This window comes from Theropithecus gelada, chromosome 3, assembly GCF_003255815.1.
Source record: "Theropithecus gelada isolate Dixy chromosome 3, Tgel_1.0, whole genome shotgun sequence".
Taxonomy (NCBI): Eukaryota; Metazoa; Chordata; class Mammalia; order Primates; family Cercopithecidae; genus Theropithecus; species Theropithecus gelada.
The window spans coordinates 159,612,960-159,734,855 of NC_037670.1; the positions used below are offsets into that span (position 1 = coordinate 159,612,960).

Consider the following 121,896-nt stretch of genomic DNA (forward strand, 5'->3'; position numbering starts at 1 on the left):
CAATTTCTTAAATAAATTAATTCTTAAATCATGATGTAATCTTAACTGAGAAGTTGGGCATTTAGGGTGGAGAGGAAAATCACTTCCTTGACTTCTTAAAAGACTATCGTCAATGGTTCTATGATCTTATATGTAAATGCTTTCCTTACTTGTAATGTAATATGTCTGGGATGGGAGAACTCATTCAGAGCCTTATGATTTCTCTCATCTCTTTCAATATTTATTCTCCCCTTTCCAGTTAGAGGAAAACTCTGTTTAATAGAAAAGAGAAAAGTAACTTGTGAGCTGAGGAACTCTGCTCTTTGTCATCCATAAGTATTACAAAATAATTCCAAAGTATAAATCTGAACATTCACTGGCATATTTTTATTCTGAATATAGCTATGTAAAATTTTGTTGTCAACATTTTCTTCAAATCTTAGTTTATTTGAGGTTTAATCATCCTGAAACTATTCTATGGTTTAGCCACTCTCTTATATTCAACCTTTGTTACATAATCTTTCCATTGTTGTTCACGTTCTTTTAAAAAAATCTGATGTTTCTCTGCTTCCCAATGGTGCCAACTTGTAATAGTGAGTGGTTGTGCTAGATACTTGGGTACAATGGTAAATAAAATATAGCAGAGTGGGTGACAAGTCAATAGACATAGTAATATGAAACAAATGCTACTTACTGTGTTATGGGGTTACATGGGAGTTGTCTGTGTGTAGGAGCAAATCAGAAAAGGTTCCTCAGAAAAGGTAATTGTTAAGATTTCAGGGACCGAATAAATTGAACTTTTTTAAAACCAACTTCTATATCTACTAAGAATTAGAATGAAAAAGTAAGACAAAATACTAGCAAACCAAAAGAGATTATACACAATGACCAAATAGGATTTATCCCAGAAACGCAAGGTTAGTTTAACATATGGAATTATGAAAATTAAACAATATAATATACCATGTTAATAGAATATAAAGAAAAAGACACATGGTCATCTCAATAGATGCAGAAAAAGTATCTGGCAAAATCCAACATTTTTTTCATGATAAAAAAGAGACACTGAACAAATTAGGAAAGATAGAATCTTCCTCTACCAAAAAAAAAGCCATCTTCAAAAATTCTACAGCTAATGTCATAGTTGGTAGTGCAAGACTAAATGCTTTTCTCCCTGAGACCTGGAACAAGACAGGGATATTCACTCTCAACACTTCTATTCAACATTATAATGAAGGCTTAGGCAGGGCAATAAGGCAAAAAAATAAATAAATAAATAAAAGGCATCCAGATTAGAAAGAAAAAAGCAAAGCCATCTCTATCTGTAGAATATATGTTCTTGTATACAGAAAATCTGAAGGAACACACACACATACACATACCACACTATTAGCACTAATATTTAAATGAGTTCAACAAGGTTGCAGGATAAAAGATCAATAGGCAAAAATCAGTTGTAATGAATGAACTGTATGGTATGTGAATTACATCTTCAAAAATCTGTTATAAAAATCAGTTATACCTCTATACACTAGCAATGAACATTTTGAAAATGAAATTAAGAAAACAATTCCATTTACATTAGCATCAAAAAGAACAAAAAACTTATGAATAAATTTTACAAAAGAAGTACAAGACTTATAAACTGAAAACTACAAAAAACAGTTGAACTATATTAAAGAAGCTCTAAATAAATGGCAAGATAACTCTATTCAGTGCAATCCCTATCAAAATGTCAGCGACCTTTTGTGCAGAAACTAACAAACCAAGCTTGAAATTTATATGGAAATGCAAAGGACCCAGAATAACCAAAGCAATTTTTAAAAAGAACAATGTTTGAGGACTCCTGATATCAAAACTGACTACCAAGCTATAGTAATCGAGACTGTGTGGTACTGGCCTAAGGGTAAATATATAGATAAATGAAATAGGATTGAAAATATGGAAATAAACTTTATATATATTTCAACTGATTTTTCAACAAAGATGCTAGGACAATTGGATGGGGAAAAAAATAGTCTTTTCAGCAAATTGTACTGGGACAACTGGATATCTACATGCAAAAGAATGAAGTTGGCCCTGTTCCTTATACAATACACTAAAAATAATTGAAAATGGATCATAGAAACAAATGTAGGAGTTAAAACTACTCTTAGAAGAAAACATAGACTTACTATTTAAGCAGACAGTAAGGGTCCTTCTTGTTTTAGCTCCAACATGAATAAAGCTTGAAAGTCAACATTCCTGTCCTTACAAGAAAAAGCCGAACAAACTAAAAATCAGCATCTTATTGGATCCATCAGAGAACGGAGGCTGACAAGTAAACCATCACCCTGAAATCTGAAGAGACAGACGAATCCAGGGAGTCACCGCTGAGATCTGCTTGTCTGAAGCAGAAGCTGTGAGAATCATAAACTGGTAGGAACATTTAAACAGTGATTTTAACAAATTGCCAGAGGCTGAGTGCACACTAGCTTGAAAGTGAGAAACTCCTGGTGGCCATAGTCTTGTATGGAGCTTCACTTTCATGGACTTTATCTTCAGGAATCCCACCAGGTTCTCACAGAGCCAAGAAAGACCTCTTAGTTGCTCTGGGAAGGAGAGAAGAAGAGTAAACATTGTGAAATACACCCAGAGCATTCTCCATAACAAGGGCCTATTCTCTTAGGGTGTTAACTCTAAAAGGAGAAAATCAATAGGTTAGAGACAAATGAAGCATTTATTCAGAATAGGAATTGCAACCTGGGTAGTAGTCAGAGACCATACCACCCAAGAGGGGCAAGAGGCCTTACATTTATAGGAATTTATTCAGATTACATAAGTTGTTTGTCAGATTTTTCATTGGTTTACCAAACAAAGAAGGCTGTAATCATTCGTAGCATGGTGCATTTGCATCAGTTGGCAAGGAAAAACTACATACAGAATCCCTTCAAGACTGGGATCCATTCCCTTGTATTGTTGAGAGCACAGATGTTTGCAAAAGAACTTGGTTTTCATAGTTCCCTTGTTGGTCTCAAAGTTCATCAGCAGTTCAGCATGGAGTCAGTAGCCCAAGATAGAGTCACTGATGTTAAGCCTGGAACTCTGCTAAGTTCACAAGGTGAACAGGCTTTACCAGAACCTTATCCCATTTTGGGGGAGGGATATTTCTGCAACTCCAGCCTCCTGTAGTCTTCCTGTCTCACTGGAGGGTTGGAGGAAGAAAAGCTAAGAAACACTTATTAAGGTCACAGCCCAGGAACACAGGCCCACTCAGACTGAGATTTAAAAATAAGTTTATAGGATACTTCCTCTCCCCCATACCTTACCACCACACCAACATGACTCCAGTATAATCACAGTGGCTTACAGCTGATAGAGCAGCAAGAAAGACACAGATTCTATCTGATAAGTTGTTCTTTGGAAATTCTAAAGACAACAGGAGAGACAAAAACAAAGATCCTAGAGGAATTCCAAGCCTTCGATACCAGTGGCTACAGCAAACATTAAACAGTCTAATTCTTTGTCAGATTAATATAAAACCCCATAGTAAAGGCCTATTAATTTCAGTTTTTGTTACCCACTGTCCTATGACCAACAAAAGATTTTAAAGCATTTTAAAAAGCAAGAAAATACAAAAGCCATATGTTATCTTTGCTTTCAGTTCCCCAAAATAGAAAATGGAAGCAACACTTTTTTTTGTGCTAATTGGATACATCATAGATTATCCACCATTCAAAGTCACTGTCACTTTTTTTCCCCTTGACTGCTGATGTTGGCAACCATGATTTTTGCTGCTCACAATAATAGATCATCCAGGGGAGCATCACTCTGAGTAGAGGTGGACTGACGTGCAACTTAAGTGTGTTGCAATCTAGAGTGCTAACAATTCATCTTTGGGCAGGATGCAGTGACTCACGCCTGTAATCCCAGCACTTCGGGAGGCCGAGGCAGGCAGATCACCTGAGGTCAGGAGTTCAAGATCAGCCTGGCCAACATGGTGAAACCCTGTCTCTACTACAAATACAAAAATCAGCTGGGTGTAGTAGCATATGCCTGTAGTGCATCCTACTTGGGAAACGGAGGCAGGAGAATTGCTTGAACCTGAGAGGCTGAGGTTGCAGTGAGCCAAGATCGTGCCACTGCATTCCAGCCTGGGTGACAGAGACAGACTCTATCTCGCTCTCAAAAAAAATTAATCTTTGACTTTGCCTGTGAGTTTACTGTTTTGCTTATATTGAGATAGAACTAACTTAATTTCAGTGTTGTAAATATTGGGATCATGTTTCTTAAGAGGTCAGACAATGAAAAGAGAATTAGTATAATACCAATGCCAGCATGGCCCAAACGTCACCAAAAAAGAAAAAGAGGAAAGAAAGAAAGAGAGAGAAAAAGAGAGACAGAAAGGAAAGAAAGAAAGAAAAGAAAGAGGGAGGAAGGAAGGAAAAGAAAAGAAAGAAGGAAGGAGGGAGGGAAGGAAGGAAGAAAGAAAAAGAAAGAAAGGAAGAAAAGGAAAGGAAGGAAGGAAGAAAAGAAAGAAAGAAAGAAAGAAAAAAGAAAGAAAAGAGAAAGAAAGAAAAGGAAGGAAGGATATATATGGCTATTCTAAGAAAAGAAAGAAAGAAAGAGAAAGAGAGAGAGAGAAAGAAAGAAAGAGAGAGAGAAAGAAAGAAAGAAAAAGAAAGAAAAAGAAAGAAAGAAAAAGAAAGAAAGAAAGAAAGAAAGAAAGAAAGAAAGAAAGAAAGAAAGAAAGAAAGAAAGAAAGAAAAGGAAGGAAGGATATATATGGCTATTCTTTTAACGACTGGTGGAAGAACATATACAACTAGGAAGATACCCAAAATAGAACATCACCAAAAAAGAAGAGAAAGAAGGAAAGAAAAGGAAGGAAGGAAGGAAGGAAGAAAGAAAGGAAGGAAGGAAGAGAAAAGGAAGGAGGGATATATATGGCTAGTCTTTTAACGACTGGTGGAAGAACATATACAACTAGGAAGATACCCAAAATAGAGCATATGACAAAATATGCAGAAAAGAATTTGGGACTGTGCATCATAAAGGAAAGGATGTGAAAGCACACATGAAGATTGAACCTCAGGAGTCCTGGAAGAAACAAGCAAGTACTTCTAAATCAATTGAAAGTGTTTTTATGACCCAAGAAGATACCAATGCTCAACTGAATATAATAGCTGGTGAATTCACTTGGGCATACCACACAAATGAATGCTTATCACATCATTCATTCCCTTGATTGCTTGATGAAACAAAGTAAAATTACATTTCCTGGTTCAAAGGTTACAACTAAAATATCCCGTGGGTCAACAAAGGGAAAATTTTGTAAAAGATGTGTTGGCCTCTTAAAGGGTAGAGCTCATTTTGTCAGATCTTATCAGCAATAACGTTTTCTACAGTGTATCAAGTGATACACTGAATCATGGCAACAAAAGAAAAAATCCCCATGGCTTTTAGGTACTTTGATTTGAAAAGTGGGGTTTCAAATAATCTTGATTTCTATGAATATTTTAATGAAACCAAAGAAAACATAAAACCAAATATTGCTAGCTAATATTTTGTCCAAATACTGACTAGACTTTGCTCATCAATCTGCATTATTGGCAGTGAAAATGTAAATTTTGGCACGTTTCATTCAGTCTGTGAACTTCTTATCAAAGAAAATGAAAAGATCTTACCCACTAAATGTCTTCCACACTTTGTACTGTGAAGGGTATGATTTGCTAGCCTGTGACATTGAGGCTTTTGTAATAAAAGTTTGGGGTCACTTTTTAATTTCCTGAAAACATACAGAAGCACTGAATGAGACTTCTGACTTTATAGAAATAGAAGAAGATATCCTCCTTAGACATGTACCTGAGTTGTTTGATATTATATGTAGGTTGTGACAAAGACATGTATGGTAAAAAATGGCATTTGGGAGGAAATAAGACTGACTCAGAACTCAAAACTATGTCACCAGAAAGGAGCATACAAGTTAAACAGTACTAAAATTATAATTTATTTGTAATCTATGCTCAGTTTAAGTTCAAATTACCTCAGTGCTTTAAAAACATTTTTCCCTGAGAAAGAGAAGTTTAACTTGTAGTGACATTCAGTGTGCTTTAGATAATCTATAAACAGGACGTTTTAGATATGGAACCCTACATGACGAATTTATAGATGCAAAGGGACTAAATGACAAACAGCTAGTCTACCAAAATAGGTCTATAGATACAAAGTGAGTGGACAGTTTTGAAAAGCTGGAAACCAATTCCTACAAGTCTAAATACCGGCCATTGCTAATAAGTAAAGTCTAAATACAGTCATCCCTTGGTATCATGGAGGATTAGTTCCAGGATCTCCTACAGATACCAAAATCTGCATATATGCTCAAGTCCTGCTCTAAAATGGCACAGTGTTTGCATATAACCTATGCATATCCTCCAGTATGCTTTAAATCATCTCTAGATTACTTCTAATACCTAACACAATGTGAATGCTACGTAAAAAGTTGTGAGACTGTATTGTTTAGGGAACGATGACAAGGAAAAAAGTCTGCACACGTTTGGTACAGATGCATTTTTTTCCTAAATATTTTCCATCCTCAGTTGGTTAAATCCACGGATGTGAAGCCCACACAAACAATGCCAACTGTATTCCATGCTCAAAACATTTTTGTCGACAGTCTAACTTGATGTCATTGCATTGGAACGATACCAAGAGCAGTGTAATGTGGGCTTGATAAGAGCAGATCTTATCACGGGGAATTTGGCATTCAAGTGTATTCTGTTTAATCACTACATCAAAGAAAGATATCTCAAAGGCTGCAGGCAGTTCAAAGAAGTATTATTGGAAAAAGAAACAGAAAGAGCAAAAATATCCTACTTTATCATGGGATACTAAGAAATATATCCTTGTTAGTTTTTAATAAATATTTACATTGATCTTTCAAAAGGTCTTATCTATAACCTAAGAATATACAATAACAATATGACATATAAAACTTAAATACCCACTAAAGAGCTAAAATCTGTATCAGAGGAGAGAAACATTATAAAAATATTACTTTTCTCACACATACTATTAATCTGTTCTATTACTACTAATTGCCACTGTTACCCAGTCCTGTTGTTGTTTTGCCTAAATAATCGCCTGTATATAACAACAAAGCAAATAATACAGAATAGTAAAAATGGCAAACACTTACTTTCATATTTCATTTTAAAATAATATGTTTATGCAATTATTATATATTAGACTATTTTTTGGCCTGGTATATCTGTGTCCTAGATTGGCTCTCTAAAAAAGTTGGTCACCTTAGTGTACCTGTCACTGTCTTTCATAGATCCTAACATAGATATATTCAGTTCTGAAATGTTTAACACTTATTAGATAGGTTAGGTATTTATATTGTTTGCTGTTCTCTTGAAACAGTTTAATTTAAAGGCTTCCAGGGAAAATATGTACACATGTATTTTGTGTGTCTGAATGAAACAATGGTAGGTTAATTGAAGATAAGCGCAATTAAACTAGCCATTAAATATGTGGATGAAGTAATTGTCGAGAAAGTTAAAAATTAAGTTTTATTGATTTTTAAAACCTAACTTCAGATATTTTATGGCATATTCTCTTTTTTAGTGAAAATACCTGAACGAGCCCCTTCTTGGCTTCTAAAAAAATATTTGAGGTACGAGAACTGTACTTGATTTCTTCTACCTGACTACCTTACACCTTTTCCTCTGTCTTATGAGATTTTGATTTTGAACTAAAGCAACAGGTAAAAGTGACCTTTTGGATAACCATTGCTAATCAGATGTCTCCTCATATTCTACATAGTACCTGGGACTAGGTCAGTTTTACACCTAGTGCCCCACAAGATGTGTTTTAGCAGGCTCTGAGATTTCAATATCCCCAGATTACCCCAATAGATGCCTTAAAATCTAGTTAGATATTTATTTCTGTGCATTTAGCATTGCATTGTCTGAATTTCTCTTTTTTTTTTTTTTTTTTTTTTTTTGGAGACGGAGTCTAGGTCTGTTGCCCAAGCTGGAGTGCAGTGGCAGGATCTCGGCTCACTGCAAGCTCCACCTCCCGGGTTCACGCCCATTCTCCTGCCTCAGCCTCCAGAGTAGCTGGAACTACAAGTGCCCGCCACCACGCCTGGCTAATTTTTGTATTTTTAGTAGAGACAGGGTTTCACCGTGTTAGCCAAGATGGTCTCAATCTCCTGACCTCGTGATCTGCCCGCCTCGACCTCCCAAAGTGCTGGGATTACAGGCGTGAGCCACTGCGCCCAGCCGGCGAGTTTCTCTTTTTAAAAAGAAACACTGCTGGCATAAGATAATTATTTAGCACTTTAGAATAAATGACAATCAAATGTTTTACTATCCATTGTAGCAACTGGAGCACTGGTCATGGGGGGATAAGAATAATACTAAAAACTGGAGGAAGAAGAGAATGGGAAATCAAATATAACAGACAAACTTTATAGTTTTGTCTAAACCAGTAATTATTATATCTCTATCGCCCTTGGCAAGTTTCCCCTTACTTAGGAATAATATAAACAACTGTCTGGACGGTGGAATAGGTAACCATAGGTAAGTATTTGAGAACCAGCTAGATTTGTGCAACAGAGAGACCGTGGTATATCTTTTCTTCTTTCCTGGCTTCTCTTCTAAAAACTTAGTTTCTGTTAATAAAATGGGTTCTGATGAAAGATGTAGACTCTCTTGCTCCAGAAATATAGAAATTTAGGTAAGAGACCAACATGTAAAGCATCTTTGGGCCTACTTTTACTCGGATCTAGAATTGATTATTTTAAACTGACTTAATTTTTAAACATGTATTATTTATCATGTCCTATGGAGAGAAATCAAATGATATATCAAGACAAAAGAAGGTAATAGAAAAAGTACTGAAGTTAGAAGATGTGAATGCTAGACCTGCCTCTGCCCCTTACTAGTTATGTGATCTTGAGCAAATAGCTTAACCTCTCTGATTCCCCTTGTGTAACATGAGAATAACATTGGCCATCCTGCCTACATCATGAGACTGATCAGAGCGCCAAGTATGATAATATATTAAAAGACTTTGCATACCCTGAGGTGTAATATGCAAATATAACATAGCTATTACATTACTCTTACATGAGTAGTTTACTGTTGACAATGAAATCAGAGGACCCAATTTTTTTCATCTCCCAAAGTATGACTCAGAGTCATAGCAAAGACCAACACGAACATTTTTTAGAAATCACTGAGAGGCCAATCTAGGAAAAAAATTCCCCTCACAGGAACTGATTTGTATGGAAACTGTTTCAAAGTGACATCCTTGAAGTCTCCTATGGGCAAACAAACTTCTACTTGGACTGAGAAGACAAGGATACCAACAGAAGGTTGTTACTGGTTTTTATTGTTTAAGATTTTCATACATACAAAGATAGTTTTCACTATATCATCATTAATATCCTATGAAACTTGGATTATGGGAACTACTTTTGTAAAAAGATGGGATCGATAGCTATTTTAGTCCTGTCTGTGAAAAATACTTGCTTTATTTAATTTGCATATGAGTTGAATATAGAAGGAAATTATTTTTTAATACAGCCTTAAAAAAAACTTAATTGCTGTATTCCTAATACTTCCTGTTACTTGATGCCTTTCATCCTCACCACTACCCACCAAGAAAACAAAAAGGCATTCTGGTAACTTCTGCTTCCTAGACATAGGGTTTTCAGTTGGAAACCATTTTTTACTTTATCACTCTTTAGAGTGGCCCTTAACTAATTGAAGACTAATATAGTTCATAGTTTCTGTCTTGGGATATTTCTATACTGAAGTGCCCTACAGAAGGGCAGAAAAGATTGGCTCAGCCTTGATTCCATCATGGTTGATATGGTTTGCCTGTGACCTCACCCAAATCTCATCTTGAATTGTAGCTCCCATAATTTCCATGTGTTGTGGGAGGGACCCAGTGAGAGATAATTAAATCATGGAGGTGGTGTCCCCCATACTGTACTCAAGATCTGATGGTTTTATAAGGGGTTTCCCCTTTCACTTCGCTCTCATTCTTTCTTGCCTGCACCATGTAAGACGTGCCTTTTTCCTTCCATCATGATTGTGAGGCCTCCCTAGCCATGTGGAACTGTGAGTCTATTAAACCTCTTTTCCTTTCTAAATAACCTAGTCTCTAGTATGTCTTTATCAGCAGCATGAAAACAGACTAATACAGTAAATTGGTACCAGTAGAGTGGGGTGCTCCTGTAAAGATGCCCAAAATTCGGTAACAGGGAGAGGTTGAAACAGTTTGGAAGGCTCAGAAGATAGGAAAATGTGAAAAAGTTTGGAACTTGTTGAATGGCTTTGACCAAAATGCTGATAATGATATAGACAATGAAATCTAGGCTGAGGTGGTCTCAGATGGAGATGAGGAACTTGTTGGGAACTGGAGCAAAGGTGACTCTTGCTATGTTTTAGCAAAGAGACTAGCGGCATTTTGCCCATGCCCAAGAGAGTTGTGGAACTTTGAACTTGAGGGAGATGATTTAGGATATCTGGTGGAAGAAATTTCTAAGCAGCAAAGCATTCAAGAGGTGACTTGGGTCCTGTTAAAAGCATTCAGTTTTAAAGGGAAACAGCATAAAAGTTCAGAAAATTTGCAGCCTAACTATGCAATAGAAAAGAAAAACCCATTTTTTGAGGAGAAATTCACACTGGCTGCAGAAATTTGCATAAGTGGCAAGAAGACAAATGTTAATCCCCAAGACAATGGGGAAAATGTCTCCAGGGCATGTCAGAGACCTTTGCAGCAGACCCTTCCATCACAGGCCCAGAGGTCTAGGAGGAAAAAATGGTTTCATGGGCTGGGCCCAAGGCCCCCTTGCTATGTATACCCTAGGTACTTGATATCCCACATCCCAGCTGCTCCCGTCATGGCTAAAAGGAGCTAAGGTACAGCTTGGGCTATGGTTTCAGAGGGTGCAAGCCCCAAGCCTTGGCAGCTTCCACATAGTGTTGAGCCTGCAAATGCACAGAAGTCAAGAACTGGGGTTTGGGAACATCCACATAGATTTCAGAGGATATATGGAAATGCCTGGATGTCCAGGCAGAAGTTTGCTGCAGGGGCAGGGCCCTCATGGAGAGCCTCTGCTAGGGCAGTGTGGAAGGGAAATGTGGGGGCTGGGGGTCAGAGCCCCCACAGAGAGTTCCCACTAGACACTACCTAGTGGAGCTGTGAGAAGAGGGCCAGTGTCTTCTAGACTCCGGAATGGTAGATCCACTGACACCTTGCACCATGCACCTGGAAAGCCACACTCATTGCCAGCCCATGAAAGCAGCTGGGAGGGAGGCTGTACCCTGCAAAGCCACAGAGGCAGAGCTGCCCAAGACCATGGGAACCCACCTCTTGCATCAGCATGACCTAGATGTGAGACATAGAGTAAAAGGAGACCATTTGGGAGCTTTAAGATTTGCCTGCTCTGCTGGATTTCAGACTTGCACAGGGCCTTTAGCCCCTTCGTTTAGGCCAATTTCTTCCATTTGGAATGGGTGTATTTATCCAATGCCTGTACCCCCACTGTATCTAGGAAGTAATTAACTTGCTTTTGATTTTACATGCTCACAGGTGGAAGGGACTTGCCTTGTCTCAGATGAGACTTCGCCCTTTTGAGTTAATGCTGAAATGAGTTAAGACTTTGGGGGACCGTTGGGAAGGCATGATTGGTTTTGAAATATGCAGACATGAGATTTGGCAGGGGCCAGGGTGGACTGATATGGTTTGGCTATGTCCTCACCCAAATCTCATCTTGAATTGTAGCTCCCATAATTCCCACATGTTGTGGGAGGGACCCCGTGAGAGATAATTGAATCATGGAGGCAGTGTCCCCCATGCTGTCCTCGTGATAGTACATAAATCTTGGGATCCATTGGTTTTATAAGGGGTTTCTCCTTTCACTTTGCTCTCATTCTCTCTTGCCTACTTCCATGTAAGACATGCCTTTTGCCTTCCACCATGATTGTGAGGCCTCCCCAGCCACATGGAATTGTGAGTCCATTAAACTTCTTTTCCTTTATAAATTACCCGGTCTCGAGTATGTCTTTATCAGCAGCATAAAAACAGACTAATACAACGGTAATTCATGTTAGTTTAAATTATAGGAAGTAAGGCTAAAGTCAAATTCACCTGCTCCAAATCTGTGATTACTTAAATATTATCTGCTGACCTTCAATGGAACATAAAGTTTATTCATTAGGTCTTAAAAATTGGACTACCATGGAAATTATAATTATCATAATATTTTCTTCTGTTTCTGGAATGAAATGACATTTTTAGTTTACCTTCCCTAAAGTGTTTTATCAAAAACAGTTATTCTATTCATTAATTCTTGAAAAATGTTAATAATATCAAAGATAACAATATGGAATAATTGGCCAATATAATTTTATACTCCATTGACATAATCCAAAGCATTGAAAAAATGCATCTCAAAATATGCACCACACTTACTTATGTTCTCAGTATTATGAGGCTATGACAAGCCAATAGACCATTTCATGAAGGCTTAAATTTTCACCAAGAGTAATTTCAGTATGAGAGAACTTTGGTCCTCTCTCATGGGTTTTTTTTTTAATTGCTTTAATGCTTGGGAGGTTTTACCCCATCTTCCATCTCCAGATCATAAAATGATCATCTGTTTGGCTCTTAAATATTCATATAAAAACACCCTTGTCTTACACCATAGCAGAAAAATTAACTCAAAATGTATCATAGATCTAAATATCAAAGCTAAAATTATAAAAACTCACAGGAAAAAGCATGGGAGAGAATCTTTGTGGTTTTGGAATAAGAAAAGACTCCTCCAGTAGTACGCATAAACACCAATCATAAAAGAAAAATTTGGTTAATGAACTTCATCAAAATCATTCTCTTTAAAAGACACTGTTAAGAAAATTAAAATGCATGAGACATACTGGAAAAAATTTACCAAATGTACAATCAATAAAGGCCTTGTTTTACACCTATGTCATTTCTTCTTTGAGCTTGGTAAACACAAACACAATACTCCAGCAGAATCCACTCTTCTACTTGGCCAGACCATCCGCACCTGGAAATAAGTCATGGCATTCCAGGAATTACTTCTCTTTCTTTGGAACATGCTTCACCGACATAGATTTTCTGCTTATATTAGCTGTCTATAATCATTTCTTTTAATGCTCTTGGTGGATTCTAAATATTAGTCAATCACTGCAGCAAAAAGAAATCAAATTATTGAAGCTGAGTGATAGGTTTAAGAGGGAGTTCCTTATCCTAGTCTCTTTATATTCAGGAATATAGAAAATATTTTAAATGAAGTCAAAAATATACTCTCACAACTATCAATAATCTGTTCTTGAATCAAACTCTCATCCATGTGAGTTAGAGTATGTTTATAGAATGTTTCTGGTGTTTATTTATTTTCTTAATATGCATGCTGCTTTTCCTTAGGAGAGATTTTTAAAAATCAGCCTACAGGAGTTTTATCTGATCCATCTGCACTGTATTTAATAGAAAGACCTTCAAGTTTCTGACATATGGAAACCCATAATCCCTACTGTTTTCTCATGGTAGTCAGTTTCCTCTTTTTCACATTCCATCTCAGTAGGAGACTGAGAGGGGAATAATTAGATATCTGTAGTCACATCATATCTCACTGAAAGTTGGAATCTGGACAGGTATAAATAAGCAGAGCCAGGCAGATTGAGAATCTACATTAGCTCAATTCCAAATCTAAGGAATATAGGTTACATTTCAGCTCTTGCAACCTCATCCACGTCTCTAGCACATTTTCTCCATTCCTTGTGTTGTAATTTTCTTCAACTGCTTCAACTGCTTCAACTGCTTTTTTTTTTTAATGTAAGGATGTTCATCATATTATTTTATTTTTAAACTTTTCAGTTTGGGGTTCATGTGCAGGTTTGTTATATAGGTAAACTCATGTCACGGGGGTTTGTTGTACAGATTATTTCATCACCCCAGTACCCAATAGACACTTTTTCTGGTCCTCTCCCTCCTCCCACCATCCATCTTCAAGTAGGCCCCAGTGTCTGTTGTTCCCCTTGTTGTGTCCATGTGTTCTCATAATTTAGCTCCCACTTATAAGTGATAACATGTGATATTTGGTTTTCTGTTCCTGCACTAGTTTGCTAAAGATAATGGCCTCCACCTCCATCCATGTTCCTGCATAGGATATGATCTCATTCTTTTCTTGGCTGCATAGTATTCCATGGTATATGTATACCACATTTTCTTTATTCAGCCCACCATTGTTAGGCATCTAGGTTGATTCCATGTCTTTGCTATTGTGAATAGTGTTGCAGTGAACATACATATGCATGTATTTTTATGATAAAATGAATTATATTGCTTTAGGTATACACCCAGTAATAGAATTACCAGGCTGAGTGGTAATTCTGTTTTTAGCTCCTTATGGAATTGTCATACTGCTTTCTATAATGGTTGAACTAATCTACACTCCCACCAACAGTGTATAAGATTCCCTTTTTTCTGTAACCTTGCCAGCATCTGTTATTTTTTGACTTTTTAATAATAGTCATTCTGACTGCTGTGAGATGTATCTCATTGTGGTTTTGATTTACATTTCTTTAATGATCAGTGATATTGAGCTGTATTTCATATGCTTGTTGGCCACATGTATGTCTTCTTTTGAAAAGTGTTCATGTCCTTTGCCCACTTTTTAATGGGGTTGTTTGGTTTTTTTCTTGTAAATTGCTTTAAGTTCTTTATAGATGCTGGATATTTAGACCTTTGTCAGATTCCTATATTTTCTCCCCACTCTCTAGGTTGCCTGTTTACTCTGTTGATAGTTTCTTTTGCTGTGCAGAAGCTCTTAAGTTTAATCAGATCTCGTTTTGCCTTCTTATCCTTTGACTAAGCCAATGCTGAACAACTGTAATTCTAGATGAATCTAACTATCCATCTCTACCCCATCTTAGATTACAGAGCCCTGCTGCAAAAAAACTACATTACCAAATGGCACTATACATTCTTGTTTGCACAATTTACATATACATATACTTGATCAACTACCTCTTCCATTCTCCAGAGTAACTATTCTAAATCTTTTCCTCTCTCTCTCTACCTAACTTCTTACTTCACATATAAAACTTTACCTTCAGTAGATAACCTCACTTCTTTCTTCACATATAAAACAGAAACAAAAACCAGAGAGGTCATCAATAAATCAACTCATTTCAAACATCATTCCTTCTTGTTTCACAGAAATAAATATCCCTCTGTTTAAGGTTAATTCATTCAGCAGTGCTCTAGATCCCATGTCCATCAATTTCCTTAGTGAAATACCTCTAATTATTGCCCTCTTTCTCACCTTCCTCAAATATAGCCAACATTCATTACCTTCACTTCCTCACTTGTATACTTCTCAACCTAGTGCTTGAGAATGTTTCTACTGTTGCCATACCATGAAATGGTTATTTACAAAGCCATACTGACTTCTCTACTGTTGATTATTCCCAGGACCTTTAAACTCTTTCTCTTGATTCATTGAGCTATTTCACAATCTGAGTGTCATCTGTGACACTACTGTCTCCTGGTTTTACTCCTGCTTCTCTAGCCATTCATGAAACATGTGTTGAAATATATGAAGAGGAGCCCATGTAGGACATCACTTCTGCCTAAATTTTAAGTAGGCTATTTTCCAGTAGTCCATCCTTTGGTCTTTGTCACCACATACTTTATTTCTGAGCACTCTCATCTCTACCTGCAGCTTCAACCAGCAACTGATGACCATGATATTTTTTAATCTTCAGTCTAAGCCTCTCCTAAATTTCATATTCCTCTGCCTACTGGATATCTCCATCTGTTTTTCCCCACAGGCACTTATCTTCAACTTGTCCACTGCCAATCTCTTTCTCCTGCATCCCATGTCTCAGTCCGTGTACTGCCATCATCCAGTTATCTAAGTAATAAACCCAAGACTTATCCTAATGTTGTGCACTTCTGTTTTTTGGTCTCTAATAACATGAAGCTCTATCCGTTCTACCTCTAAAAATTCTCTTGAATCTGCTCTCTTCATCCTAATGCTACCGCTAATTCAGACCCTCATTTTGCCTCCCTTGAAGAACTGCATTAGCCTCCTAATTTGTCTCCCTGCCTTGTGTTTCACTTTTCTTCCACCTTTTGTTTTCCTGGGTCCCAGTGTGATCTTTCAAAACTGCAAATCTGATTATCTTGCGTAAAGTCTTCAATGGCCCCCTAACTGTATCATTCAAAACACAGTTATTTAGCATTATCAGTCATGAATTATTCCCATCTTAGAGGATCTCTCAAAAGTGTTACTGCAAACAAGGCTTCCAGTTTTGAACCATGTCTTCATACCTACCTGATATCCCAATTATTCTATAACACACTTATGATTTCCTGAATGTGCCATGTTAGTCCCACATCCTAGATCACTCTCCTTCTTTTTTACTTGGCTGACTTGTGTTCATTCATTTACCCAATACCCTTTGCCCCCATCTATAAGTATGGCTATAAGTATATGTATGTAGTAAGTGTCCTGGTTTATCTCTATGAAGTATATTCTAATAGATAGTTCACTTTTTGCTCTCTAGTCCTGATTCTTAACATATTGAAGGCAGGAACTGTGTTTTTCACATCTATTTACCAAACAAAAATAGTGCCAGATATACAATAAGCATTCAGTGAATGTTTGTTTATTTATTTATTTATTTATTTATTTATTTATTTTTTGAGATGGAGTATTGCTCTGTCACACAGGCTGGAGTGCAGTGATGCGATCTTGGCTCACTGCAACTTCCGCCTCCTGGGTTCAAGCAATTTGTCTGCCTCAGCCTCCTGAGTAGCTGGAATTATAGCACTCACCACCATGCCCACTTAATTTTGGTATTTTTAGTAGAGACAGGGTTTCACCCTGTTGGTCAGGCTAGTCTCAAACTCCTGACCTCAAGTGATCCATCTGCCTCAGCCTCCTAAAGTGCTGAGATTACAAGCATAAGCTACAACACCTGGGCTACGTTCAGTGAATGTTTATTGAGTGGCCTAAGAATGGCTTATCAAGAAACTGTAAATAAGTTCATTTCATATGCCAGTATTGCCAGATATTGTAATCATACATTATCTTTCAGATCTAGCTTAATGCAATGCATGCCTTATCTTTTTATTTTCCTTTTAAGAATAATTTTTTACCAAAAACTTATTGTAGAAATGTTCAAACATAAAGTAGAAAGAATAGAATAATGAGTCCACTGATGCCCATCACCCATCCTCATCAGCATCCTGCTACTCTTGTTTCATCTGTTTTCCCACCACTTTTTCCCTAGAGCATTTTAAAATAAATTCTATAAATTATATTATTTTGCCTATAAACTGTTTAGTGTATATCACTAGATAAACACTAACAAAGCACAGTGTATTTCTTGCTTTTATTCTGAATGTATTCTACTTTCTCTTATGCTGTCTATGGACCAATTTAAGCATGGCAATTATAAATTATGACATTTTTTTAAATGTCTGGCTACTGATCTTCCTTCAGGCTTTACTCAGGGTTACCCTCGCTTCCCAAGTATGTTGACTCTAAATTGTGATAAAATACACATAACAAAATTTACCATTTTAACTATTTTTAAGTGTACAATTCAGTAGTGTTAAGTACAGTCACATTGTGATGCAATCTCCAGAACTCCTTTTTCTCTTTTAAAATTGAAACTTTATGCCTAGTCTTCCTCACTTCCCCCTCCCCCGCCCCAGCACCTGGAAACCATCCTTCTACTTTTGTATCTATGAATTTGACCATTCTAGTCAAATAGAATTCTAGTCAATGGAATATTCTAGTCAAATTAGGTAGTGGAGTCAAATATTTGAATGACAGATATGATATTTGTCTTTTTGTGTCTGGCTTATTTTATTTTGTATAGTAGTCTCAAGGTTTACCAATACTGTAGCATTTGTCAGTATTTCCTTCCTTTTTAACACAAAATAACATTCCATTGTATGAATATACCTCATTTTATTAATCCATTCATGAATGAACACATGTGTTGCTTACAACGTTTGGCTATTATGAATATTGCTACTATAAAGATGAATGTATCTATGTCTCTTTGGGACCCTGCTTTCAATTCTTTTGGGGATATAGCCAGAAGTGGAATTACTGGGTCATATAGTAATCCTATTTTTAATTATTGAGGAACCATCATATTGTTTTCCACAATGGTTGTACCATTTTACATTCTTATTAATAATGTGTGAAGGTTCCAATTTTTCTTTTTTTTTTTTTTTTTAATTTATTTAATCCTTGCCAACACTTGTTATTTTCTGGAGGTTTTTGTTTGTTTATAGCAGCCATCCTAACTAATATGGGGTAGGATAAACATTTTTAAAAATGTTATTATATTCCAGTGTCTCCATTAACAAAACAATAATTCCTTTGTATCATCTAATAAAAAAGGGATTTCTAACATGCTCTTCCCAGTCCCCATATCCCTATACTGCCATTTCCTCAAACTAGAAGCTTTGGAGCCACCACTGATTCCGCTCTTATTCTCTTATCTCATATCCAATTCTTTATAAAATCCACATATGTACCCAGAATACTCCCACCCCACTTCTCACCCTTCTAGCCATTTCCACGACCCTGGTCCAAGCTACCACCATCTCTCCTGGATTGTTTCTGCAGCCTTCCAAGAGATCTCCCTGTTTGTTCACTCTTGCCTCTCTTCAATCTGTTCTCAACTTGGCAACCAGCATAATCTTGTCCAAACAAATCTCAGACTGACACTCCTCTGCTCAATGCCTTCCGATGCTTCTCCATCTCACACTCAGTAAAAATCAAAGTCCTTCTACTGGCCTGTGAGGCCCTACATGAGCTGAGTCCATGTTACCTACCTGAACTTATCCCTTATAACTTTCCCTTTTATTCATTCTCCTCCAGCCACTGACTGCATTCTTGGTGTTCTTGAACACACTACTATTCTCCTACTTCAGGGCCTTTGCCTCAAATTATCTTTCCTCTGAAACCTGCTTGATTTGCTTCCTAAATTCCAGGAGATATCAGCTTCATAAGGAGGCTTTCTCTTAACACCTTTTTAAAAGTGGAAATCAACCCCTCAAGAATTCTCTACTCCCCTCCGCAGCTTTACTTTATCCTGTAAACTTTATCATTATCTAACATAATATATATTTTACTTGCTTATTTTCTGCCCACTGTCATTAAAGTACAAGCTTCAGATGGGCAGGGAATTTTAGATAAAATCCCTGGCATATAATAATGCCCAATAAGTAATTGTGAGTAGAGTTTATATCCCTGTACATATTTTTGTGGTTGCTCCCCAGATCTGCACCACAACTTAAAAAGCAAAATAAAAGAATGCATATCTTTCCAAAGCAAGAAGACTGGCATGAATTGGACAGATGATGAGAAAAGGAGCTACAAGGATAAAGGAATAGTTCAAACTCAAGAAATATTGCAGTATTTGCTGCCCATCATGCATAACCCTAAAAACATGCAAACCACTCAGATAAAACAGCTATTCAATCCAAGAACCAACTTCCAAATCCAACATCAGTAAGTCAATACAGTTTTTATCACTCTTAGCTATTTAATAATCTTTTTAGAGGAAGCAGGGCTTATTAATTTATTATCCTAAGAAAAAAATCTGCTCTTGAAAATGATGTCAGCTGCATCACATTTGGCAAAGAACAAAGACCCAAAGCTGTCAGAAAACACTGGATAAGTGAAGGAATAAGTTATCAGGCCTTATTTAATTGATTATTTGCATGAAACTACTCATTAATTTAGATCTATTAATAAAGTATGCATAAATAAAGTATGATTATAGCCTGACTTGAATATTGTCAGCTGTTCTAAATCCTATGGGGTAACTTTCTAATCCTATGGGGTAACCAGAATTAAAAATAATTAACCTGAGCTACTTCAGTTTATTGATACTCAGATGAAAGCAGGAAGAGTGAGCCCAGTTTTCTTCTAAAGATAAAAAATAGAACCACCTCTAAGGCCAAAAGAAAACATGTGTAAATAAAAGTAAAGACAGTAACAAGCTGAAAATAATAAATACAATAGTAATATTATCAACAGATTTTTGTAATGTACTTCCTATGTGCTACACACTGTTCTAAGTTATACATGTATACACTTTACATTTTACACATGAGAAAATTGAGGTCCTAAGAGGTTAAATAATTTGTCCAAAGCCTCACAAGCCAATACATAGTGGAATCTGGAGTCAAATCCACCTAGACCTTCTGATTCCAGAGTCCTCCTGAACTTCATCATTATGCGTTGCCATTTCTCTTTATAAAGTGAAAAACATGACCAATATACTTAATATACAAAGAGTGCTTACATATCAACTGGAAACTTACAAATATTTCATAAGAAAATGGGTGAAGGCTATGAACCATTGCTACTGTGCATTAGTGAAAACCCTGACTCTTCACTAGGCATCCTCTGACACCAGCCCAATGGGGAGAGAAAGAGGTACTTCATTTCTGTCCATTGAGTGTGGAAATCTCGGCTCCCCATTTGGTTTCCAATGACACCCTGCGGGAGGAGAGAGACTCTTTATAGGCCAATGGGAGAGTCAAAGTTCTGGCTTCTACTTGTCCTTCTTTGACACCACCCTTGCAGAAGTTTGAGATCCCTCATTATACCTCATAAGAGTGGAAGCGTAAGCCCCTCTGCCTCTGCTTACATGGGTGGGAGTGAGGGCACTGTTTATCAGTGGCACTTGGCTGGAGTACAGTGGTTATTGCCAAACATTTTCTGTATCAGTAGGCTGTCCCTTTCCTGGTCCTTTTCTACATAATACAGGCTATTGTTGAGAGCTTTTTGTGCATGTTTCTGGGCACTTTTGTGTTCTCAGGTTGCTAGCTTCTTCAGCTCCAAGTCTTGGATATATGAGGCAAAAAGAAAACCCAGGAGACACCATTGTGTTGTTCCTTGGTTCTTGAAGTCCCTAGCTAGCCTGCCTGCTTTCTACCTTTTGGAGTTGCCTTTTGTTCATTTTATATGGGTTTGTAGTTATTTTTAGTGCAAAGAATAGGGAAAATGCAACTACTTCATCCTCCTGGAAGTGAAAAATCTCTCCAATTATATTTTGATTTGCATAATCTTTCTCAAGAATTTTCATCATTACCAAATGGAATGCCAAGCATGAGATTTATTCCTTCATATTTGAAATCTGACCCATGTTTGACCAGAGAGAAATTTAAGGTATGTAAATCATCCTGTTAACGTGCAATCCACCTATTAATCCACCTAGACCCTATTCATTTTGGCTTAAGAACAGAACAGACAATGAAGTTTCAGCCCTATGATTACATTCAGATGTTATATCATGTTCAACATGATAATTCAGCAAACTCGTACAGCACATTAACTAGTTTCTCCTTAATCCTAACTTAGACCAGTGTCTAAGATGGTTTAGCAAAGTGTGATCTTCTCATTCTTTGCTTATTCTCATTTTACCCTGCAATCACTTACTATAAGTAATAGTATGTAAGAGTGTTGAGACAGTCAAACAAACGATATATAAAACAGAAAAGGCAGCCATAAGGAACTAAGTTGTAAGAATAACGAAAACAATAAAAATCAACCTGACAATGTTTAAGTTTGTAGTGAGATCATCTGTTAAGAAAGGCCTTGCTTGCTGCTTTCCTACTTGTTAATATTTCCATATACACCTATATCAGATACTTTTGGGGGTGTCTACATAAGGGTAGCACTTCCAAAAGTTGCGTTTGTAATTATGTGACCTCTACCCACTGACATGGTTGCCACTCAGATTATCTTTCCCTATGCTTTGGAATTGGAATGAGAGATAGTGGATCAGTCTTGTACATGAAACTGCTGTAGGATGCAAATTTGAGCTAAGGGAAGTAAAAACTTTCCTGTGGAGAGAGAAAAGCAGAGACTGCAGATGAATAAAAAGCCTTGGAAGTTTTCCATTTTCTAGTTCTAGTCCTTTCCTGAAGCCTGACTGAATTCCCTCTCCCTTTGTTTCCATGAGTAGCTTCGTACTTTCTTATAATTCTTCCCCTACCCTACCTTATGCTTTTGCAAATTAAGCTAGCTTGAATTGGTTTCTGTTACTTGTAACCAAAGAGGTGTTAGTTAATACCTCACTATTTGTCTGTACCTTCATGCTCAGGCCCATCCTCATTGAGTGCATTTCTAGATTCAAAGTATTAATATATAAGGAATCTCTTATGAAAGTAATGACTAAAAATCAAGCCATGTCCTGATTGTCATCTAGACCCCACCACAGTCTCAATGGAGGCTACATATGGAGATGAACCTCCACATCTGTCCAATAATGATTAGAAGCCTCCCATCTCTGGTGTCAATGGAGTCCAGATGGGGAACCTGGACTTCCACTTCCATCTTGCAGTAATGAGGTCTTATCTCCCCACTCCCTGTGCTGGAGCAAAGTAACAAAAAGCCAGCTAAAACAGAGGGTTTACATAAGATCCAGAGTCTCATAACATAATACGAAAGTGTCCATGTTTTAATCAGAAGCAAATTGTTGTACCAATAACCAGGAAGATCTAAAACTGAAAAAAGACAATTAGTAGACACAAACACTGAGATGTTAGTGATGTTAGAATTTTTTGACAAAGATTTTTAAAGCAATCACAATTAAAATGCTTCAAAAAACACTTATAAACACACTTAGAAGAAATAAAAAAAAAATAGAAAGCCTCAGCAGAGAGAGAAAAAAAATATTAAGAAGAACCAAATAGAAATTTTTGAATTGAAAAATACAACTGAAATTGTAAAAGCTTAATGGCTGAGCACAACAGTATAATTGTGCAAATAGAGGAAAGAGTCAGTGAATTGAGAAAGAGAAAAATAGAAATTACCCAACCAAACCTAAGAGAAAATATAGGCTTAAAATAAAATGAATAGAGCCTCAGGGACCTGTAAGACTATAAGACAAGATCTAATATTCACATATCATAGTTTCAGAAGGACAGGAGAATGAATACAGGGCTGAAAAGGAAATCAAAGAAATAATGTCTGAAAGGTTGCCAAATTTGACAGGAGACATAAACCTATAGATCAAAAAGCTGAGCAGACCACTAATAGGATACACCCAAAGAAATTCATGCCAAGATAGCCCAAAATTTAACTTTTTTTTTTTTTTGAGACAAAGTCTTCCTCTGTTACCCAGGCTGCAGTACAGTGAAACAATCTCAGCTTACTGAAGCCTCTGCCTCCCGGGTTCAAGTGATTCTAGTGCCTCAGCCTTCCGAGTAGCTGGGATTACAAGTGCCCACCACCATACCTGGCTAATTTTTGTATTTTAGTAGAGATGAGGTTTCGCCATGTTGGCCAGGTTGGTCTTGAACTCCTGACCTCAAGTGATCTGACTGCCTCAGCCTCCCAAAGTGCTGGGATTACAGGCATGAGCCACCATGCCCATCCCCCCAAATTTAACTTCTGAAAATGAAAAAAAATTGTTTTTCCTACAGAGGAAAAACAATTAGAATGATAGTGGATTTCTCATCAAAACCCACAAAGGCCAGATGTAGCACAATATTTTTAATTATTGGAAGAAATTGTCAACCTAGAATCCTATACCCAGTGAAAATAAGGGAGAAGTCAAGAAATGTTCAGATAAAAGAAAACTAAGAAAATTTTTCACCAGAAGACTTACTCTAAAAGAATGACTAACGGAATTTAGCTAAACAGATAGAAAATGATAAAAGAAGGAATATCAGGAAAGAAAGAATATGGTAAACAAAAATACAGGTAGATATAAAATACAGGTAAATATAAATTTTTCTAAATCATATTTGATGGTTGAAGCAAAAATTATAATATTGATGTGGTTCCAAATGCATGTAAAAGACATATTTAAGACCATTATAAATGTGAGAAGGTAAAAGGACATAAAGGGAGGTAAGCTTTGTACTTCACTCAGATTACTAAGTTAACACAGCCAATAGACTGTGATAAGTTATGCATACGTAGTATAATACAGCAACCACTGAAAAAGCTGTTCAAAGAGATATACTAAAAAACACTAAATAAATCAAAATGGAATTGTTGAAAAATGTTCACATTACCCACAGGAAGGCAGGAAAGAGAAAACAAACAAAAAACAAAGAATAAACATTTTTTTAAATGGCAGATTTAAGTCCTAAGACATCAACAATTACACTGAATGTAAATGATCTAAATACAACAGTTAAGGACAGATTAATAAAATGAATTTAAAACATTACCCAACAATATGCAGTCACAAGAAACTCATTTCAAATATGACAATGAAGGCAGGCTGAAAGTAAAAGAATGGAAGAAGATACATCATGCAAACATTAATAGATGAAAGCAGGAATGGCTATGTTAATATTAGATAAAGTAGATTTTAGAGGAAAGAAAATTATCAAAGAGGGGCATTATATATAATGTTTAAAAGGTCAATCCACTAGAAACACAGCAATCTTAGATGTGTCTGTAAAATCACAGAACTGGCTGGGTGCGGTGGCTCACGCCTGGAATCCCAGCACTTTGGAAGGCTGAGGTGGGTGGATTACTTGAGGTCGCGAGTTTGAGAACAGCCTGATCAATATGGAGAAACCCCATCTCTACTAAAAATACAAAAATTAGCCAGGTGTGGTGGCTCATGCCTGTAATCCCAGCTACTTGGGAGGCTGAGGCAGGAGAATCACTTGAACCCGGGAGGTGGAGGTTGTGGTGAGCCAAGATCGTGTCATTGCACTCCAGCCTGGGCAACAAGAGCAAAACTCCATCTCAAAAAACAAAACAAAACAACAAAAAACTGCAAAATATGTGAAGCAAAAACTGATAAAACAGAAAGAAATAGACAAATTCACAATTGTTTCAATAATTAGATAGAAAATAAGCAAGGATATAAAATAATTCACCAAGAATATAAATATCTAACTGGCATTTAAGGAGCACTTTACCCAACAACAGCACAATACACATTATTTTCAAGTGTACATGGATCATATAACAAGATAGAACATATCCTAGCTATGAAATAAACCTCAACATATTTAAAATAATTTAATCATACGAAGTGTATTATCTAACCACAATGGAATCCAACTAGAAATCAATAGCCAAAGGGTAATAGGAAAAAAAAAAAACCTAAACATTTGAAAACTAAATAACATACTTCTGAGTAACTCGTGAATCAAAAATATTCTCCAGGGTGGGGCCAAGATGGCCAACTAGAAACAGCGGCATTCGGAGGCTCCCATTGAAAAGAACCATAATAAGCAAGGTATCCAAGTTCTCTCATCAGAACTGAGGAGGAGGCTGGTGTGATCCACAGAGAAGAAGGAAGAACAGTGTAGTGCAGCAGCCCACCTGAGAGCCACACAGGGCAGGAGAGCGCCCCCCTACATCCCCAGCCAAGAGAAGTGGTGAGTGAGTGTACTACCCAGCCAGGGAAATCATGCTTTTTCCACAGAACTGTGGAACCCATAGATTGGAAGATCCCACTCACGAACCCATGCCACCAGGGCCTAGTGTCCCAACCCCAGAGCCGTGAAGATTCTCAACCGCCTCTTAGCTGGAATCTGCTTAAGCCTACAGAATGCCCCAGGGGAGGCATGACCAGCACCACAGCTGTGGCTGCCTGCTGTCTAAGCTGTTTGAGTTCCTTGGGGGAGGGGCAGCGGCCGGCACTGGGACTCGCAACTGCCTCACACGCTAAGCTCCCTGGGTGGGGGAAGGGCATCATCCATCTCTATAGCTCCAGGCTGCATTTTTCCTCTGCTGGAGTCAGGGAGGCTGAACAGCTTGGTCCCGAGACATGTTCCCCACAGCCCAACATACCGACTATGGAAGAATGTGGCCAAAGTGCCTCTTCAGGCCTGGCCCTGGCCGATCCTTCCTCACTGGGTGGGGCTTCCCTGCAGGAACTGCAGTAACTCCAGCCAGAAGCTCAGGAACCCGGATCTCCCTGGGCCTGAGCCCCTAGGGGGAGGGGTGGCCGCAGTCTTTGTAGACCAGCAGACTTAGACTTTCCTCCTTGTAGTTCTGAGGAATCTGGGCAGCCCAGACAAGTGGGTTTCCCCCCAGCGAAGCATACCCCCCCAACCAAGGGACAAAGTGCTTCGTTAAATGGTTCCTGTTCCCCCTGCCACCCAACTGGGTGAGACCCTCCAACGGGGGTTGTCAGATACCCTATACAAAAGCAATACTGCTGGCATCAGGCTGGTGCCCCTAGAGGTCAGAGATCCCAGAAGAAGGAGCAGGCATGCTTCTTTGCTATTCTCCAGCCTCCTTGAGTGACATCTCCAGGCCCCGGAGTCAACCAGATGACTAGGGTCTGAAGTGAAATCCCAGCAAACAGCAGCAGCCCTATAGAAAAGGGACCTGACCAATGAAAGAAAAACAAATAGAAAGCAACAACAACAGTATCAACAACAACTAAAAAGCCCCCAGGAAAACCTCTTCCAAGGATCAGCAGCCTCAAAGATCAAAACTAGACAAACTCATGAAGGTGGGAAAGAATTAATGAAAAAACACTGAAAACCCAAAAGGCCAGAGTGCCTCCTCTCCTCCAAATGATCACAATGTCTCTCCAGCAATGGCACAGAACTAGTTGGAGGATGAGACAGACAAATTGACAGATGTAGGCTTCAGAAGATGGATAATAAAAAAACTATGCTGAGCTAAAGGAGCATGTTCTAACCCAATGCAAAGAAGCTAAGAACCTTGATAAAAGGTTAGAGTAGCTGCTAACTAGAATAATCAGTTTAGAGAGGAGCATAAATGACCTGGTGGAGCTAAAAAACACAGCATGAGAACCTCGTGAAGCATACACAGGTATCAATAGCTGAATCAACCAAGCAGAAGAAAGGATATCAGAGTTTGAAGACCACCTTGCTGAAATAAGGCATGCAGACACGACAAGGGAAAAAAAGAATAAAAAGGAATGAACAAAACCTCCAAGAAATGTGGGACTTCATAAAAAGACCGAGCGTACAATCGATCGGAGTACCTGAAGGAGACAGGAAAAATGGAAGCAAGTTGGAAAACACACTTCAGGATATTATCCAGGAGAACTTCCCCAACCTTGCAAGACAGGCCAATATGCAAATTCAGGAAATACAGAGAACATCACTAAGATATTCCATGAGAAGATCAACCCCAAGACACATAATCATCAGATTCTCTAAGGTCAAAATGAAGGAAAAAATGTTAAGGGCAGCCAGAGAGAAAGGCCAGGTCATCTACAAAGGGAAGCCCATCAGACTAGCAGTGGCCCTCTCAGCAGAAACTCTACAAGCCAGAAAAGATTGGGGGCCAATATTCAACATTCTTAAGGAAAAAAATTTTCAACCCAGAATTTTGTATCTGGCCAAACTAATCTTCATAAGCAAAGGAAAAATCCTTTCCAGACAAGCAAATACTGAGGGCTTTCATTACCACCAGGGCTGCCTTGCAAGAGCTCCTGAAAGAAGCAGTAAATATGAAAAACAAAAACCAGTACCAGCCACTGCAAAACCACACCAAAATATAAAGACCAATGACACTATGACGAAACTGCATCAATCAGTGCACAAAATAAACAAATAGCATCATGATGACAGGATCAAATTGACACATTACAATACTAACCTTAAATGTAAATGGGCTAAATGCCCCAGTTAAAAGACACAGACTGGCAAATTGGATAAAGAGTCAAGTTCCATTGGTGTGCTGTATACAGGAGACCTGTCTCATGTGCAAAGACACACATAGGCTCAAAATAAAGAGATGGAGAAAAATTTACCAAGCAAATGGAAAGCAAAGAAAAAAAAAAAAGTAGGAGTTGCAATCCTAGTCTCTGACAAAACAGACTTTAAACCAACAAAGATGAAAAAAGACAAGGGTATTACATAATGGTAAAGGGAACAATTCATCAAGAAGAGCTAACTGTTCTAAATATATATGCACCCAATACAGGAGCACCCAGATTCATAAAACAAGTTCTTAGAGACCTACAAAGAGATTAGACTCCCACACAATGATAGTGGAAGACTTTAACACCCCACTGTCAACATTAGACAGATCAATAAGACAGAAAATTAACAAAGATATTCAGGACTTGAACTCTCAGCTCTGGATCAAGTGGACCTAACAGACATCTACAGAAATCCCCACCCAGATCAACAGAATATACATTCTTCTCTGTGCTACATGGCACTTCTTCTAAAATTGACCACATAATTGGAAGTAAAACACTCCTCAGCAAAAGCAAAAGAACTGAAATCATAGCAAACAGTCTCTCAGACCACAGTGCAATCAAATTAGAACTCAGGATTAAGAAACTCACTCAAAACCACACAATTACATGGAAATTGACCAACCTGCTCCTGAATGACTCCTGGGTAAATAATGAAATTAAGGCAGAAATCAAGAAGTTATCTGAAACCAATGAGAACTAAGAGACAATGTACCAGAATCTCTGGGACACAGCTAAAGCAGTGTTAAGGGGGAAATGCCCATATCAGAAAGCTAGAAAGATCTCAAATCCACACCCAAACATCACAATTAAAAGAGCTAGAGAGATAAGAGCAAACTAATCCAAAAGCTAGCAGATGACAAGAAATAACTAAGAGCAGAATTGAAGGAGATAGAGACACAAAAAACTCCCCCAAAAATCACTGAATCCAGAAGCTGTTTTTTTGAAAAAATTAGCAAAATAGATAGACCACTGGCTAGACTAATAAAGAAGAAGAGAGAAGAATCAAATAGACACAATAAAAAATAATAAGGGGATATCACCACTGATCCCACAAAAATACAAACTACCATCAGAGAATACTATCAACACCTTGATGCAAATAAACTAGAAAATCTAGAAGAAATGGAGAAATTCCTGGAAACATACACCCGCCTAAGACTAAGAAGAAGTTGGATCCCTGAATAGACCAATAGCAAGTTCTGAAATTGAGGCAATAATTAATAGCCCACCAAGCAAAAAAAGCACAGGAGTAGACAGATTCACGGCCGAATTCTACCAGAAGTACAAAGCAGAGCTGGTACCATTCCTTCTCAAACTATTCCAAACAATTGAAAAGGAGGGGCTCCTCCCTAACTCAGTTTATGAAGCCACCATCATCCTGATGGACCAGGATGATGACACACAAAAAAAGAAAACTTCAGACCAATATCCCTGAGGGACATCAATACGAAAATCCTCAATAAAATACTGGCAAACCGAATTTGGCAGCACATCAAAAAAGGTATCCACCATGATGAAGTTGGCTTCATCCCTGGGATGCAAGGCTGGTTCAACATATGCCAATCAATAAACGTAATCCATCACATAAACAGAACCAAAGACAAAAACCACATAATTATTTCAATAGATGCAGAAAAGGCTTCTGATAAAATTCAACATCCCTTCACATTAAAAACTCTCAATAAACTAGGTATTGATGGAGTATATCTCAAAATAATGAGAACTATTTATGACAGACCCACAGCCAATATCATATTGAATGGACAAAAGCTGGAAACATTCCCTTTGAAAACCAGTACAAGACAAGGATGCCCTCTCTCACCACTCCTATTCAACATAGAATTGGAAGCTCTGGCCAGGGCAATTAGGCAAGAAAAAAAAAGTAAAGGGTATTCAAATAGGAAGAGAGGAAGTCAAATTGTCTCTGTTTGCAGATGACATAATTTTATATTTAGAAAACCCCATCATCTCAGTCCCAAAACTCCTTAACTGATAAGCAACTTCAGCAAAGTCTCAGAATACAGAATCAATGTGCAAAAATCCTAAGCATTCCTTTACACCAACATAGACAAGCAGAGAGCCAAATCATGAATCAACTCCCATTCACGATTGCTACAAAGCAATACCTAGGAACACAGCTAACAAGGGATATAAAGGACCTCTTCAAGGAGATCTACAGACCACTGTTCAAGGAAACAAGAGAGGACACAAACAAGTGGAAAAACATTCCATGGATAGGAAGAATCAGTATCATGAAAATGACAATACTGCGCAAAGTAATTTATAGATTCAACACTTTTCCCATCAAACTACCACTGACGTTCTTCACAGATTTAGAAAAAACTACTTTAAATTTCATATGGAATCAAAGAAAACCCTGAATAGCCAAGACAATCCTAAGCAGAAAGAACAAAGCTGGAGGCATCACGCTACCTGACTTCAAACTATAATACAAGGCTACAGTAACCAAAACAGACATGTAGACCAATGCAACAGGGCAGAGACCTCAGAAATAATACCACACATCTACAACTATCTGATCTTTGACAAACCTGACAAAAACAAGCAATGGGGAAGGATTCCCTATTCAATAAGTGGTGCTGGTAAAACTGGCTAGCCATGTGCAGAAAACTGAAACTGGACCCCTTCCTTACACCTTATACAAAAATTAACTGAAGATGGATTAAAGACTTAAATGTAAAACCCCAAACGATGAAAACTCCAGAGGAAAACCTAGGCAATACCATTCAGGACATAGGCATGGGTGAAGACTTCATGACAAAACACCAAAAGCAATTGCAACAGAAGTCAAAATGGACAAATGGGATCTAATTATACTAAAGAGCTTCTGCACAGCAAAAGAAACTAGCATCAGAGTGAACAGGCAACCTACAGAATGGGAGAAAATTTTTGCAGTCTACCCATCTGACAAAGGTCTAATATCCAGAATTTACAAGGAACTTAAACATATTTACAAGAAGAAAACAGACAACCCCATCAAAAAGTGGGCAAAGGATATGAAGACACGTCTCAAAAGAAGACATTTATGCAGCCAACAAACATGTAAAAAAGCTCAATGACTGGGCGCGGTGGCTCACACCTGTAATCCCAGCACTTTGGGAGGCCAGGGCAGGTGGATCACGAGGTCAGGATATCGAGACCATCCTGGCCAACATGGTGAAACCCCGTCTCTACTAAAATACAAAAAATTAGCCGGGTGTGGTGGCGCATGCCTGTAGTCCCAGCTACTTGGGAGACTGAGGCAGGGGAATTGCTTGAACTCGGGAGGCAGAGGTTGCAGTAAGCCAAGATCGCACCACTGCACTCCAGCCTGGCAACAGAGCAAATCTCCATCTAAAAACAAAAACAAAAACAAAAAACTCAACACCACTAATCACACTGATCATCAGAGAAATGTAAATCAAAACCACAATGACATGCCATCTCACATCAGTCAGAATGGCAATTACTAAAAAGTCAAGAAACAATAGATGCTGGGGAGGCTGTAGAGAAATAGGAATGCTTTTACTGTGCTGGTGGGAGTGTAAATTAGTTCAACCATTGTGGAAGACAGTATGGTGATTCCTCAAGGATCTAGAACCAGAACTACCATTTGACCCAGCAATACCATTACTGGGTATATACCCAAAGGAATGTAAATCATTCTACTATAAAGACACATGCACACATATGTTTATTGCAGCATTGTTTACAATAGCAAAGACATGGAACCCACCCAAATACCCATCAATGACAGACTGGATAAAGAAAATGTGGCACATATACACCATGGAATACTATGCAGCCATAAAAAGGAATGGCATCTGCCAGGCATGGTGGCTCATGCCTGTAATCCCAGCACTTTGGGAGGCCAAGGTGGGTGGATCACAAGGTCAGGAGTTTGAGACCAGCCTGGCCAATATGGTGAAACCCCGTCTCTACTAAAAATACAAAAATTAGCCAGGCATGGTGGTGGGCACCTGTAGTCCCAGCTACTCGGGAGGCTGAGGCAGGAGAATTGCTTGAACCCAGGAGGCAGAGGTTGTAGTGAGCCGAGATAGTGCCACTGCACTCCAGCCTGGGCAACAGAGTGAGACTCTGTCTCTCAAAAAAAAAAAAAAAGGCATTTGTAAACTGTCATGACCCTGGTGGCAGCATAGCAGTGAGAACGACCAGAGTTCACTCTCGTGGCCATCTTGGTTTTGTTCCTCAGAAAATTAAATGTCGCCAGAAGACTGAGAAGCTCAGGAGGATGAATTGCTGGCCCCGGCAAGTATTTATGATGGAGATGAATTTAGAAAAGCAGAATCTGTCCAAGGTGGAGAAACCAGGATCTATTTGGATTTGCTACAGAATTTCAAGATATTTGTGAGCGCTATCTGCTCTATGGGAAGAACACCGTGGCAGCATGATCCTGTTTGCCTGCATGCAATTTCTTAAGAAAGAGACCCTACTATACCTGAATATTGTCTCTCCTTTTGAGCTCAAGATTGGTTCTCACAAAAATGTGCAGAGAAGGACAGCTCAAGCCTCTCCCAACACAGACCTAGTTTTTGGAGGAACTTCTGGATCTGATACAGACCAAGAGGAAATTGTGGACGAGACAGCTGTGCAGGATGTGGAATCATTGTTAAATATGATCCGGGAAATGTTGGACTTTGATCAAGCTCAGCAGATAAAATGCTTTAGTAGTAATTTGTTCCTATGCAATATCTGTTTCTGTAACAAGCTGGATAGTGAATGCATGTACTTCTTGGAGTGCAGGCATGTGTACTGCAAAGCCTGTCTGAAGGACTACTTTGAAATCCAGATCAGAGATGGCCAGGTTCAATGCCTCAACTGCCCAGAACCAAAGTGCCCTTCGGTGGCCACTCCTGGTCAGGTCAAAGAGGAGCTAGTGGAAGCAGAGTTATTTGCCTCTTATGACCGCCGCCTTCTCCAGTTCACCTTGGACCTGATGGCAGATGTGGTGTACTGCCCCTACCCATGCCGCCAGCTACCTGTCATGCAGGAGCCTGGCTGCACCATGGGTATCTGCTCCAGCTGCAATTTTGCCTTCTGTACCTTATGCAGGTTGACCTACCATGGGGTCTCTCCATGTAAGGTGACTGCAGAGAAATTAATAGACTTACGAAATGAATACCTGCAAGCAGATGAGGCCAATAAAAGACTTTTGGAACAAAGGTGTGGTAAGAGGGTGATTCAGAAGGCACTGGAAAAGATGGAAAGTAAGGAATGGCCAGAGAAAAACTTCAAGAACTAACTATGTTGTGGAACTCCCATAGAGAAATTAGATGGATATAACAAGATGACATGTACTGGCTGTATGCAATACTTCTGTTGGATTTGCATGAGTTCTCTCTCTAGAGCAAACCCTTACAAACATTTCACTGATCCTGCTTCACCACGTTTTAACCAGCTATTTTATGCTGTGGATGTTGATGAAGATATTTTGGAAGATGAGATTGAAGACTAGTTAACTACTTGCTCAAGATATGGAAGTGGATTGGTTTTCCCTAATCTTTTGTCAAGTACACAAAGTAACTCTGCAGGATATTTAGAGTACTATTTATTCACTCTTCCTGTGTAGAAGATATGGAAGAAAAGGTTTATATTTTCATGTGGTACTACTGAAGAGGGTGCATTCATATATTTTTTAATGTAAATTGAGAAAAATTATAAGCCAAGGGTTCAGAAAATGAAACTACAGAATATTAAATATTATAATGTGTCCAAAGCTCTGAGTAGTTAAAAATTAAATATTTATTTCCTTCCCCAAGCTTTACGTAAGAAGAGAGGTCAAGAGTTAAACTTACAGACCCTTTGTCTCTGAGAAGCATCCCTCTAAGACATTCTGTTGGAGCTCCCTCAGTACTACTCCTTACAACTGGGGTAGGTAGAAGAAGCCTTATGAAAATTATACTGAGAATCTGATCTCGTTTACTCCACATTAATCACATTCCTACCAACCTAAATTTCTGCCAAGTCAGTTCTCTTTGGAGGAAGCCCTTTACCCTGTAACTGACTGGATGATCCAGTGTCATTTTGACCTGCTTTCCAGAATGGAAATTTATAATAATTTTAAAATATGTTTTAATACCACAAATGCTGTGGGGCACTTGATATTTATTAGTAGTGTATATGGTCCACTGGTTTCAGGCCAAATCTAGAATTTAGTGATACTGGCTTAGAAGAATTTAAGTTCTATTCAACTTTCCTGGGTGTTAGAGCCTAGATTCAAAATGACTTGTCTTTGCTACTTTTGTCCACATTCTCTCTCTTTACCGTTGCTCTACCTTCTATTTGTAAGGACAATTTTAATATTAATTCCAGCAACACATGTTTTTATTTCCTCTGCTGGAATAGGAGAAAGCTTAATATATTCCCAATCTGAATGTTCTTGAATTATCCGCATTTACCACTGTATATGCATATAGTGACAGTATAACCTGTCTGTACCACTGTAGTTCCAGTCCTAATTTTCTGAATTATTTTTAAAGGTCTTCTCTAACAAGCTGTGGAAATTTGGCTTCACGCTCTTTTTTTGCAACAGCAGTGTTTTGGGTGATAATTTTGAATTGATACCTGTTCCTTTTTCTGGGTTTTGTTGGCTTTTCGAAAAATTGTCTTTCCTTATCATTGGTGGGTGGACTTGATAGCAAAGTAAAATTTTTTGGAAAAGAGGACAGAAAAATTGAACTGCAGCTTGAGAACATATTCTCTTTTTCCTACTTTGTCATTGAAAATCGAGGAATCGCTTTTGACTGTTTTAGGTGTGTGTGTCCTGAGTGAGCAAGGACTGTGTTTTTGGATTGTCAAAGAGGATGTTTAATCTTAAAAATAAAAATAAATTTAAAAATCGTCTTGTAATTAGAAAGAAAAAGGAATGAGATCATGTCTTTTCCAGGGACATGGATGAAGCCAGAAGCCATCATCTTCAGCAAACTTAACACAGGAACAGAAAACCAAACACCACGTTTTCACTCATAAGTGGGAGTTGAACAGTGAGGACACATGGACACATAGAGGGGAACATCACACACCAGAGCCTGTTGGGGGGTGAGGGGTGAGGGGAGGGAACATAGAGGACATGTCAATAGGTGCAACAAACCACCATAGCACACATATACCTATGTAACAAACCTGCATGTTCTGCACATGTATCCAGGTGTTTTTTAGAGGAAATTGATTATTTCCTCAATAAAATATGAACTACCCGAACTCATTCAATATGAAATAGAATATCTGAATACCCCTGTAACTAATAAGGAAATTGATTTCATAGTTTTAAAACCCTAAAAAAGAAATCACCTGGCCTAGGTGGTTTTAGAAGAGAATTTTACCAATAAATTAAGGAAGAATTAGTACCAATTCTATACAATTTCTTCCAGAAAATAGGAGTTTTCAGTTCATTTTATGAAGCCATTATTAGCATGATATCAAAACCAGACAAGGGCAAAACAAAAAAGGAAATGACAGAATAGGATTTTGCATAAATCTAGATTTAACAAGATAAATCTAACAAAATATTAGCAAATAGAATTCAGCTCTAAATAAAAAGAATTATACACCATGATCAAGTGAAGTCTATTTCAGGAATTCAAGGTTAGTTTAATATCCAAAAAGTAATTGATGAAATCCTTCATATTAGCAAGCTTAAGAAGAAAAATCACAAGATCCTATTAATTGGCACATAAATTGGTATTTGACAGAATTCAATACCCATCCATGGTAAAAAGTGTCAGAAAAACGTAGGAATAAAGGGGAACTTACTCAACTTAATAAAGTCAATTCTTACCACTTGATATAGTTTGGCTGTGTCCCCACCAGATCTCACCTTTAATTGTAATAATCCCCACGTGTCAAGGGCAGGGTCAGGTGAAGATAACTGAATCACGGGGGCAATTTCCCCATACTCTTCTCATGGTAGTGAACAAGTCTCAGGAGATCTAATGGTTTTATAAATAGGAGTTCCCCTGCATAAGCTCTCTTGCCTGCCACCATGTAAGACATGACTTTGCTCCTCCTTTGCCTTCCACCATGATTGTGAGGCCTCCCCAGCCATGTGGAACTGTGAGTCAATTAAACCTCTTTCCTTTATAAATTACTCAGTATTGGGTATGTTTTTATTAGCAGCATGAGAATAGACTAATACACCACTCTATTGAACATTGTGCTAGAAGTTCTAGCCATTACAATAAGGCAATAAAAAAATAAAAAGCATACAAATCAGAAAGGAAGAAATAAAATGATCCCTCCTTGTGAAAGATGCTATTCTCTATGTAGAAAATCCTAATAAATTTACCAAAACACACACGCATGCATGCGCACGCGCACGTGCACGCACACACACACACACCTCCTTTAGAACTAATAAGTTATGCTAGGCCTCGGAATACAAGATAAATGTACAAAATTAATTCTCCTTCTATATATAAGCAATGAACATGTGAACACCAAAATTACAAATATAATACCACTTAAAATATCTGAAAAAAAAAACTTAGTTGTACAGGGTTTGTATGCTCAAAAGCATATAACATGAATAAGAGAATTTTTAAAATATCTAAATGAGTGGAAAGATATAGCATGTTCATAAATTGAAAGCCTCAATAAAGATGTCAGTTCTTCCCAGATTAATATACAAGTTTAACACAATGCCTATCAAAATCCCAGCAAGATCTTTTTCATATATAGACAAGATTATTCCACAATTTATCTGCAGATGCACTACAATAGCAGAAACAAATTTGACAAACAAGGATAAAGTGGGAGAGATCAGTCTATCTGATTTCAAGAACTTTTATATAGCTAGAGTAATCAAGATAGTAGTATTAGAGGAGAAATAAATATATACATCAGTGGAACTGAGGCGAGAACCAAGAAATAGACCACATAAATATGCTCCACTGATTTTGATAGGGAATTCAAAAGCAATTCAATGGAGAAAAAAGAGCCTTTTCAACAAATGGTGCTGGAACAACTGGATATCCATAGGCTAAAAAAATGAACCTTAAACTTACATCTTATACAAAAAATAACTCACAAAAAAATCCTGTGTGTATAACTATTTGTAATAGCCATAAACTGGAAATAATCTATATGTCATTGAATGGATGAATTATTAAACAAACTATGGTACATTCATGTCACAGACTCAGCAATTATAATAAGGAATGAACTGCTGACACACAAAACAACATAGATGAATCTCCAATTACTTTGCGTTTACAAAAAAAAAAAAAAAAAAAGGCTGATCCCAGAAGGTTACATACGGTATGATTCCTTTATGTAACATTCTTAAAATAACAAAATAATATAACTTGATAATAGATTAATAATGGTTGCCAGGAATTAAGGAGGGGATGGGAAAGAAGGAAGCAGGTACTATAAGAGGACAACATGCGGGCAGTGTTCTCTATCTTGACTACATCAATGTTAATATCCTGATTGTGATATTGTTCTATGGTTTTGCAAGCTATTTTGGGGAAATTGGGTGAAGAGTTCATGGGATCTCTCTGTATTACTTCTCCCAAATGCATGTAAGTCTACAGTTACCTCAAAATTTAAAAGGTTAATTGAAAATATAGCTGAAATTCTATGGTTAAAAAATGGAATACTGAAAAAACAGTGATTTTAAGTGGCTGCAATTATTAGTTTACAAAAGCTCCCTCGAGGAAAACTTCCCTCTCTCAGACATTGGTTTTTTTACTGGTTATAGAAAAAAATATCATAGCATATATACTGAATCCATTCTAATAGAATAAACAGAATAGATTTTTAGAGCAAACAACTACTTTACTTTTTAGTGACCATCTACTTTAACTAGATATATAGGTAAGAAGCTGGGGCCCAGAGTGGCTGTTATATTAGGAAGGCTGAGGTCAGAGTAGGTATCCAAATGAACATGTCCTCTAGGCATTTAGAAATGCAAGATTGGAGTAGTGCTTAAAAAAAAATCATGATCAGAGATGAAGACTTATGATGGTAAAGTCTTAAACTTTTAAGAAGTTATGAACTTACTAAAAAGAAAAAATATTATTTGTACTATGACAATATACCTAGGACTACGAAGTAGGTACGTGATGGACAAAAGTTCACATATTTCATTTCTTTTCTAGACTAAATCCAGCTACTTGCAGAAATATAAAGAAATACAGCACATCTTGGACAGCACCCAGAAATCACCCTTTTGTAATCCAAGGGGATGTTATGGCAAACTCTTCAGAATGGGTTCAGTCTAAGCCCCATGGGTCATTGGAAAGTTTATCACCTCTCAAAGGCCCCAAGAAGAATAAACATTCTCAAATCTGGGCCATAAAGAATGAAGACATAAAACCTCTCAGCAGCAAGTGGGAGACTGCTTCTTCAAGCTTTGGAATGGATGCAAATATTCTAAAATATAAGAGTCTTCAAGCTGAAGAAACTAACCAGCAAAGCTCTAAGCATACAGCTCTCCATCTAACTAAAAATAAGGATGAGCAGGCCAATAAGAATGATGGACAACCCACCTTATATCTGAAGTTCCAAAGGGAGAGTTAATCTAGTTTTATACTGCTCTGAGAACTGTGAATGAAGGATAACATATGCTTATGTGGTAAAAAGAAAAAAAGGAAAGCCCTCCCCTTCCCCTTTCCCTATCTCTCCCCCTACACATGCATATGCATAAACTACAAATTTTAGATATCCCATCTTCTGTAGTGGGAACATCTTTCAGAGATTTAAAAAGAAATCCAGAGAAAATACGGAAAAATATTAAAGTAGATATTTATATTTAGTTTTTACCAGCATGGAAAAAAATCTCTGAAGTTTTGATTTCTTCCAAAACTACTTATGCATTTGACACCAAAAAACTTAAGAACTCAACGTAGGAATGACATGTAATATGTCACTGATTTTTAACCTCCCTACTAGACACTTTAATGAATCAGTCAACAAACATCATTTCCTGATTTTCTGTTATATCATTGGTGTGCTAGGAACCATTTCTCTCTACTAGGAGATTACCACATAATTGTATGGATAAAACATACCTGAATAAAATGATTACAGAATAAGATAAAGTGTTAAGTTGTGCACTTCCAATGATTAGAAAAAATACTGTATATTAAAAGTTACCAGTTGCACAAAGCAAAAGTGTGGCACAAAATGGCACTGAAATGCATGGACTATGGTTTAAAATAGTCATTTTATTTCTCAAAATGTAGCAAAGGTGCAAAGATGTACAGTTTCCTTTACAGAAAATTAGTTTACATCTCCAGCCACTTATTCATGTGGACACTGGAATAAGTCCAGCACCTCAGTTTGTCATTCATAAGGCAGTGAGCACTGGCAGGGATTTGTGAAGGACACACAGAGGAGCAGGTATGTCAGGCAAAAGAGTCAAGATGGATGTGGTAAGTAAGAAAACAGAATCAAGCAGCCTTGGGTCATACGTCAACAATGGCATCCATTAGAGGATGAGGCTAAGCAGAAGGAGGGTCAGGTAGGAGAGGTACATTAAAAATACAGGCCACAGCCTAATTACGGCTGGGTAGAACTATGAAGATCTGGGGTTGAGTGATCTACTTTCAACAGTATTTCTAGTAGCTGAAGAGTTTTCAAGGAGAGCCCGCTGCACTGTTAAAAGAGTAACTATTATATTTTAAAGGACCATGACCATAGATTTCCTCAGGAATCTTTAACATCTGGTGGGAAATAGCTACCTTCTAAATACATTAAATGGTGCTTTGGAGGCAAGTATCCTGGTTCTCAGAGAGTACCCCAACTTTTGGTATAAAATTCTCATTCTCAGTGATTATCTTGGGCAAGAGCAGAAGTCTACTGGCCTTTGGGATGCCCTCTGCCAGGTAGGTGCTTGGGCTTGGGAGAGCTGGAGGTTAATGTTCTGGATCATAGCATTTATTATAGCTGACTTTGGGATGGAGTAAGAGTGCTCAAAATTCAGTTGGCATTATCCACATAGATCAGGACAAAAGCCTAAACTCTGGGAAAATATTTATTTTTAATTCAGTGAAATGTCATTTGAATCTTCAATTGTCTGAGTTTGAGACTGTAAACTCTGGAATTTATTGTCTTTGTGAATGACCAAAAAAGGTGATAAACCAGTTTCCTGGAAGATGAAGGGATGCAGAGATATTACCTAAACAATTTTACCTTGGTCCATAATTGCACTCCTTGTATTTGATACAAATATAAGATGTAAGAGGATTGGCAGTCCACTTCCTCACTATGCTACAATACTTTCAGTTTTCTGAGCATGCCACTCTCTCATAAAAGCCACTTATTCTCTCGGCCCAGCATCTCCTTCACCTGGCAGCCCCTACTTCTTTAAGATTCAACTCAACTGCTGCCTTCTCTGACAAACCTTTCATATATTTTCATATATTTCCATAGAAATTTAAAACAACTATGATTAATATGCTGACAGTTCTAATGGGAAAATTGGACAATGCAAGAACAGATGGATAATATAAGCAGAGAGATGTGAACTAAGAAACAAACAAACAAAAATGCTAGAAATCAAACACTGTAACAGAATGAATGATGATGGACTACCCAACAGGTGAGACACAACTGAGGAAAGAGTCAGTATGCTTGAAACAATGTCAATAGAAACTAGTAAAACTTAAATGCAGAGCAAAAAAGCATGAAAACTCCAAAATATCCAAAATATCCAAAAACTGCAGGACAATTTTAAAAGGTATGTAACATGTGTAATGAGAATATCAGAAGTAAAAGTAAAAAAGGAACACAAGAAGTATTGAGGCAATAATGACTGAGAATTTCCCAAAATTAATGACACCAAACCACAGATCCAGAAAGCTCACAGAATACTGGGAAGGATAAATACCAAAATAATCAAAGACCAAGAAAAAAATCTTGAGAAAAAAAAAACAGGAAAAAAACACCTTATGTATAGATAAGCAGGGATAAGAATTACATCAGACATCTCTTCAGAAACCATGCAAGAAAGGAGAGAGTGGAGTGAAATATTTAAAGGGTTTAAAGAACCACTGTCTCAGCTCAGGCTGCTGTAACAAAATACCATAAACTAGACTGCTTAATGAAACAATAGAAATTTATCTCAATTCTGAGGCTGGCAAGCCCAAGATCAAGATGCCAACAGATCCATTGTCTGGTGAGAACAGTCATCTTGGTTTGCAGGTGGCCCTCTTGTATCCTCTCATGGTAGGGAGAGATCATCTCATGTCTATTATGACCACTAATCTCATTCATGAGGGCTTCACCCTCATGACCTAATTACCACCCAAAGGTTCTGTCTTCTAATACCATCACACTAGAGGTTAGGATTGTAACATATGAAATTTGGGGGATGCAACATCGGACCACAACAACAACTGACTACAGTTCTGTATCCAGTGAAATTGTCCTCCAAAAGTGAAAGAGAATTGGACTTTTTCGGACAAACAAAAATTGTGGGAATTTGTCACCTCTAGACTTGCTTTTTTTTTTAATGTTAAAAGAAATTCTTTAGAAAGGATGAAAATTATACAGGTCAGAAATTCTGGCCTATGTAAAGCAAGGAAAAGCAATAGAAAAGGAATAAATAAAAGTAAAATAAAATATTTTATTTTTCTTAATTACCTATTCAGAAATTATAGCCTATTGATAAGTGAAATGAATAGCAGCAATGTTGTAAGGAATAGGAGGGAGGAATTGGGAATACCCTGTTATAAAATACTTGCACTACCAAAAGAAGTAAGTGGTATAGTGTTATTTGAAAAAGGATTAGATTCATTGTAAATGTATCCTGTAAATTCAAGGGTAAAAAAGAAGTATAATTGATACACTAAAATAGGAAAAAATTAAATCATACAAAATATTCAATTTAAATAGAAGGAAGTAGAAAACAAGTGGAAGACAAAATAATAAAAAAACAAGGTAATGAATAGAAAACAGTAACAAATATGGTAGATATTAATTCAGCTATATCAATAATTACATTACAAGTAAATGGTCTAAATACAGCAGCTATAAGACAGGAGACTTTCAGAATGGATAAAAAGGATCCAATGTGACTCATATGTCATAAAGAGATTTTTATTCGAACTTTTATTTTAGGTTCAGGGAGTACATGTGCAGGTTTGTTGCATGGGTAAATTGCATGTTGTGGGCATTTGGTATATCACTCATGTAATAAGTGTAATACACAATAGGTAGTTTTTCGATCCTCACCCTCCTCCCACCCTTCACCTTCAAATAGGCCCTAGTGTCTATTGTTCCCTTCATTGTGTCCATGTGTACTCAATGTTTAGCTCCCACTTATAAGTGAGAACATGTGTCATTTGGTTTTCTGTTCCTGCATTAATTTGCTTCGGATAATGGCCTCCAGCTTCATCCATGCTGCTGCAAAGGACACTATTTCTTTTATATGGCTGCATAGTATTCTATGGTATATATGTACCACATTGTCTTTATTCAGTCCACCATTGATGGGCATCTAGGTTAATTCTATGTCTTTGCTACTGTGAATAGTGCTGCAGTGAACGTACACATGCATGTGTCTTTATGGTAGAACAATTTATATTCCTTTGGATATATACTGCATAATGGGATTGCTGGGTCAAATGATTGTGTTTTAAGTTCTTTGATAAATCTCCAGTCTGCTTTCCATGGTGGCTGAACTAATGTACATTCCCACCAACAGTGTGTAAGCATTCCTTTACTCTGCAACCTCACTAGTTTTTTGTTGCGGCTGTTGTTGTTGTTGTTTGTTTGTTTTTTTCTTTGCTTTAACAATAGCCATTCTGACTGTTGTGGGATGGTATCTCATTGTGATTTTGATTTGCATTTATCTAATCATCAGTGATGTTGAGAATTTTTTCACATGCTTGTTGGCCATGTGTATGTCTTCTCTTGAGAAGTATCTATTCATGTCCTTTGCCCTTTTTTAAAAAAATTGGGTTGTTTGTTTTTTGCTTGTTGATTTAAGTTTTTTATAGATTCTTGATATTAGACCTTTCTTAGATGCATAGTTTGCCAATATTTTCTCCCCTTCTATAGGCTGTTTACTGTGCTGAAAGTTCCTTTTGCTGTGCAGAAGCTCTTTAATTAGGTCCCACTTGTAATTTTTGTTTTTGCTGCAATTGCTTTTGTAGTCTTCAACATGAAAAATTTGCCAGAGCCTACATCCAAAATGATATTTTCCAGGTTTTCTTCTATGGTTTTTACAGTTTTAGGTTTTACATTTAAGTCTTTAATCCATCTTGAGTTGATTTTTGTATATGGTGAAAGGAAGGGGTCCAATTTGAATCTTCTGCATATGACTAGTCAGTTTTTCCAGCACCATTTATTGAATAGGGTGCTCTTTCCCCATTGCTTGTTATTGTTGACTTTGTCAAAGATCAGATGGTTGTAGGGTACATTATATCTGGGTTTTTAACCTGTTCCATTAGTCTGTCTGTTTTTGTACCAATACCATGTTGTTTTGGTTACATAGCCTTGTAGTATAGTTTGAAGTCAAGCAGTGTGATGCTTCCAGCTTTGTTCTTTTTGCTTAGGATTGCTTTGGCAATTCAGGCTCTTTTTTGGATCCATATGAATTTTAGAATTGTTTTTGTTTTCTAATTCTGTAAAAAATATTGTAGTTTGATAAGAATAGCATTGAATCTGTACATTGTTTTGGGCAGTAAGTCCATTTTAACAATATCAATTCTTCCTATTCATGAGCATGGAATATTGTTCCATTTATTTGTGTCATTTCTTATTTCTTTCAGCAGTGTTTTATAATTCTCATTGTAGACATCTTTCACCTCCCTGGTTAGTTGTATTTATAGGTATTTTAATCTTTTTGTGGTTATTGTGAATGGGATTGCATTCCTGATTTGGTTCTCAGCTTGGGCTTTATTGATGTATAAGAATGCTATTGATTTTTGTACATTGAGTTTTGTATCCTGAAACTTTGCTGAAGTTGCTTATCAGATCTAGAAGCCTTTGGGCAGAGACTATGGGGTTTTCTAGGTATAGAGTCATGTGATCTGCAGAGAGATGGTTTGACTTCATCTCTTTATTTGGATGCCTTTTATTTCTTTCTCTTGCCTAGTTGCTCTGGCTAGGACTCCCAGTACTATGCTGAGTAGCAGTGGTGCAAGTAGACATCCTTGTTTTGTGCCCATTTTCAAAGGGAATGCTTCCAGCTTTTGCCCATTCAGTATGCTGTTGGTTGTAGGTTTATCATAGGTGGCTCTTATTATTTTGAGGTATGTTGTCTTGATCCCTAGTTTGTTGAGAGTTTTTAACATGAAAGGATGTTGAATTTTATCAAAAGCCTTTTCTGCATCTATTAAGATGATCAATAGATGCAGAAAAGATTGTTTATAGTTCTGTTTATGTGATGAATCACATTTATTGATCTGCATATGTCGAACCAACCTTGCATCCACCTTGATTGTGGTGGATTAGCTTTTCGATGTGCTGTTAGATTCGGTTTGCTAGTAAGTATTTTGTTGAGGATTTTTTCATCTACGTTCATCAAGGATATTGGCCTGAAGTTTTCTTTTTTCATTGTGGCTCTGCCAGGTTTTGGTATCAGGCTGATGCTGACCTTATAGACTGAGTTAGAGAGGAGTCCTCCCTCTTTGATTTTTTGGGATAGTTTCAGTGGGTTTGGTACCACTTTTTCTTTATATGTCTGGTAGAATTCAACCATGAATCTGTATGGTCCAGGGCCTTTTCTGGTTGGTAGGTTTTTATTACTGATTCAGTTTCAGAACTTGTATAGTATGTTCAGGATTTCAATTTCTTCCCGGTTCAATCTTGGGAGGTGGTATGTTTCCAGGAATTTATCCATTTCTTCTAGGTTTTCTAGTTTGTATGCATACAGGCATTCAGAATTGTCTCTGAGGGTTTCTTATACTTTTGTGGGGTCAGTGGTAATGTCCCCTTTGTTATTTCTGATTGTGTTTATTTGGATATTCTCTGTTTCTTCATTAGTCTAGCTAGTGATCTATCAATTCTACTTATTCTTTCAAAAAACCAAATTTTGGTTTTGTTGATCTTTTGTATGGTTCTTTGTGTCTCAGTTTCATTCAGTTTGGCTCTGATTGTGCTTATTTCTTTTCTTCTTCTAGTTTTGGGGTTGGTTTTCTCCTGTTTTTCTAGTTCCTCTAGGTGTGCTGTTAGATTGTAAATTTGAGATCTTTCTTTTGGATGTTGGCATTCAGTGTTATAAACTTTACCCTCAATCGTGCTTTAGCTGTGGCCAGACATTCTCATATGTTGTATATTTGTTTTCATTAGTTTCAAATAATTTCTTGATTTCTGCATTAATTTCATTGTTTACCCATAAGTAATTCTGGAGCAAATTGTTTAATTTCCATGTAATTGTATGGTTTAGAGAAATCTTGGTGTTGATTTCTATTTTTATTGTGCTTTAGTCTGAAAGAGTGGTCAGTATGATTTCATTTTTTCTTTAATTTCTCAGAATTGCTTTATGGCCAAGCATGCGGTTGATCTTAGAGTATGTGCCATGTGCAAATGAGAAGAATGTATATTCTGTTTTTGTTGGGTGGAGTGTTCTGTAGATGTCTGTTAGGTCCATTTGGTCAAGTGTCAAGTTTAGTTCCAGAATAACTTTGTTAGTTTTCTGCCTCAGTGATATGTCTAATACTATAATGTGTCATGACATTAAAAGAAGTTGAATTGCTTGATATACACCATAGATTGAGATCTGCAGCTGCATTTGCCCACTATTTCAGACAGACAATTTATTTCATAAACAGATAATGTAAACTTAATGGTATCAATAAATACATCAAGTACATGGAAAGTACAGTTCTTTCCATGTATTTGCCCTTCCTTATGATTTTCTTAATAGTTTCTTTAGTTACTTTATTGTAATATGGTATGTAATACATATACAAAATATGTGTTATCAGCTGTTTGTTATCAGTAAGGCTTCTGATCAACAATAGGCTATTAAGTTTTGGGGTTTCAAAAGTTATACATTAATTTTCTTCTGTATGACAGGGTTGGTGCCTCTAATTCCTGGATAGCTCAAGGGTCAGCTGTATTTGTTCACAGATACCATGACTGTCTTTGTAGAAAATGCAAGGAAATCAATAACAACAACAAAAACTGGGAGTAATAAGTGATAATAGCAAGTTGCAAGACACTAGGTTGATATACAAAAGTCAACTGCTTCTTATATGCCAGCAATGAACAATTGGAGTTTGAAATTAAAAACACATTGCCATTGACATTAGCATCAAAAAATAAAAAGGAAATACTTAAGTATATGTCAAGATCTATATGAGGAAAACTATAAAACTCTGATAAAAAAAACTACTAAAGAATAACTAAATAAATGGAAAGATAGTCCATGTTCATAGATAGGAAGACTCAATATTGTCAAGATGTCACTTCTTTCCAACTTGATCTATAGATCCCAATTAAAATCTCAGCCAGTTATTTTGTAGATATCAACAAACTGTTTCTAAAGTTCATATGGAGGGGCAAAAGACCCAGAATAGCCAACACAGTATTGAAGAAGAACAAAGTCAGAAGATGGACACTACATGTCTTTAAGACTTACTATAAACTGGGTGTGGTGGCTCATTCCTGTAATCCCAGGACTTTGGGAGGCCAAGGCAGGATGTTCACTTGAGGCCAGGAGCTTAAAACCAGCCTGGGCAACATAGCAAGACCCCGTTTCGGCCGGGTGTGGTGGCTCACGCCTGTAATCCCAACACTTTGGGAGGCCAAGGTGGGCGGATCATGAGGTCAGGAAATCGAGACCATCCTGGCTAACATGGTGAAATCCTGTCTCTACTAAAAATACAAAAAATTAGCCAGACATGGTGGTGGTCTTCTGTGTCCCAGTTACTCAGGAGGCTGAGGCAGGAGAATGGCGTGAACCTGGGAGGCGGAGCTTGCAGTGAGCCGAGATCATGCCACTGCACTCCAGCCTGGGTGACAGAGCAAGAGTCCGTCTCTGAAAAAAAAAAAAAAAAAAAAAACCCTGTTTCTACAAAAATAAATAAAAAGAAAATTCTAAAAACGGACTTACTATAGAGGTACAATAAGCAATACAGTATGTTATTGGCAAAATAACAGATCAGTGAACAGAAAAGAGAGACAAGAAAAAGATCCACATAAATATAGTCAACTCATCTTTAACAAAGGAGCAAAGGCAATACAAGGGAACAAAGATAGTCCTTTCAACAAATGGTGCTGGAACAACTGAACATCCACATACTGCAAAAACAAACAGACAAACAAACAAATCCAGACAGAGACCTTAATGCCTTCACAAAAATTAACTCAAAATGGATCACAGACCTAAATGTAAAATGCAATACTATAAATCTAGAAGATAACATAGGAAAAAAACTAGACTGCCTTGGATACGTGTAGGAATTACATGAGATATCTCTGTACCTTCCTCTCAATTTTCCTGTGAACCTAAAACCGCTCTAAGAAATGAAGTGTTTAATATAGAATTTTTTAAAAAACTGGGCAGAGATCCAGCTCTAAAACAGCACCCTGAGGAGCTTCTCACCCACTCCCCAGCGAGGGGCAGGGAGGGGAACCTGGTAGAAATAATTTTTAGAAAAACCCATTTAAAGTTTCTGAAAATTGTCCGAAGGGCATACATCAAATAAAGACATATTTATTCAGAAAATTTACTAAATTCCTGTAAGAAAAGTGAGGGTCTGTGGTACTTAGCTGTGACCCACTCCTTCCCTTCCCCCATGTTCAGCAGAAGGGAAACTCCACTGTGGGAGGATATGGCCAAGAACACTGGGATCACAGTCCCTCCAGCTCCCAGTCAAGGGCTATGGTATCTCCTCTAGGAGGAGAAGGCTGCCAGCGTTTCTCATCTCCCTACCTCTGTGCAGCAGAGACAACATTTAAGGCTAATGAGGCCAAGAGGTCAGGGACTCTCTTCCTCCACTCAACCATGAGGCAAAGGTGCAGTGGGCTGGGAATACTGGATTCCTGGTCACCTTTCCTCCAGCTACTTCATAGGGTGGACCTTCCATGCCAGGAGAGTCAAGTTGAAGTTGAAAAGACCAGAGGCTACTACCCCACTCAGCACCATGCTCAAAAAGTAGATGGGTCACTCTAGAAGAAGCAAGCCACTGTCACCAACCCCGGGTCCAGAGCAGTGGCTCAAATATGTTGCCCAGGGGAGAGGCATGCCTTAAGAACAGAGAGCTCTGAAGCTGTCCTCAAGTAAACTGACTTGTTTGGAACAGTGTGTAGGGAAGTTCAAGGTTAAGAGTGCTGCCAAAAACAATGGAGATTTTGATGGTAAGCAATTAACAGGAAATGAGTAGCTTGATAAAAGCATCAAGCTCAACCATAGGCCAGCTATGTTGCCAGAGAACCACTGAAAGATACAGTAAGAAATAACCCTCTTGGAGTAAAACAAAGAAAAGAAAAAGGGAAGATAAAGAATAAGAAAGAGGCCTGTGGCAGTGGCTCGTGCCTGTAATCCCAGCACTCTGGGAGGCCGAGGCAGGTGAATCCCTTGAGCCCAAGAGTGTTAGACCAACCTGGGCAACATGGCAAAACCCCATCTCTACAAAAAAAAATTAATAATGATAATACAAAAATTAGCCAGGCATAGTGGCACCCACCTGTAGTCCCAGCTACTCAGGAGGCTGAGGTGGGAAGATCACCTGAGCACAAGACGTCAAGGCTTCAGTGAGCTGTGATCATACCACTGCACTCCAGCCTAGGTGACAGAGAGACCCTGTCTCAAAAGAGTAAAAAAAAAAGAAGAAGAAGAAGAACAGAGAAATATTTAGATCTCCAGTTAAAAATGGCAAACTGGATACACATTCAATTTTGCTCCCTCCTAAAACCACCAAAATAATTTATTTTTTAAGGCATAAAGCTGAAAGGATGACAAGAGAGGAGACCATTTTGGAAGCTAGGAAGCATAACAAATTTAGACTTCTCAACAAAACAAGAAAGCTAGACATAATGGGACGAAACCTCCAAAATTATAAAGGAAAATTATTTTTAACCTAAAATTTTATTTTCAGTCTAAATTTGATCACATTTGAATAGATCAAGTTAGAATGAAGGTATTTTCAGTTTTGTAAGTTCTCAAAAAATTCTTTTCAGTGTACCCATTTCTCAGGAATCTGGGAGATTTACTCTCCCAGAACTGAATAAATGGAGAAAGAGAAATGTCTTTGATGCAGGAAGCAGGAGATCCAACCTAGGACAGAAGTAAAGGGAATCCCCAGCATGGTGTTGATGTGAGAATCCAGGACAACAGCTGTGTGTGGTGTCAAGCCCCAGAGTGGGGCAGGTTGGAAGGGCCTGAAAAGCCTTTCTCAGGAAGATACAGAATACTTGATGCATAGACATTTATTCATAGAAGATTTGATAAACATTTGAGGGTTGGATTAGTGTTAAGTAATAGAAAACCAAGCAAACAAACAAACTTTTTTAAAAAGGCAATTATCTTCAGAGAAGATCAAAAGTTATGCAGGATAGGAAAAGTAATCTGAATTTTTCTACATGGTTCAGCTGCTGTAAATGGTATTTACAGGCACACCTCGGAGATATATTGCAGGTTCTGTTCCAGACCACTGCAATAAAGCAAGTATTACAGTAAAGCAAATCATACGAATTTTTTGTTTCCCAGTGTATATAAAAGTCATGTTTATACTATAAGGTAGCCTATTTAGTGTGTGATACTGTTATGTCTAAAAAAACCTAATGGGCATACCTTAATTTAGAAATACTTTGTTGCTGAATAATGCTAACGATCATCTGAGCCTTTGCCTTCACAACGTAAGACCTAACATTCGACTTATCTTTGCTCTCACGAGGCCTTCCTCACTGAGCTTAATCATTTCTAGCTTTCAATTTTAAATGAAAGACATGTGACGCTTCCTTTCACTTAAACACTTACAGGCCATTGTAAGGACATCAAGTGGCCTAATTTCAGTATTTTTGTGTCTCGGGAATAGGGAGACCTAACGTGAGAGGGACATGGAGGAATGTCCGGTTGGTGGAGCAGTCAGAACACACAAACAATTATCAATTAAGTTCACCGTCATTTGGGTGCAGTTCATGACACCCCAAAACAATCACAATAGTAATATCAAAGATCACCATAACCAATATAATAATAATGAAAAAGTTTGAAATGTTGCAAAAGTTACCAAAATGTGACACAGGGACATGAAATGAGCAAAGGCTATTGAAAAAATGGTGCCAATAGTCTTGCTCGATGCAGGGATGCAACAAATCCTCAATTTGTAAAAGATGCAGGATCCACAAAGAGATGCACAATAAAATAAAGTATACCTATGCATATTACAATATTGTAAACACTGAATATTGATTTAAACAAAACTATAACCAATTTGGATAGAGGAGGAAGAGAGGAAGCACATTTCTGGAACACGCAGTTGGGAAGAAGAAAGCTAAATCTTCACCTTCTATGGTTGGGAGTCAGTAGATTATGCCTGAAACTGAAAAATCAAGAAGTATCAATCCAAGCATGTTATTTAGAGAACTGAGGTAAATGCCTAAAGAATGAGCACAGGTGAAAGTGCTTGCCTCTGAAGAAGAAGAAAGGGAGAGTGTGGGACTGCCGATTTTCATACAAGTTTTGAAAAAACTATTTGACTCTTTGAAAACTAGGTACATGGTAACCTTAAATAAATTTCACAAATATAAATATGTTTCTATCTCTTCTATATTACTTCACTCATCAGTATTGAGTTTTCAGAGTAACTATATTGGTATCTAAAAGTTAATTTTCTCTGTCTTAAAGGCTAGACTAAATATACAGAAATTCCATTTTTCATAATAATAGCTACCACTACTATGTTCCCAGTATTGTACTAAGCACTTATATTATTTCCAGTCCCCAGAGCAACCATGCAAAGTAGGTACTGTTTCCATTTTACAGATAAGAAGTTGATGCTCAAAGAGATTAAATAATTTGCTAGTATGTAGCAGAACTCTCTGATCTCAAAGCCTCTGTTCTTCTTTCCAGCTGGATCCCATCACCTCTTTCTAGAGTTTGAGTTTAAAAGAACTAGGGGCAGGGGGAGGGCAATGTAGCAGTTCAAAGAACTCCTCCTTTGGAGGAAGGGCAGGGAAGCAGAAGAGAAACACTGAAGGATTCAGCAATAGCACTAGGTAGCGGACTCATGTAACCAAGTTTAACCCACAGTTGAAATTTCCAGTTGGTCATGTGAGCAACGGAAGCAATTTTTAAACTCTGGCCAGGAGTCCCAATGCTTACAAAAATAAAAGCTTTGTTCTGCTCTTATTTTGAAATAAAATAGATGTTCCAGCTGCTCCAACATGGGCCTAAATACCCTAGTAAGAACGCTCAGGACACAAAATTTTGTGTCCAGAGAAGCCCAGTCATCATTACAAAACTGATCTCTGAAAGGGGATGGAGGGACAGACGGCATAGCTGCTTCCCAAGAGAATAAGTAGGAGGTGACCTGGGTCCTGACTGCCACATTGGCTGAGAGCTTGGACCAGATGATCCTGAGGGGTTTCTTCTGAATAAAAATCCGGGTTGTGTTTATCTTGCAGTTTAAATCACTGGGAGCTTCGAGAGTTCTTCGGCTACTTCCCTTTCTGGAATTATTGTGTGATATAATCAAGACATTTCCTGGCTCTTTAAATCAGTTGGTTTGCCAGCTACAGTGTGAGTAAAGAGTATGTCATGATGCACAGTAAAAAGTTGTTTACATCCCTCATTTCTGAAAAGTCATGGGTCACTGACAAGTTAAGAAACGAAAGTGAAATCAGCTGATAGTGACATCAGTCAGAACAAATGTACCAAAGTTCAGAGAGCTGTTTACTAGGCACAACTGTGAATGCGAGAGGGCACCAGCTCAGAACTGCATCCTCCTGCCATTTCCCTTCCACTCCTCCTTTCTGGAGTCTGACATTAGAAAGCCAGCGAGGAGGAAGATTCAAATAACCAACCCTAATTTCCTGCTTCTCCTTTTCATTGTTCCTGTGGGCTCTTCACCTGCTTTCTGTAAGTACTGATCCTGCAAGCATCACAGCTTACCCAGACGTCCACTACCTTGTAAGACAATTTTGTTTTCTTCTCAGATATTTCACGTTCTGGCAATCCGCACAGGGGAACTCACTGGTTGTTCCGTATCTCTGACCTTCCCTCCCTCACGTCTGTATAATCTACATAATCTACCCCCTTTACTCTCTGCTCTCCTTCCTTCCACTCTGCAGCATCAACATGTGTAGCTCTGGCCTCAAAGATGATGAAAGTAAGGCCAGTGTAACTGGTTAGAAATGATGCAGGGCTGACTACGCACAGCAGAGTCTTGCACGCAGTGTGTACAAGGACATGGCTGTGGCTGGTGCGACACACTGTTCATCAGAAACAGGCAAACAAAAGCAGGTCACTGACCACCACTAACTAAACTACTATTCAAAGGTAGTTATGAACACATCATAAAACTTTAAAATACACACCGAAAATTAATATCAACAGAAAAACTTGTGTTCTTGCCTCAAAGAATAGGACCTAAGAGATGTTTAGATCTTATATTAGTTATTAGACCAGATTGCTTCTCATGCCCCAATGGAAATCTATGGTGGTATTTTAGTTCTCTTGGTGCATATTTTAAGAGATTTTTTTAAAATATGGGCTTAGTTTCGCTAATAACTTCCACTATGCTTCTTTGCCTATAAAATCAAAGGCTCCTTTGGAAGAGGGAAAAGATACATATTTCCTTCTTTTCTTCCCTCATGATAACTGAAGAGCATTTTTCAATATCAACTTCCCATACCACCTTCCCCAAAATCTCAGGTCTGAGACTCGGACCATGAGATATTTTTTCAATCTTGCACATATTCCCCTTTCTCAACTTTCTTTCCAGCTTAGTCCCTGCTTTATCTAATTACTAAGGTTGTTTTGATTGTCTGTTTTATAAATTTATTTTTTTATAAATGTAGCCCATAATTCTAAAAATATTTTAATGCAAATAGAGAAGAACAATTGCCTGTAATGTGACTACCCAGAGCTACCACAGCTAACATTAACATTTTCAAATACTTCTTTAGTCTCTTTCTCCTATGCCTCTTTATATGGATGTAGGCACACTATGTAGAGTGATTTTATACCTGCTTTTTCTAAAAGATGCATAGTATTTTATCCTTGATACGTCATAGTTGACTTCTAATATTGGACTTTCCAGCCGCTTCCCATTTTGTGCCAAAAGTAATGCTGTGCTGAACATTCCTATGTATAAATTATCGACTGGATTTCTGATTGCTATCTTAGGATAGATTTATAAAAGTGGGCCAAAGAGATATGACTGTTTTTAGGGTTTTTAATGTGTATTGCCAGTCTGCCTCCTTGAAAGTGTGTACAGATGTTCACATCCACCATCACTGTGTGAGAATGCCAGTTTTACCGTAGACTTTTGGTATCATCAAGTGTTTTTACCTATAGTGTTGACAGGGAAACTCAGGTTACTTTATTTGGCGTATCTTTAAAAAAGTTACAGAATTTTTTTTTCATGTTAGTTAACTACTTTGCATTCTTTGTGAATTATCTCTTCATATTTGTCCATTTTTAATGAGGTTTAATGTTTTTTCAGTTTGCATAAACATTTTAAACGTTAAGTACATTAGTCATTTCATAGTTGTGATAGGTATTTTCCATATGCTCATTGATTTTTAATTATATTTATGTTGGTTTTGGTGAATAGAAATCTAGATTTTAGAATAGTTAAACCTGTGCAATTCTTTCTTTGTAGTTTCCATTTGCTCTTAAGTTCCAAATTTTATTTTTCACTCATAAATCAAATATATCCTTTTTTCCAGATCTTTGATTCTTTTTATGGTTTTACCTTTCACTCTTGGATCCATGTGAAATTTATTTCAGTATGTGGAGTGAGATGAGGACCTAAAATAGTTTTATTTCTCTTTTCTAGTTAGCTAATCAACTGCTTCAACATTAGTTAATGAAGAACGCTTTCAGGACGCAAAACAAATGTCTCTTCTGAAGACAGGCTTTCCCCGACCCTATAATCTAGTCATCACTTCCTCCTGCCAGTTTCTCTCCCTCACTCACCCTGTTTATTTCCTTCCCAAAGCTTTTCAAAAAGTATAATTATCTTTTAAAAAACAGCTTGGTGTTTGCCTTCCGAACTAGAGTACAAGCTCAATGAGAGCAGGCACCTGGTTTGTCCTGGCACTGATTCCCCGGGGCCTCTGATTCAGGCAGTCATCCAAAATGTTTCACTAATAGAGTTACAAGATGAAATGCTGACCCCATCAGTCGAAGTGAGTGGCAAATTGCCTTTGTAATTGCAGAAGAGAGGGCTGGAGCAGGAAAACTAACCATTGACAGCCAAAGGCAAGGCAATCACTAGTTTCTGGTACTACTGATTCTCAAACGCTGAATCTTGTGAATCTTAGCTGCCCATAAACTGGACCATGGACTCCTGCCAACAGAAACCAAATGAGATTAGCTGGGCGTGGTGGCGGGAAGCTGAGGCAGGTGAATTGCTTGAACCCGGAAGGCAGAGATTGCAGTGAACCAAGATGGTGCCACTGCACTCCACCCTGGGTGACAGAGCAAGACTCTGTCTCAAACAAACAAATTAGGATGGGTCATTTGCAGACATTTTCTCATTTTTAAGGATCTTCTTCTCCCTCTAAACTTTTTGTAACCTTTGTACCCACTTGGATTATCTGCTAGTGAGAGCTAATAATCAACAAAACAATTGCACAAATAGCAAGTTAACTAATATTAATGGAATCATTTAAACAGCTATCTCAGTGGCTTGTTAACCGGGTGCCTGGACTCATGCTTCTGACTTTATGTTACAGTCTCATGGTATAGTCCTATTTCATCTGATAAAGCTGTTTTATTTACATGGAATAATTAAGTAAATCAAAACATCACAGCATTCATAAAAAACTTGGTGGTTGGGATGGCTGTCCACAGAAAATACTGTGAAATCCAGGAGCTGCCACCACCTATATACACTGTTGAAAAACACTGCAGTAGCCCTGTTTTGAAAAAAATTAGAACCTGGACTTCATGTTTCTGTCAAAGGAAAAATGACGCATTTCCCTTTCTTCTTCCCTTTTTATTTTTGTGACAGCCACACCCAAACCATGAACACAATGATCTTCAATGTGTTCCACCAGAAATATTTTAGCCAGGACTGGTGGCCTCCGACAAGTAAACCTGCACCCTTGTTCTATGCCCTGGCAAGTTCTGTTGCCCTGGCTTTATTCTGCTAACATTTCCTTCCCAGTTCTCCTCTCTCCATTCAGGCGACACACCCAACCATCTCTACCTGACTCTCCATCAATTCCCGTTTACCCCCGAGCTATTGCTTCAGCATCATGACCAGACCAGACACATCGACCCAGTTTGTGTCAGACCCCAGGCCCTCTGTATATGAGTGAACTTCCTTCAGTCTCAAAACAGCCCATGAGGAACGTGACAACTGACGCATCACAGATGAGGATGTGAGGCTCAGGCTGGCTATGTAACTTGCCAGGGTCACATGACTTGTGAGTGGCAGAACAGCGACATGCTCCCAGGTCTTCTGGCTCTAAAACCCATGCTCCTTACCACCACACTGTGCTACCTCTCAACAGGGCAGCTGCATCCTGGAGTCATCACAACCAAACATAAATGAGGCCAGCTTCCTAGAGTTCATCTCTGGGAATGAACCCTGGCACTATTTGTCTTCCTAGAATTTCACTACTGTCAAGCTGGTAGCCTGGGCTTAACTTCTCTGAGCCTCAGTTTTCTCTCTATAGTAGTAGTAATTTAAATAATACTTACCAGGTCATGTTCTAAGTGTCATGCACAAATTACTTCATTTAATTTCCATAACATCTACAAAATAAGTTATATAATTAGAGCCATTTTACAGATGAGAAATCTAGGCAGAAGGATTTTAAGTAACTAAGGTCACACAGCTGGTGAATGGAAGAGCAGGGTCTTGAACCCAGAAGCCATAGCTTCAAGGTCCATGCTTAGAACCAGTATTCCACACTATCTTCACTACGTCAAATGGGAACAGTGACAATAATGTCCACACAAGGGTGTTGTGAAGATTAAATGAGTAAATGCATGTAAAGGGCCAGGCCTCCACTTAGAGGTAGATCCTCACGGTGATTAACAATGCAGCCTGACAGGTTCCACCATTCACTGGCTATGCAAACTTGGGCAAGTTACTGACCCTCACTAGGCCTCTTTTCTTCTCTGGAAAATGAAGATGAAAACATAACTCTACCCCACATGGTTATAAGAAATTAATAAGATAATACCTGTTAAGTGCCTAGCACAAAGCCTGGCATATAGTAAATTCTCAAGAGATTTGAGGTCTATTTTTAATTATTAATAAGTTCTCACTAAAATTAGATTCCTTCTCAGACACTTTCCACTGATCAAAGTGTCTTATCAAAGCAAGTTCTTCCCTCCCTGGTCCCCTTTGGCTTTCTGAAATCATTATGAAAAGAAAGGCCCTAGGAACCCAATAGCTTACCTGGTTTTTTCTTTTAATATTCTACTCTGCAAAATCTGCAAAGTGTGTAATGTTTAACAGCAGCAAAATTAAAACATGTAAGTTCCATGAGGCAGTCCTCAGGGCCATGATAGCAACTGCTGCTGGTGGTGCCCGGTGGGGAAGGGGCTGCCAAACTATGCATCTGACCAAGGACTAATATCCAGAATCTACAAGGAACACAAACAACTCAACAAGAAAAAACCACCCCATTAAAAAGTGGGCAAAGGACATAAACAGACATTTTCCAAAGGAAGACATACAAGTGGTCAAGAAACATATGAAAAAATGCTCAACATCACTAATCACCAGAGAAATGCAAATTAAAACCACAATGAGATACCATCTTACACCAGTCATAATGACCATTATTAAAAAGTCTAGGCCAGGCGTGGTGGCTCATGCCTGTAATCTTAGTGCTTTGGGAAGCCAAGGCGGGCAGATCATGAGATCAGGAGATTGAGACCATCCTGGCCAACATGGTGAAACCCCATCTCTACTAAAAATACAAAAATTAGCTGGGCATGGTAGTGTGTGCCTATAGTCCCAGCTACTCAGGAAACTGAGGCAGGAGAACTGCTTGAACCTGGGAGGCAGAGGTTGCAGTGAGCTGAGATCACACCACTGCACTCCAGCCTAGGCGACAGAGCAAGACTCCATCTCCAAAAAAAAAAAAAAAGTCTAAAAACAACAGATATTGTCAAGGATGTAGAGAAAAGGGAATGCTTATACACTGTTGGTGGGAATGCAAATTAGTACAACTTTTAGGGAAAACAGTATGGAGATTTCTCAAAGAACTGAAAATAGGACTACCATGCAATCCAGCAACCCAGGGTATCATATTTATTGATTTGCATATGTCGAACCATCCCTGCATCCCTGCAATAAATCCCATCTGATCATAGTGTATTACCTTTTTGATGTTCTGTTGAATTGGATTTACTAGTATTTTGTTGAGGATTTTTGCACCTACATTCATCAGGGATGTTGGGCTGTGTTTTCATTTTCTGTTGTGTCCTTGTCTGGTTTTTGGTATCAGGGTGACCCCGACCTCAGAGAACGAGTTAGGGAGAATTCCTTCCTCCTTGATTTTTGTAATAGTTTCAGGATTATTCATATTAGTTTTTCTTTGTATGTTTGGTAGAATTTGGCTGTGAATACATCTAGTCTTAAACTTTCTTGGGAGTTTTTTTATTATTGAGTCAATCTCACTACTCGTTATTGGTCTGTTTATAAGTTCTGTTTCTTCCTGGTTCAATCTTGGGGGTTTTTGTGTTTCCAGGGATGTATCCATTTCCTCTAGTTTTTCTAGTTTGTGAGCATGTAGTTGTTCATAATAGTTCTTGATGATCTTTTGTATTTCTATGATATCAGTTGTAATGTCTTTTTCACTTCTGATTGTGTTTATTTGGATCTTCTCTCTTCTTGGTTAGTCTAGCTAGTGGTTTATCAATTTTGCTTATCTTTTCAAATAATCAGCTTTTAGTTTCATTGATCCAAAGAACTAATAAATGAACTTTTAGTTTCATCGATCCTTTGTAAATTTTTTGTCTCTATTTCATTTACTTCTGCTCTGATCTTTGCTGTTTCTTTTCTGCTAACTTTGGATTTGGTTTGTTCCTTTTCTAATTTCTTGAGCTGCAATGTTAGGTTGTTAATTCATGATCTTTCTACTTTTTTGATTTAGGCATTTAACGCTATAAACTTCCCACTAAGCACTTCTTTTGCTGTAACCTGCAGGATTTAGTACTATGTGGTTTTGCATTCATTTCAAAGATGTTTTTAATTTGTCTTAATTTCTTCATTGACCCAGTAATTGTTCAAGAGCATGCTGTTTAATTTCCATGTATCCATATAGTTTCCAAAGTTCCTCTTGGTATTGATTTCTAGTTTTATCCTACTGTGGTCTGAGAAGATAACTTGATATAATTTCAATTTTTAAAAAGTTTGTTAAAACTTCTTTTGTGGCCTTACATGTGATCTATCTTGGAGAATGTTGCATGTGCTGACAAAAATAATGTATATTCTGTAGTTGTTGGGTAGAATGTTTTATAAGTCCATTTGGTCTAAAGTTCAATTTAAATATAATGTTTCTTTGTTAATTTTCTGTCCCAATGATCTGTCAAGTGTTGTGAGTGTAGTGTTAAAGTCCCCTACAATTATTGTATTGCTGTCTACCTCTTTCTTTGGTGGTATTTGTTTTGTGAATCTGGGTGCTTAAATGTTGGGTACATATATATTTAGGGCTGTTATATCCTCTTGCTGAATTTATCCCTACGTCGTTACACAATGACCTTCTTTATCTTTTTTTTCTTACTACTTTTAATTTAAAGTCATCTGTTTTATCAGACGTAAGTATAGCTATGCCTGCTTGCTTTTGGTTTCTAATTACATGGAATATCTTTCTGCACTCCTTTGTTTTCAGTCTATATGTCTTTATGGCTAAGGTTAGTTTCTTGTAAGCAACATGTAGTTGGATCATGTTTTTTAATCCATTCTGCCAATCTGTATCTTTTAAGTGGAGCATTTAATCCATTTACATTCAAGGTTAATATGGATCTGTGAGACTTTGTTTCTGTTATATTATTGTTTTCAAATTGTTTTATAAATTGTCTTTGCCTTTTTGACTTTGTGTTTTGATGAATTTCTGTCATATTGCCATTTGATTCCTTTCTCTTCCTTTGTATGATTGTTTTATACAAACTATGAGTTTTATATTTCTGTATGTTTTTGTGATGGTGAATGTCAACCTTTTGGCTGGGCATGGTGGTTCATGCCTTTAATCCCAGTGCTTTGGGATGCTAGGCAGGGGGATTAATTGATGCCAGGCAAGGGGATTAACTGATGTCAGGAGGTCAAGAACAACCTGTGCAAAATAGCAAGATCCTGTCTCTACAAAAAAATTAAAAATTAACCGGGCATGGTGACACGTGTCTGTAGTTCTAGCTACTCAAAAGGCTGAGGCAGGAAGACTGCTTGAGCCCAGGAGGTCAAGGCTGCAGTGAACTATGATTGCACTACTGCATTCCACGTTGAGTGACAAAGCAAGACCCTGCATCAAAAATAATTAAAAACACCATTCATTTCAATGTTTAAGATCCTTTTGAGCATTTCCCGTAGTACCAGTCTAGTGGTGACAAATTCCCTCAGCATTTGCTTGTATGGGAAGGACTTTATTTCTCCTTTCATAAAGCTTATTCTGGCAGGATACAAAATTCTTGGCTGACAGACACTTTGTTTTTTTGTTTTTTTTTTTTGTTTTTTTTCTTTAGCACTTTGAAAATGCCATCCCCTTGTCTTCTGGCATGTAAGGATTCTGCTGAAAAGTCCTCAATTAGTCTGATGTGATTTGGGATTTCCTTTATAGGTGACTAGTCACTTTTGCTGATTTTAAAATTCCTTCTTTCACTTGACTTCAGACATTCTGAATATGCCACGGTGAGGTCCTTTTGCAGTGTATTTTCCTGGGGATCACTGGGCCTCCTGTATCTGGATGTCTATTTCTTTAAATATGTTTTCCAAACTTTCTAATCTCTCTTCCCCTTCAGAAATACCAATAATTCATAAGTTCAGTTACTTCTTGTAGTCCCAGAAATCTCAAAGGCTTTATTCATTCTTTTTTTATCCTTTTTTCCTCATTTTTGTCTGACTGGATTATTTCAGAAGTCCTGTCTTCGAGTTCTGAGATTCTTTCTTCTGCTTGGTGTAGTCTACTATTGGAGTTTTTGAGCATATGATGTATTTCCTTCAATGAATTTTTCAGTTCCAGAATTTCTGCTTGTTTTTATTTAAGATGTCTATCTCCTTGATAAATTTCTCATTTATATCCTGGATTAATTTTCCGATTTCTTTGTATTAGTTTTCAGATTTCTCTTGTACCTCATTGAGCTTCTTTAAAATCAATATTTCGAATTCTTTATGTGGCATTTTGAAGAATTCTCTTTGATTGGGATCTGCTGCTGCTGGACAGTTGTTGTGGTCCTTTGATGATTGTTATGGTTTGACTGTGTCCCCACCCAAATCTCAACTTGAATTGTAGCTCCCATAATTCCCACATGTTGTGAGAGGGGACCCAGGTAATTGAATCATGGGGGCTGGTCTTTCCCATGCTATTCTCATGATAATGAATAAGTCTCATGAGATCTTATGGGTTCATCAGGGTTTCCGCTTTTGCTTCCTCCTCATTTTCTCTTGCTGCCACCATGTAAGAAGTGTGTTTCACCTCCTGCCAGGATTCTGAGGCCTCCCTTGCCATGTGGAACTGTAAGTCCAATTAAACCTCTTTTTCTTCCCCGTCTCAAGTATGTCTTTATCAGCAGTGTGAAAATGGACTATTACAATGGTGTCATATTTCTCTGCTTTTACATGTTTCCTGTATCCTTTCATTGATTTCTTTGCATCTGATGTAGCAGTTGCTTGTTCCAATTTTTTGAAATTGCTTTCATAAGGGGGAATTTTTTCCTGAGGATGTATGTATGTTGTTGATTAAGATACTTTGACTTTGATTTCGGATGCCTGCAGCAGTGTGATCTTTCTATGACTTCTTCGGCAGTACCTAGGGTCAGTGGTCTCTGTGATTTCCTCAGTGGGATAGAGTACAGTAATTAGCTGAGACTAAGTCCCCAGAAGTTTAGCTGGGGACTTGGATGCCAAGTTGGATGCCTTTGGGCCTGAGTGGTGGCAACAGTGGGGTCAGTGTGCCATTTTTAGTCCCCACAGCAGCTTATGCTGGCTCTGGTGGTTAGTGGGTCCTGGAGGTCTGATTCTTGGGCCTCCACATGGCTTGCTTAGAAGCTAGTAGTGGGAGTGGTGAGCCTAGTGTGTGGGCATGATCTCTAGCCCCTGAGCAGGTGGTGTCATGTGAGTGATGGCAGTAGCAGCGTTAAAGCAGCCAACTGGGATCCAAGCAGTCCATGTTGGTGTTGCTGGAAGCTGTGATGGGTTGGGTGAGCTACTCCCCAGTCTCACAGCCACCTGTAGCAGGGTGATGGGCATTGTTCTAAGTGTGCTTAGGAGAGCTTGGTTTTCCCTGTCCCTTTCCTACCTGGGTGGCAGCTGCAGCCACATTGCCTCACATTCAGATTGATTGTGAATCAGCATTAAACTCTCAAAACGGTGCCAGCTGTGGGCCTGTGACCAGAGAAGGTGGGGCCCCTCTCAGGTGAGCAGCATGGGCAAGAAACTGTAGGGAGTGTGGTCTACTTGAGTCGGTCTCATAGCAACCTGTAGCAGGCACTGGGTATTGTCCTAGGTATGTGTGGGAGAGCATGGATTCCTTGTCCCTCCTTGGCTGGGCAGCAGCTGCAGCCACATCAAGTTGAACTCATCAATAAGTGGTGTACAACCCAGCATTAAACTCTCAAAATGGCACCTTGGGCCTGTGACCAAGAGGGCAGGGCTCCTTCCAGGGAGGCAGCATGGGCAAGAAGCTGTGGGGAAGGAGGTCTGCTCGGATTTCAGTCTCAACAGCAGCATGTTGCAGAGCAGTGGGTATTGACCTAGATGCGCATAGGTGTAGGGTCCAGCCCCGTAGGGTCAGTGGGTTTTTCTCCCCATGTGCGGAGATGAGAGATTGTAGAAATAAAGACACAAGACAAAGAGATAAAAGAAAAAACAGTTGGGCCCAGGGAACCACTACCACCAAGACACAAAGACCAGTAGTGGCCCTGAACACCAGGCTGTGCTGATGTTTATTGGATACAAGACAAAGGGGCAGGGTAAGGAGTGTGAGTCATCTCCAATGATTGACAAGGTCACGTGAGTCACATGTCCACTGGACAGGGGACCTTCCCTGTCTGGCAGCCACGGCGGAGAGACAGAGAGCGAGAGAGAGCGGACACAGCCTACGCCATTATTTCTTCATAGTAGAGGTTTTTAGTACTTTCACTAATTTTGCTACTACTATCTAGAAGACAGAGCCAGGTGTACAGGATGGAACATGAAAGCGGACTAGGAGTGTGACCACTGAAGCACAGCACAGGGAGACAGTTAGGCCTCCGGATAACTACAGGCAGGCCTGACTGATGTCAGGCCTTCCACAAGAAGTGGAGGAGTAGAGTCTTCTCTCAACTCCCCTGGGGAAAGGGAGACTCCCTTTCCCAGTCTGCTAAGTAGCAGGTGTTTTTCCTTGGTACTGACGCTACCGTGAGACCACAGTCCACTTGGTAATGGGCATCTTCCCAGACGCTGGCGTTACCGCTAGACCAAGGAGCCCTACGGTGGCCCTGTCTGGGAATAACAGAAGGCTCGCACTCCTGTCTTCTGGTCACTTCTCACTACGTCCCCTCAGCTCCTATCTCTGTATGGCCTGGTTTTTCCTAGGTTATGATTGTAGAGTGAGGATTATTATAATATTGGAATAAAGAGTAATTGTTACAAACTAATGATTAATGATATTCATATATAATCATATCTATTATCGATATCTAGTATAACTATTCTTATTTTATATATTTTATTATACTGGAACAGCTCATGCCCTCGGTCTCTTGCCTCGGCACCTGGGTGGCTTGCCGCCCACAACAGGACAGCCTGATTTCCCTGTTAATCCTTGGCTGGGTGGCAGCTACAGCTGCACCAGCCCAATCTCAGTTCCAGGGAGAGGTGCAGCCCAATATTAAACTCTCAAAATAGCAACTGGAGCCTGAGACCAGAGAGGGTGGAGCACCTTAAAAGCAAGCAGCATTGGCAACAAGCTGTGGAACACATGGGCCAGTCACATCTCGGTCTCACAGTAGCCCACGGCAGGGCAGTGGGTCTTGTCCTAGATATGTGTAGGATGGCCTGATTTCCCTATCCTTCCTTAGCCAGGAGGCAGCTGCAGCCTCATCAGCCCAAACTCAGGCTGGGAGGGGGATGCAGCCCAGCATTAAACTCTCAAAATGCCACTTTGGGCCTGGGATCATAGTGTCCCTCCCAGACAAGCAGTGCGGAAAAGAAGTTGTGGGGAGAGGCGTCTACTCACATCTGTCTCAATAGCAGCACACAGAAGGGCAGCAGACCCTCCCAGGGGGGCATGGGAGCACCTGCTCTCCTGTCTCCCTCCTTGGAGCAGCTCGGGAGCAAGAGCCATGTCTGTAGAGTCCCAGTATCTAAGCTCTCAAAATGGCACCCTGCTGAGGCTGCTCCAAGTTCAGATGCATGTGAGATTTTGTATTGGTTTCCTTTCTGGAGCAATGCCTCTGTGCAATGTTAGGCAGCTCCGAATGTCAGGCCCAGGCCCTGGCCCAGTGGGGTCAAGGTGTCCTTCCATGGCCAAGACTATAGAATTTTGTTTTGGAGCCCTAGGGGGTTCTCGCTTACTGTTTCCCCACATCAGGAGCCTCTCCCGACTCTCAGTCAGTTCCCAGCTGGGCAAGCTGCCTCAAACCCTCTCCTTACTTCTCATGTTTCCCGTATCTTTTATGGTTTATCCTAGCATTCTCTCCTAGACAATCTGTTCAAAATGGACCCACTTACTATTCTGGTTTCTCACCACGGTGGAGGCACATACTACCTGCGTTTAGATGGCTATCTTGATCCTTTTGAAAATTTCACTCTTTCAATAAGAACCTGACAAATACATTATTTAGAATTAAATGATACAATACTTGTGTCTCTTTCAGCCCCCATCCCATTCTCCCTTATTGGTATGAAAATGTTAGAGATGCCTAAACAAACAAACAAAAAAGCTGCCTTAAATTAATCTCCTGAGAATACTTTCCTTCTATTTCCCTAACTAGGAATTTGTGTCGCCTTTAAGCAGAAATCATCTCCCCTCTAAGGCCCTGCTCAGGCTGTGACTCTCGAGTGACAGTGGTCAAATTACATGCTGACCTGGAGTCTAAATCTGCATCTTGGTCCAGAGGACCTAGTGCAGGAAAGGATTATACTTTACTGTCACAACTACGATGGCAAAAAGCTAACAGCCTTTATTTTTAAAGGGTTCATACAGACCAACAAACAAAAACTGAAACTCAAAATTATTTATAAAATAGCAAAAGAACTGACAGCACTTCACAAAAGAAATACAAATGGTCAACAAACACTTGAAAATGTTAAACTTTACTCATTATGAAGAAAAACTATCACTGATTCATCATTTGTCATTATCAAAGAATAAAAGACTCAAGAATATGCAATACTGGGGAGGATGGGATGAGACAGGCACTCGCTGAAACTGCTGGTGGAAACATAAGTTGATTCACAAAAGTATTCACCATAGCATTCATAACATAACAAAATAATGTTACAAAGCATCTATGTATAAACCATAAACTTTGATACAGCTATCTGGAGCCCTTAAAATAGTGTTTAGGTAACATTTCTAGTTCACGTAGAATGATGTTCACGAAGTGGGATACAAACGTATATTTTATGTAACCCCAACAGTGTAAAACAATACTGTAAAAAGAAGTGTGCTGTTCACAGTGGTTACTTCTACGACCTGAAGTATAGATGACTTTTAGTCTTTTCTCTGCAGTTTCATGTATTTTCCAGTTTCCTGCAATCAGCATGTGTTATTTTATTATGAACAGGAAAAAGTTTATCTCAAAATGGTCACAGTGACTCAGCAGTCTCCCCTTTGCTCTCTGAAGGAAACACTGGCTTACCATTAAAGGGCATTTATAAGCTCATTGTGGTGGAAGTGTCATTATCAGGATTGTTTAAGAAAAGAAAAAAACAAAAACCAGGGTAGGCCTGGGGTTTCCAACCAAAGATCCATATGCTGTCATTGCACAAAGTTTAGGGAAAGAAGCGAGCACTAACCTTCACCCTCTCCATGCACAAGTTCCTGAAGTCTGTCCATAGTTCAATAGAAAGCATGGATGGGCCACGCCAGCACTGTGCTGAACACGCATGTGACATTAAACACAGCTCTCCCTCAAGCAGCTCTGCTGTCCTAAGATGTGTAACCAAGATTTGTACATGAAAGAACTCAGGGAGACTATGTAGCATTTTCATTCACTCATTTAAAAAAAAAAAAAAAGTGCCTACTGTGTATCAGAATAACAAAACAGATGAAGATTGTTCCTCAGAGATGTGACACTAGAGTGGAGAATAAATCCTAATTTAGAGCTAAACCAGAGTCTGGGCTGAAGGAGCCCAGGAATGTTCATGCTGCATGGATCGGACTTAGAGAAGCAAAAAGTAGGGTAGGAATTTAGGAGCTGGGGGGTGGCTGAGGATGGGCAGATGGGAATGTGTTCATACACAGCCTGAGCAGCTAAGCAGGTGCTGGACTGCACAAGGCAAGAGTGGAAGCTGGGCCTCACTAGAGAATTCCAAGTTCAAGTTCCAAGTCGCACCAGATGGTGGCGAGCCTCATAGGAGCTGGGACTGAATTTAAAAAGGTTGAGGGGCCACCACCTTCTCCATATGCCTGGTCCTGGGCTTCTTGGCTCGTTTTGTTTTGCTCTACATTAAAAAGTCAGTTGAGAGAAAATGAGGAAGTCAAAACAAAGGCTCCTGGCACCTGGCAGGAGCTGCCGCAAGGTGGCTGATGCAATCTCCCCCTGAGAAGCCACATTAATTTTTAAAAAGGGAGCTCTGTTTTCAAAGCAAAATGTTTAACAATTTTTTTTGGAACCCCAGTGTAACAGAATTCAAATGGGAAAAGTGAGAGGGAGTGTTTAAACAAAGGCATCCCCAAGTCCCTTCCCAGTTGGTCCTGAACAATGGAGGAAGTCAAACCTTCTTTTCCACAGCATGACGTCATAAATCAGAGAAGTCCTGGAAATCTATTCCACACCCTAAAATACCCAAACCCATTAAAAGCACAGATATAGGCTTTTACAAACATTTACTAAATAAGCAAAACCATAAAAAATATGTTCCCGATGGCAATTTTTCCCATACCATGGACTCAAAGGGTTAAAACTCCTTATCATCCCAGACTAATGCCACCTTTTCAGTTCCCAGTAAATCCTTCTGTAACAAGTATCATTGCTCCAAGAATCTCTCAACTCCATTCAAACCCAAGTCTTCAGACCCTTGGCCCTCTGGGGCCTCCAGAGCGTTTGAGAAACAGTGCCACCCAAGGCAGCAGCCAGGGCTTCCACTGGGACAGCCCCTCACTCCTCCACTCCGACTGTCCCCACTGGGCTCCTCTGGAGCAAAAGCCATGGGCAGGACTGGGCAGACTGCCCAGTGCTGCTGAGCCCAGAGCAGCGGCATCTGAGGGGAGGTGGTGGCAATGTGGACTCCACCTTTGCTGTACCCATAGGCCCCAGCTCTTCACTGACCAGGGTGCCCAGGTCTCTACCAAAGAAGTCGCTGGTCAATCTTTATTCTCATTTTTGGCATAGGTCCTTTGAATGGAGCCGCCCTCTCTCTCAGCCTGTTCCATGTTCTTTTTTTCCCCCACTTGGTCCCTTCCTGTAACAAATGCAGTGTGTGGAATGGGACAGACCTTCCAGTCAGCTCTGGGAAAGAGGAGGGGGCTTTTCCTCCAGAGGGCTCCCCTCAGAAGCTGATCATCAGGGCTGTGTAGTTTTCAGGTCCCTTTCCGGGGCCACCACTCATTTTGCTGCTGAACACCACCTGGGACTCCTTGCCGGGGCTTCCAGGAGGCCACTTGGTATCATGGCCCCAGTACCTCGTGCCTCACAAAGCTTGAAGCTCTGTGTTCCTAGTCACTTCCCGGTGTGAATGCTGTTGTATTAGTCCATTTTCATACTGCTATGAAGAGATGCCTGGTAATTTGTAAAGAAAAAGAGATTTAATGGACTCACATTTCCACATGACTGGGGAGGCCTCACAATCATGATGGAAGGCAAAGGAAGAGCAAAAGCACATCTTACATGGCAGCAGGCAAGAGAACATGTGTAGGGGAACTGCCCTTTATAAAACCATCAGGTATCATGAGACTTACTACCATGAGTACAATATGGGGGAAACCCATCCCCATGATCCAATTACCTCCCACTGGGTCCCTCCCACGATGTGGGGATTATGGGAACTACAATTCAAAATGAGATTTGGGTAGGGACACAGCCAAACCATATCAGCCAAACCTTATCCCATATTGAAAAATACACATATGTAAAGGTACAGTGTGCAGACCACTGTTTCAGAGGCCAACTGGACAAAGCCCTTCTGATTTAAAAAGGAGTGAAAAGAATTTTTTAAAAGAATATAACAAAGTCGGCACTTTCATATACAACTAGAGGGCCTATGATTAGCAAGTTTTCTGTAGGCCAGTTAGGCAGTATTTAGTAAGATCACTAAAAGATATTTCTACCCTTGATCCAATTATTGCACTTATAGGTAGATCACCTGAGAAAAATCAGATTCCAAACACGATTCACACAGCATCTTCACTGACCACTTATAATGGTGAAAAGTGGAAACAATTTGTCTAATAATAGTGTAATGGATGATTCCACATGAACTATTACATAGCCATTGCTCGTGTTTTTGAAGAATATTTAACAGCTTTGAAAAATGTTTACTAAATCTAGAGAAAAACATTACGTTCAACACCATGATTATGTAAAAATACATCAGCACAGGAAGAAAATATTGGTAGACTATTAACAGTGGTTTTATGTGTATGGTGGGATAAAAGGTTATCTTTTTTATTATTATTTAAAAAATATCTTCTGGCCAGGCATGGTGTAATCCCAGCACTTTGGGAGGCCAAGGTGGGTGGATCATTTGAGGTCAGGAGTTCAAGATCAGCCTGGCCAACATGGTGAAACCCATCTCTACCAAAAATACAAAAATTAGCCAGGCATGGTGGCGGGTGCCTGTAGTCCCAGCTACTCGGGAGGCTGAGGCAGGAGACTCGCTTGACCCCGGGAGGCAGAGGTTGCAGTGAGCCAAGATCACACCACTGCACTCCAGCCTGGGTGACAGAGCGAGACTCCACCTCAAAAACAAACAAACAAACAAAAACTTCTAAGTTTTCTATAATTAACATATACTACTATTGTCAGGAAAAAAATTGTGTTAGTTTTTAAAGTAATGAGTATATGATGGGATTTCATCACCAGGTGACATCTTGTCTTGACCCACTAATGAGTTCCCAGAGCACCACAGGTAAAATCAGAGTGCGTGTGTCAGTGGTCCTTGACCCAGGCTCACCTTCGAATGAGCTGCAGAGCTTCAGAAACACACTAGTGCCCAGCTCTAAGCACGGAAGTTGGGCTCTGATTGATCTGTGGCCCAGCAATGGGTAGTTCTTACAGCTCCCCAGGTGGTTGTCTCGGCAGCTGTGGTGAAAACCAATAGCTTCCTCCACCTTCAGGTCCCCATTAAGGGTGGGCCTTGCCCTTCACCTCAGTCAAAACCCACCTTCAAAAAAGAGGTGAGAAATCCCCTCACTGTTTCCAATGGTTGGTTGTATTTGGACTGAAGCAAAGTCTTTGGCTAAAGAGCACTTCACTCAGTTGAAGATGTTTCACACTTTCAAAGCTGCTTGGGAGAGACTTTTCCTCCTGACCTCAAATCAGAGGGCAGCTAATGACTTATTAGCAAATAGTTCCTGGCACGAGGTTACCTCAGATTTCTGGTCCTTGGCGGAGGGCAGGGTAGGGGGGAAGCTTGTCATGGGTTTATAAGAAATGCCAAAGGGAGAACATGAGCTTGTGAGGACACAGGGGGCAAGCGAGGCAGAGATAGACTGACTGCTGTGACCTCCCCACAGGTCCCCCCGCAGAGGGCAGGAGAGATGGCCAGGCCAAGGCCTCGGTGGGGCGACCAGCCGCTGTTCATGAGCATCATTGTCCTCACAGTTGTGGTCATCTGCCTGATGTTCTACGCTCTCCTCTGGAAGTCTGGGGACCTCATTGACCTGCCCAACCTGCGAATAGGCTTCTACAACTTCTGCCTGTGGAATGAGGATGCCGGCAGCCTACAGTGTCACCAGTTCCCTGAGCTGGAGGCCCTGGGGGTGCCTCTGGTTGGCCTGGCCCTGGCCAGGCTTGGCGTGTACGGGTCCCTGGTCCTCACCCTCTTTTCCTTTCAGCCTCTCCTCCTAGCCTGGTGCAATGGTAATGACAGAGAGTGGCAGCTAGCAGTGGGCTTCCTGGCTGCGTCCTCCATGCTGCTGGCCGGCGGCCTGGGCCTCTTCCTCTGCTATGTGTGGAAGTGGGTCAGGCTCTCCCTCCTGTGGCCTGGGTTTCTAGCTCTGGGCAGCGCCCAGGCCTTACTCATCCTCTTGTTAATGGCCACGGTTATGTTCTCTCTAAGGGCTTACAGTGAGCTTGAGAGCTGCTAAAGGCTTATGTGATTGCGAGGGTTCAGTTCCAACCATGGTCGGAGGTGGCACATCTGTTCAGCCATCTCATTTTATAGCTAACACTGATCTCCAGCTCCAGCAGATGGAACCTACTGCAGAGGAGGTGGGGCCCCCGTGTCAAAGAGGCCAAAGGGCAGCAAGGGCAGCCAGGGCACCTGCGGCTTCTTAGTATAGGCTTGTCTGTCCTTCACAACTTCCAAGGCTCCCAAGGACTCCCTAAAACCACGCAGCTCATTGTCATACCAATTCCTGCTTTAATTAATGGGTCTGAGCAAATCTTCCTCTAGCTTCAGGAGGGTGGGGAGGGAATGATTCCTGTCATGAGGTCAGAATTCCAGGCTGATTCACCAAATGCCAAACTGAAACCTAGCAAAGACTTATGGAAACAAATGAGGATATTAAAAGAGCGAGCACCTCAGTGCCTCTGGGGGCCTGCTTAAGGAGCTTCCGCTCAGCCCACGATGGTGAGTGGGCCACCATAAGCCGTCACTGGGATTCCAACCCCAGAGGTCCAGAAGTGATCTCTGAGTGACTCAACAAAGACAGGACACATGGAGCACAAAGACAAGCCTTGGTTGCTTCAAAGCTTCCCTGGACTTGAAGCCAGTCAGGGCAGAGGTATCCGCTGGCAAATCACTCCCATGATGAGACCCTGGAGGACACCAAATCCTCAGTGTGATCAGGACTGGACGGTTGCACACATACAAATGCTGCCACCCTCCACTTCTCAACCCGGAACTGGGAAAGACATTAACACAACTTAAGCACTGGGGAATTGTGTGTATTTTCCAGCACCTGCGCATTGGAAAACCTGTATGGCAAATGATTCACTCATTTATTCCTGTCCAAAGCCACACTGAAAACAAAGGCAGAAACATGTACTCTGGTGTGATCTCTTGTCCTTAGTGTCTCTTTTGGGCTCCTGTCCCTCTTGCTTTATAACTAGCTGCCCAGGAACCAAGGTACATGTGAAAGCAAGGTAGCAGCTTGGGGGAGGAGGCCTGTCTGGCTTACCAGTCCAAACACTGTGGCCTCAACCTCCCAAACACGGCAGAGAACTGTGGGCAGCTCGTTTGCTTTCTAGGCTGGCTGGAGAGGTGGGAGCTCATTGATTGACTCATGATGGAAACTATTTTTTAAACAGGCTTCCTCCAGGAGAGATCATGTGGACTAAACTAGTAATTCCAGTGCACCTGGCAGTGATCCTTTTCTTTGAAAAGTTCTGTCTCTTTGGTTCCAGTAAGTTGGACCACCAAATGACATCATTTTCCCTGGAACCTGGTGACTGACTAACACAGACAGTTGGGATTCCAGAGCCTCAGAGCTGGGAGAGGATGCAGTACATACAGCGGGATTCGAATGGGATCTTGTTTTGAGTCCTGCCTTCTGCACACTCAGAATGGCAGCCCGGAGGCCAGGAGTGTCCGGAGACTTCTGGCCTGACGTGAATCCACCAGGCCCAAGAAGGCACAAAGCTAGGAGCACAGAGAGCCCCATTCCCACAGGCGGGTGGCCCAGCAGCACCAGTGGAAGCTCAGCTGTCCTCCAGCTGCTCTCAGCAGAAAGTTGAGTGCACAGTTTATGCCCTAGCTGAAAAAGATCTCCCGGACGTATTTCAACACATCCTCTTCTTCCTCCTCCTCCTCCTCGGGGCTCCTGCGGCAGGCAGAGTTGGAATCCCCTGGCCTCTGGGAAGGGCTGAGGCCTGCAGCCAGTGCCTCTTTCCCACTGTCCTCTTCCTCACTGCTGCTCCCAGAACTTGTGTGAGGCGACACGGAGCAGGGAGGGCAGAGCTCTGGGTTATCAGCACCCACCAGGGCCGGCTGCTCGCAGGCCTTTTCCTTTTTGCGGCTCTGCGGAGTACAGGAAACGGCAGGCTCAACATACGTTTCATTTCCCTAACATGCTGATCTGTCTGTCAGTGACTCACGCAGGATGTATCCAGAAGCAACTACAAAGCCAGTGTGATCAGGCCAGGCAATGCACCCATATCCTGAGCACCTACCCTCTCTTCACCCCACTCCTCCCCACACCCCCTCTTCACAGCTCTTGAAGAAACCAGGACCCACTTGGGAGAGAAGCCAGCAGAGGCATGAGGATTAGTGAGGGGAAAGGAAAAAGAAATGGAAGAAACATGTCTAGAAGGGGCGGTGACAGAATGGAAGGAGCCCAGGATACAAAACCTGGGTGTGGGCCCATGCCTTAGCACTAGGAAAAGCCCCACACCACAGGGTTACTGCAAGGCCCAAATGACATCACACAGGCTGTCAAGGCACTGGGTAAACTGCAGAATGCTGTGCAACTCTGAGGCACTGCAATTATTACTGCAGGAAGCCAGGAAGCTCAGCAGCCTCTGCTCAGGAGAGGGGCAACGGTTAAGAAGTCACCTACCCAACTGGGAACCTTTCCAAGAACACAAACAGGTAAAGGCTTCATGTCCCATCCACATACACACTAGTGTGCAGTCACGCTCTCCCTAACACACGCATGCCCTCCCATGCATGTAGCCCCAAAGACTCACCCCGCGAGCACACAACCACATGGGGAGAGGCCTGGAGAACATGGCGACACAAGAGCAAGGCAAGTGGCAGGAGAAAGAAGAGGTAGCCTACAGCAGAGGGTGTCTCTCTTACTGACGGTGACCAAGGGCCTAGTCTAGCTTCTGCCCATGCAGAGTTTCTGGTCGTAAGAGGCTTGGCTGACTTTACCTCAATCAGGATTCCCAGAGCAACATCGACTATCTCGGCCTCATTCATGCAGTACACAGTCCTCGTCGCAGGGGGTCTGAAACAAAGACACGCAAGGCACAGATGACACAGACTCTCAGGTCTCACAAGGACAAAGAAAACAGGAGTAAGAGGGCCTCTTCCCGCCAACTTCCCACCACACAGGAGGCACCAGCACCTCTGAGCCGAGGAGCTTTCTCCGACATGGACACAATTTCCTTAGCCTTGCAGACCGGTGACTGGCACAGGGCTTCATGGAGGCAACACCGGGGTGCCTCCCACCCTCCACCAACCGCCCTACAAGGATCTGGAAGTAGGGAAGGGCTGCCGCCTCTGAAACACACACGTGGATGCAAGAGGAAGGGGACCTCAGGCCGAGGCTGCACTGAGAGGAACCTGAAAGCAGGACCAGACTTAGGGAAAGGCGGCAGCAGTCACATGGGAAGGCTGTCGGTCAGGAAACCTTAGAGGAGGAGGAGCCAGAGAGGGGGACACTGAGTGCTGGGGCCCCGCCCACTTGATGCTGCAGCCTGGAGACTCACCCCACCCCACACAATTACCGTCATTCAACTCACTCCTCAGCTCCTGACCGCTTGCTGGCCCCGCAGCTGCTGCTCATCTGTCCATCCCTAAAGGGCTGTCCACAGGAGGAGCAGGCACCACTCAGGAGAACAGACCCTACCACTGATCTTGCCCATCTGATGTTACCATGTTTGTTGTAAAGGAAGAGACTGGCATTTTGGACAACTGGCATCAGAGATTGGCTGACATAGAAAACCCATTGTGTGTGTGCTGACAGCAGAGCACTCACCAGTGCAGAGGCAGAAGCGGGTGCCTGTCCTCGAGGTTTAACCTGTTTTGCCTCCTGCCCACAGCCCCTCCACCTCCTAAAAGCTCAAGAGATGATCAGACTGAAACACCCGCCCATCTTGCTGTTCTGCCTACGCTGGAAGACCTGGCCCAGGTCGTGGAGGTCCCTGCTCCACTCGCCAGATTCGCAGGAGTCATCTGACCAGGGTTGTCGCACCTTGCTGCTGCCACCAGCACTGCTGCCATTCTCATCCTCTTGGGGGCCTTCGCTGGTGCCACATTCTTGGTAGCCACCTGGGCTGTCAGCCATGAGGGAAGGACCCTCTTTTTAGTCTCGGATTGTAAGGTTTCCATCTCTGTACCTTCTCACAAAGAAAAGTCAGGGCCAAAGCTTAATGACCTTTTTATCAGAAAGGTAAATCCCGTTCTCTGGTCACACCCGGAATTACAGGTCCATTTGTCCTCAGTGGGAGTTGATCTTTGATTCCTACAAAGAACAACAAAGTTCAGTGAATTCCAATACCTCCAGTCATCAAGCAGTTACCGGTCGGTGCAGGGCAGGCCAGAGGTGACCAAAAAGTGAGCAGGGCCCAGGAGACTCAGACGGCCATTCACAGACATCAGGCAGATGTGATTGTGGGCATGAGAGCGGCTCAGGAGAGAGCCCTCTGACCTCCGCAAAGCGGTGCCCCCCACAGGCAGCCAGAGCCAACCAGAGCTACCTCCTGCAGCCTCTGTGCTGACTGACTCAGCACAGGAGGAAAGGAAGAGGCGGAGGCCCCCAATGTTCCTCCTCATTACCACCCCAAATGCCAGTCCTCGGGGTGCCCAGCCCATCCAATCCCTAAAATACCTCTTAATGGCCTCTCCCTCACCGGGTCAACTCGATTTCTCCACTCTTCTGTGGTGGCTCAGTTACATGAAACTGAGGGCATTTTATTTCACAATCAAGTCTCATTGGCCAACACCCCGCCCTTAAGCTAAAGATATTTCTGATTGGTCACACTTGAACCAGCAACAGGGGCCAGGAAGCATAACTGTGCCAGTCTGTAGACTCTGAAGCCCACGCCAGACTCTGATCTAGTTTGGCCTCTCTTCTTCCTATCCCAATTGTTCTGCCTCCACTCTGCAGTCCTGGAGCTCAGTCCTCACCCAGAGAGATGGAGTTGTGACTCAGAGGGCCTAGGTCTCTACCTTCCACTTAGGAATCAAGCCACAAGCTCCTGAAGCAGAGGTATGCCCAGAAAAAAGTAGTCAGCAATAGTCCTCTCTGAATCACAATTTGATAATGTATTGCTCATTCAGATGGCTGTTTTCAACTTAAGAAAAAATATTAGCAGGCCCTCCTCCTAACCTGTATGGCCACAGGGCACACCTTTGCCAATGCCCCCTCATTTCTGTCAAAACTCATTGATATTAGTGACTCCTACTCCCTAAGGCGCCTCCCAAGTGCACTGCTGCAGTCTATGTGGACAAATTTAGTTCACCCTGGGGTGCATATTAAGTACATTTCGCAAACGAGGAACTGAGACTGAGTTAACTTGCAGAAGATCACAGAAAAGTTTGAAATCAGCTGGTTGGATTCGCAGCCAGGTCCTGCAGACTCCAGACCCCGCGCCTCCCCGCCCTGCTTCTGGGCCGGAAGGGCAGGCCGCAGCACCTTCCAGAAGCCGGGTCTCCGGGGCACCGCGCTCGCGGACAGACCTCAGTCCCATGCCGGCCGTTCCCTGCCTAAGCGGAAGGGGGCCCCCGCGGGAACGCGATGTGATGCCGGTTCACAGCCCGCCCTCGCTCTGGGGGCCGGTACCCGCCGCTGGACCTGTGGGAGGCCCAGAGAGCCGGTGACTGCGGAGGGGAAGGCGGGGGCGAAGCACCGCAGGGGCCTCGCTGACCCTGCCGCACGCGGGTCAAGGCTGCACCGGCTCCTTCCGACCCGAGGGACGGGGCGCTCCACCCGCCGGCTACTGGCTTCCCTGCTCTCAGGTTCCCTCTCTCCACTTCTTGTGCCCCTTCTTAGCTTCCAGAGCGGAGCCAGGAGGCAAATTCCGAGCGGTTGTGGGACCCGCGCCCCACCCAGAACTTAAATCCCCACCGTCTTGTCTGGCACCGGAACTCCCCGGACCTCCTCTGGCTGCCTGCCTCTTCCGGGCCCTGCGCGCTCCCGCTTCGTACACTTCCGGTCCTGGCGCGCTCCCGGCCCCCTCGGAGTCCTAGCACCTGGGACACTTCCGGCTCTGGGCAGCTGGCTCACTGGGAGGTCCACGGGCGCCCCCTGCTGGCACACGGTTTCCTGCGCACTGCGAACGCGAGCGAGGCAGCGCAGCGGGCCTGAGGAAAGTGAAAAAGTGTCCGTTCCTGGCCCCTGAAGTTAGCGGAAGGGAATGGGAGTGTTTTGGAAAGGCCTCCCGGGAATTCCCTTGGAAACCAGGTCGAAGATCCCTGCTGGGCCAGGCAGCCCTGGAGTGCTGGAGGAGGATGGGAGCCCGGCCTCCATTTGTTTTCCTAGTGAAGTGGAAAATTAAGAAGATAATAGAATAGCAGCATAAGTGTAGCAGGACAAGCCGCAGACAAAACTCCTCAGACACTGAGTTAAAGGAAGGAAGGGGTTTATTCAGCCAGGGCCATCAGTAAGACTCCTGTCTCAAGAACCGAGCAATTCCCGTCCCTTTTAAGGGCTCACAACTCTAATGGGGTCTGCGTGAGAGGGTCCTGGTCGATTGAGCAAGCAAGGGGTACGTGACTGGGGGCAGAATGCACCAGTAATGAAATCGGAACAAAACAGGATAGGGATTTTCACAGTGCATTGCTATACAATGTCTGTAATCTATAGATAACATAACCGATGAGGTCAGGGGTCGATCTTTAACCACCAGGCCCTGGGTGTGGCAACAGGCTGTCTGCTTGTGGATTTCATTTCTGCCTTTTAGTTTTTACTTTTTATTTCTTTGGAGGCAGAAATTGGGCATAAGACAACATGGGGGGGTCATCTCCTCCCTTATAAGTACTAATAGTAAAATTATAGTAAAAGAAATAAAAGCTCATAGAATGAATTGCTGTATTACCCAAAGCTGAAAAGAATTTCAGCCCTCCCAAAGTTAAAGGAGGATATTAACTGCCAGTCCCAAGAAACATTAACTGTATCTGCCCTTCAAATATTTTATGAGCTCTGTTAAGTTTGTGTTTTCTTTCCTCCCTGCACAGCTACAAGGTCTCACAGTGTGTCTGGAATTGACTGACTTCAAGAATAAAGCCACAGACCTCGTTGTGAGTGTAAGAACTTCTACAGTTCTTAAAAGATGGTGAATCCAGAGTTTGTTCTTTCTGACGTTGGGATATGTTCAGAGTTTCTTCCTTCCGGTGGGTTCGTGGTCTCACTGGTTTCACAAGTAACCTGAAACCACCTCCGCAGTGAGTGTTACAGCTCATGAAGGCAGCTTGGACCCAAACACTGAGCACCAGCAAAATTTATTGTAAAGAGTGAAAAAACAGAGCTCCACAAAGTGGAAGGTGACTGCAACTGGTCGCCACTGCTGGCTGGGGCAGCCTGCTTTTATTCTCTTATCTGACCCCACCCACATCCTGCTGATTGGTCCATTTTACAGAGCACTGATTGGTCTATTTTACAGAGAGCTGGTTGGTCCATTTTACAGAGAGCTGATTGGTCCATTTTGACAGAGTGCAGATTGGTGCATTTACAGTCCCTGAGCTAGACACGAAATGCTGATTGGTACCTTTACAATCCTTTAGTTAAACACAGAGTGCTAGACAGAAAAGTTCTCTAAGTCCCCACTAGATTAGCTAGATACAGAGTACTCATTGGTGTATTTACAAACGTTGAGCCAGACACAGAGTGCTGATTGGTGTATTTACAATCCCTTAGCTAGACATAAAGGTTCTCCAAGTCCCCACTAGACCCAGGAGCCCAGCTGGCTTCACCTAGTGGATCCCTCACCAGGGCCGCAGGCAGAGCTGCCCGCCAGTCCCGCACTGGGTGCCTGCATTCCTCCGCACTTGGGTGGTCTATGGAACTGGGTGCCGTGGAACGGGGCGATGCCCATCGGGGAGGCTCTGGCCACACGGGAGCCCACCACGGTGGAGGGGGGGGTTGGGCATGGCAGGCTGCAGGTCCCTAGCCCTGCCCTACAGGGAGGCGGCTGAGGCCCGGCGAGAATTTGAGCGTGGTGTCGGCGGGCCAGCAGTGCTGGAGGACTTGGCACACCCTCGGCAGCTGCTGGCCCAGCTGCTAAGCCCCTCACTGCCCGTGGGTGGCGGTGCCTGCCAGCCCCTCCGAGTGCTGGACCCTCCGAGCCCAAGCCCGCCTGGAACTCACGCTGTCCCATAAGCACCACGCACAGCCCCTGTTCCCACCTGCGCCTCTCCCTCCACACCTCCCCTCAAGCAGAGAGAGCCAGCTCCAGCCTGGGCCAGCCCAGAGAGGGGCTCCCACAGTGCCGTGGCAAGCTGAAGGGCTCCTCAAGCACCGCCAGAGTGGACGCCAAGGCCAAGGAGGTGCCAAGAGCCAGGGCTGCTAGCACATTGTCACCTCTCAACAAGACAGATAAGAGTAAGTTGCAAACCAAGTTTTCCCAGAGATGTAAGATATGTTGCAAGAGTATCACAAGATAATTAATGGCCTTTGTTCTCACTTCTGTAAGCCTGCTTCCTGCTTCACGTAATTCCCGCCTCAAAATGCTTAAAAGGCACTTGTTTTCTTTGTTCTATGCTCAGACTTTCTGGATGCAATTCCACTGAGCTGGTATACACCTAAAAATAAAAACTTTACTGCATCCCATTCTTTGGTCTCTCCTGTCCCTTCATTTCCGCAACATTTCTGGTGCCGAAATCTAGGACTGGAGACGGCAGATTTCTGTCTCTTTTGCCTGTGGGACTGAGGCTCTAAGGCAGGGGAGACCTGGGACCCTTGGCACCGACTTTCGGCCTGGAAGGGGATCTGCCCTCCCCGGCCCCAGTGCCCTTCCCGACAGCGCAACAGAACCAGTAAAAAGGGACTGCTGGACAGTGACAGGAGCAGCCATCTGAACCATGGTAATACGGTTTGGGCCCTAAGGCAGGACCTATCCCATAAGGACGGAAGGGGAGCCTGATCACCTTCCAGGGGTGAGAACTAAAACTAGTCTGACCCAGAGGGGCTGGAGACAATGGGAGAGACCCGTTCATTCGGATGAAACTCACACCCTAACTGATGCGGGATGTGAGAGAGGCTCGCAGATTGGTCAGGAAAGGGAACCAAAGTGGCAAGAGGTGCTCACCGCTTTAACTAAAGGATAGCAACTGGGAATGGGGGAGGTGAAAGGAAACTGAACATGGCAAGAGAGGCTTCGCCACTTTAACTAAAGGTCAGCAACTGGGAACGGAGGAGGTGCATGAAATTGTGTGAAAGAGACAGTCTTGGCAGAGGCCAACGCGGGGCGTGACGTGGGGAGACACAGATCTCAGCACAGACTGTGTGTTCCCAATGTGGGACGAGCCAGACGTAGGACACCGGATCCGGCAAACAGGAGCTGCCCTACAGCTGCAGCAGGCTGTAGTGGGAATAAGGTACTCTCCTAGCTAAGCAGTGCCCGAACCTCCCCCTCCCATAATAGGACCCAGTCTGGTCAGTCCAGGAATGAAAGTGAGAGTGAAAGCACATCACAAAGGGCAAAATGGGAGGAAAAGCATCAAAGCCTACTCCATTGGATTGTATGTTGGGAAAATTTCAAGAAAGGTTTTAATGGAGATTATGGAGTTAAATTAACCCCTCTGAGATTGAGAACTCTCTGTGAAATAGATTGGACTTCTTTTAATGTTGGGTGACCCGCCGAAGGGACGATAGACAGATAGATAATTGTGTGTTTAGGATAATAACCGGAGCCAGAGAATAGCCTGGGTACCCGGACCAGTTCCCATACATTGACTCCTGGCTGAGCATCTTTCAAACTCGCCCCAAGTGGCTACAAGCCTATTCTGAGACTTACTGTAAGACCCTGGTAGTTTGTGCCAGATCTGAGGCAGTAAAAGAACCTAAAGGGAGGCTGAGGCGGGCGGATCACGAGGTTAGGAGATCGAGACCACGGTGAAACCCCGTCTGTACTAAAAATACAAAAAATTAGCCAGGTACGGTGGCAGGCGCTTGTAGTCCAAGCTACTCGGGAGGCTGAGGCAGGAGAATGGGGTGAACCCAGGAGGCGGAGCTTACAGTGAGCCGAGATCCTGCCACTAGAACCCAAAGGGACAGTGGAAGGAAAGGAAAAGACGCAAGGAAAACAGGAAAAACCTATTCTGCAGGCCCCCACAAACGGCCCCTGAGGAATCAAGCTCAGAGGAGAGTGAGCCTCAGGCGTCACCCCACAGGGAAGAGTCAGAGCCCCTACCTATAAAGACTAAAGAAGCACCCCGCCGCACCCGAGCCTTGCAGATGTTTCTCTGGGAGACACAAAGCCAAATTTATCATGATAAACAGAATAATGTACAAGGAGGGCAATGCCTTTTCGTTTACTAGCCTTTCTCCGCCACTGACCTCCTAAACTGGAAACAGCTTACACCCTCCTATACTGAGAAGCCCCAGGCTGTCATCGACTTCCTGCAGTCCATCTTTCTGACTCATAACCCTACCTGGCCTGATTGTCAGCAGCTACTTTTAATATTGTTCAATACAGAAGAATGCCAGGAGAATTACTCAGGCAGCCTTACAGTGGTTAGAAAGCAATGCACCTGTTAAGTAGTATGCACAGAAGAGGTTCCCAGAAGCAGATCCAAATTGGGATCCAATCCAGGCAGAAGAATTGCAAAACCTGCAGAGGTATCGGGAGGCACCCCTTAATGGAATGAAGGCTGGAGGGAAAAAGGCAACGCATTTGGGAGCGGTCTCAGAGGTACGCCAAAAGGCTGATGAGAGTCCCAGTGAATTTTATGAAGACTCTGTGAAGCATACTGGCTTTATACACCATTTGATCCGGAGGCTGTAGGGAATCAATGCATGGTTAATGTGGCATTTGTGGGCCAGGCACAAGGTGACATTAGATGGAAGCTTCAGAAGTTGGAAGGTTTTGAGGCTATGAGTATTACCCAGCTTATTCAAGTAGCTACTAAGGTATTAGTATTAGCCAGAGGAGGAAGCCGAGAAAGAGGCAAAGCGCAAAGCCAAGGAAAAGGTTGATTTGTTGGCTGCTGCTCTAGTTCAAAGAGAGACTGGTTTTGTGAAAGGACACAGACATGGTTGTGGTCACAGTAGAGGACAAGCTAGGCCAGGGTTTGAAGGCCGGCCTAGGCTTGAGAGGGATCAATGTGCAAGAATGCAAACAGAAAGGGCACTGGAAGGATGAATGTCCAGAAAGAGAAAAGAAGAAAGCAGCAGCTAGGGACCTGACGCCTGCCCAAGGCCTGCAGCCGCTAGCCGTTGTTCTAAAGCTGGATGCCGATCTGGTCAGCTTAGCAGGAGTTGAGGAATATAAGGACTGAGACAGACCGGGCTCCATCTCTGTAGGCCTCCAGGAGCCCCTGGTCTCTATGAAAGTGGGAGGCCAACAGATGGATTTTATGGTAGATGCAGGTGCTGAACACTTGGTAGTGACACAGCCCGTTGGGCTGCTATCTAAAACCTATGCTACTATAGTTGGGGCAACCAGAGTATGAGAGAAAAGGCCTGTCAATCCAGAAGGTGTGTCACTGGAGGACAAGAAGTCCAACATGAATTCTTATATCTGCCAAATTGTCCAGTGCCCCTGTTAGGGAGAGACTTGCTTCAGAAACTACAAGCACAAATTTCCTTCAGGCCGAAAGGAAACATGACTCTGGATCTAAGCTGACCAAAAGTTATGATGTTAACTCTTACCCTCCCTGAGGCTGAGGAATGGAGGCTATACATAAAAGAGACATACAGGCTGTCTGAATTTATGGACAGAATATTTGACAAACTAGTCACTGAAATACCTGAGGTGTGGGCAGAAGACAATCCTCCAGGATTGGTCATAAACCAGGCACCAGTGGTAGTAGAGTTAGTTCCAGGTGCAACTCCAGTACGCATTCCCCAGTACCAGGTGTCTATAGAGGCAGTGTGAGGAATGACCAAGCACATAAATCGGCTACTAGAACATGGGATCATAAAGAAATGCAAGTCACCCTGGAATACTCTACTCTTAACCAGTGCAAAAACCGTCTGGTGGGTTCTGGCCTGTGCAAGACCTATGGGCCATAAATAAAGTTACTGTTACCTTACATGTGGTGGTGCCCAACCCATATACACTGATGAGCCACATTCCTGCTCATGCCACCTGGTTTACCTGTTTGGACTTAAAAGATGCCTTTTTCTGCCTCAGGCTAGCTCCAATAAGTCAGCCTATTTTTGCATTCCAGTGGGGAGGAATACAATTCACCTGGACCAGGCTCCCACAAGGGTTCAACAACTCCCCCACTCTCTTTGAAGAGGCACTAGCATCAGACCTTAAGGCTTTTGTCCCACTAAATGACAAGTGTGTATGTTACAATACATTGATGATCATTTGTTTGTTTGCAGCACCTATCAAGGAAGATTGCTTCCAGGGCACCAAAGATCTCCTTCACCTTCTGTGGAAGGCAAGTTACAAAGGATCTCAGGAAAAAGCTCAGGTCTATGCAAAAAGAGTAAGATATCTAGGTTTCCTAGCAGCCCAAGGGCAGTGCGAACTCGGCAGTGGGCAGAAGGAAGCCATACGTGCACTCCCCACTCCTGTCACCCGGCGACAAGTAAGGGAGTTTTTAGGGGCAGCAGGCTTTTGATGTACTTGGATGCCGAACTTTTCACTCATGGCAAAGCCATTGTATGAAGCCACAAAGTGGGGGAGAAAAAGAGTCCCTCCTATGGGGTAATGAGCAGGAGAAGGCCTTTAATGAGATCAAAAAGGCCTTAAGCCAAGCTTGAGCCCTGGGATTGCCAGACCTGACTAAGCCTTTCTTTCTCTCTGTCCATGAAAGAAAAGGAATGACTACAGGAGTTTTAGTTCAAACATTAGGATCATGGTATCGACCAGTAGCCTATTTATCAAAGCGGTTAGACCTTGTGGCGCTGGGGTGGCCCCCCTGCTTAAAAGCATTAGCTGCCACTGCCATGCTGGCAGAAAATGCTGGGAAGCTGATTCTAGGACAAAAGCTAATAATACGGGTGCCACACACAGTGATCACCTTAATGGAGCAAAGAGGATATCACTGGCTATCTAATCCAAGAATGTTAAGATATCAAGGGCTCTTATGTGGAAATCCATACATAACTTTAAAAACCACGAATACTCAACCTGGCTACCCTGTTGCCTGTAGAAATGCCCAAATTGCAAGACCGGTTTCCCCAACACTATTGTGTAGACATAGTAGATGAGGTGTTCTCAAGCCAGAAAGACTTAAGAGACCAACCCTTTAAGGACCCAGATATTGAATATTTCACAGATGGAAGCAAGTTTATATCAGAAGGGGTCTGCCGAGCCAGGTTTGCAGTGGTGACTCTAAATTCAGAGGCACAGGCCCTCCCTACGGGGACCTCTGCACAAAAAGCAGAATTAATAGCTCTAACTAAAGCACTATTAGTAGCCAAAGGAAAGACAGTTAACATCTATACTGACTCAAAGTATGCCTTTGCTACATTACATGCCCATGGAGCCATTTACAAAGAAAGGGGACTCTTAACTGCTGGAGGGAAAGAAATTAAAGAAGAAATCTTACAACTCTTAGACGCTGTGTGGGCCCCAGACAAGGTGGCCATTATTCACTGTAAAGGACATCAGAGGTAGCATAGAAGCAAAAGGAAGTAGGAGAATCAAGCCATCCTTCTTTCTAATTCCTCTAAAGCAAGGGGAACTCTTAGGATATCCAGTCTATAATGAGAATAAAGGAACTAAAAGGAGCATGATCTCAAAAATAAATACAAATATCAAAAAAGACATAGACATAGGAGACTAGGAAAATAATGAATGGCCTCCTGAAAAAATCATTAAATACGATGGGCCAGCTGCCTAGGCACAAAATAGGTCATGGGGATACTGCACCCCAATTTATATGCTCTACCACATCATAAGGTTACAGGCTGTTCTTGAAGTAATAACCTATGAAACATCTGGATACAATTCCACTGAGCTGATATACACCTAAAAATAAAAACTTTCCTGCATCCCATTCTTCGGTCTCTCTTGTCCCTTAATTTTAGCAACATTTCAAGACAGGAGGCCTTGCAAATGTGGCCCCAGGGGTACCCTCTGCCCACATGTCCTGCTGGATGCTGGGCTCCACCACGGTAACGTGGCGTCAGTGCTGAGTTTTAGTTGAAAACCACACTCCTGGCTTCACACAGCCCAAAGGATGCCGGAGCCCAGACTGGAAACGCCCGCAAGCAGTGGCCAGTGAGGCCTTCCCCAGCAGCATTTTCAGTTTGAAAGGATGATCTGACAAGATCTGGCCCTAAAATGGGAACTCAGGACAGCAATCTGAAACGTGGTTCGCAAAAAAATCAGCAACTAGAATGGGTGCTGGCGACACCCAGGCGCAGCGAACTCGGACACCGCACTCCCTCCCTGCGCGGCACCTGCGGCTCCTCCCCAGCAGCGACACCCACACAGCTGGATCTCTGCCCCTCAGCCCCTCAGCCCCTGGCCGCATGGGACAGTGTCTAGATAGCAAGGCTGAAGGGGGCGGCCTCAGTGCCTTCAGGTCACAAACCGAACTGCCACACTGGGGTCCACGTAGCTCTTCAGGAGGGCAGTCTCGGGCAGGACCTGCTTCCCCCGCCACCGCTGCCTTGAGGGGTTAGGGTCACTGACCTCCAGGGTCCCCACTGTGAGCCAGGACAAGCCCAGGTCTCACGGGCTGGGGTGGAGAAGCATCTTTTCCTTGTGAATAAAGGAACAGAAAATAATTGGCTATTCTGCTTTGTCACTTATAGAAAAAAAAATCCTTGGCAATTGGAACTGACAAAGAGGCTTTACTTGTCCAAGCTTCAGTCAGGCTTCTGAGTCTTCTGCAAGGCCAGTCTGTACGCTTCCTTGTAAAATCCAGTCTTAGCAAAAAACCCCTTTCCTTTCCCCTTGGTATCTGATCACCCTCCAAGCCTTATCAGGCTCCTCACCCTCCACCATCCCCGAGTGGTCTATTGCCCTAGCATGTCTTCAGCAAGAGTCCTGTTAGGTCAGTTTCACCAGAATCTCTCTTACCCTGATGGCTCCGCTTAGTAATTTTCTATTCACAGACCCCCACCCTGCTCCTTGGCTGTGAATTCCCACTGTGCACGCTGTATTCGGAATTGAGCCCAATCTGTCTCCCCCATGCAAGACCCCATTGCAGTGGTCCCTATACCTACCGAGATGGTAGTCTTTACTGTGCTTTAATAGGTATCATTGACTAAGTTTTTCTTTAACAGAAGAACCCCTTGCACATTTCTCTCCTTAAAATCTCTTTCCATAGCCAGCTGAAATGAGCTATCTGAAGGGAGAGATGCTTCCCGCCCCAAGCAGGGGTCAGGAATCTGAACTGTGTGATTTGCACAGATTGGAGTCAGCACCCAAAGCATTTGGAGGCTTGGGGGATTTTTTTTTAATTGACAGCTAAAATGTTATTTATCATGTGAGGTAATGCACATGTCAGTTAGCTAGATTTAATCATTCTACATTGTCTGTATTCCACAATGTATACATACTTCAAAAGATTACGTTGAACCGCTAAAGCATTTGAATGGGGACTGGCTATGAGGCCCTCCCCATTCAAATGCTTCCCTCAACTCCCAGAACACAGCCAAGGCCTGAGGCCATGGAGCAGAAGAGGCAAATAACGGCAGGTATCTGAAGAGAAGGAGGAAGTGGGGAAGTGTACCCGCAAGGCTCTCTGTGCAGCCCTCCCCAGAGCTGAGGGTCAACACCTGGGCTGGGAACTGAGGCTGGGACTGGTAAAGAGGTTTTCTTCTATGCCGCCCTCAACCAAGACAATGGAAGAGTCTTGCTTGGGTTCTTAGGCAGATGCCATGCAGGTCTATGGAAAGAGAGATAAGCTGAAGTTCCAACATGCTTTATTTGAGGACGAGCGCTCACCCAGGAGGGAGAAGAGGTGGGATGGGAGGAGTACAAGGTTCAAATCTTCTTTGTGTCTCTGTGATCCTTAAAGCATCTCAGCAAGCTGTAGAGATAGTATTAAGGGGAGAGAAAAGGTAGTAAGACAGAAACTTTGAGATGAAGAGAGGAAACATTAATACATGGTCACTCCAGTGAAACCCATGACCACTTTTTAAATGTCCTACAGAGTCACTGGGTGAGATAAGTAAGATCACTGTTTCAATACAGAAGATGGGGAAAAATAATAAATGAAGAAGTCTTGGTTTTCTTCATTTGCAGGGAGGATTGCCAGGGTAGAAATGGGTAAAAATCAGTAAATAACTATTTACTACTGTCTCTGGTGTTTTCTCATAATCAAGCCACTTAAATACCTCCCTACTTTTCCCTCAACTCCCAGAACAGAGCCAAGGCTTTGATAAAAGTTTCTTTGTGCTTTTCCACAAGCAGGTAACTAGGAGTATCCCTACTCCAGACTTGTGCCCCCAGAACTGGGCTGGAGCTCAGAGACTTAAAATGACTAGTGGCAGCCACCTTTCCCAGCTCAGTGATAAGGTCACCCCTGCTAAGCACTGGAGACCAAAGCCCAGGCCCATCACTCCCATAGTGACTCCCCCCATAAGCTCTGCCTCAGCTGTGAAAGGCAAGAGGGAAAAGGGGAGTGAGTCTCTTGTTCCTCCTCACCTCCTGGGAGGATCTGCATCTTCAAGGTCCCACCCCAGCCAGGGAGGAGAGGGCACGCCTCAGGCAGGGTGTGGACACAGCTGGTCGATGCTCAGCTCAGCTACAGATGGGCTCAGCCACAGTTGGGCTGGCCTTAACCCCAGGTGCCCACCAGCAGCAACTTGGCCCCCTTGCTCTGACCTCACCATTCGCCAGCAGAGGGGGGCAGGCAGCCGTCACCTTTCCGCAGAGATGTTCAGTTGGAGGAAGGAGAGGAGCCACCAAATGAAAGAGGTATAGGTTGAGCGTCCTTAACCCAAAGATCCAAAATCCAAAATGCTCCATAACCCAAAACTTTTTTTTTTTTCCAGTTGTGTTCTCCCTCTGTCGCCCAGGCTGCAGGTCAATGATGTGATCTTGGCTCACTGTAACTTCCGCCTCCTGGGCTCAAGTGATTCTCCTGCCCCAGCCTCCGGAGTAGCGGGGATTACAGGCACCTGCCACCACGCCTAGCTGATTTTGGTATTTTTAGTAGAGATGGGGTTTCACCATGTTGGCCAGGCTGGTCTCGAACTCCTGACCTTAAGTGATCCACCCACCTTGGCCTCCCAAAGTGCTGGGATTACAGGCGTGAGCCACCGTGCCCCGCTCCAAAACTTTGAGCACCAACATGACACCACAAGTAGAAAATACTACACCTGACCACAATCAATACTTTGTTTCATGTACAAAATTATTTAAAATGCTGTATAGAGTTATCTTTAGGCTACATGTATAAGGTATATCTAAAACATGAGTGAATTTCATGTTTAGACATGAGACCTACCAAGACACCTCATTATGTATATATGCAAATATTCCAAAGTCTGAAAAAATCCAAAATCTGTAACACTCCTGTCCCAAGCATTTTAGATAAGGAATGCTTAGCCCATCTTGGGAAACAGCAGCCACTGGATGGAAAGGGGAAGCCAGTGGCAGAGGCCTCAGCCCCCGCCTTCATCCTGAGAATCTTCTGTAACAAAAGCTGCCAGCTTTCAGGGAAGAAAAAGAACTCTGTGGCCTTGACTGAAGCCCAGAGAAACAGGAACTGCCAAACCTTGTTACGCAGCAGAACAGACAGAGAGCTGACCTGGCTCCATGGCAAAGCAACAGGAGAGCCTGGAGAGGTTCAGCTCCGGGCCAGCAGAGCCAGGCTGGGTGGGAGGGCTGTCACTGAAGCAAAGTGACACACATCCTAGAAAGAGACACCAGGGGACCATAAGAGCATTCTCTTTTTTAAAAAAAGAAAAAGAAAAATGGGCATATATATACAAAATACTGTCAATTTCTTCTGAGCCAACACAGTAGCCACTGCAATGTTTCTCCTTCTTCCAGAGCTTTCCTCCATAGTCTCACATGTACTTCTGGCACAGCCATGATACCAGTCTCTGGGAAGCATATGCCACCTACTCCACGTGGGTCCCATTCCAGTCACCGAAGATAGCAGTGCCTGACCCTCCTTGCCAGTCTTTCCCTGCAGAGTCACTGCACTGGCAGGGAGATGGAGTGGAGCACCTGGTTTTCCTGTCCTATACCTCCTCCCCCTACCCCGGATAATACTGCTTCATCGGGTGGCCCTTGGGGCAGGTCATCAGGCTTTATGGGCCAGGAGGGTGGTCAGCTTGATCTTCCCATCCATGGAGGCAGTGAGGCAGGTCCCACAGTCCATGGCAGTGCTCCAGTCCACGGTGACCACAGGGGCTCGGTGGCCACCCAGGCTCAAGCAGCTCTCCAGAACCTTCTCATCGCCACCCAGCTGCAAGAGGACAGGAAACAGGAGGAGGTGTCAGCAAACACCACTTACACATACTTGATCCACTTTCAGTGGCCTACCTGAGGATGTGCTTGAGGCCAGGCACACATGCCCACCTTTCTAGAAAGTCTGTTTAACTTCTTGAACCAGGAAATGCTTTCACTTTCCCAACTACAGGTGGTCCATCTGAAGTGGAAAACAAGTCCCTGAGCAGCTCTTTAAAATAAGGCATTTTCTCAGCTGCCTTGAACTTGCTGTGGGCTGGTGCTGCTTGCACGCACACTGGTTGTTCTCACTACAGCATCACTTCTCATTACCTGACATGTGCTCATGAATCTGCTTATTGGTTGAAGGTTCACTCCCATACCGGGGAATGCAAGCTGCAGGGGAGTAGGGCCTCAGCCAGCCTGCCACACCCAGAACAGTGCTGGCGCAGGGGAGCCTTCAGTTAGTGCGGAAACATGGCTCTCTGAACCCCGGCACTAGCTAGCCAGCGATCCTGTGCGATAGGGCACTAACGGGGAAGGGGAAGCTGGGAGCGAACCGAATTCTTATCAGTACCACTATGTATAGCAACTGTGAGCAGGAGACAACGCAGTCTTCAGCCATCGTGGAGAAAACACTTACAAAAACCATAAATTACATTGTTTATAGATTATAAAAGTGGGACCTGAAGTTCAATATATTCCTTAAATAATTAGATCTCATTATTCACATTCAAAGAATTCTACAGAGGAAAATCTTTCCACCAACTAATTGGTCATACAGCAAGTCTGACTGCCAATCATATGAACTGATCAGATCAAATGACAAAGGCTGCATGACTAAAAATAAAACACATACACACATATATCCATACAGAGAGCAAAGTACTGAACAGCCCACCAAAAATGCAACAAAAACAAACCTCTGGAGAATAAAATAAGAGCAGGCTTGTAAACGGAAAGCGTTTTAGTGTCTCCATTGGGAAATATCAGTTATGAGAAATGATGGAGCTAATTTTGAAGGAAAGGGCAAGGGCAACTGACAGAATCATGCTCCACAGAAAAGAGGAGCCTAACCCACAGCGAGCGCAGGTCCTGCGGTGCACACTTCAGATTACAGTCTAGGAGGCTCCCACTTCCCACCTCAGCACGGGCAGTGCCCCTTGCCTCACTGTGAGCTCTTGCTCACCTCTGCCCATGTGGGGCCCCAAGACCTGCTTTCTTCTCCATCTACCCAACAACTCCTCTTCGTCCTCTCCTCCCGGTTCCAAGGCCTCCAATCCACAGCCTCCCACCTCCCGCAAGGACACAGTCCCCACTGAGACAGCTTTCTTCTCCCTGAGCTGCTCAACTCCGCATTGCTCTCCTTTGTTGTTACTGTGTCTCTTTCTGAGTGTGCACCCCAAAAGAGCAGAGATCATATTCTATATGTCCTTCATACACTCCACAGTGCCTGGTCCAATGCCCAGCACAAAATTGCCATCCAAAACACATGCCCTTGACTGGTCAATGAGCTGTGGCAGCAAGAGCTGGTGAGAATATCCCACCTTGAAGGACTCTGATCCTACACAAACACCACCACTGGGCAAATAACTGAAAAGTATCACACAGGCTGAGAATGGACCCACTCGACACCAGACACAGAAGCTTAGGCTACGACACAAATCCCCATCATTTGTCTAGGTGACACCAGTGAAACAGAAGACACTTAAAAATACATGAAATAAGCTCTGACTTAAGAGCTAAAACAAACGTGTAAAGAGGGGGCAGAAAACAATGTGGACAACTTAAACTATGGCTTGACAAATCATGCCCTCAAATTTCTGTCTCTAACATGGACTGGATGGGTACAAAATTAAAATAAAATAAAAAGAATGAATAAGACCTGAATAAGACCTACTATTTGATAGCACAACAGGGTGACCGTAGTCGATAATAACCGTATATTTTAAAATCAAGAGTGTGATTGAATTGTTTGCAATGCAATGGATAAATGCTTGAGGGGATGAATGCCCCATTCTCCATGATGTGCTTATTTCACATTGCATGTCTGAATCAAAACATCTCATGGTCCCCATAAATACATATACCTATGGATGTACCCACAAAAATTAAAAATTTAAAACTTTTTTTAAAAACCTGGACTGGAATATACTTGACCCACGGGACATTCAATAAATTAATAAATCTATACCAGATTAGAGTACTAAAATAAACAACCTAGTTGGGACCTGGTTGGGGGCATGTTCCTCCATCCCAACACTCCCCAACTCTTCTCCCTACTCCTGAGTGATTTCTATAACAGGCTATTCCCAAGGAAAGAAGGCAGAGAAAGGGCAGAATCTGGTCAAGGATGAGCAGAGAGAATAGGGGTCTCATGCCCCAGTGCCATCTTTTCTATCCACCTGAGCTGCAAAGCAGCCCTGGCCAGGCCTGCAGCAAGGAGGCTCTAGGCCAAGCTTGTCCACCCTGCAGCCTGCGGGCCACATGCAGCCCAGGATGGCTTTGAATGAGGCCCAACACAAATTTGTGTTGTAAGTACATTATGAGATTTTTTTTGCGATTTTTTTAAAACTCAACAGCTATCACTAGTGTTAGCCCACTAACACTAAGAAGAAGTGTGAAGAATTGGCCCAAGACAATTCTTCTTCTTCCAACATGGCCCGGGGAAGGCAAAGGATTGGACACCCCCGCTCTAGGCGCTGCCTATCCTTTGTCAAAGGCATCTCCACAGCCATGCAGCTCGGGGACAGAGGGCCACGCTCAGCAGACATGACCCAGACCTCCAGGGATGGAATCCCTGCCCACCACGATACCACCACCTCCCACCCCCAACCACCAGTTACCTTGTAGATGATGCCGCCTGTGGCAGAACATGTCAGCATGTAATTGCCCTCCGAGTCAAAAGCGAAGAGTCGGCCCCTGGGGACTTGAACCTGCTTGTAGCCGCTGTATCCAGATAGCACAAAGGGGCCCGTGGCGTCTGAGGGCAGGCTGTACTCGGATACCTTGAGGCCACTCTTGTGGATGTTCCACTGGATGAACTGCAGTCACAGGGCACAAGCAGGATGCTCTCAGCAGAGCCGGCCAATGCAGGCCTCAAGGAAGAGCAAGAACCCACCCCAGAGCAGAGGCTGGAGAGGGCGGCCCACCTCCCCCAGCCACAATGCTGACATCCTTGAAGAGCCTTTCAAGTGCCAGAGGCAGAAAAGCAGGTGACAGGTCTACAAGTCCTATCTCTGGCCAACATGATTTAAGCATTTTTTAGGGAAGAAAATCTAGAAAAAGAGGCAGCAACTTCACATCAAAGTCCAACCCTTCTCTTTCCCTCTGGCCTGACCCTAGGAGAGGAAAAGGGACAGCAAGTGGCTTTGCCTGGATTCCTGGTCTCTCAAGCAGGAGGAATGCTTCAAGTGACCTGTTGTTGTTATTATTATTATTATCATCATCATCAGAGTTAGACCCAACTAGATTTTTCTGTCCTAGGAACAAGGTACAGAGGACACATTCCACATATATTTCCAGTGTTTCAGGCATACAATCAACTGAACACTGGGCGATGCCATTATAAACTCAGCTCCTTACCACAGCAGACATCATCCCTTAGCCTACCCCATGGACAGGTTACTTGGCTGTGACCACCTCTTCACTGAGCATCCCACAGAAGAAGGAAGTCGAGCTTTAATGTCAACGTCCCTTCCCAAACTTTTCAAATGAAGAATTTATTTTGTAGTTACTCCTTTCAAGAGATAAAAAGACAGTGTCCAATCCAAAAGGTCCAGGCAGGCACACATGGAAATGGCATCCTTCTCACACCTCTGCCCCTGCCAGCTCCCCTTCTGAGGTGGTCACTATTCCTAGTTCCTAACCCTCCACTGAGGGAATCTACCAGGGGCATTTACTTTTCCTTTTTTTTCTGGCTTCCTTCTTACATCTCTGGGCTCTGCTGGGGTCTGTAGGCATCTAAGAAGCTGTCCCCAGCCACTCAGCAAACTCTACACATCCATGAGTGGTCCTGGGATCACTCATTACCAAGCCCATCAAAGCAAACTCAGCCCTAAATCCAGACCCCACAGATCCATCTATGGTAAGATAAGTCATTTTTGGTATTTCCTTTCATAAGGATAGCCAACTCCCGCTGAACTCACTGAAACCTCACAAAGATTGTAAGACGAATTACTAGTTTATCCCTATTCTACAGATAACAAAGCTGCAAAAAGAGGCCCCAGGTGGCAGAGCTAATAACAGGTATGACCACAACCTGCAGCCGGCCCACATGTCATCCCAGTGCTCTCTTATCTGAATCCTGTGGCTGCATACCTTCCCGTCCTCGCCGATGCTGTACACGGTGTTCTCATCATAGCTGAACTCCACAGAGTAGACCTCCCCGTAGTGGGCCCTCCAGCTCATCGCGCACTCGTGCTGCTGCATGTCTGAGGCAATGAGACACCGTCACTCACATCCTGGCCAGGGCTCTGAAGAAGGCATCTGCCTGCAGCAGGAGGCCCCCTCACCCTCTACTCAGGCTGACAGCTGTTCTGAGGCCAAGGGCAGGCACCCAGGACCCAGTGAGCACCATAAAGCTGCCCCTGCCCAAGATGTCAGGCTGCTTCTGAGCCTCAGAGGCAGCTTCTTTCACCAGGTCAGAAGCGAGGCTCAGGACTCCCTGGGGGGAACTCATCTGGAGAGCCCTAAGTCTAGCAAGACACCCAAGAAACTACCCTCTGTAACTTCCCCATGGGCGCCCTGGGAATCTCTTAAAGATACAGTTGCCTTTCCCCAGCCCAGGCTCTGGGGATGTCTCCTGGGGACAAAACCCAACCTGAGGATTTGTGCACAGCATGCCAGGTGATTCTGATGTACGCCTCTGGTTAAGGAGCCCTGTTCTGACGCTTTTGAGAAGGAACTACCCACAGCAAGTGGGTAGGACGGCAGTACTCTTGTGTGCCCTCCTGTATTTCACATGGGTGACAAGGACTCAGATGGAACAACTCAAGACTCAAGGACCGCTGAGCTCCACCCCCTCCCATGTCTATTATCGTGGGTGTTTTGAAAACGCTGACCAAAGTTAAGCTCTAGTACATGCATCTGAAGTCAGGGTTTTGCAAAAGCCTCTGGCCCAGCTGGCAAAAAAAATCCAACATTGGTAAAAAAAAAAAAAAAAAAAAAATGCCTGGGACATCTAAGGAGGTATCAAGGATTGCTATGAGCACACTTGCATACCAAACAGCCGGATGACGCCATCAGCTGCCCCTGTGACCAGCAGGTTCCCGTTGTGATTGAAGGCTGTACAGTTGATAGCGATGGGTTCTGGATCCAGGGAGAACTGGAGCTATTGAAACAAAACAAAAATGCCAGTAGCAGATCTTCACTCAGCCCAGGCATGCTGCTTATTCCAATGCAGACAGGTGCCCCAGACTGGGTTTTCCACCAGCTCCTCCCTTATGTAATCTGGAAATTTACGTAATCAGAAAGATCTGAGCCTTTGCCAAAGTGCTGTGCCAGTGACCTTCTGTGCTCTTTTGAGAACAAGGTCTCTGTGCCTATTCTGGTTTCCATAGATAGATAATAATCCATGCTTGCTCCATTATAAAATAAATAATACATATCTTAGCAACCTACACTTCACCAGAATGCACTCCAAGCAAATTCTCATTGAAAAGTCTTATTGCTCTCAGAAAATAACACTTCGTCAACCACCTTTGATGACAGACAACACTAATAAACCTGCCCTATGGCTCCCCACAGAAACACTTAGAAATATAGTAGCAAACAAAACCACCTCATAGAACATAAGGTCTATTAATTACATAATGAATGAACATTATCATTTCAAACAATATGGAACCCTGGGAACCCTAAATAATCCTCCTGAAATTACAAATGCAAGATAGAATGTTATTTAAAATACACACAGAGTACTGAGCTGGCAAATAAAAGAATCCTCTAGGGCCAAAACTAAGAGAAAGCAAGAATGCAGAGAACTAGCGCACTCCAAAGCTGCCTTTCATTATGGGGCATTAATCAGATCCAGGTGACTCAAGTTCCCATTCTGCTTCCCATGAAGAGCTCAGGAGCCTGGAGACAACAATGTGTGACCTGTCCAAGGTCAGACGATAAGAAACCGCACATATGTAACAAACCTGCACGTTGTGCACGTGTACCCTAGAACTTAAAGTATAATCAAAAAAAAAGAAAAAGAAAAAATAAAATAAAAAAAAGAAAGCGTCACACGGAGCTGGGACTCCAAAGAGCTATACCTTCAGTGCAGGAATGAACTAGAAATAAACTTACTTCACAGAAAGGGATAACAAGAAAACTTACCTCCCTGCAAATTCATAACCACAAACTAGCCCTGACATGGGAGGAACCTGGCAAAAACTAATGCAAATCCAAAGAAATGTACCTCCAACCCAAACCTCAAAATACTCTCAGAGATACTAGCCCAAGAAACACCATGATCACAATTCATAAGAAACAGGAAAATAAGGCAAAAGGAGCCAGCACCCACAGAAACAGAGCAGAATTAGACCCAAAAACTTCAGACATTAGATTTATAACGCACAACATACAAGCACATTCAATTGTTCAACAAAATAAAATAAGGAATTGAAAATATGGGTAAAAATGAGAGACTATAAACACAACAAAGCAGGTTTTAAAAAATGAAGCTGAGCCTCTAAAAATGAGAAATACAATAATTTAAATTACCATCCTAATAAATAGATGAAACAGAAGACTAGGTATAGTAGAGGAGAGATTAGCAAACTGATAGACTGAAGAAACTCTTATCAAGAATGCCGCAAAGTGAAACAAAAAAGAGGAAGAGGCAAGTTCTAACACATATGGAATGGGAGGTTCAGAAGGCAAGAGATGATCAGAGAACCGCAATACTGGAAAAAATGATGACTGAGAATTTTCCAGAATTGAACAAAGACATAAATCCTCTGATTCAGAAAACAAATCCCAAGCAGAACTTTAAAAAAATAAATTTTAAAACTTAAAAACCAGAAAATCCACACCCAGGGAGCCAGAGAAGAAGATTTTAAAAGCAGCCAGAGAGAAAAGACAACAGAGGAATGCCAATTACATGGAGAGGTAATGTCCCGGTCTCAGCAAAGGCAGCCAGAGGATGAAGCAAGTCACAAGGTTAGGGAAGCAGTGTTCAGCCTGGAATACAAGAAGCTATTCTAGAAAAACACATATACTGTGGTTCTATTTATATGGAGTCAGAAAACACACAAAACAAAAATTTGGTTGTTTAGGGATATGTAATAACATGGTAAAGTAATTTTTAAAATGTAAGGCAGGTAGAGCACAGTGGCTCACGCCTATAATCCTAGCACTTTGGGAGGCTGAGGTGGGTGGATCACCCGAGGTCAGGAGTTCAAGACTGGCCAACATGGTGAAACCCATTTCTACTAAAAATACAAAAAATTAGCTGGATGTGGTGTTGGGTGCCTGTAATCCCAGCTACTTGGGAGGTTGAGGCAGAAGAATTGCTTGAACTCAGGAGGTGGAGGTTGTGGTGAGCCGAGATTGTGCCACTGCACTCCAGCCTGGGTGACAGAGCAAGACTCCGTCTCAAAAAAAAAAAAAAAAAAGACATCAGTATGTCAAAATTCAAGACAGGTTCTCTCTGGAAGGGAAAAAGACCAAGATTGGGAAGGGCTACACAAGAGTTAAAAGTATTGGTGATGCTCTCTATAAACTGTGATGGGTCTGCGGGTGCTCACTGTACTGCTTTTCTTCTCATTATACTATACACCTATGATTTCAATATGCTTTTGTATGTATTCAATGTTTAATTAAAACCTTGAAAATCACAAGTAAACACATAATTACAAATTGTAATGAGAGCTTTGGAGGAAAATACAAGATGCTACGAACTAAGAGGAATTGAATTAAACCAGTAGAGAGGACAGTGGGCAGAGAGGGGCACAAGAGATAGGTCTAGAGTATGTCCCTGGAAATGCAGAGAAGTGGTCAGACTGGAAACACACTGGCAGCATTTGCTTATGGACGGACTGTGTGAGCAGAGGGAAAAGGACAGGTCTGGGAAGAACCCTAATTTTTGTTTTGTTTTTTTTGAGACAGGGTCTCACTCTGTCACCCAGGCTGGAATGCAGTGGCACCACATTAGCTCACTGCAGCCTCCACCTCCCAGGCTCAAGCAATCCTCCTGCCTCAGCCTGCCAAGTAGCTGGGACTACAAGTGAGCACCACCACATCCGGTTAATTTTTAAATTTTTTGTAGAGACAAGGGCTCACTACATTGCCCAGGCTGGACTTGAACTCCTGGCCTCAAGCAATCCACCTGCCTCAGCTTCCCAAAGTGCTGGGATTACAGGTATGAGCAACTGCGCCCGGCCAAGATCCCAAATTTCTAGATGAGGCACACTTGCCAAAGTAAGGAAAATTATGAGGGGAGGGATGGATGTGGCAAGGGGTGGAGGTCAAGAATTCGGGTGCGACCCTGACAGGCCTGAGAGGTCTGAGAGACCCAAAGGGAACACAGAGCACTTCTACAGGCAGATGCAGAACAGAACAAACTGAACATCTGGAACAGGAACCAACTGAAAGTAGGAGCCTCGAGTTTCCAGCAGCGTTAGGAAACAATGTGTTCAACATAAAGGCCATATGACTTGTGAGCAGTGAAACAAATCATTTTAATAAGAAGTAGCACTGCCTTGGAAGGTGAGTTTAGCATCATTCAGTCTCTCTGGGGCTCAGGGTGGCAGCTACAGCATCTATTACTGTCTTAAAGGAAGGGGTCCTCGGCTCCAAGGTGGTGCCCAGGTCCCCTGGGAGCAAGTTCACAGGCTGTCTGGTTACCTCACTTCTTATGAATCTGCATGTGTCCTTGCTACTGCTGGCTGCTGCTGCTACAATTCTCATACAATTCTAAGTTAACAGGATGTCAGAGGGAGACACGAGTCCTCTCCTAAAAAATCAACCACAGGGGCCCTCTGGTAGGTTCTGTGCGGCTCCTAAGTTTGTGGCACAATTCTGAATGACATGTCACTAACAATCTGCCCAGTTGGAGTACACTACTTTTCAACACTTAAAACTTTATTAAAAATATGAGGAGACCAAAGCAAAAAGAGGGAAGAGGCTCTTTAGAAACCCAAGGGAATGCAGAGAGTGTGCCTGGCCCCAGAGAGAGCCACAGGGCAGGCCCGTACCTGCTGCTTCATGGTTTTTGTGTCCCACAGCAGCAGCCTGCCAGGAACCTGGTTCATGCCCTTGCTGCCGATGTCTGGTGCTGAGAAGTCCACCTGGGAAGTGAGGCTCGGAGCTGCAGCCGAACAGACGAAAGAGGCCCCGTTGGGGCTGCACGCAAGAGACAGGATTCTGCAACACACATGGGACTGGGTCAGACCCTCCACCTGCCCACAGAGGGAGGGTGCACTTTGGTCCTGAGGCTGGATCCTGCACAGGAGATGGGGCACAAGGCTCGAGAAAGGCCTAGCCCCGCGGACCACACTTGGCAGCCTGCGGCCTTGATGGTGGGGGGTGGGTTCCAGCTCACCTGGGCATGTCGTCGTTGATACTGATTTCACAGAGATTCTTCTTGGCTTCCGTGTCATAGAGACGCACCGTCCCCACACCACTGCCCAGCAAGAGCTGGAACGACAAGGGGCGTGAGGTGGGAAGGATAGCATGGAGTGAGGCTGAGTCAGGGAGGATCTCCAGAGGGGGCGAGGCTGGGCAGGCTGCGGGGGTGAGGCCCCTCCTCTACGCATCCAGGCAGTTCGGGGGAAATCTGGCTAAAATGAGCCTCATTTCAAAATTAAACAAAGACATGAGAGTTGACCTTGAACTTTAAGCAAAACCACAAAAAGTATCTGTGGAATGGGAGAGACGTGTCACCTTGGACACACCTGTTCCGGCTGGTGAATGAGGCCCTCTGATCCTCCCTTTCTTCAGTTTGAAACCCCAGCTGTTGGAACCCTTCCTTCCCACTCTTGGTCTGCCCAGCTCCCCTCCCAGCATACTGGCTTCGACTGCCACGGAGCCTGGGTGACTCCCATTTGCCTTTTCAGGGGACAGCTCTGGCTCTGGGTCTATAAAGACCTCCAGAAAAAAAATAAAAGGGGCTATCCCTGCATTCAGGAACTTGTGACTTATTTGGTGAAAAGCTTCAAAGATAATAATAATGCCAGAAGAAAGTGCCAGAAGCAGCCCAGGTCTGAGGGTGTCTCCCAGGAATATTAGGTAGAGTGTGACCTTGGCATTCACTTGGCAAACTGGCGCTGGCACAGGGCAAGCCCTGAGGTCCTCATCTATGAGGGTAATCCCTTCAGCTGCCAAAAATTATAGAAAAACAGGGTTTGCATCTTGGGCTATGTGGTATGATCCCCACAAATGAAGTAAAAGAAAAAACAGCAAGTCAATCTTACCTCCTTAACTACAAGTCCTATCTCAAATCTAAAATCCAGAAGGAAGAACACTGTACTATTCCTGGGGACAATAACACCCATGGGAACCACAAAACAGAACACCAGCCCCTCACCAGTGGAAGCCACTTCCCATAGGGCCTGGCACGGGAGGGCGCTCACTGAAACTGCAGCTGGAAACACAGACAGATGAGGGGACAGCAGTCTGGCAGGTGGTCGCCAGGGCAGACCACCACAGACAGGAAGAAGCCGTGTGTTCCAGGCCCCCTGCAGCTCATTTCAATGTCAATTTGGTAACCTCACTGCCTTCCCACAACAGGAGCCTTCTGGCCAGTCCTGGATGTGTGTCCCTGAATCCCCAATAATGGAGAGAAGGGAGGGGAACTGGCTTGGCTGTCTTGACTCAGCTGGTGGAGAATCCTGGGGAATTCCTCCACTGAGCCAGCAAAGCAGGCCCCACAGGCCACCATTACTCACCAGTCTGTCCCGTTTGGTGGCCCATTCCAAAGACAGCAGCGGCGATTTGGAAATGGAAGACGCTTTGGTCTGCATGATGGGGTTGAAGGACCACACTTTGATGACCCCATCTATGTCTAAGCTGGCGACTCTCCTCCCAGAGCAATCCACTCTGAGATGAGAGAAAAGGGAGGCCTGTCAGCTGGCTTCTCCGTCCCCATCCTCTTCTGCTAATGCCAAGATGATCGCTTTCCTGACTTCCTTACTGTTTTTAAAAAACAATCCCTAGAGGTCTACATTCAAAGGACTGGTATAGACTGTTTCCGGAAATATTCATTCATTTGTTTGTCTAAGAAATACTTATTAAGTGCCAACCATGTGTGGACCTTTTGGTCAACTCTGGGCAAAGAGCGGTGAGCAAGAGTTGCAGGGCCCTGCCCTGGGGCCACCTGCAGTCTCTGGAGATTTAGAGCCTCCAGACTCACACTCCAGAACAGCCCAAGGGCCCCAAGAGCTGTCAGGGCTGTCAAAACGAGAAACCCATCTACCAGCTGAAAATTATGCCCCACTAGGGTTTGTTCTTGAAAGGTTTTTACTGTGCTTAAGTAAAAACTTACAAACGGTAAATTACAAATCAGGTATTTACCTAAAAGTACCAACATAAAGCAAATTAAAATTGATTGAGTTTGGGGGGCTAAAGTAGGGTAAGTTGTTCCTAAAACTGAGAAAAACACAATTAGAAAGGGCAGAGAGGCCGGGTGTGGTGGCTTACGCCTGTAATACCAGCATTTTGGGAGGCTGAGATGGGCAGATCACTTGAAGTCGGGAAGTTCAAGACCAGGCTTGACCATGGTGAAACCATGGTTTCAGACCAGGTTTCAGACCATGGTAAAACCCTGTCTCTACTACAAATATAAAAATTAGATGGGTGTGGTGGCAGGCATCTGTAGTCCTAGCTACTTGGGAGGCTGAGGCACAAGAATCGCTTGAGCCTGGGAGGGCAAGGTTGCAGTGAGCCAAGATCGTGCCATTGCACTCCAGACTAGGCGACAAAGCAAGACTCTGTCTCAAAAAAAAAAAAAACAAAAAAAAAACCAAAGGACAGATGGGCTGACCAGTCCACTGGCAGCTCCAAGCAACTCCCATGACTCTTTAGCCATGACTGTGGCCCTCATCCAAGCCCCCATTCTCTGCCATCTCCTGCTGGCCACACCTCCACGTGTGCTGCCTGAAAATCTGAGCTTCCCAGGGTTTCCTTGGCCCCAGGCCCAACCCACCTGCAGTGCATGATGGATGAGTGGTGTTCCCCGTACTCCTCCTGTCCCAGCACAATAAAGGGCTGCTCAGGGCGGACTCCTCCACCCTCAGGGCCTGCCGAGGACGCCCGAGTCAGTGGCTCCACTGGCTCCGTGTGGAGCTCTGGACAGGGCTCGGCCTCTGGGCCACTGGCTTCTGGTTTCTTCTCTGCACACTGTCACAAGCAGGGCGGGGACAAGTCAGCCAGGAAAGGGTCCCCCACACCAGGGCATACACCACAGGGGGACTAGGCCTAGGCTGCAGCATTTTGCGGGGCTCTCGGTAATTAGAGAGGAGAGGAGAGCTCTGACCTGCGAGGGTAGTGCTTAACTCACCCCGGGAGGGTGCAGGGCCTGCCCCCCTGACAGCCCCTTCCTGGAGACTTCGCTCCACACAGTCCCCGCTGAAGGAAAGGGGGCTGTGGCCTCTCTGTGACACAGCTGATGGGACCCAGGACACACATCTGCCTGGACAACAGGCCAGGGGGGAGGATGTGTGGTGCAGGCCACACACCACACTGAGCATTTTACAGATTTCTCTCATTTAGTCCTCCTTGAACAGAGATGCTATTATTTTCCCCATTTTACAGCTGTGGAAACTAAAAGACTGAAAGAGAAGCCAAATCTCTTGCCCAAAGTCATACAGCTGGCAAGGGGGAGAAACTGGATGTGAAGCTGGGTGGGTGACAGGTAAGCCCGGCCCCTTTCCAGTGCACCCCTAGGCCCACCAGCCCTCCTGGGAGGTGGGCACTGAGAAACTAAGAAACAGACACAACTGGCCAGTAAGAAAGACAGAGACCCAAGGGCCACTGGGGGTTCAAGGCTGCCCAGTCTCTGCATCCCTGGGGCAGCAGGTGTTGGCTACCATCTGGTGCTCACCCAGACACAATCCAGGCTGGGGGCATCGGCCAGGGCACTCTCTACCAGCCCTGGGGTCCGGATGCTCCTGCAAGTGCTTCCTCAGAGAGGCTGGAGGAGGAGTTCAACAATAAAAAATAGTAACAGAGGATCTTCAGACTTTATGGGGCTGTGGCTGGCCCCCAAGCACATCTTGAATCTTGAAATGCCAGAACTTATAATCTGAGCCTTAAGGGTCCGCTGTCACCACAGTAGTGGGCTGTTAATGAGGAAATGCCTTTAAAACAGGCACATAGCCTCAGTTATGAGATAAATGGTCAAGAAGGTGACTTGAGCAAGAGAACCAGTAAACACCTTAGACTTTGCCATCAATCAGGAGTATCTGGCAGAAGCAGAAGCAGCTGTAATGCCACAAAGAGCAGGCCATGGCCCACACTGTCCAATGAGGGGAGTCCCCAGAGCCCAGGGCTCAGCACAGAAGGGCCTAGGCCACAGCCTGCCACTGTGTGGGCACATGACCCTCAGTGCAGCAATGCAGGCAGCTGGGCCTCAGGCAGCACAAGAGAAAGGAATCCTGTGACCAAGCAAGTCTGAGTAACTGGGTGAACCGAGGGAACCAGGTCTCCAGGAGCCCAGGACAGGCTGCTAAGCACAATTAACCTAAGGGAAGGATGAGTATGCAAAGGTTCCCGAGCCAGCTTAATCACAGAAGTCATCTTCTGGGAGCACTTCCAGAGGCCTGCATTTTCTGGCCCCTACTTAGGGAAATGCGCATGGGAGAAATGGACCATAGAAGAGCCAGGCAAATGATGAACCCAAACAACGAAAATACAAGCCATTAAAACCAGTTAGGCAAAAGCACACTCCGCACAGCAGCAGACTCAGAGGAGAGAAGAGGAGGCCCTCCACAGTGCTCCTCAGTAGCTGCGTGAGTGTCCCCAGGGGTGTTCAGGACAACCCCATACCTGGGAAGTGGTTGTGGAGAAAAGCTCCTTCCTCTCCTTGCCGTGGTCCTGCAGGCGCCGCTGCCGGTGCTGTGACCAGCCGGACTCCCCAGTGGCCAGCCCGCTGAGGAGGCTCTTCCCATCCTTGGCTCCTGACATCGGGTCCTTTCCCTTCGTGCCCTAGAGGAAAAGAAGCTGGCTATGAAGTCTCTTCCCATCTGCCTAGGCCATGATAAGCATGCCAGGAAAGCAGCAAGAACCAGGGAGTGGCTCCTCTACCCTACAGCTCCCAGGTAAGGTCAGCCCTGGGCAGGCGGGGGGCGGGGAGGAAGTGGGCAGGAGGGGACACGGGGTGGGGGGGAGGCAGTGGGCAGGGCAGGGGGGTTGGGGGGGGCACGGTGGGTTGGGGGCAGGTGGTTAAAATGGTGTTGGCTTAACTAGGTAGGTAAGGTCATAGTCAGCCCCTGCTATGACCTCCTCCTTTCTGTCCTCTACCTGTTAAGAGGACAGGTCAGCTGCAATCCTCATCCTGCAGTATCTCTCATCTGGAGGGAGATGTCATCTTGATCTAATCGGAACAATTTAGTCTAGTTGACGGGGAAGCGCCAGCACTTACTAAGTGATGACTAAGGAAAGCCGGGGCCTATGCTTGGTGTTATACACATTTACAAGCAACAATATATTTGGGCAATCTAAAAATTATTTATGCAACAAGCAATCGCCTCTGGAGGGAAATGGAACACAGTACCCTCTCTTGTTTTGGGCCAAGTGTGGACTAAACAGCTAATATTAACAAATACTGAGATGTTTTAAAATGATTACTAGAAAACCAGAAATTCTTAACCGAAATTGTTGAAAACCCAAGGAACATTAAGAAAGATAAATTGGACAGGAAATAAACTGGTATTTTCTGGCTCCTTTTCATAACAAGAGTGATAGGGTCAACTAAGTTATAACAAGAGGGAATGAATTTGATCATCCCCACCCCACGCACATAGACAGAAGAAGTCTCTATTCTTAATCTAGGAACTCTTAAAAGGAGCTGCCACCCCGCACCTTTCCAGACTGTTGTGCAGGGCTCTCTTTTTCCGGGTGTATACCCACAAATTGTGATGTTCAAACACCCTCACCCTCAGTTTTTACACTTTTAGCCAAGAGATATGAATGCAAACAGCCACTCAGGTTTGAGACCAGTCTTCTTGAGAAACCATTTCTACACAAGCCCTAAGTGAAGAGAAGAAACTCAATCAAAGTCTACCTACTGCTTTCCAGTTCTTCTACTTGTTATTTTTTATGTCAACAGTAAACAATTTAAAATGATTGACATGGAGTCCTTGGAATCCTGCAGCCATGGGAACAGTTAAGAAAGAAAATTTTAAAGGACTATTAGCTTACCTGGAACCAAACCATGGCTAACCTGCAGGGTATTTGCTATTTTTGGCCTGTTTATAAACTCCAAGTACTTCCATGAATCAAGAAAAGGTGGTAAACCTGTCTCAATCTGCCACAAACACATTTAATTCTAAGTATTAGAACTGTGTCAATAACAATTGTGTATGGGTCCTGGGAGGACAAAAGCCACGGAGAGGTAATGTCCACTCCTCAGAGAGTTTCAGAGAGATGGAGTGCGGAGGTGGCCTGTTGGAGTTGGCTGTCAAGGCCAAGATCTGGGGAAGTGGTAGGCAGTTGTGTCGTGTCCTGTTTCAAGACAAGGCTCTGAAACCCCCATAAGAACAAATCACTGAAAATGCAAACACCGAGCAGTCACATCACAGTCCAGGAGGTGCCACTGCCACATTCTGCGCTGCTACATGTATGCCACGCTGTACATGGGTCACAGGGGGACTCTGCCTTGGAAACAAAGGTGGGAACTGTTACAGAGGGAGACAGGCACTTTATAGGCCCCTTCCTGCCTTATTCAGCCCCTCCACTGGATAAATGGTGTTTTTTCCTTTTTCAGCAACAGTAAAGAGTGCTCAATTCAATTGGTGAATATTGATGGAAGGAGGTGGTTTCAAATTCCTCTCGCTGATTTGAAAGCCACTTGTAACACTTCCCCAGCAAGAGCAAACAATAAAACACTGAGAAGTACAAAGGTAATACTTCCTTCACAAGTCAAGATAGCAAGGAAGGCATCTGGTACAGAGAAGAAGAACTGCCTTTACAATGATAGGGCAGTTTATGCCAAGAGAGTGATGGACCTAAGCATGACCTATCAGATTTTGCTTAGAGAAGAGGAGAGAGAAGTTCTCCTTTCTCCTTAAATCTATGTTAGTCACTGAAGAAGAAGAAGAAGACAGTAATATATTAAAAGCTGGTGAATGCGATTGTCCACAAAACTTTTTAATAAGTAGGTGAAGGCCAATTTGTGTCTAGCCACAAATGTACATAACAAGTGAAGGCTTACTGGCAACTGTTAATTGTTCAGAAATAAAAAGCTAAAAAAAAAAAAAAACAAGACAAAACAAAGGAAAAAGGGGTAAAGTCACAATGCAATGTAAGTCATTACCTTCAAACAAATCCATACAATTATGGCCAAGCACTTGCATATGGGTAAAGAGCTGGAGAGAATGAAAGACATCAGCAGAACTGTGTACTCTCTGGACAATGACACTTGCACAAAGAGAAGCTCGCACCCTTCTGGAAGCTTCTACTACTGTGACTCTACCTTACACATCTTTGTAACCTTAGCACCCAGCACCACACCTCGCATAAGCTGGGCACTCATTCATGACTGGCTAAATAGACAAATGGATGGACTGATGGTCAGATAAAGTAACTGTTAATTGAAAGTTTTATTTCATTTTAAGTGCAACCCTCATAATAGTCTTTAACCGCTGGCTTCAAATAATAGAACATCCCAATAGTCTAAAGTATATTCTGTCATAATCTACCTGACTCCTACAGTTCAAGAGAGACATGGTAACCTCTGTCTTATCATTTGACCTTCTCACTCTGGAGATAGACATAAGTTGATACCCATTAATTTCCGGTGGACTGAGTAGGTCAGGAGGGATTCCAGAGCCTCACAGAGCTTACCAGGATGGCAGCCATCCAGACGGAGCAGGAAACAAGTTCCAGTAATTCGTTCTCACCTGAAGCTAAACAAAGTTACCCAGAAAACAGGCCCTCATACCACAGAAATCCCAGAAAGAAAGACAGGCTTTCCCCTTCCTGTCAAGATCCTTGGGAAAAACCTTCAGGGCAGTGGTTGTGACCACTTACTTCTCAGTAACTGGGAGGTAATTTGACACTAATAAGAGTCACAAACACAGAAGTTTGTGGATGCTTTGCTTGCCTTACATTACAGCCGATTAAAGATTATCTCTATAATGAGGTAATTTCCACGGCTCACCAAGTGGGTGTAAAAGGAGCAGAATTATCGCTGGCGGGAAGGATGGAGAACAAACTACAGACTGTGTGAGCCAAGCAGCAGCCCAGGCAAGCCTGCTATGGATGTGCCTTCCCTGGCTATTGTAATTAGAGATCCTAGAAGGGCTTGGGAAGTGTAGTTTTGCAGTTATTACCACACACAAAAAAAAAAAAAAAAAAAAATTGCCTCCAGACTCATATTGAAAGCCTGGAGAGTATTTGCCAGGCTTTCAATATAAAAGCAATCTATTTTGCATTTATTTTGCCATCTGTTTTACAAGAATAATGCTATGAACGTTTCAGTAATAATGAAAACAGGTACAGCAACCAATTACAAGCAGACAAAATGCTGATGTGAGCAAAATTTACAACGCTCTCTATAAATTATATTTAAGATAGGAAAGTCTAATCATTTTTACAATATTGCTAATTTAACAATAAAATACAGCCTATTTTTTGTGTGTGTGCTTATTCTTTAACAGTACAAAAAAAAGAAGGGCTCTGGTGTGGTAGTAGCAAGGAAAAAAGATGACATGTTTAATCTACACTAATAAAGCAATGTGGCTTATTTAAAAACCAATGCCATTGTGTACTGAGTTCAAAGCAGTATATCATCAAAATGGCAGGAAGTGATCCTTCCATGCCGTGCATTTAGTATCTGTGAGAGAGCATCTGGAATCGTACACTCAAATTTGGGCATTAATTGTAATAGTGGGATTGAAACATTAGAATGTCCCCCCAGAGCAGGGGGCTCAGGATGTGAGGGGAAATCATGCCATAGGGACAAACAGTTGAGGTGGGAGTTGAAGGGAGGATGAACAAGAGTGCTTAGCATGGAAAACATAGGAAGAATCATTCTATACAATAAGCCTTATTATTCTATGTAGCTCCAAAGGGCTAAGCTAAGATCTGTGAGGAAGTCATAAAGAAGTTTCTTCTAATAGCTTTCTAACATGCATATGTTCCTGCTTTGACAAGCAGTGAGCACTGCATGTTAGGAGGCAATCAATCCAGACAGTGTACTCCTATACTCAGCAGAAGGTGGGCCAGATGACCTTCGAGCTTCCCTCTAACTCTAAAATTCTGTGATTTTCTTGAACCTCAAATCTACTAGTTATTTTTAGAAGTGAAACATTAATGCTGAATCTGACTCATCTACCACTAATAAAAAACAAGTGACCTATTGGGTTTTTTAGATTAGAAATATCTTTCATCTTCACTGAAGAACTACAAACTGCTCTGTTAACATACCACACAGTGACCCAATCTTTGTTCCATTATATTTTAGAGGAAAGGTAAGGCATGTTTTACTGCAAATCACACATTCTTATCCCCATTGCTTAGCTGTAAACTGCACAAGTAATTTCCAATCTCATTTCAACCTCACCATGTGACACACAGTTCCAAACCACATACAGTATGGCCACAGCTTATTCCCACAGAAGCTGTCTCTATGTTTTCTTTCAAGTTAATGAAATTGAATTTCATAATTTCAAGCTCATTTCAAAGGACTCAACATTCCACATGTCACTTATTAAACTTACAAAATGTTGCACAGTGAGAGATCCAGAAAGCAAGCAGTACAGCTTACTCGGCCACATTCCACAGAACTGGAATTCTAACTTTAAGATTTGAATTTCAGAAAAATATTCATAGGAGTAACCATGATTGAGTTTTAACTGCCTGAACCCTCATGGCTGCTAAGATTATAGTTTTTTTTGCATTAATGGCACTTTAGGTCTCAGAACTAACATAGGCCAGGGCCTGCAGGAATATAACTTCTACTACCAACGTTTACTGAGTGCTGACCCTCTGCCAAGCACTCTTCTTCTAGCCACTCAATTCATCCTTCCCTGGGGAGTAAATACTATTATTATCATCCCAAGCAAACTGGGGTGAGTTTAAGCAATCTGAGCACCAATGAAAAACGAGGAGCCAGAGCTAAACGTAAAGTTGCCTGGCCCCAAAGCCCATGCTCTTTCTGATCCAGTGTCCTGCTCAGTGTCTCCAGCTCAACAATACCCAGCCCAAGTGCTGTATTCCAATGGCAGCCTGAGGCAGACCCCTACCTCCCTGGGTACAGCAAGCAGCCCCAAACTGCTGTGCCACTTGCAACTGGTCTCAAGCCGAGGCTGGTAAGAGAAGAAGCCACAGACTATGACTGCAACTAATAATGCACTCAAAGAGAAAGTGTCCCTACACAAGCAATAAACAGTCTGCAGGCATTTCTGAAAGCAATGAATTCTGACAACGTCTGCTAGTTAAACTAGTCAGTAGGACCCTTGGCTGTTTGGGACGTAAGCTGATATAAAAAAAAAAAATCCACTTGCAGTTTTCCATAAAAGTAAGAAATAGTGAAAATCCTTTGCAGAATCAGCAAATACCAACTTGTAGGCAAAATGCATGGATTCAGAGGTAATTCTTGATTTACTCTTTAGCCAAACACTATTTTTGTATCACCAAAAATTCAAAATTCTAATTGCCTGAACCCACACTTGAGCCACCAAAACATAGTCATAAGCCCTCATGAGTTCATAGGAAATTTATGAGAAAAGAGGGAGACTCTTCAAAGCCTGCTTCCTGTCATCAGATCTACTACTTCACCCAGGAAGCATCACAGACTTCAGAGAACTGGCACAGGAGTGCAGGCAGGGGAAGGCAATCCCTTGGGTCAGGAGACCGGGGTGTGAGGTCTGGCACTGCCTTGATCAGTGCACAAGCATCTACCTAGCATCTCAAACACCACAGTGCCTGCAGTCTAGCCACAGGTGAAGATGGAGCGGGGAGCCAGAACGCATTCGGTGGATTTTCCTCCTTCTCCTCCCAGTTCCTCCACTACAGTCTTATCTAGATTCTCATCCTGCAGAACCATCACTTTCTGAGAGGAAAGGCAGGGAAGGGGAAAGAAAGGTAATGAGATGCCAATTTAGAATCTCATCAACATGCCCAAGAAATCAGTCCTAAAGGGAGGGCAAATAAGTCTACACTTGACCAGGAGGTCTGGAAGCACAGGCAGTCGTCAGGGGCTTCTTGGCCACAGTTAGAGAGGCAGGACTTGTGCTTACCTGACCACCGAAGGACTCTTTCTTGGCCGAGCTCTGAGCTTGAGGAGGGCCCTGAGCAGGTGACAACCTTGAGGGGCTCTTCTTACTCTGAGGCAGCAGCGAGGACAGGAAGCCCACGCGAGGTGACTGGGAGAGGGAGGCATTCCTTTGGCTGCACACCATGGCACTGGTCAGCAAACACACCACAGGGTCAGAGGGCTGAAACGGGATGTGGAAAACCAAGAACATAGACTTCCCGGGCTATGGATGATATTAAGTGACCAGGCCTGGGTCAGGTCCAGGAGGCTGGGCTTTAAGGTGGTATTATCCTTGGTATCATTTTTTTGTACAAAGGGAGCCAGCAGCTTATCTGTTACAAGGGTGAAGTCTGCGGCTCTTCTTTGAGGGTCACAGTAAACTCAGAGCTGTCTTGTCCGATAGCCACTGGTCACGTGTGCTACTGAGCACATGAAAAGTGGTTAGTCCAAATCAAGATGTGCTAGAGATGTAAAATTCACACTGGAATTCAAAGACTTGGCATGAAAAGAAGTATAACATAGCTCATTAACATTTTGTTTATATCCATTACATATTGAAATGATGTTTTGAATATACTAGGCCAAATAAAATATATCACTAAAATTCACCTTGTTGTTTTTTTGTTTTTTGTTTTTTTAACATAGCTACTAAAAAAGTTAAATTACATATTTGGCTCGCATTTTATTTCCATCTGAAAGCACTGGCTCCACCACCAGAGCTATGTCATCTGGTGCAGTACTTGGTTATGTGGAGGTCTGGAATCCGGCTGCCTGGGTTTGCATCATGACTCACCAATCACTATCTTCCTCACCTGTGTGTACCTCTGTTTCTTCAACCACTACTATTATTATCACCAGCTGGGGCTTCTGCTTTAACTGGCTGTTTCTGAAGGTCAAATACCTCTCTCTAATCTGCCTTCCTCTTTAAACCATTAGAGAGGTGCATGCTTCTACTGAGGAATGCATCCAACCTGTGGTTATCAATCTCTCCATACATGAGATGCTCCTTCCAATACACAAAACCTTCCCAAGACTTTACCACAGTGGTTGTGTTTTTATTTATCCAGGCTACACATATCTGGATGTAGAGTTGGCAGAGCTGTGCAGTTCCCCAGCTCTAGGCAGAGCCACAGGCTTGGAGGCTCAGAACTCCCAGAGGACTTTTGAGGCCATGGGGACCTTACTCATAAAGCTCTGAAGCAAGGCTGGACGTGGTGGCTCATGCCTGTAATCCCAGCACTTTGGGAGGCCAAGGCAGGTGGATCACTTGAGGTCAGGAGTTTGAGACCAGCCTGGCCAATATGATGAAATCCCATCTCTACCAAAAATACAACAAAAATTAGCCAGGGATGGTGGCATGCACTTGTAATCCCAGCTGCTTGGGAGGTGAGGCAGAAGAGTCTCTCGAACCCAGGAGGCAGAGGTTGCTTTGAGCCAATATTGTGCCACGGCACTCTAGCCTGGGCGACAGAACGAGACTCCATCTCTAAAAATAAAAATAAAGCTCTCAAGCAAGAGCAGTGTGTGCCAGGAGGCTCTTCCGCAATTCTCCTTCAGCAGGCACAGAAGGCTACAGGCAAGGCAAGAGCAGAGGGAATGGTGGGGCTGAGAGCACAGAGGGCAAAGAAAAGGAGAGGGCCGTCACACACACTCACAGTTCTGAGTCGCCCAGGCGGTCCATGTTGGAGACATAAGGAGGCAATTTGTGTTGGACCAAGGCCTCTTCCTCTTCTGACTGTTGCTCCTCTTTCTTTAGTCGGTGGATTTCAGCTTGCAATGCAAAAAGCTACACAGGGGTAGGGCTGAGTTAGCCAATGATCTCACCTAACCTTCCCTCTGCGGAGGAAGATATCCAGACACATTGCATCCAAGCCCACTGGTCTGAGTGCCACCCGCCTCAGCATCAAGGGGCCCGTCTCACTCTGCTCACTGCAGACTGGCAAAAGTGACTGCTGTCACTGAACAACAATGAGGTGAGAAAACCAAAAACCATTAGAAATCCAAAACCCATTTTCTTTTTAATCATTTGACTTGCTTCCTCCTAGACTCACTGAGAAAAATAGCTCCACCCATCCTGCTTTGCTCTTTGGAATGGGAAAAAAAATTTAATGAATTACAGCGTTTTTAACCTTTTGCCTGAAGAAAATTACATATACACACACCTCAAAACCCAAGAATCTTAAACCCCATAACCTAAACAGCCTATAATCTTCCTTTTCCTAACAATATCACCTATAGAGATCTTAATTTCAGGAAAGAGAAATGTTCCTCAGGCAAAATGTACAGGCAAATGTGGGTCCCCTGGCTCTACTGTTTTATCAAACTAGAGAAGCATATAGCTGAGTAGGAACAACTAAATTATATCCGGGTTGTAAACTATATATCTATGTGTGTGTGTATATATATAGTTTACATATATCATTTACATATATACATATACGTATAGTTTACATATGTGTATATATACATACACATATATAGCTATATGTGGAAAGATGAAACAGACATACGAAAACAGGTTAGTTATAAGGTGGCATGGATGCATATAGTCTTTTTCTCCTTAAAAGTTAATTACTGTTACTATATTGTTCATGCTATATATCTGACTTAAAATATGAATCTCACCTCTGGTTTTGAGAGACTGTTACTCTCCAAATTCCCAATACTGACTTTCTGGTAACTCACTTCCATCTGAGAAATTAGGTAGTGGCAGTGAAAAGCTGATTAATATAGTCTTCCACTGCCACTACCTAATTTTACACACAAAAAGCAGAAATACTTCCCCAGGAACAAGCCTATTCAGAACAAACCTTCTGACGCAGAACTTCATTTTCTTCTTGAATCTGGTTAGTCCTCTGACACTCTGCATCAAAGTTCAGGATCACAGGGACTGGTGCACAAAGTTAAAGAATAAGCCAGCCCGTGAAATGTTTAAAACTCCTTCCCAAACCCTTGACACATCAGTAAAACCCATGAGACACAGGGACACAGAGAACAGAGTACAGGAGCGGTGCCGTGGGCTCTTGTGGGCTTCATGAAATAGTCACTCCCTTGTCTCCAACACGTTCTCTAGGTCTGGCCTCATTTCATTCGGACAGACTCACAGACACACGACCATCTGCCTGGCCGGCCCACAGAGGGGACATAAATCCAAACCTAAGCGTTTTCTCTCAAACACCAGCAGCAAACAGCTAGTATCCAGTGAACTTCACAGCCAGTCTGAGCTTTAGGGAGGTCAGTACATTCAGCTAAAAGCAGCCCTGGAGGCCAGTGGCTCCACAAGAATACAGCCAGTGAGGCAGAAAAGACCAGTCACTTGGCTTCGCCTCCCAGGTTGAGCCTCTCCCTGGCAAAGGTTTGGACTGAGAAGAGAAAGCTTTCTGCAGATGGCATGGCCGCCCCAAGAACAACCACAATCTAGCTTGCGATACTAGTCCTTCTCCACTGCCTCAGGTAGCCTCAGTTAGGAGGAGCACAGAGCAGACAGGGCCTCAGAACTGGAAAGAGGACTGGAGCCCATATGTGTGTAACCTAGTTTGAGGACCACTGAAAAGACTTTGAGTGACAGTTTCGATTTCACTGGAGGGCCCACGAGACTAACTGGAGAGCCCTCAGGATGAAGGGAGGGAGCAAGGGGGAGGAAACAAAGCAGCTCTGGCAAGGGTGGAATTCACACTCATCTGCGGCACAGGAAGGGTGAAGGCAGGAAAGGTGCGCTTCCCACCTCCACCACAAAGGGTTCCTCCCAGAGGCCAAAATGCCCGCCCATGGGTGGGCCTCTAAACACCCAAATTTATCAGTGCCTCACCAGCCAGCCCCATTCAAGCCAGACTCTCTTCTACTCCTCTAAATTTGCAGCCTAGAGAGTATGAACGATGGCCTCGGGAGCTCTGGCTTGTACGTTTGGTAGGCCATAAATTATTTACCTGCATTCTCATTCATTCCCCCTCGCAAATATCCGCATATATATTCTTAAAGCTACTGTGTTTTCTGGCAACTTGAGGAACACTGAAGTTACTATTAGAGACAGTAACTCAAACACTAACGCAGGCAAAAGTTCCAACCCAAGAAGTCTTCTCATCTGTGCCTAATCCCAGCAAAGGTATATCCCTTGGAACATGTTTCATGCACAGAGAGGATACTCTCAAGGCTGCCCAGTTTCTCCAAGCAGCAGCTGCCTTCCAACCCCAGTGCCTGCTGACAAAGTCAGTGCTATCACTCCACTGCTACCACTGTCCCTGCCCACACGTCAGCTAATACTTCAGCAGCACAGTGTCAGAACTAAGATTCATGATTCCCTGGCTTACTGACAAAAACAACCACAATTTGTCCAGTCCCCTCATATGACCCATGAAAATGGTCCCCGGGCATTTTTGTAGAAGAAATGCCTGTATGGGGAGCAGGGCTATTGATCCCGAGGTCTAGGGGCCTCAGGCTGGGTCCTCAGCCCCAGGCAACTGAAAGGATATGCATGCACTGAAACAGGACGCTCAGGAAGTTGTGCAGGGACACAATGAAGGTGTCGGCCCACTGTCGAGAAAAGTAGGTAGCAAAGGTGGGGTTGGTGTCCGGAGATGGCAGGAAGGGCAGGACAAACCAATCCTTCCACTCAGCCTGGTTCTGGAGTTCTGTGGCCTGCTTCGCAAAGAACTCCTGAGCCTTGTCATTTCTGTTTGTCTGCCAAGACACAAAGAGGTAGCAAGGAGGGAGAAGAGACGGAAATCCAGAGGTAAGACTCTTCATCACCGTGCAGCAGACAACCTTTGGCTATCAGCCTGCCAGGTAAGTGGCAAAATAAAATTCCATAATATAAAGGAAATCATCACTCTTTTCTCAAGGAACTTGTCATTTCAAAGCTGGTTTAAACTGAAGTTCTAATGATAAATCCCATCCTAAAAATTAATCCCTAGCTGATGTTCAAATAACTAAGTGACTCATTCCTCCAGGTCAGCTATCATCTTTATTACTCAAACTTTAACCCAGCTACTTATATTCTTTAAAATACCACCTTTGTTTTAAGCTTACGTGCTTAGAAAAAAAAAAGGAAATAGGAATGGGGAAGACAAGTCAGATGATCTACAGATGACGACAAGGAAAAAAAAGAAGGAAAACAGCCAAAAATAATTGCACTGTAACTGCTGCACTCCTTCCCATAGTCACATACAGAGTCCTCTCTAGGAACTGGAAGAAAATCTATTTCAGGATCAAAGAGCTCCTTCCACCAAGGGAAACAGAACCCCTGATCAACAGGTACCTGGATTGTGTAGACAAGATAAAAGCGAAACAGGCTGGTTTTCAGCTTGTGGATGGTGGGTCTGTATATATCCTCCAAGCGGCTGAAGAGTCGACGCTCCAAGTAGCTCCAATAATCCCGAAGGGCAGCCAAGTCATACACCTGCATTAACTGCTGCAGCTGGTCCACAATCTTATCCACCTGGTGAGAAACATGGATGGAGAAGATGGTAAGGGACGGAAGGGAATTCTCCCCTCCATGGATAAAGTTTTTTCCTCTTGTCATGGCTTCTGGGTGTAAAAAAAAATTCGTAAGTTAACAATCTATAACATTTTCAAAACATACTAATGCAACGGTTTTTCAGTAGTTTTCTGAGTTAGAGAAGTGGTTTGACCCTCTAGCAAGCACAGAAATTTCAGGTGTAAAAGGGCTCTGGCCCAGAACGTAAGAGATCTGGCTCGAGATCTTGGATCTGCCTCTGACTTATTTGATCAATTTGGCAGTGCCAGACCAGGCACTGTGGCTCACACCTGTAATCCCTGCATTTTGGGAGGCCGAGGGGGGTGGATCACCTGAGGTCAGGAGTTCGAGACCAACCTTGCCAACATGGTGAAACTCCGACTCTACTAAAAATACAAAAATTAGCCGGGTGTTGTGGCGTGCACCTGTAATCCCAGCTACTCAAGAGGCTGAGGCAGGAGAATCGCTTGAACCTAGGAGGCAGATGTTGCAGTGAGCCAAGATCGTGCCACTGCACTCCAGCCTAAGTGACAGAGTGAGACTGTCTCAAAAAAACAAAACAAAACAAAACAAAAACGGCATTGTTGCTTAACTGTAGTCTCAGTTACCTCACATTTTTTAAAAAGGGGGTGGGGTGGAAAGAAGAGAGTATGAGAGGATCTCCACAATTCCTGGATACCAAGGATCATAAGGAGGTGCACGGACTGACTCCTTCAAGTCATCAGAGTTCCACCGAAGCCGTGGTAGCTGCTCAGAGTGTCAGCCAAGGAAGTCACCTCCTTGTGAGGAGCAATTACAGCAGAGTACAGAATCTGGAAAAAGGTTTAGATATCAATACCAATCCAACGCCCCTAGCTTGTAGATCAGGCCACTGAGGCCCAGAGGGGTGGAATGATTTGCTTTTGCCACTAAGTAGCCACTAACCTTGGCCAGGCAGGAAACCAGATCTCCTAACTCCCCTCCAGTGCTCTTGCTGTTAGCTCACTGCCTCTCATTGAAGTCAGTACATACAAACATACAAATCACACACAGATACATTCCAAGAACCTCGCAATGCAAAATCATTTTAGAGTAGGGGAAGTTTGGGTTTATCTAATGTGCCATGAGGTCTTCCACAACTACAGAAGCAAAACTGCCAAGGAGTCCCTGACGAGGCCATTTTAAACAAACACCGCAGGTACTTGAACACAGCTAACGTTTTGAACTGCAGACTTCCTTGCTTCCACTGCCATTGGAAGCCAACACGAATATCTGTTGCCAAAACGCAACCATCTACCTAACCTCGGCTCCTAAAACCTCATCGCCATCCTGGCCAAGGAGGCTGGAGTGGAGACAGAACCCTGGACCAGAAGCCGGGACATCGGGGCTCCAGCTTCGGCGACGCTCCTGACTCGGGGGGCGGCTTCAGGCAGGTCCCGTCCGTCTGAGGGCCTCAGTTCCTCATCCGTCAAGCTGGGGTCGGACGCGCTGAGGTCTCCCGCGCCCCGGCGCGAGTGACAGCGCCGCTCCCGCCCCGGAGGCAGTGCTGGGGGAAGCCCGCTTCCCGGCTCCCTCGGGCCGCCTCTGCCCGCGCCGCTCCCGCCGGCCCTCACCCGGAACCCCTTCTCCTTGTCCGCCTTGATCTCGGCGTCCAGCTGCCGCAGTGTGTGCGTGAACCCGCGGAAGAGCAGGTACTCGCGGACCAGCTCGTCAGTGCGCTCCACGGCCTCCGCCATCGCAGCGCCACGGTCTTTAGGGGTGCAGCGGCGAGGGACGGAGCGACGGAGGGGCGGGGCCTGGGAGGGATGGGGCGGGGCCGGGCGCGGGCGCCGAGCACGTCACGAAGAGACAGGCCTACCAGTCCGCGCGCACCGGGCGCCTCAGCCTGAGGCCCCGCCCCTCTGCTGGCGCCCCGCCCCCGGCTCGCCCGAGGCCCCGCCCCTGAGCCAGTCCCACCCCGCCTGGCCGCTCCGGTCATCCTCACCCCGCCCGAGGGGTGGCGAGGGGAGGTCCTGGCGGAGCTGGCGGCGGCTTTGTCTGAATTACTGAAAGTGGCGGCTGCCACCCAAGTCAAGCAAGACTGGACCTTAAGAACATCCCAGGTAGTCACGAGGCGGGCAGGGGGTGCGGCGCCCTGTTGGTTGGCGTTACATCGCAGAGTTCACGGTCCCCTGCCCTACTCGTACAGGGAGGAAGCTGGAGCCCTTAGAGCAGAGTGACCTGCGTGAAGCCACAACCACACGTATCCTCAGGGAGCGCTAACTCCCCCAAAGCCCTGCTTTCATTAGTAAGACGAATTGGCTACACAGCAAGATAACCAAGATGCACTGCTAGGATAGGCAAATTTCATAGGAGTGTATGTACGCTATAGTCCTGGTTTCTTGTGGGGAAAAAAAAAAAAAGGGTATGTGTGTGTATATTTTTAAAATTCAGTAGGATTCTACACCAAGTTCCTATGCAGTCGGATCTCTGCATCCTCGGGTTCCGCATTCGCGGATTCAGCCAACGAGGATTGAAAATATTTTTTCCAAAGTTTCAAAAATAAAAAATATCCGGGCGCAGTGGCTCACGGGCGCAGTGGCTCACGCCTGTAATCACAGCACTTTGGGAGGCCGAGGCGGGCGGATCACCTGAGGTCGGGAGTTCGAGACCAGCCTGACCAACATGGAGAAACCCTGTCTCCACTGAAAATACAAGATTAGCCGGGCGTGGTGGCGCATGCCGGTAATCCCAACTACTCAGGAGTCCGAAGCAGGAGAATCGTTTGAACCCAGAAGGCGGAGGTTGCAGTGAGCCAAAATCGCGCCATTGCACACCAGCCTGGGCAATAAGAGCGAAACTCTGTCTCAAAAAATAAATAAATAAATTAGCCGGACATGGTGGTGCAGCCTGTGGTCCCAGCTACTTGGGAGCCTGAGGCAGGAGGATCACTTGAGCCCAGGAGGTCAAGGCCGCAGTGAGCTGAGATTGCACCACTGCACTCCAGCCTGGGTGACAGAGCAGGACACCGTCTCAGTTTAAAAAAAAAATGCCATTTTTAAAAACAGAAATTAAATATAGCTTAACAACAACTTACATAACATGTACAATGTATTCAGTATTATAAGCAATGTAGAGATTAATTAAAGTATACAGGAGGAAGTGTATAGGTTAGATGCAAATGCTAGGCCTTTTTACATCAGGGCATCCATGGATTTTGGTCTTCTAGGGAGGGCCCTAAAACCAAACCCCTGCAGATACCAAGGGACAATTGGAGTGGTTTTATCTGAGAGGTGAGACTATGAAGGACTTCTTGTTTTTAACTTTCTTTTTATTGTTGAAGTTTTTACAAAGTGTACGTATTTTTGTAAGTAGGAAAATAGCCAATATCTTTGAGCCTTGCTTTCTTCATCTGCAAAATGGTGACAATAGGCCGGGCGCAGTGGCTCATGCCTGTAATCCCAGCACTTTGGGAGGCCGAGGCGGGCGGATCACGAGGTCAGGAAATCGAGACCATCCTGGCTAACACGATGAAACCCCGTCTCTACTAAAAATACAAAAAATTAGCCAGGCATGGTAGTGGGTGCCTGTAGTCCCAGCTACTCGGGAGGCTGAGGCAGGAGAATGGCATGAACCCAGGAGGCAGAGCTTGCAGTGAGCCGAGATCGCACCACTGCACTCCAGCCTGGGCAACAAAGCAAGACTCTGTCTCAAAAAAAAAAAAAAAAAAAAGGTGACAATAACACCCACCTTGCACAGTAGTAATGAAGATTTAATAAGACAGTGTATGTAAAACGCTTAGCACAGTGAATGGCCTATTGGTAAAATGCAGTAAGTGTTCCCTTCTCCTTCCCTCAAATGCTGTGACTTTTCATGTTTGTCAAAATACAACTCAGAATCATTGCTGCCCCTCTGCTCAGACCCTCCAATCCTACTCTATGGAAATTCAGCTCCAAAAAGGCTCTGATCTGCACTAGAGAAAGCCAAAAAGATAGCACAGAGCAAGCCACAGCAGGACAAGACAGACCTTGTTCTGTCCTCTTTGTTTGCCCTACCTGTGTCCACAAGTGTACTCTCCAGGCAGCTAACCTTGCCTCGAGGGCAGGAAAGGAGAGTCACGACTGTGACTACTGGGAGACCAACTCCTACTTTGAGATCTCAGATCATCAAAGTGAACTTGGAAAATTTGGATGAGTTGCAACCACCAAAGCTTCCACCTACAGGAAAGTTGTGAATTAGATTTCCCTAAGGGCACCTGAAGTCTGCAACTGTAGATCTCACCTCCCCTACCTCCATCTACCCTGACACCTCCCAGACCAGAGCCTGTAAAACCAGCTAAGATCAGTTTTCTGATCAATGAAAGGCAGCTCCTCAGAGCTTAAGCACAAGCCCTCTGTTCTACCGGAATGTCTTCTCCAAAATACCCATATGGATAGCTGCCTTTCCTCCTTCACGTGTTTCCTCAAATGTCACTGTCTTAGTCTTTTTGGGCTGCAATTTTTTTTTTTTTTTTTTTTTTGGAAATGCCATGAATTGGGTGGCTTATAAGCAACAGAAACTTATTTCTCATGGTTCTGGAGGGTGGAAAGTCCAAAATCAAGGCACTAGCAGTTCATTGTCTGGTGGATGCCCACTGTCTGGTTCATAGATAGTGCCAAGTTACATGCTCAGTAGAGAGCATCCATCGCCATAGCCTTTGATAGATAAATCTTTTCTGACTGTAGTCAGTTCCATAAAAAGTTATAAGCACCTCTGAAAACTGGAAATGGCCCACCATGATCCATCCAGTAATTCACAGGTTTCCTATTGATAGCCCTCATGCTTGTTGTAGGAGGTAGCCTGTGTATATGTTGTTTCGCTCACTGAAAATCAGTAACACACAAGTTAAACCAGATACCCTTTTTCACTTCTCAAGTTAGTAATTTTTAAAATTTATTGCCCGCTGTTGGTGAACATAAAATGAAAGGGGCATTGTCATTAAGCTTCAGAAGGAGCTACTTTTCTAGGAGTCAATTTATCAAAACTTCCAAAATGTTTCTACTCTTTAGCCCAGTGATCTCACTTAATTTCTTTAATTTCCCTTACAGAAATAATTTTAAAAATAAGCTGAAAAGAAAAAAAAGGCTGGGCACAGTGGCTCACACCTGTAATCCTAGCACTTTGGGAGGCCCAGATGGGAGAATCACTTGAGGCCAGAAGTTATGACCAGCCTGAGCAACATAGGGAGACCCCTTCTCTATGTTTTTAAAAAAGTAAATAAATTAATGTAAACATTAAAAATAAGATTTATGCAGAATGTTTTTTTTATAACATTTTTATAAGACTGCAACGTATCTTTAATAATGGAAGTTATTTACAACAGTGAAAGGTATAAGTATTTAGAGGCTATAGTGAGATACCCTCCAAGATCTTGGGAATGAAGAAATGGTACTTTCCACTGAGAGTTAAACTACAAAATCAACCTAAGATGGTGTAGAATCCAAGGATGCAAAATCAGTGGAGAGAGAAAAGATACTAGGCTCACTGGCTTTGGTTGAGGGCATTCACTTCCAAAATAAATATTATGTCAGTTGGAAGAGGTTTTAACACAGGCACACAGAAACCAGAGTGCGCCATGGGCAGGGCCCACGCTCATGTGCAACACAGCCGGCACTCGTCCTATGTTCTGACCTATGGCAAGGCCATCCCCAAGATGAGAAGGCGGCACTAGACCATCCCAAAATTGGGCCCAAGAGGCATCCCACTCCCGTTTTCCTGGTACAAAGCTCACAGAAAGACCATTTGTGTCCTCCAGCACTTGACTACATGGAAACATAGCATTCCAGTGTCTTCCTCCTGGTAAACTAAAAGGTAGTTTTTGATTACAATAGTCTTCCAACGTAGGTGGAAGGGATATCATTTATGCCAGTGCTACCACGAATAGTCCCTGTGTGGCAGTTGTATGTCTCATTCAGAGATTTACAAAGTGACATCATGATATCTTCCTCAGGCCCCTGTGCAATGAGGTCAGCACAAATCAGCCTTTCAGAACTTAGTCACTCCTGGGGACTACAGGAACCAGTTCCAGCGGGTCTGTTCACACTAGTTCCACATGCAGGAGTCTGTTACTGATTTCTACAAGGAGAAAGAAATCTCAAACAACCAACATGTTCAACATTAGAAGAAATCTTATACATTATGCTACATCTATCCCATGTAATATTATGCAGTTGTTAAAATTTTTGTTTTTTATGAAAATTTAATTATTTGGAGAAATAGTTATGCTACAATGTGTTCAAAATTATGATTCATACTCTAGAAACCAATTTGGCAGTTTCTTACAAGATTAAGCATGCAAATACCATACAACCTAGTAATGACACTCAGGTATTTGTCCCAGAGAAATGAAAACTTAGATTTTTACATAAAAACCTGTACACAAAGGTTTATTCATAATAGCCAACACTGGAAACAACCCAGATGTCCTTCAACAGCATGACTCCATGTATAGAACGTTTTTGAAAAGCCAAAATGTAGAAATGGAAAATAGATTAGTGAAGGCTATGAAGAGGGATGGGCGCATGGGAAGGGGGTGAGGAAGGAAGGGGCATGATTTTTAAAATGGCAACACAAAGGATCCTTGTGGCACTTGAATTGTTCTGCATCTTGACTCTGGTTATGGATGCATAAGCCTAACATGATAAATTGTAGAGAACTAAATACACACACATGTACAAGTAAAACAGAATTTTGAATAAGATCAGTAAATGTCAGTATCGTGGTTATTATATTGTACAAGATGTTACTATTGGAGAAAACTGAGTAAAGTGTACAATGAGATCTCTCTGAATTATTTCTTTTTTCTTCTTTCCTTTTATTTTTAGTTGGCACGTAATAATTACACATATTTATGGGATACAGAGTGATATTTCTTTTCTTTATTTATTTTTTATTTTATTTTATTATTTTTGATATGGAGTCTCACTCTTGCCCAGGCTGGAGTGCAATGGCACAATCTCAGCTCATTGAACCTCTGCCTCCTGGGTTCAAGTGATTCTCCTACCTCAGCCTCCTGAGTAGCTGGGATTACAGGCATGAGCCACCATGCCCAGCTAATTTTTTTATTTTTAGTAGAGATAGGGTTTCACCATGCTGGCCAAGCTGGTCTCGAACTCCTGGCCTCAAGAGATCCACCTGCCTCAGCCTCCCAAAGTGCTGGGATTACAGACATGAGCCACCGCGTCCGGCCCAGAATGATATTTCAATACACATTTACAACATGTAATGATCAAATCAGGGTAATTAGCATATCCATCACCTCAAACATGTATCATTTCTTCACACTGTGAACTTTCAAAATCCTTTCTTTCTCTATATTATTTCTTATAATTGCTTATTAATGTGTAGTCTATAGTTACATCAGAATAACAAGTTTAATTTTAAAAAGTTGATACAGAAGTATAGGTGCAATACCATTGCTTTGCATATTCTTAATCATATGTACACACAAAAAATCTTAAGTATTGGCTCTAGGTAGTAGAGAAGTTGGATTTTATAAGAGATTTCTGAGTTTAGGCTTTTTAATATTTTTCAAATTCCTTACCATGAACATATATTCATTTTGTAATTTATAAATATAATGAATATAATCTTTAATCACAGCACGTTCATTTGTAATAACAACCATACCTTAGTGCTAACTCATACAAAGCTTTTATCAAGTAGCCCCCCAAAATTTTTATCAACTAGCCCCCCAAAACTTTTATCAACTAGTCCCCCCAAACTTTTAGACATAAATTGCTGTGAAACTAAGAATTTCCAATCCTGTACTTCTACAATTAAATTTTTGGAACCAAATATAGGACCCCACAGCTGAACTCCAGTTACCAAGTTGTGTCATTTCTCTGGCTCCCAGAAATCATGTGCAAATTAAAGACTTTGGGCCAGAAGGGCCCTGAGCTTCTTTCACCCTCACAGTCCTCGGCCTCATGCTGCTACCAAGAACCTTCTGGGAACTTTGGTCTGTCTACTTAGAGATAATGAATTCTAAAGAGAGAAAATGAACCACTTTCTCTCAGGTCTCAGACTGTGATCATATCTCCTTGAGAAGCAGCTCAAATTAGTGTGAGAACCTGCCACTTGCATACCCTACCACCTTCCACCCCAGCAAAGTCCCCATTAGCTCAGGGTAACAAACCACTCATAATACTGCTAGATGGTCAGTGGTAGGAATTTGCAGGTTTATGGGCCTGTAAAATCATTCACTTTCACTGCTGAAATGATTCAAGTCTCCTAGGTTAAAAAGTAACATGGCCTTCACAAACATCAACTGGAGCACAGCATGGGAGAATTCCAACTCTGTTGCCACATTTCCTAAAAACCAAAACCATTTCTGCCTTCTGCAGTACCTGTGTGTTCTGTGTCATGGTGCATGCTAGTATGAATTCTCCCTCTTCCAACACATCATTGTCATCCTCCTCAGGGCTTCTCTTCATATCATTTTCCACTGTTTGTGAGGGGGTCACCCAGCACTTCTCTTAGGGAAACCTTCTATGTCTCCTTGTATCAGGAGGATCTGAGT

The 121,896-nt window shown here is 42.8% G+C and overlaps 4 protein-coding genes and 1 pseudogene across 22 annotated transcripts in view; 3 read left to right on the forward strand and 2 right to left on the reverse strand.

Annotated features, from left to right (window-relative positions):
• Positions 1 to 38,776, forward strand: part of AGBL3 (ATP/GTP binding protein like 3) — a 137,308-nt gene extending 98,532 nt beyond the window's left edge. For 3 of the 5 annotated variants that reach the window (XM_025379749.1, XM_025379752.1, XM_025379750.1), the window contains 2 exons: positions 19,318 to 19,549; positions 37,841 to 38,776. In XM_025379749.1, coding sequence (XP_025235534.1) covers positions 19,318 to 19,549; positions 37,841 to 38,261 — 653 coding nt within the window. In that variant the 3' untranslated portion in view covers positions 38,262 to 38,776. The remainder of the gene's footprint in view (positions 1 to 19,317; positions 19,550 to 37,840) is intronic. The other 2 variants (XM_025379754.1, XM_025379753.1) reach the window with 1 other exon arrangement.
• LOC112620827 lies at positions 31,941 to 33,195 on the forward strand (annotated as a pseudogene).
• A 12,690-nt stretch (positions 38,777 to 51,466) lies between the features above and the next one.
• On the forward strand, positions 51,467 to 70,656 carry TMEM140 (transmembrane protein 140). The gene is made up of 2 exons (XM_025378859.1): positions 51,467 to 51,720; positions 68,871 to 70,656. Exon 2 carries the CDS (start codon positions 68,895 to 68,897, stop codon positions 69,441 to 69,443), a length of 549 nt encoding a protein of 182 aa, XP_025234644.1. The 5' UTR covers positions 51,467 to 51,720; positions 68,871 to 68,894; the 3' UTR covers positions 69,444 to 70,656.
• CYREN (cell cycle regulator of NHEJ) lies at positions 70,229 to 75,566 on the reverse strand. 11 transcript variants are annotated; one of them, XM_025378860.1, is made up of 4 exons: positions 75,093 to 75,566; positions 73,218 to 73,487; positions 72,173 to 72,248; positions 70,229 to 71,317 (listed from the first exon to the last, which is right to left on the reverse strand). In XM_025378860.1, exons 2-4 carry the CDS (start codon positions 73,352 to 73,354, stop codon positions 71,051 to 71,053), a joined length of 480 nt encoding a protein of 159 aa, XP_025234645.1. In that variant the 5' UTR covers positions 73,355 to 73,487; positions 75,093 to 75,566; the 3' UTR covers positions 70,229 to 71,050. The 11 variants fall into 11 exon arrangements, with proteins under 11 accessions (XP_025234645.1, XP_025234647.1, XP_025234651.1 ...); XM_025378862.1 differs by having other exon boundaries at positions 75,074 to 75,566; XM_025378866.1 differs by having other exon boundaries at positions 73,181 to 73,487; positions 75,074 to 75,566.
• Positions 75,567 to 85,002: 9,436 nt separating this feature from the next.
• WDR91 (WD repeat domain 91) lies at positions 85,003 to 115,160 on the reverse strand. Of its 5 annotated transcripts, none has more exons than XM_025380296.1 (15): positions 114,971 to 115,160; positions 113,160 to 113,339; positions 112,375 to 112,582; positions 110,716 to 110,798; positions 109,561 to 109,691; positions 107,889 to 108,086; positions 101,473 to 101,631; positions 99,632 to 99,825; positions 98,376 to 98,526; positions 97,031 to 97,125; positions 96,684 to 96,852; positions 92,722 to 92,830; positions 91,819 to 91,931; positions 90,345 to 90,542; positions 85,003 to 87,517 (listed from the first exon to the last, which is right to left on the reverse strand). In XM_025380296.1, exons 6-15 carry the CDS (start codon positions 108,048 to 108,050, stop codon positions 87,353 to 87,355), a joined length of 1,515 nt encoding a protein of 504 aa, XP_025236081.1. In that variant the 5' UTR covers positions 108,051 to 108,086; positions 109,561 to 109,691; positions 110,716 to 110,798; positions 112,375 to 112,582; positions 113,160 to 113,339; positions 114,971 to 115,160; the 3' UTR covers positions 85,003 to 87,352. The 5 variants fall into 5 exon arrangements, 4 of the variants coding, with proteins under 4 accessions (XP_025236081.1, XP_025236079.1, XP_025236078.1 ...); XM_025380294.1 differs by having other exon boundaries at positions 107,889 to 108,054; positions 114,971 to 115,154; XM_025380293.1 differs by having other exon boundaries at positions 96,684 to 96,930; positions 107,889 to 108,054; positions 114,971 to 115,154.
• Between the last annotated feature and the right edge of the window lie 6,736 nt (positions 115,161 to 121,896).

Coding starts and splice junctions, on each gene's coding strand:
- TMEM140 (XM_025378859.1), top strand. CDS start 68,895: ATGGCCAGGCCAAGGCCTCGGTGGGGCGACCAGCCGCTGTTCATGAGC.
- CYREN (XM_025378860.1), bottom strand. CDS start 73,354: ATGGAAACCTTACAATCCGAGACTAAAAAGAGGGTCCTTCCCTCATGG. Junction 72,249..73,217: donor GTGCTGGTGGCAGCAGCAAG/GTGCGACAACCC, acceptor TCTTTGTTTCAG/ACCCCCTGCGACGAGGACTG. Junction 71,318..72,172: donor CTCTGGGAATCCTGATTGAG/GTAAAGTCAGCC, acceptor TGTACTCCGCAG/AGCCGCAAAAAGGAAAAGGC.
- WDR91 (XM_025380293.1), bottom strand. CDS start 115,093: ATGGCGGAGGCCGTGGAGCGCACTGACGAGCTGGTCCGCGAGTACCTG. Junction 97,126..98,375: donor CCACCAAACGGGACAGACTG/GTGAGTAATGGT, acceptor TTGTCGTTCCAG/CTCTTGCTGGGCAGTGGTGT. Junction 92,831..96,683: donor CAAAAACCATGAAGCAGCAG/GTACGGGCCTGC, acceptor TTGTTTCAATAG/CTCCAGTTCTCCCTGGATCC.